This window comes from Mesoplodon mirus (assembly GCF_964341445.2).
Source record: "Mesoplodon mirus genome assembly, chromosome: 1".
NCBI lineage: Eukaryota > Metazoa > Chordata > Mammalia > Artiodactyla > Ziphiidae > Mesoplodon > Mesoplodon mirus.
The window spans coordinates 191,163,432-191,307,610 of NC_138976.1; the positions used below are offsets into that span (position 1 = coordinate 191,163,432).

The window sequence follows — 144,179 nt, forward strand, 5'->3', positions numbered from 1 at the left end:
TCAGTAAAAATATTTTTTAATGTTATTCATAATTTCAGGAAGTTCACAGACCCTCTGAAGCAGTCACTAAACCCAACTTAAGACTTTCTGTCTGAGGTTTTCATCACAAATTACTAAACCACTCTACTGAGAACAGTCCACAGGTTGGCTCTCCTTTCTTTGAACCACAAATAATTGAACTTCCATTTCACATTCTTGTTTGCTCCATGGAACTACTCATAGTTATAGCCAATAACAAAGTTGCCCAGGTCACAATATCCAGTCCTGTATCAATCAATTTATTTTGTTCTCCCTCTAGGTGACAGTCTATATGCTACTTAGCCTTGAGAAGTCTTTCTGAAAATGTGATATAATTTGCTACCAAGGGAGACCAAGAACACCAGAAGTGATGAACTGGCAGCCCCTAGCCTTAATACTAGAAAAAAGCACAAAGCAATGGCTTACAGACAGAGGAGTGAGCAGTGTCACATTCACATATGAAGAACATTGGTACATTTATTCAATAGACCAAAAATGCAGAGGAAGAATACAGACCAAGAATATAGAGGAAGTAAAAACTTGTGGACCAAATGATGGAGTGTATGTAGATGCTGTGTGTTCTTTTACAGCAGGGCTATTTTTGTGCATCTACTTAGTCCCTGCAGTGCCTTGCACGTTGTAGGAAACTAATAAGCAATTTTAAAATGGATAAATTAAACCAATTTATAAAAACAAAGTCATGCTTTTATAAATGGTTTAGGCTTCCTGGGAGCAATATGATAGTTTTATTTATTTTGCATCACAGAAAAAAAAAACAATTATGAGTGCGGAACAGTCCTTATGTTTCTGTGATTCTGATTTCTTATTAATGTGCTCACACACATACATCAAAGGTCTAGTTGGTGGGAGGCTGGCCAACTTATTAGCGCTGTTTATTGTTCTGAAAGAAAGCACTCACAGAGGTCATTTGATGAGGACAAAGCATGTTTTGACCAATTCCAGAATAACAAAAAAACGTCTTCACACAAAATAGACACGGCAGCCAGCATGATCTCTGATCTAGTGCTTGTTCTTCAATTTTTCATTAATGCCTTCCTCACTGCTGTATGAACAGTGGGTGGCATTCAACAAAAGCTGATTAATGCTGAGATTTCAAATTGCTGAAAATTGAAAGAATGTGCCCCGTGCTGACAATTTGTTAGTCAAAAAAATTGTCATTTCTACCTCCATGCAAGCTTTAGCCCATCTAAATTTCTTCCCAGATGCAATGTTATATATTCCCCTTTCAATGAGATTCAATGCATTTTTCCTAACAGTGAAAATATTTTATGGACTCATCAAGAGGCTAAATCTCTCTAATTCCAAATAGTTAATTTCCAGAGTGGAGGGAACATATTTTGTCTGTATTTGCTACTTCTTGTATCAAGTTGATAAGAATCCACAGATTTATGTGGACACTGAACTCTTACAAGTTTATCAAAAAAGTATTTTGTGGCTTACCAATTATATTTTTAAAGAAAGTTAAACGTTTGTATTCCTTTCTAGTAGTTAGCATTATTAAGGCCTCAGAGCAATTGCCACACATCAGCCTGTGCAAAGTGGCCATCATCTCAATGGGGACAGGTGACAACTATCAGAACAACCATATTTAGGAGGCAGAATGGACTCACAGAACACAAAGAAGACAGTAGGCCCTGGGGCTCCTAAACCACAGGGAACTTGGGTCCAACTCCCCTGGTTGTTCTCATCACCCCTTCCCTCTTGACTTGGGGTCAAGGACATTTCCCTCCCCCATAAGGGTATACCAATGACTCATTCCAAAAAAATCCCTCCCCCCAACTCTTCAACCTCCACTTCTCATACAGGCTGAGGCTAAGTGTTTGCCATCCTGCAAAACCAATATTATACTCTCTTAGCATGTCCTATATGGGTGGCCTACCATCTTGAGTTAGAAAGAAGATGGGGGTACTTGTCTCAAACCTTATATTTTAAGGGCACCACAGAATGTGGGATTTTAAAGCCTAGGGCGTGTACAAAGAGAGAAGTCAGAAGAGAAATATGCCCACAGAGCCAGGATCTTAAATGTCTCCACCTTCAGTGAAAGAATAAACTATGATTGCCCCAAAAAAGGAGACACCACAGAAATTGCCCATCTCCCCTGAGTATTTATGGTAATCATAAGTTGGCCTTCACACTGATTTGTGGCCTAAATTTATATCACCTGTTTGGTCTGAAAAGCCCTAAGTCCAGAATTTCTTTTAAAGTGATTCTGGGTTAGTAGTGTTCCAGGAACCAGGAAGAAGAAAAAGCAAATCCTTACTGGAGAAATGTGTGTTCACCCAGTCCTCCAAGTGTTTCCAGGGGAACTTGAAACATCAGCTGACATTTAAAAAGTCAAACCACTAGAGGAAACAAGGCACCATGAGCAAGAATTACCAGAAACAAGTAGCAAAGTCACATGGGCAAAACCTGCAGATATTGGAGTTTTTAGGTACAGAATATAAGATAAGAATGCATATTAACACTAAAGAAATAAGACAGCATTGAAAGTATGAGCAAATAACAAGAAACTATCAAAATTGTTTAAGCAGATTTTAAAACAAAGAAAATTTCTAAGAATGAAATGTAAAAATTTAAATTTAAAACAATTGATGGATTAAATGGCAAATTGCATGTGATGGAAGAATTAATGAAACAGAAAAAGATCTGGAGACAATATGCATAGTGCACATGTTTATAAATGCTAACAATTCTTCCAAAATAGCTTAAAGTGTTTTTTTAATAAATTTATTTATTTCATTTTATTTATTTTTGCTGCGTTGGACCTCTTTGCTGTGTGCGGGCTTTCTCTAGTTGTGGTGAGCAGGGGCCACTCTTTGTTGCAGTGCGCAGGCTTCTCACTGTGGTGGCTTCTCTTGTTGCGGAGCATGGGCTCTAGGCACGCGGGCTTTGGTAGTTGTGGCATGTGGCCTCAGTTGTTGTAGCACACGGGCTTAGTTGCCCCATGGCATGTGGGATCTTACCTGACCAGGGCTCGAATCCATGTCCCCTGCATTGGCAGGCGGATTCTTAACCACTGCACCACCAGGGAAGAACCAATAGCTTAAAGTTTTACAAAGAATTTAATCAGAAAATTTCAAAGAGAATTTTTGATGAGAAAATAATTCTATTGATAAATATTTTCTAGAAAAACAAACAGGGAAGGATGAGAATAAAATGTTTACAAATAAAATAAGGAACTGGGGCTTCCCTGGTGGCGCAGTGGTTGCGAGTCCGCCTGCCGATGCAGGGGACACGGGTTTGTGCCCCGGTCCACGAGGATCCCACATGCTGTAGAGTGGCTGGGCCCATGAGCCATGGCCACTGAGCCTGCGCATCCAGAGCCTGTACTCCACTACAGGAGAGGCCACGGCAGTGGGAGGCCCGCGTAGAGCAAAAGAAAAAAAAAAAAAAAAGGAGCTTCTTTCATATATCAGAATATTTAATAAAAATATATAGAAAAACAGGATATTAGTACAGTAATTGACAAATTAATGTAATAGAATGGATAGTCATTAAATATTTTCTGATGAGGAGGAAAACTTACTATATGTTAAAGAAAGCATTCCAAACCAACCAGATACCATTTAGAAACATTTCTAATACTATCTGGCAGGTAGTATTAGAAAATTGGCCCAGCTCACAGAAGTTATGCCAAATCCTCACCTTTCCCTGGTGACAAAAATAAGAGTGAGAAGGGACTTTCTGGGTTGTCTAATATTTAACTATAACATTCAATCTCTTTTCCCCAGTAGCCAATAAAATGAACAACAGAAACAAGAAAAAAAATTGAAAATATCTAAAACTCTTCAAGGGCAACCCAACAAAGACAAGGGCCATTGAATGTAATAAATTTCAAAAACTTTTAAAAGGAAAGAAAGAGATTCTGGATCAGAGAAGGATTCGTATGACTTGGTTTCTAACACCCCCCAACATCCCCAGAATTTATGCTGTCAATAAAATGCTGAGAATTTCCAGCAATCCTCCGATTATGAAGAAAAGCAAAATAAAATTATGTATAATGACCATATAAATTATAAGTAGATGACTTTTCCTTGAAAATATAAAAGATTGAAAAAAATTAAACATTAATAGTAGATAATTGGGGGTGTTAAGAATACATATAATTATGTTTTTTGTACATTTTTAGTTTCCAAAGAACAATAACCAATAACATCCAAGAATAATATATCCCAAAAAATAATAAATATTTAAGTGTGGAAAGAATACAAACATGTATTCCACAGAAGAATAGAGGCAAGTAATCAATAAACAAATGTTCTAATAAATGTTCAACTTTGCAGCAAAGCAAAATGATGATGTATAACTCAAATCTACCAAAGAAGGAAATTTTAGTTTTTAAAATTTTATTGTATGTATTTTTTATACAGCAGGTTATTAGTTATCTGTTTTATACATATTAGTGTATATATGTCAATCCCAATCTCCCAGTTCATACCACCACCACCACCACCACCAGCCCACCACCCCCGCTTTCTCCCCTTGGTGTCCATATGTTTGTTTTCTATATCTGTGTCTCTATTTCTGCTCTGCAAACTGGTTCATCTGTACCATTTTTCTAGATTCCACATGTATACGTTAATATACAATATTTGTTTTTCTCTTTCTGGCTTATTTCACTCTGTATGACAGACTCTAGGTCCATCCACGTCTCTACAAATGACCCAATTAAAGAAGCAAATATTTTTATTTAAAGTTATAATAGTGCTCAAAGCTAGCAAAATGACGTTAGATTACATTTTCACATTCTGTTGGGATGCATATTGTTTGTTACCTCTCTATAGAAAGCTATTTTGCAGTATTTATGTCCCTGACCTTTGATCCAATAATTCCACCTCGAAGACTCTATCCTAAAATTTTCATCATATTACACATAATAGCAAATATTTAGTAATTATACAAATATCTGTTAGTGAAGTTGCACATTCGTTTTATGGAACCATTAAAAATTATTTTCACTACAATGAGGTAACACCTCACATCAATCAGAACGGCCATCATTAAAAAGTCTACAAATAACAAATGTTCGAGAGTGTGTGGAGAAAAGGGAACCGTCTTTACTGTTAGTGGGAATGTAAACTGATACAGCCACTATGGAAAACAATATGGAAGTTCCTCAAAAAAACAAAAATAGAGTTGCCATATGATCCAGCAATCCCACTCCTGGGCATATATCCAGGCAAAACTACAATTTGAAAAGATACATGCACCCCTATGTTCATAGCAGCACTAGCTATGAACACAATAGCCAAGACATGGAAACAACCTAAATGTCCATCAACAGATGTATGGATAAAGAAGATGCGACATATATATACAGTGGAATATTACTCAGCAATAAAAAAGACTGAAATAATGTCATTTGCAGCAACATGGATGGACCTAGAGATTATCATACTAAGCAAAGTAAGTCAGAAAGAGAAAGACAAATACCATATGTTACCACTTATATGTGAATTCTAAAATACAACACAAATGAACATACCTATGAAACAGAAACAGACACACAGACATAGAGAACAGACCTGTGGGTGCCAAGGCGGGTGGGGAGAAAAGGATTGGGAGTTTGGGATTAGCAGATGCAAGTTAGTATATACATGATGGATAAACAACAAGGTCCTACTGTATAGCACAGGAAACTATATTCAATATCTTGTGATAAACCATAATGGAAAAGAATATGAGAAAGAATGTACATATATGTATATATACATATATATGTATATGTATATATATATATATGTATAACTGAGTCACTTTGCTATACAGAATTTATACAGAAGTTAACACAACATTGTAAATCAACTCTAATTCAATAAAATTGTTTAAAAAAAGAAAGTATCATCAAGAAAGACTTACCTTAAAAAAAAAAAATTGAGGGCTTCCCTGGTGGCATAGTGGTTGAGAATCTGCCTGCCTGCCGATGGAGGGGACACTGGTTCGAGCCCTGGTCTGGGAAGATCCCACATGCCACGGAGCAACTAAGCCTGTGTGCTACATCTACTGAGCCTGCGCTCTAGAGCCCGTGAGCCACAACTACTGAAGCCCGAGCACCTAGAGCCCATGCTCTGCAACAGGAGAATCCACTGCAATGAGAAGCCCGTGCACCACAACAAAGAGTAGCCCCCGCTCTCCGCAACTAGAGAAAAGCCCACATGCAGTAACAAGGACCCAACGCAGCCAAAAATAAATAAATAAATATTTTTAAAATATGGTGTTTTCAAAAGATATTTAATGGATTGAGAATACTCTGTGTACTTAATGAAAATAATTGCCACAAAACTATCCTTGTGATTATGGTTTTGTTTTAAAAAACTTTTTTCCACACATAGAATAAAGACTGAAAGGAAATATATAAGATGTACACAGCGCTTATCACTGGGTAGTAAAATTAAGGGCAATTTTAATTTTCTTTAATTCTATATGTCCTAAATTTTTTTAAATCCTTATTTTTTTAAAAAATAAACATGGTACTTAAAAATCCTTATGGATTTAAGAGTCAATTTTCAACAAATAGATAACAAGTAAAATAAAATATGGATATAATAATCTGAGATCTAGACAGAAAAGAACTGTGCTCTCTTAAAGATAATGACTGAAATTTCTTTGTTACAAAAACCACTATGCCTTCAACAGGACTTGAACAGAAAATCTACAATTGAAGAAATGCAAATGGCAAACATATTTAAAGATAAAACCAAATAACCAAAGACAAGAATAATAAAGCAATCTTGCAAAAGAAAAACTTCTTTTCCCTGTCAAATAAGTGAAGTTCACTTTGTCCCTGTGCCTCAACTCCCCACCTCACCTCAAAGAACAGTGACTGGCAAGGGTATGATGAAGAGACATTCTCTTCCACTGCTGATGGAGTACACATTAGTCCAATCCTTAAGAACATTTGGAAATGTAAATCAAGATTTAAAGTGTTTTATTTCATGAAGTTAGACCCAGAAATCCCATTTCGAAAATCTAGCCTAAATAGTCATTAAAGGGAGATGGAAATCTCCGTGTAAAAAGATGTATCATTGGGGCAGCATTTGCTTCAAAATATTAGAAACATCCTCACTTTTCCAAGCTTATGATGCTAACGGCAAGTTTTTAATAAAGTAGGAAAATATTTGCTGAAATTTTAAAAAGAAAAATGAGTACAACTATTCAAAAAATTAACCTATGCATTAGAAACAATTAGAAGCAAATATATCCAGATAGTAAAACTTTTAAAAAAGGAACAAGAAAAAATACACTGGAACTTTTCTGAACCACAGCATTGGTATTAATATTCCAAAGTGAATGAAGGTGAGATTTGAAACTGTGGCAGCAGGGACCATTTTGGAATTCCCTGCCAAGACTTCATTTCTCATTTTATCTTTCCATTTAATGTTGACTTATGTCAAAATCGTTCAAGGGCTAGGATTCAAAAGACTTGAGATAATGCAGAGAAACCACAACCTGTTGCCAACTTATATAAGAAATGTTGGCCTCCTTAATATACCTGTATACTTTGCCAATCAGAATTGGATTTGATGAGGTTTTTATTGGTCAGCTCCAGCCTTTCTTTATCGTAGGGGCCACACTCCTTGGTGTTTTTTTGTTTTGTTTTGCAGTACGCGGGCCTCTCACTGTTGTGGCCTCTCCCGTTGCGGAGCACAGGCTCCAGACGCGCAGGCTCAGCAGCCATGGCTCACGGGCCCAGCCGCTCCGCGGCATGTGGGATCTTCCCAGACCGGGGCAGGAACCCGCGTCCCCTGCATCGGCAGGCGGACTCTAAACCACTGTGCCACCTGGGAAGCCCCTTGGTGCGTTTTTCTACCAAATAAGTTATTACACAATTCACAGGCTGTTGACGTTGGGTGGATTCATGGTGTTTCCCCAAATTATTTCCTGCATTGTGCCAGATCCTGAAGGTGTAAAAAGTATTCTTTCTTTAAAAGCTGGTTAAGGAGACAAGGTTATCGTTATAGAAATATTAGGGAACAGTAAATGCCATGGGCATTCAGAGAGGGGGACAATTAATGTAGGCTGGAATAAAATAATTAAATTAGCATTTATTGAGCACATACTAAATACTAGTCACTAAGGGTCTTATATACACTATCTTTTTAAATTTTCACAACAGCTCTCCACGATAATCATTATGACCCACACTTTATAAATAATTTGGGCTCAGAAAATATGTAACTTTCCCAAATTCACATGACTAATAAACAGGTCTATATGAGTCCCACCTTTTTCCCCCTACTACTCAAAGAAGGCTTCAAAGAGAAGTAAGAATTTGAGGGGGGAAATGAGTACTATATCAATAGGTAAAAGGACAGGTAATCTGTAAACAAATTATAATGTATTCAACACGTCCTCCTCATAACAAGTTGGCCAATTACTTACATCAGTTTAGTAGAGTATTTTTTTTTCAAAATGTGAATTTTATTTTATTTTTTTTTAAATTTTATTTTATTTTATTTTTTTGCTTTATAGCAAATTTAATCAGTTATACATATACATATGTTTCCATATACCCTCCCTTTTGCGTCTCCCTCCCACCCTCCCTATCCCACCCCTCCAGGCGGTCACAAAGTACCGAGCTGATCTCCCTGTGCTATGCGGCTGCTTCCCACTAGCTATCTACCTCACGTTTGGTAGTGTATATATGTCCATGCCGCTCTTTCACTTTGTCACAGCTTACCCTTCCCCCTCCCCATATCCTCAAGTCCATTCTCTAGTAGGTCTGTGTCTTTATTCCTGTCTTACCCCTATGTTCTTCATGACATTTTTTTTTCTTAAATTCCATATATATGTGTTAGCATACAGTATTTGTCTTTCTCTTTCTGACTTACTTCACTCTGTATGACAGACTCTAGGTCTATCCACCTCATTACAAATAGCTCAATTTCATTTCTTTTTATGGCTGAGTAATATTCCATTGTATATATGTGCCACATCTTCTTTATCCATTCATCGGATGATGGACACTTAGGTTGTTTCCATCTCCGGGCTATTGTAAATAGGGCTGCTATGAACATTTTGGTACATGTCTCTTTTTGAATTACGGTTTTCTCAGGGTATATGCCCAGTAGTGGGATTGCTGGGTCATATGGTAGTTCTATTTGTAGTTTTTTAAGGAACCTCCATACCGTTCTCCATAGCAGCTGTACCAATTCACATTCCCACCAGCAGTGCAAGAGTGTTCCCTTTTCTCCACACCCTCTCCAGCATTTATTGTTTCTAGATTTTTTGATGATGGCCATTCTGACCGGTGTGAGATGATATCTCATTGTAGTTTTGATTTGCATTTCTCTAATGAGTAAAGATGTTGAGCATCCTTTCATGTGTTTGTTGGCAGTCTGTATATCTTCTGTGGAGAAATGTCTATTTAGGTCTTCTGCCCATTTTTGGATTGGGTTTTTTGTTTTTTTGTTATTGAGCTGCATGAGCTGCTTATAAATTTTGGAGATTAATCCTTTGTCAGTTGCTTCATTTGCAAATATTTTCTCCCATTCTGAGGGTTGTCTTTTGGTCTTGTTTATGGTTTCCTTTGCTGTGCAAAAGCTTTTAAGTTTCATTAGGTCCCATGTGTTTATTTTTGTCTTTATTTCCATTTCTCTAGGAGGTGGGTCAAAAAGGATCTTGCTGTGATGTATGTCATAGAGAGTTCTGCCTATGTTTTCCTCTAAGAGTTTGATAGTGTCTGGCCTTACATTTAGGTCTTTAATCCATTTTGAGCTTATTTTTGTGTATGGTGTTAGGTAATGATCTAATCTCATACTTTTTTACATGTTCTTGGATTGGAAGAATCAACATTGTGAAAATGACTCTACTACCCAAAGCAATCTACAGATTCAATGCAATCCCTATCAAACTACCACTGGCATTTTTCACAGAACTAGAACAAAAAATTTCACAATTTGTATGGAAACACAAAAGACCCCGAATGGCCAAAGCAATCTTGAGAACGAAAAATGGAGCTGGAGGAATCAGGCTCCCTGACTTCAGACTATACTACAAAGCTACAGTAATCAAGACAGTGTGGTACTGGCACAAAAACAGAAAGATAGATCAATGGAACAGGATAGAAAGCCCAGAGTTAAACCCACGGACATATGGTCACCTTATCTTTGATAAAGGAGGCAGGAATGTACAGTGGAGAAAGGACAGTCTCTTCAATAAGTGGTGCTGGGAAAACTGGATAGGGACATGTAAAAGTATGAGATTAGTAGAGTATTTTTTCTGCTTATAAAGTAGAATGTCTAAGGCATCAAAATAACCACAGGATCAAGCAAGTATCTAGAGTCTCTCAGTTACTCTTTCCAAAAACATAATATAAACTGATTTTTATGCTTCATGATTTATAAAATAATAAGGAAGTGAGTTGATCAAAGTGAGGATGTTTCAAACAGATTCTTGAGAATACATCAGACTTCCAGTTTGCGTTGGGGTCATCATACACCATATTTTTAACACATCATCACATCCAATGTACTATTATTCAATTAGACTTTCCCAGGCTGATGGTGTTGGGAAATTTTATTTTTTAAAAAAAGCAAACAAAAAGTTGAAGAGAAGGCAGTAGCCTTTCTCCAGAGGGAGTGACCAAGAGAAAAATTCTGTTTGTCCAGGGGTTGTTTATGCACAGAGCCTACACCTTGGTTTTCACACTGGGTAAAACTCACCAGACTCCTTTGGAACAAAGGAGAAGCAGACTCCAGTAAGAAGCAGACTTAAATTAGAGGAATAAAAACCTGCCACCCACCGAATCATTTCACCTCACAAATATGGAAGAAGCCCACAATGCTGTTCATGAAGCTTCTTTCTAGATGGTTTCTATAGGTGTAGGAGCAGCAGCAGCTGCCCTGAGAGACCAGACATGGATCTTTGATGCCACCTTATTTGAGGATTCCACATGCTCTCGCTTGATGAGCCTTCAGGTTACAGAAGTCAAACCTCATCAGGCCCTTAGGAATCCTGTAAGTCTGGAGTACCTTCCTGCAGGTGCCATCTGCTACTGGTCATCTTACTGTAGTGGGTGGAATTTCTCCCCCGAATTGTGGGAGAATGACAGTTACTGAAAATACAGCTATTTGACGATCTTTCCAGAACAATGGGGGAAGAGCATGGCATCAACTCTTTCAGCCCAAGATAGTGGAAATCAAATCACGATGGGAAAGTCTCTAGGTTTTTGTGATTAGCTTTGAAGTTCTGAACAAGAGGAGAGAGGGAAAATGTTTTCAAGATGTTTCCTTGAGTTGTGCTATAACACAAAGAACACTATGCTTGAAACTGGAAGGTCTAGCTTCTATAACGTACTTTGTCACTTAGCAGGTCACTTAATGTCTCTGGGCCTCAGTTTACTCAACTGACAAATATGGATAATGCTTACCTCAATGAATGCTTGATGAAAACACCAAATAATTAAATACAAATACAACAACAGAATGTACTCTGTAAGCTAATAGGTGATATATAAATGTTAAGGTACATGTAAATGAGAAATTTATCGTTACTTACCTGTTCCCAGGCTTTTCAACTAAAGCTTTAATGGCTTTGTCTGTCATATGGCATACATTAATGGAGAGTCCTTGAAGGCTGAAAGTCTACTAAAAAAAGAAATATCTCAATAACATCTTTATTTAAAAACAAGGATTTAATACCAAAAGCTCACAGTTTACTAGTTATTCAAATAACCACAAAATTATCTAAAGAGGATTTTGTTTTGGTAAACAATGCACTTTAATTACATCAACTTTGGAGGGCTCAATAAGTCAGGCACAGATATATATACCTTTGTTTCTTGGATTTCTTTTCTGTTGCTTTGATTTTGTCTTTGTAGAAAACATATTTTTATTTCAAATTATTTTATCAAGGCTTTGATTGTGACCAAAGAATATGGCTGTGTAAGGGATATGGAATGCTCCTTAAGTGGCGTGGTCACTTAAAGTATAGTTTCCATCATCACCACCATGTTACTCGGCCAAGAACAGTTTCCTAGGGAGATAAATTAAGGAAAATATACAGTGACATCATGATCATTATATGGATTCACTTTGCTTACCACCAGGCCAAGCTTCAGTCAGAACTTGACAAAGAAATGAAATACAGTGAGTCTTACATAGCATTTGCTTTTAGATGCATCACCAAATATAATGGGATGTAAAAGTGACAGTGCTTTTATATGATATACTTCTTCCCACTGGATGCACAAAATCAGAAAAGCTGAAAGAGAATCTTACCTGACACTCACAAATTTACACCACCAGTATGTATTCTTTGTGAACACGAGGCTCAACTCTAAAAAGTTGGCACTTTACTAAAACATGGAGTTGATTTAATATAAAGTCTTTATCTTAAAACACCCTACAAGGAAGCTTCTTACATTGAGAAGAATGATCAGAGGACCCTTGATAAAGTTACACGTCATAGAAATGGTTATCCTACATTAAGGCTTGGAGCAAAGGAAGGAAACTGAAGCAGTAGCCCTGGAGATGAAGACTTCCCCTCCCCATCAGGCATGCCAACTGCCATTTTGAAGCAGGCCGTGGAGAGCCAGCAGTTTCACCATTTTCATTACACAGGTAGTTGGAAAAAATTATTGCTATCACTCAGTGCAGCCATTTCCTGGTTTTCATCTCTTATTAACATGTCAACACCCACAACAACGAACTTCTCTTTTGCTTTCACCTTTTAGGAAACTGGGAAAGACACTGATATCTTTAAAATGATACTGTATTTTCCAAACAGTTCTTATGGACCCTGTGTGCAGAAAGTATATTTGTGATACTTGACAGCACATCTGATTTTGCTGCTTTGGATGGAAAGCCATAATGACTCATTGCCTTCTCCAGCTGATATATATTGACATCAAAGTTTCTGTTAAAATATCTGAAGGGGGCTTCCCTGGTGGCGCAGTGGTTGAGAGTCCGCCTGCTGATGCAGGGGACATGGGTTCGTGCCCTGGTCCGTGAAGATCCCACATGCCATGGAGCGGCTGGGCCCGTGAGCCACGGCCGCTGAGCCTGTGCGTCCAGAGCCTGTGCTCTGCAACGGGAGAGGCCACAACAGTGAGAGGCCCGTGTACCGCAAAAAAAATAATAATAATAATAAATAAATAATAAAAAATAAAAATAAAATATCTGAAGGAGGCCTTGCTTCCTTCCAGAATGGTTATCATCAAATTCATCAGAACTACACATTAGTTGATTAGAGAGGCAGGTGGAAAACTAAAACTACCTTGGCCACAACTCTACTCAAGAGATTGTGATATCAGGATGGCTGTTCACAAATGTCTGGTTTTCTCTTTCCTTCCAGGAATGTGGTAGGGTTCCAATTCCCCATTCCACGGAGCTCGCTGCTCTATGAAATGTAATCAGTTGCTTTAGGATGCAGTGCATGTTTCACCACATCCTCTTTCCTTTCTTCCATGACAGTTGCCAGTACTCCAGCCAGTGCCTGCTCTCTGAGCCCAGGCCCTGGACCAAGCACGACGAAGCTGTGGAGTAGAGCCTCCATCCCATCCAAGACGGGCATGAGCAAAACCTTCATTGTTTTAAGCTACTGAGATCGGAAGGTTGTTTGTTACCACAACATAATCTAGCTTTTCCTCACTGATACAAGGTCTGTGCCGGCCTTCTATCACTAAAGGAAATGCTTCTGCAAGTAGAACCCTGCAGATAATCAAAAAAATTGCAGAACTCTTTTACAAGGTTCTTCAACTCAGGTGACCCTTAAAATTGAAAGGTAGGGCTTCCCTGGTGGTGCAATGGTTGAGAGTCCGCCTGCCGATGCAGGGGACACGGGTTCGTGCCCCGGTCCGGGAAGATCCCACATGCCGCGGAGCGGCTGGGTCCGTGAGCTATGGCCGCTGAGCCTGCGCGTCCAGAGCCTGTGCTCCGCAACGGGAGGGTCCACAACAGTGAGAGGCCCGCGTACCGAAAAAAAAAAAATTGAAATGTACATCTGTAATCCTTCTCTTGCTGACATAAACACCACCAGTGATGCAAATCTGATGAAATATCTAACCTTGGCTACTTCATGAGGATAAATTTCTGCATGGGGGATGATGCGCCCTTATTACAAATTATCGTATTACCTCCAAAAGATAACCAATTTATAGAGCCACTACAAGGAATGTGTACCAATTCTACTACAACACTGCTGATACTGTATAATTTTTTAAACTATTTTAGCTGGCATATTTTAGTTGTCCAGAGTTGTTTATTTCACATATTTATTCTTGCAGTAATAAGCTGTTAGAAGTTGGCTTTTATTTCATTTATTATCATTTATTTATTCAATATTTATTACAAACCTATTATGTGTGAAGTACAAGGAAATGTCCCTGTCCTCTCACAGCTTACAGTCTAGTGAAATGCACTGATATCGTCTTTTTCGTTTATCCTTCCAAGTGTGAATGTCTTCTTTATAAACATGAATTTTTAAAAATATTGTATATATCAGCCCCTTTGGTTTTTTTTTTTTTTTTTTTAGATGTTGGGGGTAGGAGTTTATTACTTAATTTATTTATTTTTGCTGTGTTGAGTCTTCGTTTCTGTGCGAGGGCTTTCTCTAGTTGTGGCAAGCGGGGGCCACTCTTCATCGCGGTGCACGGGCCTCTCACTATCGCGGCCTTTCCTATTGAAAAGCACAGGCTCCAGACACGCAGGCTCAGTAGTTGTGGCTCACGGGCCTAGTTGCTCTGTGGCATGTGGGATCCTCCCAGACCAGGGCTCGAACCCGTGTGCCCTGCACTAGCAGGCAGAGTCTCAACCACTGCGCCACCAGGGAAGCCCCCCTTTGGGGTTTTTTAATGGTATAGAAATTTTATATACGTATATTCTTGAAGCTATCAATCATCCATTTACAATTTTTTAATTTCTTCAAAAATGAAGACGTTATCCTCCTTCTATATATTGAATAAATGATTTAATCTTTGTCAATTTTTATTATAATTTGATTCAATGTTTATATTTTTATTCCATACAGATTGACTTTGAAACATGATAAAGCAGGGATTCACCTTAAATTACTGAAATGCTATCCTGTTTCTGTAATACCCTATCTTAAACAACCCTTCCTTAACCTCTTTAAACATACATACAGAGTTTTGCATACATATAATTGTCTACATTGGTACTCTTTAGTCTGTTCTATTAATTGGTATTCCTTATTGTAGCAAATACTATTTGGGGAATTGTAGGTTTATGGACTAACCCTGATAGTACACATTAAAAAAGAACACAGTCACTAGATGCAAAATGAGTAAGTTAGTAAGTATGAAATTAAAAAATAATAATTATAAAAACTGAGTAAGTTGGAGTAGGGAGCTAAGAGTTGTGAAATATTTGTACAAAAAGTTAATCTTGAAAAATATATTGCTAGGTCTGTCTTATAATGAGATTTTCTACAATAGTGGAACACAATTTAGTAGATAGAAAATAGGACAATTATGAATGTTGAAAAAGAAGGACAAAGAGCTAGAGACAGCAAGATAGTAACAGACGGGTTCATGCTGGGAATAAGAAAAATAGAGTGGTACAAATAAATATTCAAAAGCTTGCTGACTAGGACTTCCCTGGTGGTCCAGTGGTAAAGAATCCGACTCCCAGTGCAAAGGGTTCAATCCCTGGTCAAGGAACTAAGATCTCACATGCTGCGGGGCAACTAAGCCCACGTGCCACAACTACTGATCTCGTGTGCCTCAACTAGAGAGCCTGCGTGCCACAAACTACAGAGCCCATGTGCTCTGGAACCCGTGCCATAACTAGAGAAGAGAAAACCCATGCTAAACAACTAGAGAGAAGCCCGTGCACCACAATGAAGAGCCCACACTGCAACTTGCAGTGCAATGAAAGATCCCACATGCCGCAATGAAAACCCAATGCAGCCAAATAAATAAATAAATATTTAAGAAAAAGCAAAAAAAACCTTGCTGACTGAAGTCAGAAGTTGCATCAGCTGGGGCAGGGTCCACTGGACGATGCTTTATCAGAATGATACAGAAGTAAGACAAAAGCAAGACAAAAGATACTTAAAAGATTTTTTTTGGTAGAGGATATACAAAACTTGAATATTATCCTAACGAGCTGACCTATTTTAAGACATAAGTGCAATCTAATTTTTAGTTATGGAGAACAGTATGGAGTTTCCTTAAAAAACTAAATATAGAACTACCATATGACCCAGCAATCCCATTAGTGGACATATACCCTGAGAAAACCATAATTCAAAAAGACATGGCTTCCCTGATGGTGCAGTGGTTGAGAGTCCGCCTGCCGATGCAGGGGACATGCGTTCGTGCCCCGGTCCGGGAAGATCCCACATGCCGCGGAGTGGCTGGGCCCGTGAGCCATGGCCGCTGAGCCTGCACGTCCGGAGCCTGTGCTCCACAACGGGAGAGGCCACAGCAGTGAGAGGCCCACGTACCGAAAAAAAAAAAAAAAGACACATGCACTACAATTTCATTGCAGCACTATTTACAATAGCCATGGAAGCAACTTAAATGTCCATCGACAGATGAATGGATAAAGATGTGGTACATATATATAATGGAGTATTACTCAGCCATAAAAAGAAATGAAATTGGGTCATTTGTAACAATATGGATGGACTTAGAATCTGTCACACAGAGTGAAATAAGTCAGAAAGAGAAAAATATCATATATTAACGCATATATGTGGAATCTAGAAAAATGATACAGATGAACATAATTATAGGGCAGGAATAGAAATGCAGATGTAGAGAACGGACATGTGGACACAGGGAGGAAAGGGGAGGGTGGGATGAATTGGGAGATTAGGTTTAACATGAATACACTACCATGTGTAAAATAGATAGCTAGTGGGAACCTGCTGTATAGCAGAGGGAGCTCAGCTCGGTGCTCTGTGATGATCTAGATGATGATCTAGATGGGGGGGCGGGAGGTCCAAGAGGGAATGGATATATGTATACATATAGCTCATTCACTTCATTGTACAGCAGAAAATAACACAACATTGTAAAGCAATTATTCTCCAATAAAAAACAAACAAAACCACTACAATGATTTGTCCAAGGCTATAGAATTGGTGTCAGTGGTACTTGTGTTAATCGGCTTTTTCCAAACATCTAAGGCCTTTAACGCTTCCTGGGCACATTGCTTTCCTACCTGTACCCACTGGACAAATAATCCCAGCAGGCTAGTTTCAGATGGCGCTATCCCTGAAAATGACACCATTATCTTTGTTTTATGTGAGGGCTCAAGTTTACTCTTTAGGCATTTCTAGCTAAATGCCTAGTAATTCTGAGCTACAGCATAACCCAAAACTTAAATTGTCGATCATGAAGAAGATTCTCCAAAGAAAATATTAGACTAAGAAAGTAATTATGCTGGAGGAGAGGTGTAGAATATAGTGGATGACAAGCAGGCAGGGGAATAAAAGCAGTCTTATCCTGAAAATTAACTCTGATTTAAGTTTAACACCATGCAAAAGACTACAAAAGACTACAACGGAATCTATTTTGAGGGGTCTTCTACAACATATCGTCCAAATCAATAGGGGCATTTATTTAATTATTTATTTATTTTAAATTTATTTATTTTTGGCTGCGTTGGGTTTTCATTGCTGCACACGGGCTTTCTCTAGTTGCGGCAGGCTGGGCTACTCTTTGTTGTGGTGCACAGGCTTCTCATTGTGGTGGCTTCTCTTGTTGTGGAGCACGGGCTCTAGGCGTGCAGGCTTCAGTAGTTGTGGCATGCAGGCTCAGTAGTTGTGGCTCACGGGCTCTAGAGCACAGGCTCAGTAGCTGTGGTACACGGGCTTAGTTGCTCTGTGGAATGTGGGATCTTCCCGGACCAGGGCTCGAACCCATGTCCCCTGCATTGGCAGGTGGATTCTTAACCACCGTGCCACCAGGGAAGTCCCGGGGCATTTATTTTTATTGACTGTTAAATCTTCCAAATCAATAAGGGTATTTATTTTTATTGAATGTGAAAACATCAACAATTCAGCTCTTCTAGAGCAGAGCCAACCTTTTTAACCATAGTTTCTTTTCCCATAGCTCCAAATACACCCTTGGCTATTACTGCATTCTTTTCAGAAATCCTTTTTGGAGCTCTGTAATCTCCTCCTCCTGTACCCATGGCCTCAGAGGACTGTCTGAATTTTTATGACACCACCTGCTATGCACACAACAAACTCAAACTTTTAGAAGCTTTTTAAAAATCAACAAATAAGGGACTTCCCTGGTGGCGCCGTGGTTAATACTCTGCTCCCAATTCAGGGGGCCCAGGTTCGATCCCTGCTCAGAGAACTAGATCCCACATGCATGCTGCAACTAAGAGTTCACATGCCACAACTAAGGAGCCTATGTGCCACAACTAAGGAGCTGGCGAGCCACAACTAAGGAGCCCACAAGCCACAACTAAGACCCAGGGCAACTAAATAAATAAATAAAATAAGCAAATAAATATTATTGGTGTCATGAAAATGATGTCATATCTCTAGTTGCCACCTCCTTACTCTTAACAGTCTCCTCCCAGATAAAAAGTTCATATCTGAACGTGAAATGGCACATGAATATTGATGGAGTAATTCTTTGGTGACAGTCTCTGCTTTGGAGGCAGGGGTCACAGAGCACTAGGCCCTTGGTGAGTCTGGCAATGGAGATGTTGCAGAATTTTCCCTGTTTGTGTCTTCCTGAATGGTAATCCTAATATGAGTGATTTGGGCTCCAAATCATGGACATCGCATGCCAGCTCTTCTAGCACCGTAGTGCTCTTAAGAGTGGTATCCACATCACCAGGGAGCCTGTGAGAACTGCAGAATCTGCATTTTAACAGCATCCCCAGGGGATTCATACACACATTAAAGTTTTAGAAGCACTGTATATTAAAATTTGATATTCGCTGCTCTAGAACACACTCCTCCAAGGTATTTCTGTGTATATAAACTAGAGCAGAAAATGTATTTTTCAGGGATTTAAGCTAAAAATCTTAAGGGTCATAGAAAAAAATTCCCTCTGAACATGAAAACATTTCATTAGTTAGCCAATATTTGGATATTTTTAGTATGTGGTAGCAGGTTGCTAATTTTCCCCTCCGACTTAATACCAATGTGGTAGGAAAACACAATAGCAGAGGAAACTAAAGATATAAATCAATGATATCGATGGTGTTTTTTAGTCATTGGGAGGAATTAGTTCTAACTGTAATGGGGTTGGGCCAGTGAGCTCATATGAGTGTCTTTGAAAGACAGCAACACAACCACAAACATGAACCATTATATTAGAGACCTAGTTCCTGAGGGGAATCTTCCTCCCTAAGGAAATTCTTCCCTGAGGATTCTTCAGTGTCTCATTCCTAGATTCACTCTGGATTCCTATAACGCCCAGTGACTGAACTTGGCCATGAGCTCAAGGGCCCATCAATATTGTACCCTGTGGTGTCAAGGCATGAGTAGGTGGGGGCAGAAAGAGGAAGCAATCCACTTTGGAGACTGGATTCCCCACGCTCTACTTCCAGCAAAGCAAGAGCTTCATGCTGATTCAAAGTTTTCAGTAACAAATATACTATCTCATAGTTTGAAAACCAGGCAATGGGAACAAAGTCATGCCTCAGTAAAGTAATGTTGAACTGAATAAATGTCTTCTAGATATTAAAACTTAAATGCTAGGGATGTGTGCATCTGCTTGGCCTCTAGCTTATTTCCTGAAAGAAAATTCTGACAGTACATTGGTGGATGGTGAGAAACTCCAAATAGAATATGGGTCCTATCAGCTGGCAAATATCAGACCGGAATGTATCTTCTTTGTTCAAAGTTGAGTAATCAGGAAAATTATATAACATGCAGCATTTGAAAATCAAAGAATATTCTTGCTCCAAAAATACAGAGAAAAATTATTCTTATTAATACTATGAAATCAGATAAAAACTTTTAAAGTACATTTGCAAAAACACAGAAGTAACTTTAAAAAATTAATTTTAAAAAAATAATAAAAATAGAACTGAGATGCCAGAGTGATGTAAAAAGGTAGAGAGCAAGGACACAACACAAACTTAAAGAAATCTAACCTTGCAATAGCTAACTAAAGCCCATCTCAAAGGCACTGCAGAGCAGAAGGAACAGAGATAAAGATATGATAAAAAGAGATAGCCATAGATTACAAAGTTCCAATCAGTTGGCAATTGCTATCATTGAGAAAAACAACATAAAAGTGAGCCTCCTGGCTAATGGCTGAGGAGGTCAGCAAATCCTTTTCCCCAAAACAAGTGCAAACAATCATCTGTGAAACATTTGTGCTTAAAAAACAGCTGAACTTTAAGTAGCAACAGTGGGAGTCTGACACATTCTCGGCTGAAGCAGCTCCAATCACTCCCCACCCCCTTCAGCTCAGTAAGGTTCTGCCAGGGCAGCAGGCAGGCTGTGCTTTGGTGGAAGGGAGTTCACTCCATGTGGAGTGGTTGGCAACACCTATGTCCAAAGGCGTTGTTGGTCGAGGTGATGACCTCAGTGATGAGTGATTAAGGAGGGCCAATACCTGCCCAAGGTTGAGGTCATAACTGGGACAAGTATATTTCTGGCTCAAGCTTGGCTAGGGCTGGGGAGAGTGGGAGCAGTGATTAACTGCAAATGAGGACAAAGGGACTTTGGGGGATGATGAAAATGTTCTGAAACCAAAAATCATTGAACTGTTTACCATTTAGCATGTATAAATTTTATATGAAATCGATACACCAATAAAAGTTTTTTAAAACTATATACACAAAGGAAAACTTGCTAGGGTGAAAAAAAAAGTTCCAAATCTACAGCTCTAATGAGCTCACCATGCCCCTGGAAAAAAAATAATTTAATGTTGTTCAGTCTTCAACTTGGCAACAGTTTTATTTTCTTGGCAACAGTTTTATTTTCGTGATAAAAACTGTAAGAACTATGATCTTATCCATGCAGGAAAAGAAAGCCAAACAAAAAGATTACTTGCAAAGGAAGAATAATCACACTGAACCCAAGCTTCTCCTGTGCAAAAGGAAATGTCATGATAATAAAAGAAAGAAATTTTTACAGAATTTTAATAGGACAAGCTGAGCTCTCAGAATTATATGCCAGGCTAAGATGTAGCTCTTGTCAAGGGAATAGAAATTTAATCAAGTGTGCTCATTTGATGTACAAAAGAATTCGTTTATAGTTACAGTTGATTCCTCTGATTAGCAAACTGCATACATTTCAGATAAAGTTTAATTTGTAAACAATAATTTCCCCAATACTTCATAGAAACACATCTATTGCAAATCTGAGGACTCAAGTTCAATTGCCTTCAGTGACAGGCAAGTAACACAAATGCAGGGAGAAGGTCAGGTGTATTTCCATGGTATGCCAGACTCATCATTTTGGGAGTTTAGTGCTACTCTCGATACTTAGCTTCTGCATCAGGGACACTTTAGGGAATGGTGAGGACTGTGGCAAACTGGAGTGAGTTCCAGAAGACTGACACTTTTCAAGAATGAAAAAACGAAACCTTATTGCTGGGTCTTTTAATTTTTCAAATCAGATTACCTAGATTTTTATATTAAAAAATCTTCAATTTACTCATCTGAAAATAGTTTGTCCAGAATCAGTGGCTTTCATGCTCTTTTATGCCATAGAAACCTTTCTTCAAATTAAATTCTTCATAAAACACAAAAATATGAACCACAGCTAGATTATCTTTCAAATATCTATGATTCTATGGGATCCTAAATAAGAGTTGGCCGAGTAATCTCTTATCTAGCTGGTCAGCGTATTTACCTCATGCCAATTTAACCCATTAGGTTAGCTCAAGTTAACATGTGTTAAGTGATTAGTATGAACCGGACACTGTGCTTTTATGGATGCACGATCCTACCATTGGCAGTCATACATACCTATTTCAGGGCAGGGAAAGCAGAACACCACAGAGGACATAGAAAACCCTGCTTCTAGAGGAGGAGGGGGAAAACGTCAGCCAAGGGCACATTTCCGTTGTGCCTTAAAGGATGGGTTAAGTTTTTCCAAGCAGAAATGGGTGTCTAGAAAAGCCTGAAGAAACACATATAGGTGTGAAAGTACATAATACCTCCAGGGAAAGTGAGATAGCTGGTACACAAAAGGAAACAGCACCCAGAAATTAGGCATTCACCTGTTTACTGGTAATTGAGTTATACTAATCAGTCATTTTCTTACCGTGTTTGCATGGAGGAGGAGAAAAAACAGACCTCAGAGTGGTGAGGATGTAAATCCTAGCTTACATGAATAAAACATTTATATAATTATATACTTTAAGTTAGAATCACAAGGATAATCTGTTATTTTAAATTGTTTTCTTTTTGAGTTAACAGATTTTAATCCTAGAAATTAAGACTAGAAATGTTGATGAGAATCAAACCCATGATATTTTGTGTAAAAATCTGTACACTTTTGTGTTATAAATATTTATAAAATTTAAGAGGATTTAGCTTATTAAAATAAGATTATCCTTATTGTTCTCTCACATGGTGCAGGATGCAGCATCTCTGTGGGGTTTATTCCTGTGCCCGTCCTGTGTTTGTTGCCCTCTCTGTGTGGGCTGCAGTGAGGAGGTTCAAAAAGGAAGCAGCCACGCTCCCTGTTCGCTAGGACTTAGTGTTTCACAGAAGTGATTTTGTGGAGAAGCCATTCTCCTCCACTGCAGGAAGGCAGTTGCCTTAAATTCTCTCTATAGAATTCTGAATTGCTTTCCTCAGAGACCAGGAGAAGGGCTCCAGAAGGTCAAAACCTTTCGCCATGACAATGTGGTACCTCAGAGGGCAGAGGAAACTCCAAAGTTCCCAGGCAAGCATTGATGTACTCCTAGAATCTACCACCAATTCTGGAAGAGTAAATACTTGAGTTTGTGCCCTGCCATGAGAGTTTTCATTCTGATTTTACCTCTTGAGCCTAGGGGGAGCTGGAAGGTGGGGCTTGTGCTAGGGTTACAGGATGGAATGAGCAAGGCTTCATCCCTCTACAACATCCTGCGTGAATTATAGGCTCTGACCCTGTCTTCTCTCAGCTCTTAACTCTGCTGAGACTTGAGAATCCTGAAGGTCTTGGTGCCAGCTCATCTCTCTACCCCCAGGGGCTGGGCCCCCAACCCGTAGGCACAGAATCACCATTCAGAGGAGGGACACATTCATGCTTCTTCCCATCTGGCTTTTCTGCATCCTGCTAGCAGTGGATACACTGTGCTAAGTGCTGAGTCCTATCAGAGGAAGAGATTCCTGCCCCCACCTCCTGGTTTGATGGTATGTTGAGCCATCTTGGGTTTCCTTAGGAAACACTGAGGCGGGGGCATCCCACAGTCCCCCATACCACACCATGAGGAAGCCACAGCACTTTCTGCCCTTACTCTCTCCTCTGTGGTAGGTCAGAAAGTGGGACTACAGAGGTGCCAACTTCTGAGAGAAATGAGGTGTCCAAAACAGAGTTCCCTCCCAACCACTCAGGGCAGCCTCTTTGTCTTTCTGCTTCCCAGTTCTCTCCTCCAAACACCAAAACTCCCTGGTCCCCGGATGAACACTAGGATGCCATACCTGTTACCAGGTGATCACCAACTTCAACTTTTTTTTCTGCCCACCTGGGCTCACATGCTGCTATCAACTCCTTAGGCCCTAATAAAAAACCTTGCCATGGCAACTTCCAGAATTCCTTTTTGTCTCCGGCTTTGGCTCTATGGATCAGCCCCTCCCCCCAGCCATGATCCTTCCCAGTTCCTCATTCACCCCCTTAGGTATTTGCCCTGCTCTCTTAATTGTAGAAAAACCACTCTTCTCATGATACACAGAGTCCCTCCACATTACTGTCACCTTGTCTCTACTTACCAGCAGTGAAACGTCTGTGCTTTTAGCCAAGGCCAACCCTTCAACCTGTGACTCACTCCTATTATGTTACTTCTGCACCACAACATTGCTCTAGCATTTCTCCCTCTCTCTCCTCCATCATCAGTTTATTCCTCTAGACTGGATCTTTTCCGTCAACATCCAACATGCTATATCTCCTACCTTTAAAAAGCCCTCTTGATGCTATCTCTTTTTCCTGCCCCTCTGTGGAACAAAGCTCCCTAAAGCAGTTGATTACACTTGCTATCACCAATTGCTCTTCCTCTCTCTCGAATCCACTCCCGTCATGCTTTTACCTCCACTTCTCACCTGAGTCTATTCTTCTCAAGGCCATGAATGATCTCTGTGTTGTTAAATCTATCGATCAACTCTGAGTCCTCATCTTACTTGGCGGATTGGCGACTTTGCACGCAGTTGATCACTTTCTCCTTGAAATACTTTCCTCTCTTGCCTTCCAGTATGCCACACTCCCCTGGTTTTCCTCCTACCTCACTGGCTGCTACTTCTCAGTCTCTGCTTATTCGTTCCTACTTTGTCCTCCAAATTCTTAATGTTGAGGTGTCCCAGACCCTGTCTTTAGACCTTCCCTTCATTTACAATCATTGCCTTGGTGATCTTATCCAGTCTCATGGTTTTACGTATCTTTCTCCCTTCCTTCTCTCCCTCCCTCTCTTTCTTTCTTCCTTCCTTCCTTCTTTCCTTCCTTCTTTTCCTTCCTTTTTCTTTCCTTATTTCTTCCTTTCTTTCTTCTCCTCCTCTTCCTCCTTCATATTCATCATCATCAACATCATCATTCAAGCTTAATCTATCTTTCTATCTAGTCTTCTACAGCCAGGACCTTCCCTAAGGACCATCAAATTTCTGTGCTGAGAACAGACTGTTGGAAGTATAGTCTCAGGCAGAAGCTGGGAGATTAGTTATGATGCTACTGCAGGAATCATAGCAGCAGAGTGAGTGAGAGACGTCCTCATGTTCTGAATTCATTTCAGAAGGTAGAGACAACAGGATGGACTGGATATGGACAGGGAAACAATGTCAAGGATGACACCAATGTTTTTGTCCTGAACAACTAGGAAGATGGAGCTGCCATTAAGTGATGTTGGGAATACTGTGATTGGAGACTCTTTCATACGTGTAATTAGATGATGGCTTGGAGCAGGGAATCAGGAGTTCATTGTTCTATAGTTTGAGGTGAGTATTAGACATTCAAGTATATGTGTTGATTAGACAATTTGGGCATGTGAGACTATCCCATGCAATCATGAGCTCCATTGTGCAAGTCCTGTGTCTTTGTCATGTTAGCTATGGTCCCTTGCATATAGTAAGTAAATATTTTAACCGAGTGTAAGATATTTCTCAAAATTATTTTTTAAATTCTTTTTTGTCCAGTTTTGAGATATAATTGACATACAGCACTGTATAAGTTTAAGGTGTACAGCATAATCAAGGTTATTTTTTATTGTGACCTGAGGTCCTCATGAGCTGAGTACCCAGTAATCGTGTGTCAGCATTCCCTATTCCATAGCACTCATCATACTAATGTAATGATTTGTCTGCCTCCTAAGCCCAGACTTTCAATTCAAGTACTATTAAGGTATTATTATGCCACCACTATCCTAAGCCCTGGGGATATGAGACACTATTGTATTATTTAGGCAAGAATGGATGAGTAATCTAACAAGCAGAGGCAGTAAACACAGAAAAAAGGGGGCAAAGCTGAGATATATCAAGATTAGAACCCAGTCATTGACTTCATGTTTAAGCTGAGCAAAAACACAGATTTATAGTTATACCAATCCCTGACACTGGAAAACAGTTTTGTGGGGTTGAGGGTGAGTATTCAGAATTGTAAATTAATACGCATTGCCTTTGAAAACAAGGCTCAACTCACTGCTCTTCATCACACTATGGACAACAGACCAAAACTCAGTTTATTCATCTCCATCCCCTAAAAGCACTTGGGTATTGGGTTGGCTTCCTGGCTCAAGGTTCTTTAGAGTGCACAGCTAACCAGCCTTTTCTCTTATCATGCCCTCTTCAGGAACATGTCAACTTCTACCCCAGATATTCAGACCTCCATCTACATGCTCTCCCTCCCTGCTTCTCTCCCTGCCTACCCTTGGGAGTGGGGACCAGCCCCTCTCCATGTTCTACTGTGATCTTCATTCCCAGTGTCATTCAGTCCATGCAGCTGATAGACAGTGGAGGTGGGATAGAGGCAAGAGAGCTACAGCAGCCTCCCAAGTGAGTTCTCCAGAAATATCTAACCAATAACCAACAGGGAGCAGAGAGGGGAGACACTATCATTTGCTTTTGACTGTTGTCATATTACCTATATGCTGTTGATAAACACAAAGCACCTGCTCAAGGCTGGAACACTGGCACTCTCCTAAAAACCTCCCTTCCAGAGTGTGGGCACATATAGAAGTCATCAGTGAATTTTGCCTGTGAGATTCCTGGCCACTCCTCCTTGACAGTTCTAGCCTCATGTCCACATTGCTCCTCTGGGCCGAAGGACACCATGATAAAATTCAAGCCTGACCTCTACCTTCAATGTACCTTAGACAAGGGCCTTCCCTCTCTGTTCAAGTCCCTTTACCTGTAGTCCAGGGTGGGGGTGGGGTGGAATGCTACGCAGCTTAAGTGTGGGTTAAAGCCCCTTCCCCAGATAGGAAGGACATTTACCTCCCTTATGCCTTCCCTGAACGCACCACAGTGGAGAGAAGGAGCAGATGCACACCTCTCTACTTAGAGACACACAGTGTATTCTGGGTGGCACCTCTGTCCACCTGCACGTCAATGAAAATGACAGTAGCAGTCCTCTTCAAGGAATGCTGACGTTGGATAGACTACAAAGTCTCTTGACTGAGCTGGGTCTTCTTGAGCAGACCAGTGTTTCTCTCCGAGGTGAGAGTTGGGAATTAGGGTGGGTTCCCTGTTTGGGTGACACAAGCCACTCGAGGACAGTGCAGTGCCGAGGGCAGTGGCAGGGGATGCCCAGGACTGAGGCAGAGTGGAGTTGATGGGAGCGGGGGCGGTGCCGGAGCTTACTGTCTGGGGAGTGGGGCACATCCAAGAACGCCAAGCCCACCTGCTTCTCAGTGGGTGGAAACTGGGCCTTAGGGTCCCCTCTTGTCTCCTCCATCTTAATTTGCCCCTTGGGACTTCTGGCTGAAGCCAGGCTCTTTTCCACATTTCCTTTTCTGGTGTTGGCCACTTTCTCAGATGTGGAGGACATGGACTCCTCGTGCCCTTTGCCTTTTGTCTTGGGGTTAATAAAGTGCAGAAAATATTTCATCTTATTTCTCCAGCCAGATTCTGAAAAGCTGGGCCTCTTTTGAGTACGGCCTTGCATCACCTGCCCCTGAAAAACCTGACCTTGTAAACTTTGGCCCTGCAACGGCTTACCCGGAGTGAGTTGGCCCAGGAAAGGCTGGCCCTGTGACACCTGAGGCACCACAGGCTGGGCATTCTCAGGAACCCTTGCTGGTTTGAGGATGACATTGAGCTTGGCTTGACTGTCTTGCAGGTCATTCTTCTCAGAGTCTTTCCCCCCAGGGACTCCAGGAGGTAGCTCTGGGAGTTTAAGCTGAGGGTGATGCTGGGGACAGTGTTGACACGGAGCACCAGGGTGAAAGTGATGTCTCCGTCGCCAGGGGCTGCAGGCTGTCCCATTCAGAAGCATCCCTTCTGGCCTCTCGGTTTCAGCAGAGTGGCTTTTCTTTCTTGTGGAGGAGACTGCAAACGCGGCATCCCCTTCTCTGTGGTCCCCGGCCGATTTGGGTTTGCCTGGTTCCTCTCTCTTTTCTGCCAGTGTGGGTACTTGGGCTAAGTCCTTGCTCTTGTCAGGGCTTTGGGGCTCAGGGCTCCAGGGCTCCTTCAGGCTGCGGTTGTTCACACTGGCCTCCAGCTGACCACAAAGCACCTGGGCCTCTGTCAGGTTCCCACTGGGTTGAGAGATATTGGAGGCCCAGTGGACAGAACCATGGGATACTTCACTGGAACTGGGTTGCTCCTGTTTCTGATACACTGCCTTCAACTCAGTGGCCAGCTGTTCTTTGAGATAGAGGCATTCTGGATCTGGGGCACGTGGCATATCTCGTGGGATGGGGAGTTCCTGGAGCAGTGTGTTTCCTTGGTTGTTTAGACTCCCAAGAGACTCCTGTGTGCATATGTTCTCTGAGGTTGCTACAAGTTGTTTCCTGGACTTCCTTGCCTTTATGGGAATTCCCAGCTGTATCTCTAGCCTCTTCTTTCTCAGATGGAAATTTAGTTTGGCCAAGATGTGTTCTCCAAGTGAGGAGGGCCTCGCAGGCTCTGTCTGACTTTCTAGAGGCACCATCTCAATTACTTCTTCCACCTGCACTTCAGCCTGGAATTCATCTGCAATGTCTGCACAAGCCTTGTTGGCATCTTGAAAGCCTGACCCAGGACTTAGACCCTGCTCTTCAGGTGAGGTCCTCTGAGTCAGAGGTTCTGTTGGGAATTTGATAGGCCTAGGTACCATCTCTGTGATCATGGCTTGGGAAGTGACTGCTGGGGCCACGACCCTAGAGGGAGCCACATCATAAAGAGCCGGCAGCCCTAACAAGGCCAGACACTTGTGCCGTAAAGTTGTCTCCAGTTTCTCAATGGCTCCCTCGGACAGGGCTCGGAGCAGCTTAGGACGTTCAATGACAGCATCTGGTGAGGTTTGTTGCTGCTGATCAAGGGCTGCTGGCATCCAGGGTGTAATTTTCTGTTGTAGGTCCGAGTCACTTGCTGCCTGTAGTTCCAGGGGCTTGCTTTCTGGGATGCAGGTGAAGGGAGCCACTTCCAGGCCCCCAGGAATTATGCACTCCCAAGAGCTATATACACAGGCAGGGATGTTGCCCTGGTGAATCTGCCCACATTTGGAGTCGATATGGCTCTGCAATATTGCCTTGGTCTGGTCAAACAAGTGTGGCATGGGGACTGTCACTGGGTCCACAATGGGTGAGAATGGGTCATCAGCCCCAGTGGCCTCTAGAGATGTAGGCCGGGGACCATTCACACTGTCTAGGGATGTGCTGCTCCGGGACATAGTCTGCTGCTTAGTGGGGGACAGGAACAATTGAATGGACTGTTGGATCTTCTGCGGCAGGCCCCGGCGGTGGTGAATCAACTGTCTCTGGAGGTGGAATTCCAGCTGCCTCCTGGCATGCTGCTGCGGGAAGAATGGGACCTACTTGAGAATGGACTTGAGGATATGGGGAGGGGGAAGGATAAGCTGTGACAAAGCGAAAGAGAGGCATGGACATATATACACTACCAAACGTAAGGTAGATAGAGAGCGGGAAGCAGCCGCAGGGCACAGGGAGATCAGCTAGGTGCTTTGTGACTGCCTGGAGGGGTGGGATGGGGAGGGTGGGAGGGAGGGAGATGCATGAGGGAAGGGATGTGGGAACAGATGTATATGTATGACTGATTCACTGTTATAAAGCAGAAACTAATAAAAAATGCAAATAAAGGGTCCTTTAAGCGGGGCTTGGACATGTTCTCATTCATGGAGAGGCCTTGAGAACCCAAGAAGGCGTCACCCAGGGACTCACTGTGCAGAGAAGGAAGACCACAGAATAGCTGGCTATATTTCGGCTGCACATAGCCCACTGAGTCATTAGCCTGTTGCCCAGGCATTAGATAAAGGCCACTTAATTCCTTAAGGGCTGAAGAGGGCAAGGCAAGAGCCATATGGTTTGGGATTTGCTGGTAACAGTGTATTTGTTCTGGGTCCATAATGGACCATTCAGAAACCCAGAAGGCCTGGGTAGGCTGGCCAGCCATACATGGACCCCAGTTCTGGTATGAAATGGTCCCAAATCTCTCAACAGAGAATTGAGAAGTATCATTCTGAATGAAAGAAACTGGTTGGTTATATACAGGTTGGTAAAATAATGGTGGATTTGGCATAAGCTGCCTCAGAGACTCTTCCACACGTCTGGGGAGCCCCCACCTCTGGAAATGCATCCATTTTTTTACATGTAGCTCAAGAAGCCTCAGGACTTCAGGACTCAGGGACGGCAGGTGGGCAGGGAGGACAGTGACCGTCTGCAAGGCCACAGGGTGTATCAGGGTAGTAATTTCTTGGTTCAGGGTCAGCGGAGAGACCTGGGAATTTAAAGGCTAATGGCCTTGGTTCTCACAGACAAGGTTGAGGTTGCTCTGCATCATCTCCTGCAGCTTCACTGTAACCCTAGGTTCCTCAATCCTTGAAGAAAACATAGTCTCTGGGCCCCTGGGCACCTCTGGCACTTGAAATCCCTGCCTTAGCATGAGGTGTTCAGCCCAGAAATCATGGATGCTGGCTGCACCAGTTGACTGCGCAGCTGACTGGGTTAAGGATTTCTGTGACACTGTGAGGGTAGTAGATGGAAGTGAAAGGTCTTTGGAGTGTGGGCCATGCTCCAGACTCTGTTCAAAAGACACATTAGACATGGACAAAACCTCTAGGCAAGAAGAGCCCTGCGATGACCCCCCTGAAGTGGGGGAGATCAGAGTGTTCTCACCCACCACTACCTGCTGAATCTCCAGAGCCACAGCATTGCAGGTTTGGCAGCAGGGATCTGCACATAGGATCTGCCGCACGCTCCCCTCCTGAGGAAGCCAGTCCTGGCTGGGAAGGGAAACATGGCAAACGTTTGTAACTGATGGAATGACATCTGCCTCTTTTCAAGTGTGTGGCCTGGAGATTGACACTGCCCCCCTTAGCCCTGTAAACTCTGAGGCCTGCACCCACTGGGTGTTTACTCATCTACTTGTCTTCCTAGGGAAATGTCATTTGGCAAGTTATGGTGTGCTGGGCTGAGAGCCTGGGGCTTGTTGGGCAAAGTCTCAGACAACTGACAGGAACACAGGGCCTTGAGAGCCTGGGAGGTGGGTGAGTTCTCTGCTGACCTGTGCTGAGAAGCTGAACTAGGAGAAGGCAACCAGGCAGATGGGGGAGCCCATGGTTACCTGATGGTGCAGCACCAGGAACATCACCAGATAGAACCTGGAGTCAGCCTCACTTGGGGCTACGGAGGTCTTTGTGGGAACTCTGAATTCTGGGGATTACAGGGCATACACAACATCTCTTGGAAGCCTATCCCTATTCTCTAGAGATCTTAAGAGGGGGATAATATGACAAGCTCCTGCCCGAGGGCTGTCCCAGGAACTGGCCTCCCTGAAGATAAAACCAGAGGAGGTATGTCAGCAGGGTCCAGGGGTCTGCCCTTGAAAGGGTCTAGCTGTAAAGAGAATATGAAAATGATGACTGATTTATGCACTTAATTATCTAGCCTCATAACTTGTCTTGTGGTTGAGTGAAAACCCATGTAGTTTTAAATCCTGCACTAGTCAAATCCTGAATTCCAGGACCTTCGTGAGCCTAACCCAGAGCAGAACTGCAGGACTCCTGTCTCCTGAGACGTCTGATCCCACCCTCTCCTCTGGGAACCCTCAACCAGTGCCCAGGCTACACTGTGTCTGGCTACCTCCCAGCCATTATGCTCCTCCCCAACCCTGCCCCAGGCCAAGTGGAGAAATGATCACAGGCCAGGCTGGGAGTCAGGAGACTGTAAAGAGCAAGAGATCACCTTCTCATGACAGACAGCAGCTCCCATGGCTTCTCAGCTTCTTCCCGGGAAAGTCTCCTAGCTGAGAAACCAGGAGACAGTATTACATGGAACGGGAGAGGATTCAGGGACATCCTACAGGAAGCTGGAGATCTTTGAATGACAGGAGAGCCAGTGCTCTGACGCACGTCTGACTACAACATAACCAGGTATGACGTGCTCTCCTGGACCTAATCTCCTTCGACCTTCACAACCACACTGTGAGTGAGACAGCACCATCATGCCCATTTTATGGATAACAAGACTGAGAGCTGAAGCGACGTTCACTGGGTCATAAAACTAGTAAATGACACAGTTAAGGACAGAACCCTTACTTACTCACTCCCCTACTTCCTCTTCACTCCCCGGGGTAAGGTGGAGAATTCTGGAATATTCCCAGGCTCTGAGTTCCCACCCAAAAAAAGTCTTCTGGGAGAATTTGTCCACTTGGGGAACTGGGCCTTCAGTGGTTAGAGCACTTGGTGCCTGGCACCAGGGGTCATTGAGGGACAGGGTTCATGGGAGGCTCACCCACAGTGGAAAGAAGTCAGAGCAGAGACTGGGACGTTACCTCTTGATGTTTTATCTTTAGCCCTTTGTTTGACTCTCCGGTGACGCTGAAAGGCAAAAGAGAGTGTGAAGCTGGGGTGCTCTCTTCTTTTCATGTCTAAACTGAGACAAAACCTGCAAATATTTCCCTAGCTTTTTCTGTGTTCCAATTTTACACATTCTCCTACCTTGCTTTTTCCTACTCTACCTTTTTCACACCATCATTTCCTTTCTCTTATTTTGGATTCATTTTTAGGCTCTTCATACTCCATACCTCCACCCCCATTCCCTGAACAAGTTCTGTGGAGAGATCAGGATAAGACAAGAGAAAGGGAGGAACAGAATAAAGGATGGGTGGCACAGTAGCCAAAGGACTTTAGCCATCCAAGGCCCTAAATGTCCACCAACCAGAAGAATCACCCAAATATGAAGCTGTTCTGGGATCCAATGAGGAAACTTCCTCCATTAAAAAAAAAAAAGGGGTAAGGGGTTAAGAGTAACAAGAGACAGTGAGGGGATAAAACCTTGTTTAAGGCTTAATTGGTTCAGACGTAGTCATAGCGTTTCCCTACCCAGCAGCAGCTCCTGTTAGGTCCCAATCTTAAATCTTGGTAATTCTTTCTCACTTGCCAAATAATTAATGCAATAATGATGATGCAGCCATAAGTGTAAAGAGGATATCCAACATCCCACAGAATAAAGGTAGGCCTCAACATAATCTAAACCTCACTAGCCATCCCCCTTTCTAGGCTTCCTAGGCTTTCAGGGTCTTAGAACCTAATGCCTCCAAATTCTAGACCTATCATCTCTGCCTCACAGAGCACAGAACCAGACCAGTAGACTGCATCACAAAGCCCTCCTGTTTCCCGTCATGCATAGCATCACAGACCTTTACTTGTCTAGGAGAAACTCATGTGACACAGTGCAGAGCCTCAGCCTAAAGGTGCCAAGTCACAGGAAGCAAATACTCTTTCATGCTCTATTCTCTATATCCTGTTGGCTCAGCCTTCTTCTTTCAGATAACAGTCTGGCATCTATCCCCAGATAACTGAGTCTGCCCTAAAACAGACAGTGGCTACTGTCTCTCTTCCTCCTACTACAGAGGAACTCCATGAACTATATCACCTGTACTGGGAAGATAACTAGAAAACACACAAGAGGACAGTGCACACATTGTCTTGTTAAGTCTTGGACGGTGAAGGTTTTGATGCCACAGGCAATATAGGTGGTCAGTATCAAGAGGTTCAGGAAAAGAACAGTGATTAATGTGTCAAGGAAAGGACATAGCTTCTGTTCTTTTAAATAACTTACTGAGAGTTAAAGCAGGAGTCCTCCCAGTCTCATCCCTAAGCTGGACAGTGTCAAAGGTACAAAGACATTTGAGTTATGTTACCTGCCTGCTCTCAAGACACTTAAAAACCTAGTTCCAAAGACAAGATTAATTCACAATCAAGAACCCACCTTATTAAGAGTTGAATCAAGAACCAGCCTTACTAGGAGTTGGGAAAGAGAGGTGTAGGGAGTTATTTAATGGGTACAAAGTTTCTGTATGGGATGATGAAAAAGTTCTGAAAACGGATGGTGGTGATGGTTGCACAGCACTGTGAATGTCCTTAATGTCAGTGACAAGTACACTTAAAAGTGGTTAAAATAGTAAAGTTTATATTGAGTATATTTTACCACAATTTAAAAAACAAAAGGCCAAGAAAACCCAACCGTTAGCATGAGGGAATTTTTTGCTGCCTATAAGGAAGAATATTCTGAAAATAATTTGGCAAAAAAATGGATTAGTGAATGTTTTTCTTAAATGCCCTTTTTTTACAGAACAAAATAAATACAAAATAGATCCTTACATTTAAGATAATTTAAGAAGAGTCTCATCCTGAAGACGGGATGAATTTGAGCCATTTCAACATCTTTCCTGAACTTGTAAATTCCATAATACAGGAATGAGAAGACTTTTCCAACTAAAGAGCACTGAATGACAGGTAAACAATAATCAGTGAAAAAGCATCTTGCATCAGCTTTTTAGCAGTAGATCAAGATACGTACAAAGTGGCTTGAATCTTTTATTACTGTTGTTATTCCTATCAAACCAAGCTCCAGCATCCTGCAGCTGCTGCCGGCCTCTATGCTGCTGCAAAGGTTCTCAGTCTCCCGTTAACCTGACCCGGTATGGCACTGCGTGGTGCTTGGGGTCCTCCTTCCCTGGACTATGAATGTAGGTAATTAATAAACTTCATTCAGTCTTATAGGTCCAGTGTCAGATGTTGCTCGTTCGGCCATCCCCAGAACCCCAGGGTTACCAATGGAATGAAGAGGAGGTGCATAGAACACTGTATCTCCTACACAACCAGCTCCTGCTTCCTGCAGCTACTGCTGCAACACTGCTTAGTCTTCCATTAGCCTGACCTCTTTGCCCCAGACAAAATCACCAAATTTGGCAACATTGGCACCAGCTCCAACGAGTATACTATTTACTTAACAGATGATCCACAGCCACTGTCATCCCACCAAACTGTTAAAACCATATGCTGCAAACTGCTCTATAGCAACTTATCCACCCTTGCTCCTCTGTCTCAGAGCTGAGGTAGAGTCAAATGACAATCTTATGCCTTTCTGCAGAGTAGACTTTTAGTACTGGTTTATTTATTGATTTGGTACCCACTGACAGAGGGTGCTTGTGTGGATAGGACAGTGGGATCAGCGTCTTCCTAAACAAGGGCACATTCATGTAATGAACACGCCATCGTTTTTTCTTTTTTTAATGGATCATTTCTTTTTTCTTAAATTAATTTATTTAATCTATTTATTTTGGGCTGCGTTGGGTCTTTGTTGTGGTGCGCGGGCCCCTCATTGTGGTGGTTACTCTTGTTGCGGAGCATGGGCTCTAGACGCACGGGCTTCAGTAGTTGTTGCATGCGGGCTCAGTAGTTGTGGCTCGTGGGCTCTAGAGCACAGTCTCAGTAGCTGTTGCACACGGGCTTAGTTGCTCCATGGCATGTGGGATCTTCCCAGACCAAGGATTGAACCTGTGTCCCCTGCATTGGCAGGCGTATTCTTAACCACTACACCACCAGGGAAGTCCACACACTTTTTTTTTTTAACATCTTTATTGGAGTATAATTGCTTTACAATGGTGCATTAGTTTCTGCTGTATGACAAAGTGAATCAGCTGTACGTATACATATATCCCCATATCTCCTCCCTCTTGCATCTCCCCTCCCACCCTCCCTATCCCACCCCTCTAGGTGGTCACAAAGCACCGAGCTGATCTCCCTGTGCTATGCGGCTGCTTCCCACTAGTTATTTTACATTTGGTAGTGTATATATATGTCCATGCCGCTCTCTCACTTCGTCCCAGCTTACCCTTCCCTCTCCCCATGTCCTCAAGTCCATTCTCTACGTCTGCATCTTTATTCCCGTCCTGTCCCTACGTTCTTCAGAACCAGTTTTTTTTGTTGTTGTTTTTGTTTTAGATTCCATATATATGTGTTAGCATACGGTATTTGTTTTTCTCTTTCTGACTTACTTCACTCTGTATGACAGACTCTAGGTCCATCCACCTCACTACAAATAACTCAATTTCGTTTCTTTTTATGGCTGAGTAATATTCTGTGGTATATATGGGCCACATCTTCTTTATCCATTCATCTGTCGATGGACACTTTAGGTTGCTTCCATGTCCTGGATATTGTAAACAGAGCTGCAGTGAACATTGTGGTACATGACTCTTTTTGAATTATGGTTTTCTCAGGGTATATGTCCAGTAGTGGGATGGCTGGGTCTTATGGTAGTTCTAGTTTTAGTTTTTTAAGGAACCTCCATACTGTTCTCCACAGTGGCTGTATCAATTTACATTCCCACCAACAGTGCAAGAGGGTTCCCTTTTCTCCACACCCTCTCCAGCATCTACTGTTTGCAGATTTTTTGATGATGGCCACTGTTGCTTTTAATGATGTGGGTGTGGACCTTCAGCTTTGCCCTTCCTGCCTCGTGGTGTATCCTGAACGGCAAACAAGGGAGATGAAGTACATCAAAGGCCTCTGTGGACTCTGGAGGGTTACACAACTGTAAAGGATTCAGATTCGTCTGTTTCTAGAAAACTTGGTAAAGCTTGACCCTGCTTGCATGATAATGCTCCAGTGCCACAATTACTGTAATAGTAGAATTTCTTCAGGAAACTGTTCGTGATTACTGATTCATATGCACCATGGGTCATATCACAGCCCAATAAAGAAAAATCCTGACAGGACACTGATGTGATGTTGTCCCTCCACACAAGCCTTACTTAGGAGTTTTGCTGTGTCTCATTCTCAGAAAACACTAGTGAATACCTTAGATGTCTCAGGTGATGGGGACAGAGGCATAGCTTCTTCCATTCAGAAGCAACATTTTTATATGCTAGCATTTTTATTAATGCCCAAGAGTTGGACAGGAAGAGTTGGACACACCCCAGAGTAGTATCTGCAAGACCACCAGCGCTTCACAGCAGGTTACTGCGCTACGCAGAAGTGTAGCAAGCAGCTAGAGGCACTAGAGGGCAGCACGTGCCCACCCAATGAGTCCCGAGGACTCCGTTTCAGGAACTTTAAAAAGCCGTCTGTTCCAATGGCTCTCAATCCTGGCCTTATATCAGAATCACTGGGAAGCTTGTGAAAATATACATTTCCTGGCCTCACCCCAGACTTAATGAATCAGAATCTTTAGGGGCACAGTCTTTCAATCTATGTATTAAATAAGTGTCAAAAATAATCCTCAAGCAATAGAGCACTGGGCTTTGGGGTGTGTACTGGGGAGCAAATGACCTCCAAAGAGCAACAATTCTTCCTCCCACCCAAGTTTTATTGAGATATAATTGGCACATAACATTGTATCAGTTTAAGGGGAACAACATAATAATTTGATGTATGTAGGTATTGTGAAATGGTTACCACAATAAGTTTAGTTAACATCCATCACCTCAGTTATAATTATTTTCTTGTAATAAGAACTTTTAAGATCTACTCTTTCTGCAACTTTCAAATATATTAACTACAGTCACCAGGCTATACATTAGACCCCCAGAACTTATTAATCTTATAACTGGCATTTTGTCCCTTTTGATCACCTTCATCCATTTCTCCCACCCCCACTCCCTGACACTGGCAACCACCAATCTATTCTGTTTGAATGAGTTTGATGTTTTTTTTAGATTCCATATATAATTGAGATCACACAATATTTGTCTTTCTCTGTCTGACTTACTTCACTTAGCATAATGCTGTCAAGGTCTATCCGTGTTGTTGCAAATGGCAGGATTTCCTTCTTTTTTATGGCTGAAAAATATTCCATGATATCATCTTCTTTATCCATTCATCTGTCAGTGGACGCTTAGGTTGTTTCCATGTCTTAGCTATTATAAATAATGCTGCAATGAGCATGCGTGTACAGATATCTCTTGGAGATAGTGATATCACTTCCTTCAGATATATAACCAGAAGTGGGATTGCTGGATGAAATTTGAAGCAGCTATCTGCGGATGATGTTATAAAAAAAATATTCTCCTATAATAGGTGAGTTTGGCCATCTCTGGCAATGACCTAACTTAGACAGTGATCTGTAAATGGAAGTTAAGAATTCAGGAACACAAGGAGGAACGGAGAATTGACCCTGACTGAGAAAAAGTACTATGTGCTAGGCCCTTTACACACATCACCTCATTCAGTCCTTACCCTCAACCAGACCCAGGTACTGTTTTGCCATGTTATATACGAGGAAACTGAATCACCTGTAAGTAAAGTAACACTAGCCTGAGGTCACATAGCAACTTAGTGATGGATAAAAAGTTTGTTTCTAAACTCCACTAAGTCTTGCAACCTTCAATTCAATCAAGTTGAGAGGAAATGGACATAACATATGATTATAAGATGCTTGAAACTGCAGACTACTCACATGTCCAGTTGTTTTTGAAAAGAAGGGCCACAGTAATAAAAGGACTCTAAAACAGGAGCCAAACAGCAAGGCTGGGTCCAAAGGTGTCCAATGTCGTCCAGGTCATACCTACTTCTCATCAGGTATGTCCCCCAGGGGCAACAGCCCAGTGACATTAGCATCTGAGACTGTCCCATTCACACGCCTGGCTTGATTACAGGCTCATCAAGTGCCTTCTGACTAGAATGTAACTTACAGTGTAAATGGACCTATACGAAGAGAATGACCTGACTAGCATGTAGGAGTATTCCAGGTCCCTCGGGATTATATTTCTCAATATAAATTTGTAAATTAGCATGACGATTTTATGCCTCAGACTCCTTTCAGTTTAATTTCAGTTGGTAATTCAGTTTAAATACAGTTGGTTTCTTCAGGAAACCAACTGGCTCAGAGAACCTTGACAAGATGTAGTCTTTCTACTTGTACAGCTGAGGAACACTGACTCCTAGTTCTCCCTCCTTTCCGTTCCTCCTAGTTAGTCTCCACTCTCCTGACCAGTTGCAGAGACAGGGAGGGCAATTCTAAACATGAGGCTGCTGCAAAGACCACAATCCCCGGCCTCCTCACAGAGGAGAGCAGCACCACTATTTCTCAGTCTGAGCCACTTTCCTCTGTGTGCCTCAGTTTTTTCCCATTAGTACAGAGTAGTATCTATCAAAGGCTATTTATTGAATAAAACATTTGGGTGGGGGGGGAGAGTAATAAATGTTATCCATAAGTGAATCCCGATAACTTAAAAGCAGGAAATAACAGTTAGTTATACAGAAACACTCAAAACATCTCAGAATGTGCCTGGTACAGATAAACAACTACATAAATCTCCTCTAAAGAGGAGAGAGGTTATTTTTGGCTGAAGTGATCTGGGAAAGCTCCATGTTGTAGAAAATGGCATTTAAACTGGTGCTTGAAGCAGACAGAGGATTTTAATACGTGGAATTTGAAGAGAGTGATCCACATGCAGCAGTCAGCATGGATAAAGCGGCTGGTGCCTCTGTGTAATGATATGTGGAAATAACAGAAGGACTCCTGAAATATTTATTTTACTATGGGTACATTTTATTTTGTATATATTCGATCTCAATGAAGTGAGGTTTAGATTTCTTTTCGTCTTTGTGTGAAAACTGAGGTTGTGGATATCTCCTTTTGTGGGTGTGTTTTTCTGCATCACATGGACATGAACTGTGTAGATGGGTCTCCTGAATCTGACCATATGTGTTTCTAGGTATAAATGTCTGCGTGAGTGCATTTCTCTACAGACTTTTTGATCTTTGTGGGTGTGTGCACAGGTAGTCCTGAGGGAATGGGAAGGAAAGAGAGAGGAATGAGTAGAGGTGAGGAGGAGAAGAAAGAGAGGAAAGGGAGTGAGAAGCTGTTGAGCTGAACCTCTGTCCAAAGCCCAAATGTGAAACTCCTACACATCATTAGTATTTTAAGTAGTTGATAATTGATTGTCCTATTGACCTTGGAAAGTTCTTTTTCTAATAATAAAACATTCATTGGTAAAAGGCTAGTGTTTCAAACTGCTATGTTTTATCCGTCACATTCTATGTCTTTTCATTTGTCCTTCCTTTCACCCAATTTAGTCCTCTTTTTGTATTTTTTTTTTCTTTTGGTGTCTTATTTTCTTATCCTCCCAGTCCTATTAATTTCTTTATTGGAGTTTTTTCTTTCTGTAAGTTTTTCCTTTCTCTTCTAACTTATGGAGCTAATACCATACCCCACCCATACCCCAGAAAACAAATGTTTTTACATTGCGAAAGGGGTACTTCTTGTTGTAAAGATAGCTTAGGCTCAATCTTGGTGTTTATCTTCACTGCCACAGTTGAATCAACAAATTTTAATTGGGTGCTTTGGTGTATGTTAAAGGCATTGTTCTAGTTACTGAAGAAACAGAGAAAAATGCCTAGAATAGTCAACCAATTATATTAATGATCATCTTTAACTAAAGTAACCAGCTTTTCTTTTCTCCAGACATAGGAGAAAACTAGAAGACAGAAAAGCAAGAGTGATTTAGGTAGTTTTTCCATGGGCATCTACTACATATCATCTTAAGAAAAACTGAGGTGGCAAATAATCATCTGGTGAAGTTGCATATTTTTTCGTATTTGTTAATATACTGTCATTCCAAGAAATGAGAGTAAATCAAAATTATATTTAGTGAGTGGTATTTATGCATCTGTTTCTTAGAAATAGTTCAGGTATCCAAAGATGGTTTATTAACTAACTTAATCATTTGTTTAATGATTAAGCTCTTAAGGTTAAAGATCTGGAAATATAATTTTAGCTTATGAGTTCTAGAATTGTAAGGATTGTAAGGATTTCATAATAATTGTAAGGATTTCATAATAATTTCAGAAACAATGACTTGAAAATTGCTCAAACTTAATAAAAGTCATAAACTTACAAATTCAAAATGTTTAATGAGCTCCAAATAGGACAAATTAAAAGAAAACCATGCCCAGACACATCATAATCAAGTTTCTTAAAAGTTTCTTAAAACCAAAGATAAAGAAATCTTGAAAACAACAAGAAAAAAATAATACATTACACAGAGGACTCAAATCAATAAAATTAGAAATAAAAAAGGAGAAGTTACAACTGACATCACAGACATACAAAGGATCATAAGAGAGTACTACAAGCAACTATATGCCAATAAAATGGACAACCTGGAAGAAATGGACAAATTCTTAGAAATGTACAACCTTCCAAGACTGAAGCAGGAAGAAATAGAAAATATGAACAGACAAATCACAAGTAATGAAACTGTCATTAAAAATCTTCCAACAAACAAAAATCCAGGACCAGATGTCTTCAGAGGTGAATTCTATCAAAGATTTAGAGAAGAGCTAACACCTATCCTTCTCAAACTCTTCCAAAAAATCGCAGAGGATGGATAATCCCAACCTGATTCTAGGAGGCTACCATCACCCCAATACCAAAACCAGACAAAGATATCACAAAGAAAGAAAATTACAGGTCAATACCACTGATGAGCATGGACACAAAAATCCTCAACAAAATACTAGCAAACCGAATCCAACAATACATTAAAAGGATCATGCACCATGATCAAGCGGGATTTATCCAGGGATGCAAGGATTCTTCAATATATGCAAATCAATCAGTGTGATACACCATATTAAAAAATTGAAGAATAAAAACCATATTATCAGGCTTCCCTGGCGGCACAGTGGTTGAGAGCCTGCCTGCCGATGCAGGGGACACAAGTTCGTGCCCTGGTCTGGGAAGATCCCACATGCCACAGAGCGGCTAGGCCCGTGAGCCATGGCCGCTGAGCCTGCGTGTCCAGAGCCTTTGCTGTGCAACGGGAGAGGCCACAACAGTGAGAGCGTACCGCAAAAAAAAAAAAAAAAAAAAAAAAAAAAAAAAAAAAAAACCAAAAAACAAAAGAAACATATGATCATCTCAATAGATGCAGAAAAAGCTTTTGACAAAATTCAACACCCGTTTATGATAAAAACTCTCCAGAAAGTGGGCATAGAGGGAAACCTACCTCAACATAATAAAGGCCATATATGACAAACCCACAGGAAACATTATTCTCAATGGTGAAAAACTGAAAGTATTTCCTCTAAGATGAGGAACAAGACAAGGGTGTCCACTCTCACCACTATTATTCAACATAGTTTTGGAAGTCCTAGCCACGGCAATCAGAGAAGAAAATGAAATAAAAGGAATATAAATTGGAAAAAAAGAAGTAAAACTGTCACTGTTTGCAGATGAAACGATACCATACAAAGAAAATCCTAAAGGGATTTCCCTGGTGGCACTGTGGTTAAGAACCCACTGCCAATGCAGGGGACATGGGTTCGATCCCGGGTCCGGGAAGATCCCACATGCCATGGAGCAACTAAGCCCGCAAGCCACAACTACTGAGCCCGTGTGTCACAACTACTGAAGCCTGCGTGCCCTTGAGCCTGCGTGCCACAACTACTGAGCCCATGCGCCACAACTACTGAAGCCTGTGTGCTCTAGGGCCTGCATGCTGCAACTACTGAAGCCTGAGCACGTAGAGCCTGTGCTCTGCAACAAGAGAAGCCACCACAATGAGAAGCCTGCACACCGCAAGGAAGAGTAGCCCCTGCTCACAGCAACTAGAGAAAGCCTGCACACAGAAATGAAGACCCAACACAGCCAAAAAATAAATTAAAAAAAAAGAAAATCCTGAAGATGGCACCAGAAACTATTAGAACCAATCAATGAATTAAGTAAAGTTGCAGGATACAAAATTAATACAGAGAAATCTCTTGCATTGCTATACACTAACAACGAAAGTTTAGAAAGAAAAATTAAGGAAACAATCCCATTTACCACTGCAACAAAAAAAGATAAAATACCTAGGAATAAACCTACCTAAGGAGGCAAAAGACCTATACACAGAAAACTATAAGATACTGATGAAAGAAATCAAAGATGACACAAACAGATGGAGAGACATACTATGTTCTTGGATTGGAAGAATCAATACTGTGAAAATGACTATACTACCCAAAGCAATCTACAGCTTCAATGCAATCCCTATCAAATTACCAATGGCATTTTTCACAGAACTAGGTCAGAAATTTTTACAATTTACATGGAAACACAAAAGACCCCAAATAGCCAAAGCGATCTTGAGAAAGAAAAACAGAACTAGAGGAATCAGGCTCCCTGACTACAGACTCTACTACAAAGCTACAGTAATCAAAACAGTATTGTACTGGCACAAAAACAGAAATATAGATCAATGGAACAGGATAGAAAGCCCAGAGATAAACTCACACACATATGGTCACCTTATCTTTGATAAAGGAGACAGGAATGTACAGTTGAGAAAGGAAAGCCTCTTCAATAAGTGGTGCTGGGAAAACTGGACAGGGACATGTAAAAGTATGAAATTATATCACTCCCTAAGACCATACACAAAAATAAGCTCAAAATGGATTAAAGACCTAAATGTAAGCCCAGAAACTATCAAACTCTTAGAGGAAAACATAGGCAGAACACTCTAGGACATAAATCACAGCAAGATCCTTTTTGACCAACCTCCTAGAGGAATGGAAATAAAAACAAAAATAAACAAATGGGACCTAATGAAACTTCAAAGCTTTTGCACAGCAAAGGAAACCATAAACAAGATGAAAAAACAGCCCTCAGAATGGGAGAAAGTATTTGCAAATGAAGCAACTGACAAAGGATTAATCTCAAAAATATACAAGCAGCTCATGCAGCTCAATATCAAAAAAAACAAACAACCTAATCCAAAAATGGGTGGAAGACCTAAATAGACATTTCTCCAAAGAAGACATAGAGATGGCCAACAAACCCATGAAAGGATGCTCAACATCACTAATTAGAGAAATGCAAATCAAAACTACAATGAGATATCACCTCACCCTGGTCAGAATGGCCATCACCAAAAATCTACAAACAATAAATGCTGGATAGCATGTGGAGAAAAGGGAACCCTCTTACACTGTTGGTGGGAATGTAAATTGATACAGCCACTATGGAAAACAGTATGGAGGTCCCTTAAAAAAACTAAAAGTAGGGCTTCCTTGGTGGCGCAGTGGTTGAGAGTACACCTGCCGATGCAGGGGACACGGATTTGCACCCCGCTCCGGGAGGATCCCACATGCCGTGGGGCGGCTGGGCCCGTGAGCCATGGCCGCTGAGCCTGCACGTCCAGAGCCTGTACTCCACAACAGGAGAGGCCACAGCAGTGAGAGGCCCGCATACCACAAAAAAAATAAAACTAAAAGTAGAACTACCATATGACCTAACAATCCCACTACTGGGCATATTCCTTGAGAAAACCGTAATTCAAAAAGACACATGCACCCCAGTGTTCATTGCAGCACCATTTACAATAGCCAGGTCATGGAAGCAACCTAAATGTCCATCGACAGATGAATGGATAAAGAAGATGTGGTACATATATACAATGGAGTATTACTCAGCCATAAAAAGGAATGAAATTGTGTCACTTGTAGAGACGTGGATGGACCTACAGAGTGTCATACAGAGTGAAGTAAGTCAGAAAGAGAAAAACAAATATCATATAGTAACATGTATACGTGGAATCTAGAAAAATGGTACAGATGACCTTATTTGCAATACAGAATAGAGACACAGACGTAGAGACAAATGTATGGATACCAAGGGGCTTTTGAAAGGGGTGAGGTGGGAGGAATTGGGAGATTGGGATTGACACATATACACTATTGATACTATGCATAAAATAGACAACTGAGGGGAACATACTGTATAGCACAGGGAACTCTACTTAATGCACTGTGGTGTCTTAAATGGGAGGAAAATCCAAAAGGGAGGGGATATATGTACATGTATGGCTGATTCATTTTGCTGTGCAATAGAAGCTAACACAACATTGCAAAACAGCTATACTCCAATAAAAATTAACAAAAAAAAAGAAAAATACTACATTACAGTTTGAATGACTGAATTTCTCATCAAAAACCATAGAGGCCAGAAGACAGTGTAACATCTTTAAAGTGTTAAAATTCCACATTCCAGCTAAAATGTCCTTCAAAAATGAAGATGAACTAACATGCACCCCAGTGTTCAAACTGTCAAGATATGGAAGCAACGTGTCAGTCAACAGATGGCTAGATAAAGATGTGGTATATATATACAATGGAATACTACTCAGTCATAAAAAAGAATGAAATTTTGCCATTTGCAACATGGATGGACTTAGACGGTACTTATGCTAAGTGAAATAAGTCAGACAGAGAAAGGCAAATACTGTATGGTATCACTTATATGTGGAATCTAAAAAATAAAACAAACCAGCGAATATAACAAAAAGGAAACAGACTCACAATATAAACAGCAAACTAGTGGTTACCAGTGGGGAGAGGGAAGTGGGGAGGGGCAAGATAGGGATAGCAGATTAAGAAGTACAAACTATTATGTATAAAATCAGGGACTTCCCTGGTGGTGCAGTGGTTAAGAATCTGCCTGCCAATGCAGGCAACATGGGTTTGAGCCCTGGTCCGAGAAGATCCCGCATGTCACGGAGCAACTAAGCCCATGCGCCACAACTACTGAGCCTGCACTCTAGAGCCCACGTGCCGCAACTACTGAAGCCACACACCTAGAGCCCGTGCTCCACAAGAAAGAGAAGCCACCACAATGAGAAGCCCGCACACTGTAACGAAGAGTAGCCCCCGCTCACCACAACTAGAGAAAGCCCTTGCGCAGCAACGAAGACCCAACACAGCCAAAAATAAATAAAGTTTAAAAAAAATTAAAATAAATAAGCTACAAGGATATATTATACAAACACAGAGGGAATATAGCTAATATTTTATAATAACTATAAATGGAGTATAACCTTAAAAAATTGTAAATCACTAAAAAAATTATAAATCACTATGTTGTACACCTGTAACTTATATAATATTGTACTTCAACTATATCTTAATTTAAAAAGTTTTTTAAATGAAGATGAACTAGAAACATTCTCATAAGAAAGAAAACTAACAGAATCTGTCACCAGTAGACCTGCTCTAAAAGATATTCTAAAGGAAGTTCTTCAGGCCTAAGAGACATGATCCCAGAAGGAAAGCTGAAACTTCAAGAATTAAGGAAGAACAACAGAAAGGGTATATATCAGGATAAACAGACTATTTTTCTACTCTTAAGTACTTTAATATATGTATGAATGTTGAAACAATTACAACATTGTATTTATAGATGTAATACATAAGACACTGATAAAGGGACATGATAAAGGGAGCTTTGTGGTTGTAAGGTTCCTGTGTTTCACTCGAAGTGATATTAAATCTAAATAGACTGTGAGAGCTGAGTATGTATGATATATTATAATCACTGGAGCGACCACTAAAAATGATGCAAAGCTATATGGCCAAAAGCCAGTAAATAAGTTAAAACAGAATATAAGTAAATATGCACAAATTCCAATAGAAGCCAGGAAAGAGGAGCAAGAAACAAAGACAAACAGGAAAATAATAAAATGTACAACTAAATTTAACCATTTCAATTATCACAGTAAATATAAATGGTCTATACATACCAATTAAAACAAAGAAATTCTCACATTCAATTTTTAAAAGACCAAACTATATAACAGTATGCTGCTTTCAAGAAACCTACTAGGTAGATAGATAGGTAGATACATAGATAGATAGATAGGTAATGCAAACACTAATCAGAAAAAAAGCTGGATTGGCTCTTTCAATGTCAGAAAAAGCAGACCTCAGAACAAGGAAAATTACCAGCAGTAAAGAGGAAAATTTTATAGTGAAGAATGGGGCAACTACCCAAGAAGAGAACAATTTTAAATGTATATGCTCCTAAGAACCCAGAGCTCCAGAATACATGAAGCAAAAACTGATAGAAAAGAGATAGAAACAAATCCACAAGTACACCTGGACATTTAAATACCACTCTCTCTGTAACAGGTAGACCAAAAATTAGCAAGGATATAGAAGACCAGAACAATACTATTAACCAACTTGACCATATTGACATTTATAGAGCACGCCACCCAACAGGAGCAGAATACACATTCATTTCAAGTGCACATAGCATATTCATCAAGATAAGCCATATTCTGGGCCGTAAAACAAACCTTAACAATTTTTTAAAAATTAAAATTGTACACAGTATATTGTCTGATCATAAAATAATTAAACTGCAAGTCATTATTTAATGACTAGAAAGATTTCTGGAAAATTTCCAAATATTTGGAAATTACAAAATGCTGATGGAAAAAAATTGCTGATGAAAAAAATCAGAGAAAATCCAAATAAACAAAGAGACATATTAAGTTTAAAGACTGGAAAATTTAATTTAGTTAATGTTTCAATTTTCCCCAAATTGATCTGGACATTCCCAGCAGGATTTCTTATAGATTTATATGGAAAAACAAAGAAAGTAGAATACCCAAAACAACTGAAGAAAAGGAAAGTAAAGTGGAGGACTTCCATTACCTGATTTCAAGGCTTAACTACAGTGACCAACACAGTGTGGTACTGGAGAAAAGAGAGACACAAAAGTCAATGGAACAGAATAGAGCAGGGATTGGCAAACTGTGGCCTGTGGGCCAAATGTGACCGACAGCCTATTTTGAAAATAAAGTTTTATGGAACATAGTCATGCTCATTCGTTTACATGTTGTCTATAGTTGCTTTCATGATACAGTAACTGAGTTGAGTAGTTGCAACAGAGACCATCTGACTTGCAAAGCCTAAACTATTTAATAGCTGGCTCTTTAAGGAAAAAATTATAGTCAATTCCTAAAACAGGGAGTCCAGAAATAGATCCAACACATAAATGGACAAATGATTTTTGATCAAAGTGAAAAGCCAAATCAATGGAGAAATGATAAGACTTTTCAACAAATGGTGCCAGCATAATTGTGCATCCATTTGCACCCCCCTCACAATAAAGACCAACTGATTCTTGACTTATACCTCACACACTCCAAATTAACTCAAGATTGATCACAGACCTAAAGGCAAAGTATAATACTAAAACTCTTAGAAGAAAACACAAGAGAACCTTTGTGATTTTGAGCTAGGAACAGAGTTTTTAAATATACTATCCAAGCAAGATTCATAAAAGATCACATTGATAAACTGTACTTCATCAAAATTCTGAACTTCTGCTCTTTGAAAGATACTGTTAAGAGAATGAAAAGACAAGCCACAAATTGGGAGAAAATATTTGCAAATCAGATATTTGACAAAGGACTTTATCCAAAATATATAAAAAAACTCTCAAAACTCCACAGTAATAAAACAAACAACCCAATTTTAAAATGGGCAAAAAAAGATATACAGATGGCAAATAAGCACATGAAAGATGCCCCACATCACATGTCATCAAGGAAATACAAAGTAAAACAATGAGGAAGGACCTAGAGTCTGTCATACATGGTGAAGTAAGTCAGAAAGAGAAAAACAAATACTATATGCTAACACATATATATGGAATCTATAAAAAAAAATGGTTCTGATGAACCTAGGGGCAGGACAGGAATGAAAATGAAGATGTAGAGAATGGACTTGAGGACATGGGGAGGGGGAAGGGTAAACTGAGATGAAGTGAGAGAATAGCGTTGACATATATACACTACCAGATGTAAAATAGCTAGTGGGAAGCAGCCACAGAGCACAGGGAGATCAGCTCAGTGCTTTGTGTCCACCTAGAGGGGAGGGATAAGGAGGGTGGGAGGGAGACTCAAGAGGGAGGGGATATGGGGATATATGTATACGTATAGCTGATTCACTTTGTTATACAGCAGAAACTAACACAACACTGTAAAGCAATTATACTCCAATAAAGATGTTAAATTAAAAAAAACAACAACAACAATGAGATACCACTAAACACCTATTAAAATGGCCAAAATCCAGAACACTGACAACACCAAATGCTGGCAAGGATGTAGAGGAACAGGAAATAATCTGTAATGTTTTGTAATGGACAAAAGCCTTGACAGACAGTTAACCAAAGAAAGATACACAGATGACAAATCAGCACGTAAAAAGATGTTCAATATTATTAGTCGTTAGGGAAATGCAAATTAAAGCCACAATGAGATAGTAGTGTAAACCTAACAGAATGCCTACAAACCAAACCAAAACAACAGCAGCAACAACAAAACTGATGTGACCAAGTGCCAGTCAGGATGTAGAACAATTGGAACTCTCATTCTCATACATTGCTGGTGGAAATGCAAAATGGTACAGCTACTTTGGAAAACATTTTAGCAGTTTCTTATAAATTTAACAGACTTAGCGTACAGCCAAGTTATCCCAGTCCTAGGTATTTACCTAGTGAAATGAAAGCCTCTGATGACACAAAAACCTGTACGTGCATTTTTCTCATTTTTCTCTCATTTTCAGCCTTGATCCTGCCACCAGATGTTTCAACTGCTTTTGGCTTCTCAGCTTGACTCTCAGTTTTTCTTACAAACTTTCTTTATAACTCTTCCTAATCATCCTGTTCTTTGCTGCTTCAGTAAGTTACGCATCTTAGCATCAGCCCCTGGAACATAACCCCTAGCACCAGCAAATACTCCACGTAGGACTACTAGTTTCAATTATAAGCATGATGTCATGCAAGCCCATTGCTCTGTTTTATCCATAAACATTTTTAAAAAAATAAATACACAATAGCATGTACTCTCTAATGGGCCCTCTACTAATTTTTAACACACTGGAAACTACCAAACTATGAAGTTTTACAAAAATTGCAATAAAACTTCTCTAATGGCTCTGTTTAACTGAAGAAAATCCTGAGACTGAAAGACAGTACATAAAAATAAATTGTTAAATTTTACAACCACTTATCTATATATATAAGGACTTTCCTAATGCTCTTCAAAACAAGTCAGAAATACAAACAAGTGGGCTGGGGCTCAAATGTAAGATTAGATCAGCTTTCTTTTTGGCAGCACCACAGCCTGTGGAATCTTAGTTCTCCGACTAGGGATGGAACTCGGGCCCTCAGCAGTGAAAGTGCAGATTCCTAACCACTGGACCGCCAGGGAATTCCCTAGGTCAGCTTTTTTTTTAAAAAAAAATAGCTACTTTTTTTGGTGTATGTTTTCGAGTTTAAAATTTTTGACCCAACCTCCCACCAGCACTATACTATCACACAAAATAAATATAAAATTACAAAAAGTGCTACTTAGGAATAAGAAGGGTATCCTGATGTGTATAGGACTGACATGCAGCCTAACCTTGGGGATATGGCTATCAGGGAAAGCTTTGCAGAGGAAGTGACATTTAGGCTGAGACTGAAAGAGTGAGTTTATTTGAAGAAGAACGTTTTAGACAGGGAAGTACACAAGGGGGTTGAAGTGGGAAAGCACTTGCACTATGAGGAACTGAAACAGACAGTACAGTGTGGTGGTGAAGTGCCCAGGTTCCAAAGTCAAATGGCCTGGGTTTGAATCCCAGCTATGCCCCCAACTTGCTGTGTGACCTTGGAAAAGTTACATAACCTCTCTGGACCTTGGTTTCCTCATTTATACCTACGTCATAGGGTGTCTGTAATTGTTCAGTAAATATTAGCTTATTATTATTCGGACTGGTGAGATTAAAATGAAGCGGTACTACAAGATGTTGGAGGGCCACAATATCACAGAGGTTTTTAGGCCCTATTAAAGATTTAGGATTCATTCTAAATGTAATGGAAAACTATTGAAGGATTTTAAGTAGGGGCGTGGCATCATGAAACTTGTATTTTAAAACATTAATCAATTGACAAATATTGTGCTTCTGCTTTGTGGCAAAAAAAAAAGACTCTCATGAGCTAAACTTTTCCTATCAGTCCAGGCTTCTTTTCATTCTCTCCTTTGTCTCTTGATCTTCTCATATGTGATAGTCACTTTCTGGTAAGTAGTAAGCCAATTCGAAGTTCAGCCCTCATAGGAGTGTTCTTCCCTTTCCTCTCTCGCTTCTCAAACACAGTGTCTCAGTGTCAGGGAAAGTCTACTACTCTTCCCTGGAAACACGGGAGTACAGCTGATCTCCGTACTCTTTTTATGCTGGTCTTCAATTGAGCTCTTTCACCCTGTTTATCTCTAATCCATCCCTGACTGTTAGTTTCTGTCCTTCTGGAATCCACTTGGGATCAACAAGCACCACCAGCAACCTCCATTACGGTCATCATCTCAGTGGCTCCGGTGTCCCTTGGTCTTGCTGTCCTCACAGTACTCTAGGGCTACACAGGGACTGTTGAACCTCTGCATTCTAAACACAGACCACTGAGAACGAGCAGCATTTGGGGAGGAGTTTTACCCAGACACTTGCCTTCACAGATGCTCCTTCGTTGTCTACTCTCCCCTTCCCCACCTCCACATCAAACTTAGAGCTTCTCCAAGGTTTGTACCTGCCATCAGGCTCAAAGGGTCTCAGATCACCTTCGCACTATCTGAATATTTCTGTTACATCCTCCCACCTCCATACCCCTACTCTCAATGAAAGTGCTTTCTTTTACTTCATCATTTTCTCTGGAGGGAGTTTCTCCTCTATCTTATGGTTCTTTATGGTGGAGAACATACTGGTGGAATGGCTACAAGGGAATACGACTGGATTTGGGAAACATGATTGGGGTTAGGATGTCTGTGAAACAAATCCACATTAGTTTATTATTAAAATACCACCTCCATTTAAATTATTTGTTTATTGTCTGTCTCCACAAGATACAAGCTCCAAGAGGGGTGGGTCTCCCTTGTCTGTCTTCTTTACTGCTACATCGCCAGCACCTAGCACAGACTGCTACTCAACAAATATTTGTGGAAAGAATGAAAAAATAATATGAGCAAACCAATAAATAATGAGTGACTTGTGCTATGGCACTAGGATCCACTGGAGCACTCTGAGCAGAGGATGGAAGCAATCAGATTTGCAGGTTATCAAATGTCTTTGTATGGACTAAATGTCCCTTACAAATTCACATTTTGAAACCCTAACCCCAATGTGATGGTATTAGGAAGTGGAGCCTTTGGGAGGTCATTAGGATTAGATGAGGTCATGGAGGTGGAGCCCTCATGAATGGTATTGTACCCTTATAAGGGTCAGGATAGAGCTTGCTTCCCCCTCTGTTTTCCACCATCTGAGATTGCAACAAAAAGATGGCCATCTACGAACCAGGAACTGGGTCCTCACCAAACACTGAATCTACTGACTGGCACCTTGATTTGGGCTTCCCAACCTCCAGAGCCAAAAGAAATAATTCCTGCTATTTATAAGCCACCCAGTCTATGGTATTGTTAGAGAAGCCCAAACGTACTAAGTCTTCAAGTTGTCACGTCATCATACACAGCAGTCTGTATTATCCTCCCAAGTAACAGTTATTAATTCTCAAGTAGACGTATTTCAGTGGGAGAACTCATTACTGTAGATATTCAAATCTATGAACAACCTCCCCAGAAGAGCTGAGGAGATGTCACAAACCTAAGACTGCCTCCTCCTCTCTCTACATCACCTATTTTTACCCACTCCATCTCCTCACATCGTAGCCCTTTAGTCAGCTGCACTAGTTAGCCATTGTAACCCTTTCCGAGAATTTCAGCTGAGATCTGGATACACAGCCCACTCTGATGTGGTATTTGCATTTCGTGCTTAATTTGTCTATAACATTACAAATTCCACACTCCTACATTTCTACTGTTATAATCATAATACTATTTTGGTACTTCTCTTCTACAAGTGAGATTAGCATGTCTATGTAAAATAGAAAAACTGTTGGTCGTCTCCCTAATGTGTCTAGGGGCTTCATCCAAGCCTGAAGTTTAAATTCTCAGCACCTGGGACAAGGCATCTGTTTATGCAGGTTTCTCAGTGCACTGAAGTGCTGCTGTGGACTCCTGCCTGGGTCTCTTCATGTCAGCAGATGACCTGGCTGACTTTTCCTTTGGTAACATAGAAGGAACCTGAGATCAGAGACACCATTGGGAGTTTTCTCCTAAAACAACAGCTCTTGTTCCTAAACCTTATAGGATTTTCCAACAGAATGACAAAGCATGGAGGCTGCACCATTAAAGGAGGTGCCAGGAAGCCAGTGGGCCTAGTGTCCAGAATAAAGAAAGCTTAAGGGCTTTGCAGCTAGTACTCACACCCAGAGCAGAATCAAGGGAGTGTCTCAGGAAGGGGCCTAGAAGAAGGCAGAAGAGCCCCCAACACATTTCCATCAAGATTGGGGATATTTACTCCTGATATTCATGAAGATTTCTGGTATGACTGTTGGTGACTGTGTGACTGTTGGTCTCATTTTATGAAATCTTGCTGTCAGAGAACTAAAGTTTTAAGCAGGACAAAGAAACAAACAAACTTTTCAGACAGGGTCAGGAACATGGAGAGAAACTTCCCAGATGACCTTTTTGGGCATATTTTTCAATTCCATAACTCTAATTCTGACCTTAAAAATCTACAAGTTGGGGCATCCTTGGTGGCGCAGTGGTTGAGAGTCCGCCTGCCGATGCAGGGGACACGGGTTCGTGCCCCAGTCCGGGAAGATCCCACACGCCGTGGAGCGGCTGGGCCCGTGAGCCATGGCCGCTGAGCCTGCGCGTCCAGAGCCTGTGCTCTGCAATGGGAGAGGCCACAGCAGTGAGAGGCCCGCGTACTGAAAAAAAAATCTACAAGTTGTTCATCAACTCATTTCAGTGTCCGAAGAGTGAGGAATAAATTGGGAAACTGCATCAAAATTTAGATGTATCCAGGCAAGAACCCAGACTGAGAAGACATTGGTGGAAGCTGGAAAAGAGGGCAAGAGGCCAAAATCACAGATTGTGGAACTCCAAATTAACTCGTTTCAGGGTCATCTAAGCAAGGACTCTGGCTTGCATGTCAATCCACAGCCCTAATACCCTAACAGAAAGAAAAGTGTGAAGTCTTTACCTTGCGGGGGTAGGGGCAGCTGTTTCCCCAGAAATCACCTGAGGTTGAGAAGGCAACAGTGAGAACCTGGGGCTCCTCTCGACCTCCAGAACCTTCTCTCTGGTCTTCTGGCACCTGGCATGTCCCAGGGACTTAATTCTGATCCAGTCTACTCATCTTTACCTGCTCTTTTTCAGCATGGCCAATATTCCTCTCCCTTTACCTCATCCCTTCAAAGCAGGCTCTGGGCTAAGGGAGTTCAGGATGCCTTTAGGTGATATCCTTTCCCACGGCTGCCATCCCACTGAGCTGTCTGCCGCTCCAAGGCATGCCCAAATGTCAGGAAACTGAGCCCATTTTTCCTACGTTGAAGCAGGTGACTTAAAAGGAATAATATTGTAATGAAATTATAGATACTTTTTCTATCTTAAAAAATTTCAGTATGGTGGTATTATTATTTATATTATAATAAATAAAATAATATTTTCTTTAAATATATTATAAATTCCTAAGTATATTTTTCCTAAAATAAACAAGTATATATTTAAATATTTTTATATAAATAGCTTAAACATAAACACTTAACCTATTGCTATAACAAAATACTATTTGGATATAAATGTTTCAGGAACAAGTTTTTCCACACATATTCTAAATATACCCTAATCATGCTTCTATTCTCTATCCCAGCCTAACTCCCATTAGAATGTAAGTCCCTCCTCCACAATGATGTGAGTCCTCCCCATCCTGCCAGAATATAAGCTTCATGCGAGCAGGCACCCCTTTTTTGTTCACCGCTCTATACCTAGCTCCAAGAACAATGCTTGATAAACAGTAGTCACTCAATAAATATTGCTGAATAAGTGAAGGTACATCTGCATGCATCTTTACCCAAAGACAGGAACACGAAAGAAAGAAATCAAGTGGAGGCAATAAGAATGCATATGTTACTTGGGTCTTGTTACAGTATTAATAATGGATAACATGTATTAAGCACTCATTAGGTAAATACGTTAGGCACTATGCTAAACACTTGATATGTAAAAATATGATATAGACACTATTATTAATTTTATTTTTTAAAAATCTGAAGAAAACAATTTTTGAGAAGTTAGTGTTGTTATTATGTACCTATATATAATATCTTTTTTAATTTAGCAAAGTACTAAACCATCTTCATGAGTTACTCTTCATAATAAAATTAGAGAATAAAACAGTGTTCAAGTTCTTCTTATTCGGATTCTCAAAGTCACAAAGGAAGTAAAAGAGGTGCAATAAGGATTTTGATTCCTTAATTCTAGTATATGGCCGAAGCAGCTCAAAATTCTTCCCAGAAGACAAATACAAACATCTGTGGTACTGTTGCCCATGTCACAAGGTTCTGGTGCAGGAAAGTTAATAAGCGATTACAAAATTCTTTGTAAATACAAAGTGCTATAGAAATGCAAAACATCTACAACAACAATAATTAGTTCTAATCACCATCTCTCTTCTGTGTGCAGCTGTCTCTCAGAATTCACTTTGGGAGTTGAATCACCCCATCTCAACAAATAAAGCAACCTCCCTCTTTCTCAGACCTTACTAAGAAGCCGTCCCTCATTCCTCCCCCCAGCCATGCCCAAGCCACCCTCCACCCCCTACACACATCCTTCTCCCACATGATGAGCAAAGGCTGAATGCTGACATTAATGCTCTCCTGACAGCAGAAAGCAGTGATCAGACAGGTTGAATGATTCAATGGAAATTTAATCGGATCTCATTTTAGCTACGTGTAAGAAGCAACCTGCTGTGAACTAGAATTGTACTGCTGGAAGATATCTGATTCCTACAGGCCTCTCTTCCTTCTCTGCCCTGGTGAATGACTGCTAAAGGAATTTAAAGCATGTAAAACATGATAAACATTGATTTGTTGCCTTGGCCATTGAACTGGACATGTTGCCTTCTTGCAGGTAAAACTGAAGAGGAGTATGATAGATTCTAAATTTTATTTATAAGGGTGAAGCTTTTAAATGTACTCACTTAAGTTGCTTCTTGAGGCAGTAATGTCCTACTTCCTTTAAATTAGACTTCCAGCTTTGAACCCAGTTTATAAAGCAAAGCAAAATGAAACAAAAACCTAGACAAAGAAACCTCTGTCAGTAGAACACTTTAGCAAAGACTGATGACCTGAAGAAAAAGGTTGACAAGATGCGATTGGTCAGTTCACTGCTCTGAAGGAGAGGCATCCTTTATTTGTGGCTGCCTAGGGAAGGCCAGTTACAATGCAGAAAAGCTAAGAAATCGTAGGAGAAAGTGGAGAAACAAACAGGAAAAGAGTGAAAAACTGGACGTAAGAAAAATGGAAGGTATAGAAGAAACAGCAACTTTTACAGTTGATTGTGCCACAGTTCAAGCAGAGTATAGCGACCACTGTTACATTGTTGGCCCCCCGTTATCTCCCAGTATTTGCCTCTGTGTAGTCCTCTTTCTTAGAACCTGAGTTGGGAGTATGACTTATTTTAATTAACTGGAAGTGGCAGAGTCATGCTCTATCAGTTCTTGTTCCAAGCCTTAAGAAGTTCTGCTTTTGTTCTCTTCAGAGCCATGATCTGCTTTATAAGAATTCTGTTAGCCTGCTGGAGCTATGTGGAGAGGCTGTCAGAAAAGCCACATAAGAGGGAGAGGCCCTGAGAGACAAGCCTGGCCATCCCAGTGTCTCAGTCAAGCCCAGGCCCCTGCTGACCTGCCAGCTGGATGAATCCACGTGAGTAGCCTTCAGTAAGATCAACAGAAGGGTCACCCAGCCAAGCCCAACCCAGATTGCAGAATTATGAGCAAATAAAATGTTCATTGTTTTAAGCCACTAATTTTTGGGATGGTTTGTTATACAGCAAAATACAGCTCCTGGCATGCTAAAATGAAGTCAGTGATCAACACCCAGTGACTCTACTCTCTGAGACAGTATTGTGTGGACTGAAGACGCACGTCTGGGACCAAAGCAAGCTTGGTTCAAATCCTTACTTTTTCACTTTTTAGCTCTTACGGCCTTGGGCAAGTTATTTAATCTTTCTGGGGCTCAGTCTTGTTATCTGTGAGTGAGAGAAATATTTCTTCTCTCACAAGATAGTTAAGAAATGAAATGAGTGAAAGTTTGGGGCACAAATTAAGTACCCACCAAATCTTATATTATTTGTTATATTCCATTTCCTTCCTGTCGTTCCCTCACCCCCTGAGGGGATAAAAGTGATCCAAACTACATTAACTCTTTAGGGTAGCCCTGTGACCTGCTAAAGGCAGTTCTGTCATAGGTCAGTTTTGCACGTATATTTGACAAACAATTGTTGTGTTTATATGAAAAACAGGTAAACTCCTAAAATACAGGTGATGGACTTTATAAATGATAGCAGGTTTGTGGGGCACTGCTGGAGACAATGCACATTTGTGTCCATGTCCCAGACCGCCTACACCTGCTCCTCTGCAGTATCACAGCTGTTTATTAGACTAAGCTGGGGTCACCAAAGAATACTGAAGTTACATTCAGCTTATTTTATTGCAGAAGGCATGAAGGCACATGCTGTATTTCCATTTGGTTTTCACAAAAATGCATTACTATCTCAATGGTTTGTGAAGTTCACTTAGGCAAAAATTGCAGATTTCGAGTTAGTACTGCATAAACTTTGGTGTTTGTTGAGTCCTTGTCTTCATACTGGAAAGAAGAAAGTCCTATATTGAGTGACTAAATTATGTGCAGACACGAAGAGAAAACACACACATGCACACACACGAAAGAAAGGATTAAGGAAAAAAGAAATAAACCTCCTCTGGCCTCAGTTTCCAATTTGTAAAATGAGAAAGCCAGACTAGAAGGTTCTCCAAGGTCACTTCCAGCTCTGAGTTTTAGCAGACATCTCAAATTCTGTGCATTTATTAGCCCTTTGTGAGATTAAAAACACAGGTTGTTCTCCAGCAAAACTTTAATTGCAGAGCTTTAATTAGAAAAAAAATCAAAATACTCTTTCAGATTATGCTTTTTTAATTTTAGTTTTAATTGTGTTTTTATTGTTTCCATATTATTTTAAAAGAGAGATGAAAGCTGCAGTTTGACAAATTGCTACATCCGTCTGCTTGCCGTACAACTGCCCTAGCAAGTTAACTTAAAACAACTTTCTAAAATGTACTTTTAATGAGAAACTTAGACCCTTGAAATTTGTATAAAACATTTTTTTCCTTCAGACTTCTTATAGGGCTGTAGAGTTTCCATACCTCAGTGCCAAGAGTATGGCAGAGGAATTTCGCTCAGCTTAGTAATTACCTTGTGTTACTCTAGCTCAAAGTTGTTTTTCTCTTAATGGCTTAAGAGAGCCATTCAAATGCTTTGATTCTAGTAATACAAGTTTTAATGGGCAAGCTAGGTGACTGCCCATGTAAGGTTTAGCCTATTAAACTGGCCATGTCCAAAGCTTATGCAGAGTAAAATCTTACTAGGGACTCTGAATAAGGGCAGATCAACGTGGAAAAAAGCTTGAGAAAATAAGAGAGCTAAAGTAAGTCTGGGAATGTCCTTCCTCTCTCCAACTAAGATCCCGATTATAGTAGACATTTATTTTTGCCTTCTTTCATGGCGAGGGGGAAAGAGCTCCCCAAAGTCTCCCTGTGTGCTTCCAGAATGTTGATTCACCCGCAGGCTTCACAGTGGACCATGTATATGAGACCACGGTTTCTCAGACTATCTGTGGTGAAGGACCAGTTTGCTTCATCTCCCACACCCCCATCCACTGTCGACTGGTACTTGTATAAAATATAGTAAAAATGAATCACTGGAAAAATGACACACGAACTATGACATACAAAATATAAGCCTCAGTTTTTATTATTAAATTTAATAACTCTCTCAAATTGCAGTACAAGTTTCTAACCATCCTCAGTTTCTATACTTTTTTTTTAACATCTTTATTGGAGTATAATTGCTTTACAATGGTGTGTTAGTTTCTGCTGTATAACAAAGTGAATCAGCTATACATATACATATATCCCCATATCTCCTCCCTCTGGCATCTCCCTCCCACCCTCCCTATCCCAACCCTCTAGGTGGCCGCAAAGCACCGAGCTGATCTCCCTGTGCTATGCGGCTGTTTCCCACAAGCTATCTATTTTACATTTGGTGGTGTATATATGTCCATGCCACTCTCTCACTTCATTCCAGCTTACCCTTCCCCCTCCCCGTGTCCTCAAGTCCATTCTCTGTGTCTTTATTCCTGTCCTGCCCCTAGGTTCTTCAGAACCATTTTTGTTTGTTTAGATTCCATATCTATGTGTTAGCATATGGTATTTGTTTTTCTCTTTCTGACTTACTTCACTCCGTATGACAGACTCTAGGTCCACCCACCTCACTACAAAGAACTCAATTTCGTTTATTTTTATGGCTGAGTAATATTCCATTGTCTAAACTTATCTTGTTGTAGATGGTAACAAAAATGTGGAAACAGGCATTGGTCCACGGACCACACTTTGAGTAGCACTGACCTAGACTAGGCCAGTAGTATTCTCTGGTTCCCAGTAATTATTTCATGGGTGTTCTTATGACCTGAGCTGGTCCCAGTCACTTGAATGTTGGGACTTTGGTTGAGAAACTGGGACAACAATTCTGTTTTTCCTGGCTGGATGCCACCTTGGGACTATAAGAGAAGTGGCTTGAGAATGAGTCAACACCAAGAAAGCAGAACCAAGAGGTAGCAAGTCAGAAACTGAATCTGCTCCTGTGTTATAGAGAAATAGAAGCCAGTAAATTAAAAATTTTGCTCAAGCTAGAATTCATTAGGTTTTCTATCATCTTCAAGAGAAAGAGTCCTATGTGATATAATTTGCATGTTTCCCCCTAACTCTCAGTCACCTTGCCAGTCATCTTTCCAAAACAGAGATCTGGGAATGCCATTCTTCTGGTTATGAAAACCTTAGCTTCCCACTCCCTTGGTCCAGAGTTCAGGCTTCTTAAACTATCATTCAAAGTCATTCACAGTTGAGTCCCCTTCTTTCTCAGCCTAATTTTTTTTTGCTACTCTCATCCTCAGACACATGGCCAATGCTTTAGTGTGACCACACATACACTTTTATATATGTTATAGGTTTGCTCATGTTCACTTTAGCTGGATTGCACTTTCTCTTCCCACACCCTCCTCTGATTTTCTAAGAATAGGAACTTGAGAACATAAGGTGTTCATTACTTTTAAATGTTAAGCATTATGCATCACCATCATTCCTGCTGACTCAAGGGCTAATTTTGAGAGTGTTGGCAGGAGGGCAAATTGATGCACCCAGACATTTGACAAAAACTGCATTTAGACTCCAAAGCTTTCATTTCATAGGGAGTCTGATATGGTTATATTACCAAAATCTCAGAAAACAACAAACTTAGACAAAGTGTGACTTTAAGTTATTGCAAAAATGAATAAGAAATGAAAACATACGTCTGCACCAAAATGTGTACACAGATGTTCATAGCAGCTTTATTCATAATAGCTGAAAGTGGAAACAAACCAAATGTTCATCAGCTGATCAGTGTATAAACAAAATGTGGTATATCCATAAAATGAAATATTACTTGCCATGAAAAGAAGTGAAGTGCTGATACATGTAACAACATGGACTAACCTTGAAAACATTATGCTAAGTGAAAGAAGCCAGATATAAAAGGCCACATATTGTATAATTCCATTTATATGAATGTCTAGAATTGACAAATCTATAGAGAAAGTCGATTAGTGGTAACCTAGGGCTGGGGAGAGTGATGAGATTGAAGGGTGAAGGCTAGGGGGAACAGAGTTTCTTTTCTAGAGTGATGAAAATATTCCCAAATTGATTGTAGTGATGGATGCACAACATTGTGAATATACTAAAAGTCATTGAACTGTACACTTTTAATGGGTGAATTATATGGTATGTGAATTATGCCTCAACAACGTGTTTTTTTTAAGAAAAAGAGTTTATAGGAGCTTTATTCATAGGTTCCAAAACTGGGAAGCAACAAGATGTCTAAGGTGAATGGATAAATCAACTGTGGTACATCCAGACAACTGAATAGTATTTATTCAGCACTGAAAAAAATGAGCTATTAAGCCATGAAGATACATGCAGGAACCTTAAATGCATATCACTAAGTGAAAGAAGCCAATCTGAAAAGGCTACCTACACACTGTATGATTTCAACTATATGACATTCTGGAAAAGGCAAAACACTGGAGACAGTAAAAAGATTGGTGGTTGCCAGGGGTTAGGGTGGAGGATGCAGTGAAGAGGCAGAGCACAGAGGATTTCCAGGGCAGCGAAACTACTCTGTGTGATACTACAATGGTGGAGACATGTCACTATACACTTGTCTAACTCACGTAAACTATGGGCTCTGGGTGATAATGATGTGTCGATGTAGGTATGATTGTAACAAATGTCCCACTCTGGTGCTGCATTTTTTTTTTATTTCCTTCCTCCCTCCCTCCCTCCTTCCCTCCCTCTCTCCCTTCTTTCCTTTCCTTTCCTTTCCTTCCTTTATGCTGTGTTGGGTCTTCTTTGCTGCGTGCAGGCTTTCTCTAGTTGCAGTGAGCGGGGGCTACCCTTCGTTTTGGTGCATGGGCTTCTCATTGCAGTGGCTTCTCTTGTTGCAGAGCACGGGCTCTAGGTGTGTAGGCTCCAGTAGTTATGGCTTGTGGGCTCAGTAGTTGTGGCTCACATGCTCTAGAGCACTGCCTCAGTAGTTGTGGTGCACAGGCTTAGCTGCTCCGTGGCATGTAGGGTCTTCTTGGTCCAGGGATCGAACCCATGTCCCCTGCATTGGCAGGCGTAACCACTGCACCACCAGGGAAGTCCTGGTGCTGGATGTTGATAGTGGGAGAGGTTGTGTGTGTAGAGGGGTGTTGGGGGGGGTTAGATGGCATATGGGAGCTCTGTGTTTTCTGCTCAGTTTTGCTGTGAACCTTAAACTGCTCTAAAAATTAAAGTCTAAAGAAAGAAGCAAAGGAGGGTGAGGAGGAAGGGGGTGAGGAACAGGAAGAGGGCCAGGGCAAGAACGGAGAGGAGGAGGAGGTGACCTCATAAGGCCCATCTCAGTTGGCACCACGTCTGAAATTTTCCCTGCCTCTCTCTCGTCTCCCTCCTGGCGGAAGAATTAATTGCTCTTTCATCTGTGTTTTCATTGTGTTCTTATTCCTACTTCTTTTATAGTTCATATCACTTTATTATAGTTGTTTGAAGGCCTTACTTACTGAACTATGACCTGCCTGAGGGCAGAGGCAATGCCTTATTTTCTTGATATTTCTACTAGAAATACTACATGGTAGAGTTCAATGAAAGTGTGGTGTGTGTATGAACGAAGAACATCTTAAAGCGGCAGTGTTAAGTTCAGTTTTAAAGTATTCTACTCTAGACTAATCTGTTGTTCTTCAGGCTTTTTGGTAACCTAAAAAAAGCTCCCTCTACGTGGCTCATCCCTGGGACTGTGGCCAGGGTGTGAGGCAGTGCACTGAGGACATGTGACAATCCTAGACGAACGACTTATCCCTACTGAGTCTCCTCCAATAGGCAGCGTACTATTCTAGTAGAGCTTTTGGAAAATACTCTTTCTTGGGGATAATCTAACCATGTGCAGCCTGAAATCTGGGACCAGACTTCTGTGTAGTGACGAAGGTCAACTGGGAAGATGTCATTGGACGGAGAGGAGAAGATCTCACTCTACTGAAAGCCACCACTGCCACCTCAGGATGGCTGCCTGAAATGCTCTGGTGAGAGCTTTATTACAAGGCTTTGGTGTCAGATATATGTAAAATGTGTGACATGTGTTCCTGGGAGGGATGACATTTTAAGCTTTTATTATTCATTTATACCTTACTGAGAATCATATGTAATAGAGTTCTTGAAAGTAGGTTTTAAGAGGGCAATAGAGAAAACTTATCAAGATACTGGTGCTAAGAATGAAAAGGAAAAGGTACCTAAGAGGTGATAGGATGCCAAAAATAGCTTTTCTTTACTTCCCAAATTTGGCCTCATTTAATGGATAAAGTGAATATTCTCAATCACATAACCACTTTAATTTTAGTACCAGGGCATACTTTTTAAGAAGTCACTTATTTATATTGTTTAAAATAGTAGCATGGAGAATGTGGGGAATTTAGTAGGCAGGGCTCTACTACTTACTTGCTGAATTGAACCATCTAAGGAAGTTTCTTCCCGTCTCTGAACTTCAGTTTTATTTACTGATAAAATGGGCACAATAATACCTGTACTGTTTACATCACAGGATGTTTGTGAAAATCCACTGAGATCGCTGAAAGCAAAATGTTTTATAAATTAGACAAATAAATTTATAATTTATAATTGATGTTAGTCTAGGAAGGATAAGTGCTGTGAACTTCTGCTACTAAATACCAATGGAGTTTATTTGTGGTTGGTACAAAAAGAAAAAAAAAAGCAAAGAAAAGTGCTGTACATTTAGTCCTTTGTTTCTTTCAATTTTGAAGGAGCTCTACCAGGTTCTGAAAAGGAATCTTATTAACATTTTGGGAAAAGCCTTTTTATTGAAACTTCTTGTAAGTTTTACACGCAAGGCACACACATGTATGTAAGGATATCTAGCCAACATGTGCCCTTTTAAAAGAGAAAAGCTCTTCTTTAACCATCTTCTCCAAGAATCGTTAATTTGTATCAGAAAATTGGAGAGGCATGCAGGGATACCTTCCTAAGGAGCATAAAATGTCTGAGCAGTTATCACCCATAGCATCTGTCCCTTCTCTGATCTATTCCAGAGATCACTTGCCAATTCACAAATGCCATGGGGGACCTCTCCTGTGCGGTTATGTAACTCTTGACCTGTGTAGGGCTTGTCCCTAAAACTGCACCATGAGGTCCTTAAGGACAGAGCCTGCGACTTACAGGTACTTGTGTCTCCTAGTTTCCAGCAGGAAATATTCATTAAATGAAAACTTGGCTGAGGCTGCATATCAAGGTCAGGAGGAAGTGGTGCCTCTTGGCAGATTTTATCCTCAGGGTAGGTTACCTGTTCCTGCATAATTGAAAGAATACTCTGTGGGTTTGAAGGCTGTCTAACCCTTTCACAGGAGATCAAGTAACTGTGCTAGGCCATGGGTGTCAAATAAAGGGCATCACAGTTTAAGAAAGACATGAGAAATTAGGAGACATTTCAGAGAACAGCTATCATGAAGATAAAGAGTTTAGAAAGAAAGATGTAGGAAGAGGGGAGGGAAATACTGGGATTATTTAAACCTGACAAGAGGAGCTGAAAAAAAGCATGGCAGGTAGTTGATTTTCAAACATTTATGGGGATGATTATATAGATCAGAGCTTCTCAACCTTTGTGGCAAGGCACACTTAAGAAAAGATTATATTTACAGGGCCCACAAGGATAATCAGGTAAGGCTGCTCAAGACTCGATTCTTCTCTAAGGCTTTGACATTCCTGGGTCCCACCGTGCCACCAGAGGACTTAGCACAGCCTTTGGGTAGTGTTATGGACAGAATATTTGTGTCCTACCAAACTCATATGTTGAAACCCTAAGGCCAATATGATATCATAGTATTAGGAGATGGGGCCTTTGGGAGGTGATTAGGTCACAACAGTGGAGCCTTCCATGAATGGAATTAATGCTCTTATAGAAGATACCTCACAGAGCTCTCTCACCCACTTTTTCTGCAGGGTTGCTGGGAGAAGACAGCTGTTGACGAACCAGGAAGTAGGTCTCACCAGACACAGAATCTGCTGTTGCCTTTATTTTGGACTTCCCAGCCTCCAGAACTATGAGAAATAAGTGTTTGTTGTTTAAGCACCCAGTCTATGGTGTTTTGTTACGGCAGCCCAAACTGACTAGGACAGGGATTTGTGCACATGTTAGAAAATTGATGTGCCCTAGTCAGGGACTGTCTGTATTTTAGGTAGAGTAGGAAGAAGTAGGGTCAAAACAAAAGATGGAAGATTGGAATAAAATGAGAAAACACTTTATTCTTAGATTTGAAAATACCAGATTGGTTTGTCAAAGGGTGTGTGTGTGTGTGTGTGTGTGTGTGTGTGTGTGTGTGTGTGTAGCATGTCCTAAAAGTCTTTAGGCAGTTTAAGCTTCACTAACTTCAGAAAAATAAGTGCTACAGACTTATCCTCAAGATCTCGTGAAAGTTTAATTATTTACATTTATTTTATAGTAACTTTAGTTTTGTGAATGTTGAATAATGAATTCTTCATTTTAATTATTTGAGTCAGCCCCTCTGACTGAAGATGGTAACGGCTGACTGCAACAAAAAGTAAAATTCCCTATTCAACATTCACAAAACTGGATAAAAGAACTTTTAAGTTCTTTAGAACTGGGTTTGTGTAGTGAAAAGATTCTATAGGAAAGATGGATTTAAGGACATATATGATCCTGAGTATAAATGTGTGGGTACAAGCAAAAATTCCAGACAGTATTTCAGACACTTAAGGCGGTGGAATTGGTGAGACCCAAGTCAAGTTTCTATCAAACAGTAGAGGGGACCCAGGTAGTATCTGGGTTACCGATGGGACAAGCAGAAAATTTCATTACTGTAAATATATGAAACCATGAAAGGATGGAGTTGGAAAATAGGATGGCAGGGTAGGACAGAGGGACCTGGAAGGCCCAGCAGGGGCGGAAGGGGTTGCTGAACTGGTGGGTGGGGGAGGGGCCGTGGACACACCCTCTCCATGTTGTCCCCTCCCCCACACTCTGAAACCCTTTGTGACTCTTCAGTGCTCTGTGATGCAGGCCTGGGACTGCTCAATAACTTCAGTAACTTCAAGCAGCCTTGTGATTCAGAAAACGGAATTCAGAAAATGGAACGCTCTCTCATTTTTGAACAGCTTATTGACCCATGTCTGAGCTGCGATGCAACATCCTTGGATATTGACCAAAACCTGGTCATCCTGTGCGGGTTGTGGTTGCTTCTTCTGTTGCTGTGGTACCTGGTGCGCTTGCCGTTTTCATCTATCTTTAGTAAAACCAAAGACATCCGAAAGGTAAGCAGCCCTGAGTGAGCCCCCAACGGAGATTCTTTATTGTTGTTTCCATTTCTATTCCCACATTTTTTTTGTGTGTGTGTGCATTTTTTTATTAGTTTCTGCTTTATAACAAAGTGAATCAGTCATACATATACATCTGTTCCCACATCCCTTCCCTCAAGCATCTCCCTCCCTCCCACCCTCCCCATCCCACCGCTCCAGGCAGTCACAAAGCACGGAGCTGGTCTCCCTGTGCTCTGCGGCTGCTTCCAGTTGAAGCCCATGTCCCATCTGAGTGTTTGGAGGACTCCAGGATAAAATCCCAAACAGTAATTCTGTGGCCCTGGGTTGGGTTATTTAGAGAGTTTGGGATCTCTGCAGGAGAACAGAGTTCCCCATTGCTTGATCATGCCTCACGTTCTCACGTCAGGCATCACTCGACAAAGCCTTCCTTTGTGCTGGGCTGATCAGAGCAGCAATGCTGAGCCTCTGACCATAGGCTGGAGCCTGAGCTCCAGGATACAGGGTCCTATCTGAGGGACATGGACGTGACTGTTGGCCTCAGATGCTAGGCCCTGCTTGGGCAGATGACTTCTGACTGAGAATATCAAGTGTGGACCTCATAGTCGAAAGTCCTTCTTTGAGTTTGTCAAAGAAGAAAAAAATTGAAAGCATTTTAAACCTTTAAAATTGATAAAAAGAAGGAACATAAAGTTCTGTTAATTAAAATAGAGTCATATTATTCATGGGTAATGAATATCTGAGTTTCCTAGAGAAGAGTGAGAGAAATGAGCCCCAGCCCTTCATTCTTTTCTTTTGTTCTCAGCATCAGGGCAGAGCCAAGAGGAGAAGGAAAGATGGAACACCAAAAGGTAAGGTTCTGCCTATCCCACCTGAACTCTCCAAGGGTGACCCTTCCTGCCTTTTCCAGGAGATCCAAGGTCCCTGATCTCTCAGGATGTCAACTGCTAGGTACAGTTTCTCTCAGAAACCATAGTTCTCAGAGGAGAGGCTTGTGGGAAGGCAGTCAGAGCCTGAGACACTTCTCAGATTCCCTGCTCTGCTCATCGCTGGGCATGAAGCAGTGATGGACCTGGGCAATGGGTGTTTCCCAACAGGTGGCCAGGTGAGATGTCAAGAGTCAGAACTTCTGTGTCCTGACTTTGTAAAAGTCCTTTGACTTCCTGGATGATCAGATCCCTCTCTAAGGCAACACTGATCTCTGGGCTTCACATCGTGGTTTTGAGCATCACATGAGATAAAATGCATGTGAAAGTACTTTACAAGAAGCAACATACACATGTTAATATCATTGACCATTTGACCTCATCTACTAATTCTTGGGTCTTTCAGAGTCTAATATCCCAAGGGTTTCCCATAAGGGGACTCCTTTATTATACCTATGCTTCTACCTTCATTACATATAACCCACTCTCCTGGTTTCTCAGGTTGGAGATGTCACCAGACAGAAACAGGGGAGAAAATGCAGCTGATTTCTATTCTGAAAAGGTGACTCTTTCCCCTTCTTTCCTGATCCCCCCTTAGCATGTTCTATGCAATTCCAGGGATTCAGTGCAACCTGCTGTAGTCATGGCAGGGGGCAGCATAGGAATGAGTATGTGATGAAGGCCTTGAGGTGAGGGCTATTGAGCATGTTGTGAACTCATGGATGTGGAGCAATGTGAAGGGGCAGCAGGCTTCCAGTGACCCCACCCCTGCCAGGCCAGCAGGTCCCCCTTTCCTTGTTCTGGTCCTGGTTGCATCTTTGTACTTCCTGTCTTCTGCAGCACCCTGGGCCGGCACGATGACACCACCCGCTTGCGTCAACTCTTATGTCCAGACCCCTTCTGTGAGGTGTGTAATAATGCAACTGCTGAGGTCAGTCGGCTGCTACTCCCAGAGGCCCTGGAAGATTCTACTTCCTCTGTGTCCCCGTTGGCTTCCACAGCTTCTGTGACTGAGTCATCGTTTACTCTGTCCCCTGCCTTCTCAACAGTCCCTCCAAGGGACCTAACACCAGCCTCTCTGCTTGAGCCTTCCCCACTGCCCACCTCCGTTCTCTCCCCTAACACAATGACCCCCTTAGTTGACTCTTTTTCACCCTCCCCATTGGGTCATTCTCTGGCACCAGAGCCTTTTCCTTCCTTGGATTCCAAATTCCCTGTGGACTATTCCCCACCCCAACCCCTTGCCTCTCCCCGTCTCGTACCACATGACACTCAGACAGCAGGTCCTGTTCTCCCACGAGAGGTCACTCTGTCTCCGGATACCATTTTCTCTCTTGACCCCACCCTTTCCCAAGATATCAACCCCTTATCAGATTTGTCCCAGGCAATGAATCACCCCGATGCTTTTGCTTGTCGTCATGCACCACCAGCTCTGTCTGTTTCACCACAGCCAGACTGCATTTTATCTGTCACTCAATCTAAATCAATTGCCATCTTACTGAAGCCTGTTCCTGAGAACTCACTTCCAGAAAGCCCTGGTGTAATGTTCCAGCTAGAGGAAGATGTGGGGAAAGATCTGGGACACAGCCTAGAGAATGGCCCAAAAGATCACCTGTTGAATGACCCAAAGAACGCTTCAGGTAAGGATCTGGGGTATGACTCTGAGAAAGACCTAAACAGTCAGATGGTGAGTCTCTCAGAGAAAAATTCAAGGGTGTCAACAAAGAGTCTAAGTCGGAGACAACTTGAAAATGTCCTAAAAGTACATTTGAGCAAGAAGTTGGAGGACATACATGAGGGTCGGCTCCCTGAGACTGTGCGTAATTCATGGCATGCTATCAAGCAAACATTGCTTCTTTCTGTGAAATCCCACACCCAAACGAAACAGAGAAGTTTGCCATCATCAGTGGGTGAGGCCTACCCCCTGAATACCTTCCAGGACCTGACTTTTGTTGATTCCAGTCCACAACAGATGCCGGAAGCCCATATTAAAAGGTTTCATATGAGGATGTTGTGGGCCCTTCCCCGCAAGGTCCTTGAATCCATACAGATCTTTAAATTGAAAGATGCCTCATGCCAGTCCTTGTCTCATGCCAACTTGCCCCCCTCAACCAATGTGATTTCTGAGGCAGACTCCAAATCTGGGAGCTTCAAGTCCTTGAGAGGAAGCTCTACATCTCTCCATGGAGACAAAGTGGGAACAACAAATTCAGCCCCTGACCTGGATCGTTCTCTCACTGCCACCTCGCCTGTGGGCAAAAGAGGACAGAGGGTCCTGAGACAACCACGCTCTGATGTCAACCGTGGGCTGGCAGAGGGTGTTCAGAGAATTAAGGATGCCAGACAGACTCGTCTGCCTGTCTCCCTCTGCATCACAGGGAAAGCAGGTCATAGACAGACTCAACCAGCCAACAGATATCCCCAAAAGCTGCTTGCAAAGCAAGCTGGGGCCAGATATGAGCCGAACCATAAGAGTGTGAGTTCCAGTGATAAAGGAGAAATGCAACAGGGCAAAAAGGTGGAGAAGTCAGAACCTGTTTCAATGCCCAGATGGTCTAGGGAGGTATTCACGGCTGAGGAGCTTGATACTCTTCAATTAAAAACTAGTGGCATGTTGGCAACTAGCAAGCCAGGGAGCTCCCAAATGATAAATGTGAATGAGAATAAAGTAGAAACTACCGTGACCACTGGAAGCCCCCCACCCAAATTACCAGTTCCATAAGATCCTAAATCATTAGACCTTAAAGAACAACTGTTCAGTGAGTTAAACTTTAAACTGGAGAACAGGGAGCATAGCCAGTGTCAAGGCCAACCCACTGACACATCCCTTGCTTCAGACAACTTGACTTACGAGGCCTCACTGACTCATGCCCAGGGTGTCTCAGGTGGGGACATGGGAGCTTCCCAGGTGCTGCATGTCCATTTGGAGGACAGAGGAATCAGGATGGAGCAGCAGCAGGAACCTTGGGTCCCTAAGCATGCCTTAAGGAGGTGCCAGGATAAGAATTTCCCACCAACTGCAAAGAGAGTGAGTCCTCTGGAGCCCAAGGCTGAGGAGCTCGATCGAGGGGTTAAAGGGTTTGGGACATCCCAACTTAGGAGGAAGAGTTTCCCTACTCAGGAGATGGTACTAGAGAAGACACTTGCGAGCAAGTCTTCCCAGATCCTATCACAGAAGGGACAGCCTCTTCCTGAAGGCCATATCAGAAAAAGAATGAAGCACTTCTTGCAATGGCTTTTTTCTGGGATAAAGTACAACAGGCAAGAAGATGCCCAGGAAAAGGGCAGCCCCATATCAACTGTGCAGAAGAGAGGCCTAGTTAAAAGTAGAGCTGCCTTTACTGGGACAACTGAAGCTCAGAATATCGCGACAGGCATCAGGAAGTTCCTAGATGAGAAACCGGGGTGTCAGTATGCAATGGATGTCACCTACTCTCAAGAGCCCCTTCCTTCCCCAGTGCAGTTTAGGAAAACTCAGCAAAAGGCGCAAGTGCAGGTGTGGACAGAGCCTGTCCAGGGGCATCCTTTCAACCACAGGGCTCCCTCCTGTAAACTGACAAATATCAAGTCCTGCCATCAAGAAGCTATCTTTGCTGGCCAGAGTTATCCTCCAAGTAGTACAAGACAGATCAGAGATAAGAAGAGACACCACCAGAAAGTTATGGCATTCAAGGACCAGCGACTGTGTCACAAACATCCCCCACCAGTGTCCCACAGGGAGCCTGTGCCCCATCCAAGCCCCACCCGCAGGCGTCAAGCTGGCCAGGCACCCACCACTGCGCTCAGCACTGCTGAAGGCCCTGTGTTCAGACATCTGTCTCTACTGTCTAGACAGAAAACACTTCCCCAGAATTTCCAGGGATGAAGACTTCCCATCCAGAAATAACTCCTTCCTTGTAAAGATTATTGATTCTCCCCAATAAATATTTATCTAATAATAGTGTATCTTTTCTGTGTACTGTGTACTGTGTTGGGGGCATGGGTTTTGGGTAACTCAGGGGCATGGGTTTTTGGGTAGCTCAGGGCTTATGTGTAAGGGAAAGGAAGGAGATAGTTCAGCTCTTACTGATTGCTTCCTTTGGCTTTGGCTAAACGGTGACCAGTCCTCTGGAGTTCTTGCTGAGAAATAGATATTGTGCCCCTTCCACCCCCGCCACCCCCCCGCCCCGCCCCAAAGCCCATTTCCTCCCTGATGAAATTTGAGGAGATGGGCTTTGTCTTCTGCCGCTTAGCTTAGCCTTAATGAAAATGTATTGCAGCCCACATCTCCCCCCTCACTGAATGTTTTATATCTTTTAGAGAAGTAGGGGAGATAGGTCTTTTATACCTGAGGAGTGTTAATTACAGATATACTTTCTGAAAATAATGCTGAAGAAGAAACAACAGCTTAATCATTATTTAGAACTCAGTGACCAGAGGCTCCTAGAGGGGGCTGAACCCTGAATGGCACTATTTGAGCGGAGGTGCTGCTCTACTGGACCCTGGGCTACTTGCCGTAGGGTCCAGGAACAGCACAGCAGCTGCTTAAGAATCTGTTATGTGGGTCATGTTAATGTATCGGGAGAGCATACTTTAAACTTGACATGGAGGTTTCCTTACTAGAAAGGCACCCTGGGGAAGTGGTTCCCCTCCCGGGGCATTTTTTCAGGCTGCTCAGTTGATGACTGTTTTTTTTTTTTTTTTTTTTTTTTTTTTTTTTTTTTTTTTTTTTTTTGCAGAGGAAAAGCACCACTCAGCTGTCAGTGGTAGGAATGTTGACCAGGCAGCCACCTACCTCCCAGGGTAAAATACAGCTGAGAGTAAGCAAAAGATGTCTTAAAGTGAGTGGGAAAGAAAGAAAAAGTGAAGGGAAAGAATGTCCTTACTGGTGGAACAAAGTTCATGCCTCATCATTCCCATATTCTGACCCTGTCCTGCTCCCCCATTCCTCAATCTGATCCAAGCACCATGTCCTTGAGGCTGACCAGAGAACTGCACGGCACACTGATGCCTTATATCAAAAAGGCATGGGGGTGTCTTTGAGTACTAAAACAGTATCTCCAAGGATGTCATCAAGATGGCATCCCCCTCTTTGGGGAAGGTGATCATGGTGCTTTCCTTCCATCTACGCTTGAAGGGAATATACAAGATATTGCCCTTAGTGTGTACAGTTCACCAATCAAGATGAAGGTGCCACCACTGATATTAATAGCCTTGGTGGAGCCGTGGTACACCTCCCCAGGATACCTGCAGCTCATGAACCAGAGGTGAGTCCTAGACTATGCACTGGGGTATCAGACATTTGGGGGCTTACCATGGACCTCCTTTTTTTGGCCAAGGCTGCACACATACCCACCCTTACAATGAGGTCTAGAGGGAAGGCAACTCTACTTGTACAGACTGGGACTCAAAAATAGGGTGAGTATCCTAGAGAGCACCTGAAGTAGTTTTTCCAGAAAGACTTATGGATACTGGGTGTTAAAACCAAAAAACAAAAATAGATGTCCACTACAGCCTTCTCTCACTACTTTTATTTTCTTATCCAGAGTTATGACATTGACCCTACAATATCTGAAGCTTATGGTCACACAGAGAAGGCAGATTCCGTGGAGCCCCCGGGAGAGGGACAAAAGGTGGGAGGGGGCCCAGGGTGGGGAACATGAAGAGGTGAGGAGTGGTGGAGGGCTCTAACCTCCATGTAGATAGACCTATCAGTAACCCAGCTTCCCTGTTCCTACATCATCTCATTTTTACTTCCATTCCAGTGCAGTCACTGCCACACTGTAGAGCTTATTACCAGGAACACTTCTGCCATCTGGAATAATACAGTCTGACATTCCACCCTTTGGCCTCATCCTCCATCCTCCCAACTTATATACTACTTGTTAATTTTTCAACTTTAGGTCGTTTTTCCACTTACTCTTCCTCTATCCACCAAGCCCTTGTTTTCTTTTTCTCTCTCTCCAAGGTAGGCTTGGTGGTCTATCAGGTAAGCAACATTTAAAAAGCTCCACTACAAATAGGTCCCATCCAATCACCTTTAATCCTTCCCGTCTGGCAAAATCCCCTATCTCTGCCTTTTCCAGAAATACCTTCCCATAAGTAGCTGATGACTATTGGATTAAATCTCACAAACAAGTCTACTGATGCCATGATAAATTCAGCCCTCATGCTACCTGGAAATAATGCATCCATTCCACAAATTCTTATTCCATGCTCACTAACATGTGAACGAAACAAATGGAACTTAGGTCACTGTTTCCTTAGTCCATTTTCTCTCCAGTGCTACTCAAATCTATTTCAAATCTCCTTCACTTTTCTCAAATTTAGGCCATCTCCACTTGCTCAGTAGATGTGCCAAACCACCATTCACAGAGGAACTAGTAGTCATGAGATGGGAAATTTTCATCAAAATCCTTAAAATAAAAATTTCCCATTCCTCCTTTCCTTCTTCTTTCCTGTTATATGGAAAGAAGTTTCTTTCCCAACGTCAAAGGAATTACACTTCCTGAAATTTCCTTATTGAGAGATAGCTAAACTCTAGTCTTGATGGACTGATCCCCCTGGCCAGGTATTCTTTTGCTCCCTCCCTCTCCTTATGAGTCACTCTACATCTTTTATTATTTTTAAAGCTTTTTAGTACAAAAATGTTTAAACATGCACGAAAGCAGACAGAACAATGTAACCTCCCATACACCCCTCACCCAGCTTTCATGGTTATCATTTGGCATGTGTGATACATCCCATCTTTTACACTATGATTAAAGTGAAAAAGCCCATTTAAACATCTTGTCATCTATCTCTTAAGACATATGCTATGTGCCCATGTCAGAGCTCTCACATTTCTTTGATACTTATCACCTGTGGTACACAGTTATTCACAACAGATGTACACAGCATTGGTGACAAAAAAGCATTGTGCTTTAGAGGCGCTGGCAATCAGTTCTGCTCTGCCTTTTAGTCAACCCTAAGGAGTCATTTGAATGAATTCCTCCCTCAACCCCATATAAGAAGTAATCTTACAGGTCAAATTCAGTGCACAATATTGCTTTCCCTTAATCACACAGTAACTATAACATGCAGAAAGAATAGAAGTAGTAAACTGTGCATGTTGATAAAGACTTGACATTACTATATGTGTTTTCAAATATTTACAAGAAAATATTTTTCCTGTCACATAGTTAAAATGAGCTATTGTGTTCCGAGTTAAACACAGTAGATAAAACACACTTGTTTATCTTCTCTCTTTCCCCAAATGCCATTAAAAGCAAGAGTAGATGAAAAAAAAAAGTAAGAGTAGGTGAAAAGAGGTTCAACATCTCTAGCCATCAGGGGAATGAAAACCAAAGCCACTATGATCTAACACTTCACACACACAAGAATGACTAGAAACAAAAAGTCAGATTAAAACAAGTGTTGGTGAGAATGCAGAGAAACTGGAACCCTGATACACTGCTTGTGGGAATGAAAAATGGTACAGCTGTTTTGGAAAACAGTCTGGCAGCGCTTCAAAATGTTAAACATAGAATTACTATGTGACCCAGCAACTCCACTTCTAGGTATATACTCAAGAGAAATGAAAACATATGTCCACACAAAAACTTGTAAACAAATGTTCATAGCAGTATTATTCGTAAGAGTTAAAAGGCAGAGACAACCCAAATGTCCATCAACTGATGAATGGGTAAATAAAATATGGTATATCCATGCAGTGTAATATTTTTGGCGTTAAAAAGCACTGATACATGCTACAACATGGCTGAACCTTGAAAACATGCTAAGTGAAAGAAGCCAGTCACAAATAACCACGTATGATTCCATTCATGTGAAATATTCAGAATAGGGAAGCCAAGAGAGGACAGAAAGTAGAGTAATGGTTGCTTAGAGCTGGGAGATGAAGGGTGGCGGGTAATAGCTAAAGGTTACGGTGTTCTTTCTGAAGTCATGAAAATGTTTTTAAAATTGTGATGCACATATCTGTGAGTATACTAAAAATCCTGGAATTACACACTTTAAATGAGTAAATTGTATGGTATGTGAACTATATCTCAATAAAACTATTCAAACAAAGGATTTAAAAAGAGTAAGTGCTTAAGGATGACTAGAAGGAGAGAGGATACAACAAAAGATGTCAACACATTTTTGGAAGATGGAAATCTGGTGGAGGAATGGTAACTGGCGAGCAGAGCAGACGAAGTGCTGGCAAACCAATTCACACCACAAAACACCAGAAGACGGATGACCTGGTGGCACCAGATCAGAAAAATTAGGGGTTCCATGCTGTAAACACGTTGATTTTTTTCCTTCTTTTTTTTTGTATTGTGTTTAATTTAAAAACATTTGTTGGTGGGGAGGGTGTGGTGCTCTTCTTCAGCATTTTGTAAAATCCTGTTGAAATGTGCAGAGGGTCCCAGGTTTCTTGCCTGGGACAGAATGTGAGATAACTTTTGAAGCTGGCATTACACATTTCTGGGGTTTGGGTATGGTGATGGTGGTAGCTGCAAGAATCAAAGGCAGAAATCCCAAAGTTTAGGTAAAATCCAGGACAGCAGGCAATGGTCCATTTTTTAAATGTATTTATTTGAAAATAACTAAACTTGTGGAAAAGATGCATGGATGGTAAAAACTATGTACCCTTTATCCAGACTTACCTACTAACATTTTGACCCATTTGAGATCTCTCTCCTCTCTCTGTCTCTGTTTCTGTCTCCTTCCCTTCCTGCCTCCACTCTCTCTATATATGAATATGCACACACACACACATATATGAAAAATATGCATACATTTCTGAATATTTGAAAATACATTTCATGCACCATGCACCTTCTCCTTGAATATTTCATTGTGTATTTAAGAAAAAGAAGATTCACTTACATACAGTACAATTAGTTTTCCCCTTCAGTAAATTTAACAATGACATAAAACTTTTAACTAATCTCCCATTCATATTCGATTTTTGTCAATTTATTGAGTAATGTCCTTTGTGGCTTTTTTTCAAAACCTCCATTACAAGATTCAGAATCACAGACTGCATTTAGTTGTCATGTGTTTTTAGTCTCCTTTAATCTGGATCAGTGCTTCTCAGTCTTTCTTTTTTTATGACAAGGCCACTTTTTGAAGAATATATTTGATGTGTCATTTTTATGACCCCTTCTATCCTGGAAATTCTTTTGGTGGAGCTTATATTGCTCAGACTTTAGAGGATTTTTTTACAGTTGTGAATCCTAGGGACCTCAGGGACAGTCAGGACCAAACTTTCTATAAAAAAAAAAAAAACAATACCAGAGATACAAAGATATGTGAAGGGGATTTTCTGAACAGATACACCTCCTGCAGTCAAGGGAGGAAGGTATGTGAGATGGAGTGGGCTTGAAATGGACCCTCCTTTTGGGTACAGACAACAGTGGAGCTGTGGATGCAGGAGAAGACAGGTAAAGAAAGGAGCTGTCATTACTAGTATCCTCCTCATAGGGGAGGGAGAGAATTAGGTATCTGGGGTCAAGACTGATTCATCAGACTCAACGAGGGAATACAGGCAAGCAAAGTAAGGAAATGACACAGCTTAATTTCAGCAGTTTATAATCTAAATAATGAAGGCATAAGGGCTACAATTATTAAATGACTAGCACGGGGAGATAAAATAAATACATATACACATCAACAAAAATGACATCATTGTTTAAAAAGGTATGGAGATGCCAACAGGAATTTTGGTGGCAAGTAAGAAAGTAGATGGGGGAAAAATCATAAAACTTTTTGTAGAAGAAGTAACAATGAGTGTGATTCAAAAAAGCTAAAACGTATTGCTAAATATTGTGCTCATTAGAAGTTATGTTAAAGAGAAGCCCACTCCTTAAATCGGGGTGTGTTTGGTCCTTCGGGTTGTGTTCTGTAAAATAAAGAAAAAAATTTTAAATGTTTTGAGAGGGATTTTTCAGAAGAGGGAGCAAGCAGCAGGATGAGACACTGTATGGCTGGACTAGGCTAGATTTGAGAACCTTAGGGGGCTAAATAGCCTAAGAGGGATTTTAGGAAAAAAAGAACTACTAAAGCTTTTTAAGTTGTTTGCCATAGGTTCATGGGTGTGCCATGCCCTTGTTTCCCTTTCTGTCATGCTTCCTGTTCACTGGCACAGGCTACTCTGCACTCTTACACTTTTTGGTGAATGTGAATTCTTTTGAGGAGATATGGGGGCGTATATTTCTTCTGACTATGTTTCTGGCTTCATACAGGTGAGAACACATTATGTATGAGGGGAAGCTGTAGTTGAAGGCTTGGAGGTAAAAATCCCTCGGCATAGAAGAGTTTTAAATATTATGTGGGGTCCAAAGGTAGATCACCAAGCAGTAAAAGGGTCTCAGGTAATATCTGGGTAACGTGTGGAATAAATAGAAATTTTCACTAAGGTAAATATATGGTATGTAAATGTGTGGGTTGGAAGGTGGGTTAGAGGTATCTAAAGGGCCCTGGAGGGATGGATAGATCTGCTGGGTTGGATGGTGGGGGAAGGATTGTGGGTTTCTCTCTCTTGTGTTGTCCCCTCCCCCACGCTCAAGAACCTTTGGTGTTTACGCTTAACCTCTGTAATGTGGGCCTAGAACTCTAGTCTAGAATGTGCACTTTCAATGCCCAGATGCTTGAGGCAGCAATGCACTTCTGATGATCTGGACCATCTTCTTTGTCTGAGGAGCCTTACTGCACCATGGCTGAGCTCCAGCTCAACTTCCTAGGTTTTCCCATCCTCACCTTTATGTATTGGGTGGGGCTCCTTCTTCTGTCACTGTGCTACCTAAGGAGGAATTCATGTTTCCCAATATTTTGGAAACAGGGAGAAATCGATCAGGTCAGCAAACCAGAGTCCCTCAAAGATATTAAATCTTTTCAAATAGATGCATTCAATGGTATCAGTTTCCCTCTAAGTACTGCTTTTTCTGCAGCTCACTAATTTTGACAAGTTGTATCTTAATTTTCATTTAGTTTAAAATATTTTTTTCTCTTGATATTTCTTCCTTGACCCATGTTTTAGTAGCATGTTGTTTACTCTCCAAACATTTTGGCATTTCCAGCTATTTTTCTGTAATTGATTTCTAGTTTAAGTCCATTATGGCCTGAAAATATACTTTGTATGATTTCTATTTTATATTTGTTAAGGTGTGTTTTGTGGCCCAAAATGTGGTTTATTTTGGTCAGTGCTCCATGTGTGCTTGAGAAGAATGCATATTCTGTTGTTGCATGAAGTATTCTACAAATGTCAATTAGATCAAGTTGATTGATGGTGCTGTTTAGGTCAACTATATCCTTACTGATTTTCCGCCTGCTGAATCTGTCCATTTCTCATAGAGGGGTGTTGAAGTCTCCAAAAATAACAGTGGATTCACCTAATTCTCCTTGCAGTTGGACCAGTTTTTGCCTCACATATTTTGACAGTCTGTTGTTAGATTGTACACGTTAAGGATTGTTGTGTCTTCTTGGAGAGTTGACCCCTTTGTTGTTATGTACTGCCCCGCTTTATCCCTCATAACTCTCCTTGTTCTGAAGCCTGCTTTGTCTGAAATTAATATAGTTCCTCCTGCTTTCTTTCATCAGTGTTACCATGGTACAGTTTTCTCTTTCCCATTACTTTTAATCATCTGTGTCTTTATATTTAAAGTGGGTGTTTTGTAGACAACAAATAATTGGATCTTGTTTTATCCACTGACAGTCTGTCTTTTAATTGGTGAATTTAGAACACTTACATTTAGTGATTTTTTATATAGTTGGATTAATATCTGCCATATCTGTAACTGTTTAGTATTTATTATGTGTATTCTTTTTCTCTTCTTCTCTTTTTCTGCCTTTTCTGATTTTAAACAAGCACTTTATATGATTCCATTTCTCTCTTCTCTTAGCATGTCAAGTATTCTTCTTTAAAAAATATTTTCATGGTTGCCCATGAATTTGTAATATACATTTACAACTAATCTAAGGCCACTTTTATATATAACATTATACCACTTCATAGGTAGTGAAGGTTCCATTATAACAGAGTTCCCAATTCCTCCCTCCTGTCCCTTGTAACACTGATGTCATTTATTTCACTTATCCATGTACTATAATCACCCAATACACTATCATTAGTATTATTAGGTCAACTGAGAATAAGAAAAATAAAAGTTTTTTTTACCTTCATTTATTCCTTCTTTTCTCTTCCTTTATGTAGAGCTGAGTTGTCCTTTTCCTTCTCCTTGAAGAACTTTTTAAACATTTATTCCAGGGCAAATCTGCTGCTGATGAGTATCCCAGTTTTTCTTTGAGAAAGTTTTTATTTCTCCTTCACTTTTGAAGGATAATTTCACTAGACACAAAGTTCTAGGGTGATTTTTTTTTCTTGCAACACTTTAAATATTTCACTCAATTCTCTTCTTGCTTGCATGGTTTGTGATAAGCCCATAATTCTTATCCTTGTTCCTTTAGAGGTAGGATATTACTTTCTTCTGTATTCTTTCAAGATTTTATCTTTCAGCTTCCTACAGTTTTAATAAAATATGTCCAGGTATAGACGTTCTTCGTATTTATATGCTTGGTGTTCTCTGAGCTCCCACAATCTATGGTTAATCCGTCATTAATTTTGGAAAATCCTGGGCTGTTATTTCTTCAAATATTTCTTATTCTCTCTTCTCTCTTTCTTCTCCTTTTGGTATTTCAATTACATGTATATTACACATTTTGAAACTGTCTCACAGTTCTTGGATATTCTGAGTTAAAGTTTTTTTAAAAAATTCTTTTTCTCTTTGCATTTCAGTTTGCAAAGTTTCTACTGACATATTTTCAAACTCACTTACTCTTTCCCTGGCCATAGGCAATATACAGATGAGCCAATTAAAAGCATTCTTCATTTCTGTTATAGTGTTTTTGGTTTCCAACATTTCCTTTTGATTCTTTCTTAGAGTTTCCCTCTCTCTGCTTATTGCTCATCTGTTCTTGCATGTTTCTGCTTTTTCCATTAGAGCCCTTAACATGAAACGATGGTTATTTTGGATTCCATGTATGACAATTCAAAAATCTCTGTCATATCTGAATATGGATCTGATGCTTGCTTTATCGATTCAGACTGTTTTTTTCTTGCCTTTTTATCATACCTTGTAATTTTTTGTTGAAAAGCCAGACATAATATATTGGGAAATAGGAACTGAAGTAAACAGACCTTAGTGTGAAGTTTTATGTTAATCCAGGTAGGTGTTGGTTGTGTTTAATATTTACTGTAGCTGTATATGTCAGAGACTTCAATTTCCTATAGTGTCCTTGTTTTAATCTCCCTTGGTGTCTTCAGATTTCCCTAAGTCTCCTCCTTATATAGAGCCTATGCCTTGCAGCTCTTTCGGCTATGATCCTCTGTTACCATACTGGAACACTGTTGATGTGGTAGTAAGGTGCTGGGGGGGAGGGGATATGATTAAATCTGTCTTTTAGTGGTCCTGTGTCCCTGGGTTATTCACAGATGTTTCTAACACTTTTCTCTCTTTCTTTCTTTTCACTTTTTAGAAGAGATAAGAAAGCTAGAGGGAACTGGAGTTGGATAACTTCCCTTCTCCCATGTGGGATAAGTCTCTGGTAGTCTTTTCCTCCACAGAGTAAGCTTCTGTTATGGAGAACATTGAGAGGATATTTCAGAATGTTTTCAAAATCGTTACTTTTCTTCCCATTCCCACACTCCTCCACCAGAAACATCAGAATTTTTCATGGCTCTTCACTGTGAGAACCTGGTGGGGTTCCCATAGGCGAAACCCATGAATAGGTGGAGGCCCCCCTAACATAATGACCCTAGGAGTTTCTCGCTCTCATGTTAGCCCATGTGCATCCTCTAGCAATTTGTCAAAGTGTCCTTTTAAGTGTTCCTATCAATTTATGGCTCCAGTGGCCTCTCCTTGAGGTAAGCTGACCTCAACTGTGATTCTCTGCATTCACCCTCTATGAAGATTTTGGAGTGATTTGCCCTGTGACCTTAATTCTCTAATGCTACAAGAAAAGTCACTGACTTTCAATTGGTTCAGATTTTGCTTCTTCTAAAGACTGGAGTAATGACTCTCAAGCTCTTTAAGTGTTGGAGCTGGAACCAAAAGTTGCCTCTCAAAGAATGATTCTTTATTTTCTTGTTCCCCTGCTCACATTTCTCAGTGAGATTGGTTGGGTCAGAGAGACACCTAAGATAGGAAGTTCAAGGAGAGGATAGAACATCATAGGCCAGGCAGGGCCAGTAGTTCTGGGGGGACTAAGGCTTCCAGTTGAAGCCCATGGCCCATCTGAGTGTTTGGAGATTGCAGGATAAAATCCCAAGCATAACTTTGCGGCCCTGGGTTGGGTTATTTAGAGAGTTTGGGATTTCTGCAGGAGAACAGAGTTCCCCATTGCTTGATCATGCCTCACGTTCTCACGTCAGGCCTCACTCGACAGAGCCTTCCTTTATGCTGGGCTGATCACAGCAGCAATGCTGAGCCTCTGAGAGCCTCTGAGCAGAGCCTGGAGCCTGAGCTCCAGGATACAGGGTCCTATCTGAGGGACATGGACATGACTGTTGGCCTCAGATGCTAGGCCCTCCTTGGGCAGATGACTTCTGACTGAGAATATCAAGTGTGGACCTCATAGATAAAAGTCCTTCTTTGAGTTTGTCAAAGAAGAAAAAAATCGAAAGCATTTTAAACCTTTAAAATTTATAAAAGGAAGGAACATAAAGTTCTATTGGTTCCGGAAGATCCCACATACCGCGGAGCAACTAAGCCCATGTGCCGCAATTACTGAGCCTGCGCTCTAGAGCCCGTGCGCCACAACTACTGAAGCCCGTGCACCTAGAGCCCATGCTCCGCAATGAGAAGCCACCATGATGAGAAGCCCGCACACTGCAACAAAGAGTAGCCCCCACTCTCCGCAACTAGAGAAAGCTCGCGTGCAGCAACGAAGACCCAACACAGAGCCAAAAATAATAAATAAATAATTTTTTTAAAAAAGTAAGCAGTTATGAGCTGCTATAAACCTACTGTTTCTTTACTTGATTTAAATGAATTTAATTCTTTAAATAACTGAGCAGGTAGAGAATTTAGACTCAGCCATTATTAGAGGTACCTTATACAAACAAAGTGGTATAAAAACCCTGTAACATGAAAGTGTTGTGGAGGTCCTTCTGGTCTTCTGAGACCGGGACACCTGTACCTTTATGTCCCATTTATAAATGTTCCTGTATGATGTTTGGGATATTGAAATATTTGATGAGATAGATACACCATGCCTATTACATGCCTTCCCTATATCTCTCTCAACTACATCCCTCTAATGAGTTGGTGCAGCTCCAAGGCTCTATCCAGTAACAAGGTAGTGTCAGGCAGTGCTTGTTGTACTCACTGGCTTTTAATCCTCCAACTGCCTTGTAATCTCCTCCTTCACACCTTGATGCTTAGAAATGGCATATTTCCTGAGGAAGAGGTTTCTAGGGAGTCCTGGATACTTGCTTGAAATGGGGACAGGAGGATGGAGGAACAGAAGGGAAGATATAGGGAAGATGAACGGATTTTTTTATATAAATTTTTCTGCCATAAAAACTATAGGTACCAAGCAAAGCAATCAGGGAAATTTCTATTCATGCATTAATTTACCACTTACAATGATGAGTAGATAGAGAACATTAGGTAGATTAAGGAAGAATCTAGGAGGTAAAATGGATAAGATTGATAATGGATAGGATATAGTGGCTGATACGAGAGGTTGAACTCAAGGATTATTGTTAGGTGCCTGGTTTATACAACTGGGTGAATGGTGTCACTACACACTAAGACAAATGAAAATGAAGGAGGAGAGATTCGGTAGTTTAGGGAGACCATGAGTATTTAGCTTTATGTATATTTTAAATGAACAGATTTAGATGTTAAATAGGCAACTGGATTTACAGAATTCAGATTACAGGTCTCGGGTACACAAATGTCCAAACTTTATGGAGTGGGTAACTGAAGCTGTGTGTTTCTGTGAAATCATATTATGAGTTCTACAGTGAGGGGACATAATGGCCTAGAACTGAATTTTGAAGAATTTCAACATTTCATGTCTGAGGAGAAGGATACGTACCTGCAAAGAAGATAGAGAATGAACTGCCGCAGAGATTAGAGGAAAACCAGAGGAGTTTTTGGGTCAAGGAAAATCAAGTCTCAAAGACAGAAGCAAATCCTACTTACAGGTCAAGTAAGTAGGAGATAAAATTTTCACATCGCATCCATGGATTTGGAAATAACTTATGAAGTACCTTTATATTGGAGTAATAAAAGATGGATTCTATTGGGAGTGGATTGAAGCATGAGAAGGAAGTAATAAAGTGAAGATATCAAATATAGATAAACATTTTTAAACAGCTTTATGGAGGTACAACTGATGCACAACAAATGGCACATGTTTAATGTATACTATTTGATGAGTTTGGACATATGCATAAACCCATGAGACAATTAACACAATCAAGGTAATAGACATATCTGTCCCCTCCAAAAGCTTCCTTGTGTCCCATTTTTTCTGTGTGTGGTAAGAACACTTAACATGAAATTGACCCTCTTAACTAATTTTAAGTGCTTAACACTATTGTTAACTACAGACACTATTGGTACAGCAGGTTTCTTGAATTTACTCATCTTGTATAACTGAAAATTCATACCTGTTGAACAACAGCTCCCCATTTCTCCCTTTCCCCAGCCCCTGGCAACCAACATTCTATTCTCTGCTTCCATGAAGTCTGATTATTTTAGATACCTCATATACATGGAATTATGCAGTATTTTTCCTTCTGTGACTGGCTTGTTTACTTAGCTTATTGTCCTCCAGGTTCATCCCTGCTGCCACAATGGTAGAACATCCTTCTTCTTTTAAAGTTGAAAATATTCCTTTGTAAATATATACTACATGTTTTGAACCATTCATCTGTCGATGGACATTTTGGGAAAAGCTTCCTGACATTGATCTTGGCAATGATTTATTGGCTATGACACCAAAAGCACAGACCACAGAAGCAAAAATAGACAAGTAGAACTACATCAAAATAAAAAGCTCCTGCACAACAAAGGAAACAACCAACAGAATAGAAAGGTAACCAATGGAATGGGAGAAAATATTTGAAAATCATATATCTGGTAAGGGGTAAATATCCAAAATTTATAAGGAATTCCCACAACTAAGTAGCAAGTAAACCAAATAACTCGATTAAGAAATGGGCAAAGAACTTGAATATATATTTTCCAAAGAACACATATGAACGGCCAAAATGTATATGAAAAGGTACTCAGCATCGCTAATCATCAGGGCAATGCAAATCAAAATCACAAAGAGATATCACCTCACACCTGTTAGGATGCTTAGTTTCAAAAATACAAAGGTGACAAGCACTGGAGAGAATATAGATAAATTGGATCACTTGTACACTGTTGGTGGGAATACAAAATGGTATATAGTTACTATGGAAAACAGTATGGAGGCTTCTCGAAAAATTAAAAATAGAACTATCATATGATTGAGCAATCCCACTTCTGAATGGATATATGTATATATATATATATATATGTATATATATGTGTGTGTGTGTATATATATATATATATGTATAAGAGAACTGAAATCAGGATCTCAAAAAGATTGCACTCTCATGTTCATTGAAGCATTATTCACAATTGCCAAGATATAGAAAAACATTTTCAAGAATTATTTTAAAAACTGTGCCTTTGAAGAAGAGATAGTGTGGTAATTAGTAATAGAAGTCAGGTGGAGAAAGGTGAGTTTGGTTTTGCTTTTCTTTTTTGCTTTACTCTTCTTTATTATTTTTCCCAATTTGGAAGATTTTAGAATGTTTAAAAAAGATAGTGGAAAAGATCCAGATTAGAGAAGGTATTGAACAAAATAAGGATCCTTAGAGAGTGCAAGGTGATGCAATCCAAATCAGGAGTAAGGGAATTGGGTTTAGTAGGAATAGAGCTTCTGTTCTGTTAAATTACCAAAGGAGATAAAGATGGCAGCAGATGTAGTAACTCTATTATGTTAATTAACAGGAAAGTTCTCCTAATGTTTTTTCTTTTCTTTTCCGTGAACTAAAAGAGATTATCTCCTGATATTATAGCAAATGGTGGGGACATGCCATTTAAGAATACTGCAATAGCTGAATCACTTTGTTATACAGCAGAAACTAACACAACATTGTAACGCAATTATACTCCAATAAAGATTTCTTAAAAAAAACAAAGAACAGTGCAGAAAGAGAGAACAAACTGTGAAGAGTGGGAAATGATGGGTCCAGATTAATGTAGCAGAATTAAAGGGCAATATTAAAGGACCTTTTAGGTTAGTGATCATGAATTAATAAAGGAAACAATCTAAACTATTATAAACTTTACTTGGGAAGACTTTGAAAGCTGGAGGTCAAGAAAAGAGAAAGCAATGGTTTGGGTTGATCCAGCATAATTAAAAGACACTGGAACAGGGCTAGGGACAAACACACTATTAGATAATGGACATTGGAATGTAAGACAGTAAGGAGAGATACAAAGGCAGTATCAGGAGAAAGCAAGGGAGTAAACAGACTTGCGTCAAAGTACTATCGTAGTGGTGGGGTATTTTAACAAGTGAACTGGAATGTGAGAAGTTATTGTAAAGCGATGGCATATTTGTGTGAATAATTTTTAAAGACTATTTCTCTTTTTCCAGCTCTGATTTTTATTTTAGAGGACTGACTCCTGAAAACTCGGTTTCCCAGGATTCACTGGCAACTAGCTTCCAATTAATTTTGAGTAAAGGAAGGACTGGTGAGAGTTTGGAAGAAGGGGAGAGGGGAGAACCCAGAATGCCCTCTTTCTTTGAGTTGTACATACAACTCAGGCTTCGTCTCCCTCATGCGTCCAATTCCTGCTCAAGGGCTTCTCCCTCCATGTCCCCAGCACCCACCAGCAGTCTCTACATTCATTCCAGTTCTGCTTAGGGGATTCAGTCTTTCCAAACTCTAGGTTGCCTTCCTATTTCATTTGACTCCAGATTTTATAACTTTTGAAACAAGCTCCTTTTATTAAAATCTACTTTCTAAACTTCCTGAAGCAGATTTCCTGTCCTGCATGAGTAATCCCAGGGAAAAGATGCTCAAGATGGGACTCTGGAATAAGGTTTTGAGCTTGAATGTAGTAGTGACTCCATTGCCAATGCAAAGACAAGTGCTTCTTCCGAGTAGTGGAAGCAATAAATAAATTACCAGCAATATTTGCTTTGAACATATTGCCAGTTGAAGACAATACTTTTACATCTCAAGCGGCAGCTGATTTTGTCTATTACAGCAGTAATAACTACAAGCACCACGGGGACCATTAGCTGCTTCTTATAGCACCAGAGAGCTTACAAAATGAAAATGTTTACACTTAATGTTAAAAGATGTTAGGTGTTTAAACTCTCAGATCGAGGCATGGGAAGACACAGAGAGCCACACTGAGGGCCTTAAAATTTTCTCATGTCTTATAGCCACACAGCAGACATGGCTGAGGATCAAGTTTCAAATCTAAAAGTGTGAGTTGCAGAATTAAAATGCAAGTTCAAGGTACATCTGTGCTAAGTCTCACAGATTAATATCAGGACATTGATCAGGAAGAGCTGGGTATTAAGATAAGGATATATTGAGTATTTAGGATAAGTGCAGGTAGGCAGACTCAGATTCATATGAAAATTTTTAACCCAAATCTTCCTGTGGTTTCCTCACCAAAGGAAGCCACCCTTCTTCCTCCCCATTTGAGGAAACTAACCTTCCCTTACTTAACATATCTCTAAAGACCTCATCTAAATAGGTTAGTTTTCAAGGAAATTTCTACTTTTCTCAAGACCCACCCACATCAGCACTTACTGCATCCTAATAACTACAGTCAGATTCCACCAGGCCCCAGGAGGCAAGTATAATGTCCACCCTGGTAGGAGTTAGCATATATATCAAAAGAAATGCTATATCCTGCTAATGTGTATCAGCAGAAACCTGTAGAATGTGTGTGTGGCATATGGTTTGTTGGGTTTTTTGTTTGTTGTTTTGCAGTACGCGGGGCTCTCACTGTTGTGGCCTCTCCCGTTGCAGAGCACAGGCTCCGGATGCGCAGGCTCAGTGGCCATGGCTCACGGGCCCAGCCACTCCGTGGCATGTGGGATCCTCCTGGACCGGGGCACGAACCCGTGTCCCCTGCATCAGCAGGTGGACTCTCAAGCACTGTGCCACCAGGGAAGCCCTGGCATATGTTTTACAAGTGCTAGACTGAGAAAGATGGAATATAAAGTTGGAAGGGGTTGAATTTATTATAAAAACATACCTGAGATTCAAAGTATTAGCTCTAACTGATGGAATTGGCTCTAATCGTTGGCTTGTTTGGCTAACTGATACATAGATTCAATAGTCAGCAACATTCAAAGAGGGCAAGATGCCATAATTTATCTGACAGAATGTAGACAAAGGAATCCATGTACTTAAAATGAGAATGTTGGAGTGGATTAATTATGTAAAACCCACTCAACTATCCCACAGTTATGCCCCCACAGAGGTCATCGATAACATTCTTCTTCAAGACATTAAGACATTCTTTGATGAGAGAAATACAAGCATCCTTGAAAACCTCTGTGGAATCTGTCTTCTGGGGGCTAATGATGACAATGCGGGATAGCACCAATGAAATGGCCCCCATGCTTTTAACAGGAATATGGGGTTACAGAGTAGCAGAGGTTAAGTGGTAGCATTTAATATGAGAAACAAGGTGAGTGCAATTATCATAAAGGTCAGCAGGGCAGAGTGGCACTATTTTAACCAAAAATGACTTCCAGCAGTAACAGATTAATCACATTTACACTGGGAATTACATTGATGAGCAGGCTTGACTGTATAAATAAAAATAAAATTCAAGCACAATGAGCAGAAACCTGCATTGATTTTCCAGGAATGAAAATTACAGCCTCGCCCAGACCTAAACCAGAGATCAGGTGGCTACAATAGCTTCAGAAACTTTGCTGCAAAACTGTCAAAAGTATAGAGTGTGATTTTTTTTTCTCCAGGTCTACCTCAAAGGTGTTTACAATTTTCCAGGGGGAATGTTTAGAAAGAAAAGTGGAAAACTCAGAATTTTTCAGAGGTTATTAAGATAAATTTACACACCTGAGGTTCCAAAACATCACTGTGGTCTTCAGGTCATAATAGGGCTTATGGAAGCCATGTGATAATTGAAATTTTGACACAAGTTCACCTCACTAGAAATCCTGTGCAGTGACCTACACTATATTTCCCCATATCTGAATGTATTTTTGGAGTACACATACTTGGAAAATGACAGAACTCTCAAACAAGGTAAGTGCTATTAAGAACGGCTACTGCCTGACATCCATTAGGATAGCTATTATTAAATACAATAATAAATAACAAGTATTGGCATGGATGTGTAGAAATCTGAACCCTTCTCCATTGCAGTTCCTCAAAAAATTAAACAGAATTACCATACGATCTAGCTATTCTACTTCAGAGTATATATCCAAAGGAATTAAAAGCAGGGATTTGAACAGATGTTTGCAATTTCATGTTCTTAGCAGCACTATTCACAATAGCCAAAAGATGGAAACAACCTAAATGTCCATCAGCAGAGGAATGGATAAACAAAATGTAGTATATACATACAATGGAATATTAATGACCCTTAAAAGGTAAAAAATTCTGACACACACTACGATACGGATGAACTTTGAAGACATTATGCTAAATGAAATAAGCCAGAACCGAAAACACAAATACTGTGATTCCAGTCATATGAGGTACTAGAGTAATCAAATTTATATAGACAGATAATAGAATGGTGATTGCCAGGGTCTGGGTGCAGTGATGAATGGAGAGGTGTTGTTTAATGGGTACAGAGTTTCAGTTTGGGAAGATGAACAAAGTCCTGGAGATGAATGGTAATGATGGTTGCACAACAACGTGAATGTACTTGATGCCACTAAATGGTACACCTAAACATGGTTAAGACGGTAACTTTTATGTCATGCATATTTTGCCACAACTGGAAAAAAATACATAGGAAGGGCCAAGTGGAAGCTCCTGGAACTGTCCTTACATGAAAACAATACCAAAAAATAGCAATAGCACATATCTGGGGAATTTGCAGAGACTAAAATAACCATGCAGATGGTAATCTCCATCACCTGCCCCACTTAAATAATCTGTTTGGCCTGTAAAAAAGGCAAATAAGTCATGGACAATGATTGTTGATTATCATAAGATACTGAGGTACTAATTCTAATCAAAGCTGCTGGATTTTATGGGCCTTTTTTTCCTGGAACAAATCAAAACATCTCTAACTCCTGATATACAGCTATTGATCTGGCGAATAGTTGTCTCCACATCAAACAGCAAATGTAATGGAGCAGTTCACTTCTACCTGACAGAGACAGAAGTACACTCAAACTCTGTCTTACTTGAGTGCTATGCCAAGTCTCCCGATGTCTATAATATTATAGTCCATAGGGAGATTAGTCATCTGGATATCACAAAAGCATTATGATAGTCCCTTGTATCGATGAGTTTATGGTGATTGGACATGAGAAAAAGTAGGAAGTACTCAAGTTGTGTCAGTAAGATACATAGATGTCAGAGTGGGAAATAAACTCCATGAAAATTTAGGATGTCAAATATATCACAGCCGAGGTATGATAATGCACACAAACAGAAACCAACCTGCAGAAAGCACTGAAGATCATGTTGATTTGTTTTAAAGATGGAGGCAGCACACAGCTAGGATTCCGAACGATTTTTTACACACTCCCTTTCCTAAATCCCATTCCTGATAGTGACTGCTCTTTCCTTTTACCTCTTCTCTCCTGTCCTCACCCTTCCTTTATTGTTCCCTATCCTTCTTACCCCTCTGCCCTCTTTCATTCTTCCTCATAGAGAATAGCCTGGGCTATTATTTGTATTCTTTACATTCTTTGTATCTCTCTCCCATCCACCCCCCACCTCAACAAAGGCCTTGTACCAATTAAGAAAGTAAACATTTCAAGTCTTCAGAGTATTGAGAGGAGAAAGTTATGGGGAAATAGCAAATCCTGACAATTTAAATATTCTCTATGTATCACGTAAGTATATTTATCGTAAATAAATTCATACATGCAATAATAGTACAAACAGAAAATATTCACAAGCTACCAGACTGCCAAATTCTGCATGAGATACAAAATCACATACGTATACTATCTGCTTTTCAATTTATAATTAAAAACACGTTACCTCAGAATTTTAAAAATAGCATTTTGATAATTATAAAAAAAAAATATAACTACATTAAAATTTTAAATTTCTGCACTTTTAAAGACACCATTAGAAAATGAAAGGGCAAGCCACAGATTAGAGAAAATATTCATGAGGTATAGATATAGATATAGATATATACATAACATAGACTGGCATCCAGGATATGTAAGATGATCTTACAACTCAATAGTGAAGTAGTATTTGGGGGAAATACTACTTCAGAATTATAAGAAACAAATATTTGTGTTTAAGCCACCCAGCCTATAGTATTTTTTATTGAGATATAGTTGAAATATAACATTATGTAAGTGCAAGGTGTACACTTGTTGGTTTGATACATTTGTATATTGCAGTCTGATTACCACCAGTAGCATTAGCTAACACCTCTATCATGTCACACAATTATCATTTCTTTTTTTGTGGTGAGAATAATTATGATCTAGTCTCTTAGCAACTTTGAAGTTTATAGTACAGTATTGCTGACTGTAATCACCATGTTGTGCATTAAATCTCCAGTGCTTATTTATCTATCAATACCACTTGCAAGTTTATATCATTTGACCAACATTTTTCCAATTTCCCCACTCCCAGCCCCTGGACCACCATTCTACTCTTTGCTTTTATGACTTTGGCTTTTTTAGATTCCATATATGAGTGATATAAGACAGAAAAAGACAGTCTATGGTATTTTTGTCATAGCAGACCAAACAAAGGAGTATTTGGGAGATGCCATATCATGTAAGCTTTTTAGTCAATGGTGAGAAATATTGATTTTATTCAATTACAATAGGATAGTGCAATGCAGAGTTGGGTTTGGAGGCTTAAACATGGGAGAAAAATGATCTAATTTATTTTTTTAAGATTATCTATTGGGGGCTGCTTCCCTGGTGGCACAGTGGTTGAGAGTCCGCCTGCCGATGCAGGGGACACGGGTTCGTCCCCCGGTCCGGGAAGATCTCACATGCCGCGGAGCGGCTGGGCCCGTGAGCCATGGCCACTGAGCCTGCGCATCCAGAGCCTGTGCTCCGCAACAGGAGAGGCCACAGCAGTGAGAGGCCTGCGTACCACACACACACACACACACACACACACACACAAAGATTATCTATGGGGAGTTTCCTATAGACAAATAAACAAGGATTCAAGAAGAAACTTTAGAAGGCCCTTTATAAGAGTCCAGGTAAAGGATAGCAGATTAAGGTGGTAAAAATAGAAAAACATTAACTAGCAATTAACTGAGAAATAGATTTTCAGGAACTAACCCCCACACATTTAGATAATTCACCTGAAATATGCTATTTGAAAATATACCTTCTTAGGATGCATCATATGTCTGAAGGAAATGCTAAAATAACAATGGATTGATAGTCCAAGCAATGAAGATTTACTGAGTGGTGTGTGTGTGTGTGTGTGTGTGTGTGTGTCATCCTCAACTGTCCTAGGTTCAAGGAAAGGCAAATAGAAATAAAACCTTCATGTTGGAATATTGTCCCACAGTGAGTAAAGGTATCATGTACTTTTAAAATTATATTTATTTAAACAAAGCCTAATATAATGGGAAAAATAAACTAGACCTGGAATCAAAAGACCTGAGTTTGAATCGCAGCTTGATTAATTACCAGAATATTAAGTTCGGGCAAGTTGTCCACATTTGATCAATTTCAGGTTCCTTATTTACAAAATGGTAGGCTGGATGGAGTGATCTCTAGGCTCCCTTCTTGCATGAGATTTTGTTATTCTACAACACCATATTGGTATTCTCATTAAAGTGAATTTCAAGTGATTGGTCAAGAAGAGGCTCATTTATTTACTTCTTTTATTTCAAATTTAATAATAATGTAAGCCCTCATCCCATCAGGCAAAGAAGAAACTCTACCAGTTTGTCATCATTCAAGAATCCATTTCTTTCATTAGGTCACATGAACATTCTAGAGGCTTAAAATAACCCTAGAAAGTGTGGTAGAGGCTCTGTATTTGGGCCTTAAACAAAAGATACATCTTGTTGAACTTTCATGGTGGCTTTAAATCTGCTGACTCTACTGCTTCACTGATAAACTGGAATAACAGGAAAGTTGGTGCCTGAACCCATATTACTTGCATGAAGTGCATAACCACTGTTTCTGAAATCTTTCTGTATATCTGGAGACATGCCCTATTTTCACATTGCCATAGTGAATGTTTAAGTTTTCTGCTACATGAAGATATGTCCCTCTCTCCAGCCTCAGGGACACCTATCCCTCTTCCTTTGGAGTCTCAATGGCTCTCCTCTGTTTCCTCTCTCTCTCTCTCTCACCTAACATTATTCTTTCAAAGTATTTGTGCTTTTCAAAGAACAAAGGAAAATCTGTCAATTCCAGGAAACACCAGCTTTTCACCCTAACACAAATCTCCCCTGAAGTAATTAACAGCAAATGTTAACTACCATCTTGAAGTGGTAGTAATAGAGTTATTGGGGAAAATAAACACAAATTAAAGCTTCAGTAAATTATACTGCCATAACTACAAATAATTAGCTCTTCAAGAAAACAGATTTATATATCGACAAAATCCTTGTTTTGGAGCCTTCTCACCAAATAGCCTTAGTCTTTAAGGGAACAATCAATGATCTGAAATCTATCCCTCACCAAGCATACTTTGAAAAGTTCATTCTACTATACAGCTCATTAGATCGAACTTGCAATAAATCTTAACAGACTCAGAGAAGAAAATGTTTATTTAAAGTGGTAAATTTTTCAAAACTTCACGTGGAGCCTGACCGTGTTTCCAAAGATCTGATTCCTGCATTTCGCTTCAGATCATCCCCAATCATTAGAGAGATCTCTAACCAAAAGGTATGTAAATCTTCTATGTTCATGTTGCCATATCTGACTACATATATATTCTTATTTAACACACACAAAAACTCATGCACACACTGTCTCTCGCTCTCTCACATACATACACAAACACACACACACCCATCCCTTCAGTTCATATATTTGTAAACCTACATACTCTTTTTGTAACTGCAATTTATTTTTTAAATCCACATTATGTTATTATGATCCACCCATGTTAATACACACAAAAACATTTCATTCAATTTACCTATTGTATAATATTACTTTTGAAAACAAACCATAATTTATTTATCAATTACCTTTAAGGAGGGAATTTAGGCAACATCCACCTTATTATAAACAGCACTACATTAAAATTCCAATGCACCTAGCTTCTAATGTAGATAAATAAGAACTTCCTTAATGATAGAGAGGCTGACCTTCCTATTACAATTTTCGTGGCCACCCAGATTTATTATTTTGTGTTTTTATTTGTCCATTTGTCTATACTGCTGTGGAAATATTTCAATATTAATGTCATATAATCTGTTCAGCTTTTCTTCATACTTTGTGATTGTTTAAATGTTGTCTTTAAGACACCTTTCCCTAACCTGATTTCATAAAGCTATATCCATATTTTGCTTTTAAAGTATTAATGTTTTTTCTTTCATATTTAATTTTTGATTTGAACTGGAATTTATTTTCTCATTTCTTTAAGATAGGGGTCTAACCCTTTGTCCATATGAATTTCCAATAATCTCAACACCATTTATTAAAAGGTTCATCCTTTCTCCACAAATCTGTAATGTTACCACATTAGTCTTTTTTTTTAATCTATCTATGTTCCTGGGCCCTATATTCTGTTCAATTTTGTTTGTCTATACCTTTGCTGTGCCAGTACCACACTGTTTTAATTAATATGACTTTAAGTGTTTATATCAGGTAGCATAGGTTGCCCTTTCTTCATGTTTCTTAATGTTTTCATATCTTCTTCAAAAATTTTCGGCTACTTTCAACTCCCTACTTATACCTAATGGTCACCTTGGCTAAGACACGGTAACCAGACATTTGGTCAAACATTATTCATGATATTTGTGTGAAGAATTTTTTTAGATGAGATTAACATTTAACCCAATCAGTTGAAAGTCTTAATAGAAAAAAGACTGACGGCCCCTCAAAAAGAGGGAATTCTGCCAGCAGACTGCCTTTGGACTCACACTGCAATATCAGCTCTTCCCTGGGTCTCCAGCCTGTTGCCCTGCCCTGCAGATTTTTTGCACATACACATGTCCTATTGGCTCTGCTTCTGTTTCTCTGGAGAACTCTGCCTAATACACTTCTCTCCCATATAAACTTTAGATTTAGCTTGTCATGGCTTATGAAAATATCTATTGCAATTTTCATTGTAATAGCAATGCATACACAAGTTATTGCCATGGTCAATTATAAGATATTGATTCATGTTTTCAAAGAATATTACAAAGTGTTCCATTTAATTTTTTACATCCTTTAAGAAAGCTTCATTTTCTCTATGATTATTTGACTCACATTATATTTATTCTCAAATACCTGATATTTATTGTTTTATTGTGAATGATATTTTTACTTAATAGTAAAAGTATTAATGGAATAGTATTTACTAATAGTAGTACATTTTCTTACTGGTTGTTGCTAATATTTTAAATTCTTATTAGTTTTTGTACGTCAGTCATCCAGCAAGTTCAGAGATTACAGATTTTCTTATATTTTGTATGCAGATATTTTCCACCTCTTTTTTTGTTTTCACATATATTTTCCACTGGCTTTTGCTTCGGTACATATAAATTAATCTTGTGTTAATATTTTATTTGGAATAGTTTTATTGATTTCTATAAATGGATGTGTTGTATATTTTATTTATTTATTTGTTTTGGTTTGGCTATTGTATATTGAAAAAGTGAGTATACCCTCTTGTTTCACTCTCTGAAAAATTTTATATAATATAAAGTTTAATTTGAGCCCAGAAGGATTTGCAAAGTCACTTTTAAAATGTCTGGTCCTGGTGTTTTTGTTTGCTGATTTGTAGACATTTGACCAGACTATCCTATTCATGTAAAAGTTGTTAGTATACTATGTTTCTCTATTTCCTCTTAAGACAATTGTGCTAATTTTATTTTTAATTCAATTTTTTATAAATTTTCATATTAATGGCATAATACTCTTTACTTTATTCCTATAATTAGTAAAACTCCAAATATATGTAAATAAAAGCCCCTTTCTTTCATAGTTTTCTTTGTGCCTTCCTCTTCTATGAACATAAAAAAATACCATTCTTTATATTTTCAAAGAAACAAAATTGAAGTTTACTGATCCTCTCTATTGTCTATTTAGATCCCATTTTTTACTGACATATAATTCACATACCATAGAATTCACCTATTTATATATTTCAGTGATTTTGAGTATATTCTCATATAAGTGCAACCATCATTACAGTCAATTTTGAACATTTTTATCACTTCAAAAAACTAATCTAATATTCTTTAGGCATCACCTCCCTATATTCCCACCCTACTTGCCACAAGCTCTAAGCAACCACTAATCTATCTTCTGTCTCTGTAGATTTCACTATTCTGGACATTTCATAGAAAGAGAATCATACAATATAAGGTCTTTTGTGACTGACTTCTTTACTTAGCATAATATTTTGAAGGTTCATCTAGGTGATAGCATGCATCAGTATTTCATTCCTTTTTATAACCAAGTAATATTTCATTGTATGGACATACCAATTCTGTTCATCCATTTATCAGCTGATGGACATTTTGGCTGTTTCCACTTGTTTGCTACTATGAAAAAGGTTGCTATAAACATTCTTCTTCAATTGGTGTGAACATAGGTTTTCATTTCTCTTGGGTATACATCTAGGAGTAGAATTGCTGGGTCATATGGTAATTTCATGTTTAATTGTTGGAGGAACTGCTTAGATGGTTTTCAATTGAGTGACGCCATTTTACTGTCCTACTACTATTTTTTTTAAATAGTGTGAAGTGTGAGTCCTCCTACAAGTTGTAGATTATTGATACCCTCTAAAGTTTGTTTTCTCTTTGTCCTACTTGTTTTATTAATTATCTCTTCTTCTATGGCACAATCTACCTAATTCTTATGTTGCAAACTTAGCTAATTAATTTCTAATAAGTTTCCTTTCAAATATGTGTGTGTGTGTGTGTGTGTGTGTGTGACACAGATTACAAGTATTGATTTACAGGTTCCCAGCAAGGGTTTTTTTTTTTTTTCAGTTCTAAATATTTAGTAAATTCTGACAGAAATTGTCATTAAATAATAAAATAGAGCTTACAGTTTCAAACTTAATAGAGTAAAAGTAGACTGTTATAAATATTTCATGATTCCAGAAGAAAAAGAAAAATATGAAAGGATTTAGACAAGTAGGAAAAAAAGGAAGGTTTAAACCAAATTAGTAACTACATTTAATGCAAAATGATTGGCTGCTCGAAATGAAAAGAAAATAAGTGTCAGATTGTATAAAATTACATGGAACTATGTGCTATCTTCAAGAGACATACCCAAAGAAAGTGGAAGAAGTAAATAATAAATGCAAGAGCAGAAATTAATGACATAGAAAATAAACAACACAAATTCAAAAGCTAACACTTGGCTCTTTGAAAATACTAATAAAAATGGCTATCTACTTGAGAGTCTTCTCAAGACCAAAAAAGAATAAAAAAGATAGAAAGCACAAGAAACCAATATCAGAAAGGTAAAAGGGTCATATATCACATACATGTTTCAGACTTTACAAAGGAAAAAATGAACAAAGTGTTTTCAAATAAATTTTAAATTTTATAAAAGTCACAGTCCCCTAGAAAAATATAACATCAAAATAGATTCAAACAGAAATAGAAATTTATACATACATTTAGACATTACAGACATTGAATCAGTACTCACTACTCTCACCATGAAGAAAGCTGAAATCCAAGATTTTTCACTAGTGTGTTCTAAAGAAAGGAAGAATTCCAATAGTACACAAACTCTATGATAATAGAAAGAGGGAACACTATTCAACTACTTTTTAATGTTTTCTTCATTTCAAGACAGGAAAGGGTAGTATAAGAAAACATAATTAGAGGTGACCTTACCCAGGAAAACAGATGATAAATATAATATAAGCAAACTGAGTCCAATATATAAAGCTAATTTCATGACAGACAACCAAAATTATTTTACACAACAAAATTAATAAAATTAAACATACAAAAAAATTAAATCAAAAGTTTCTTATAATTTCAGCAGTCATGTATGATTTTACAAAAACCTGCAGCTAATCTTATCAAAGTAGTAACAAACTTTCCTAAATGAAAATTAGCAATCTACCATAGAGTAACATTATAGATACAGGTGAGATGATGAAAGATTTAAAGATCAGGAAGAAGACAAGGATGCCCCCTGTCACCACTCTATTCAGTATTGTACTTGAGAGTTTAGCCAGTGGAGAAAGTCAAGAAAAAGAACTAAAATGTCTAAGGATTAGAAAAGAAAACACACAACTTGTTCTATTTATATATGATATGGTTGTGTACAGAGAAAATACAAAATAATGTACAGGAAATTGCTAGGATTTGTAAGGGAGCTTCTTAAGATTTCTAGATAAAAATCAATAAAAATAAATTGTGTTTTTATATAATAGCATCAAACAGAAAGTGATAGTAAAAAGAAAGAAATCCTTTTAGATAGCACCAAAAAGCTGAAGTAGCAATAAATCCAATAAGATATACAAAGCCTTTACAGACAACATTATAATAGTTTTTCAAAGACCTTGAAGATTTCAGAAATGAATAGAGATATATTTTGTGTTTATAAGTTGGATATCTTAATAGTGAGAAGATGTTAAGTCTCTAAAGATTAAGTTATACAGTAAGAAAAATCTAAGTCAAAATGCCAAAGATTTTGTTTTGGAACTGAAAAACTTCTTTAAAAATTTATACAGATTACAAATGTCCACCACACACTTGAAGAATAATATAAATGTGGGAAAAGTTGTTCTACTGAATATTTAGTGTTCTTATAAAGCTGTAGTAACAAAGAGGGTGCAGTTTTGATATAGAGACAAACAAATGAACCAAAAGAAGACTTAATAGAGACACAGAAAAACAAACCAAAACATATATTATTAAAACAAAGCCATATGTATATATATGTACACACACACACACACATACGTATGGCACCTCTGTATAACAGAGGTATCACAGCACCTCAACAAAGACATAACAAACTTTTCAATTAAAAAATGCTGAGCACTAAGGTATCCATAAAGAAAAAATAATTAAAATTGTATCATATTGTAAACAAAATTATTTCCAGATGGATTAATGACCTATATGTGAAATGGTACCAAATATATTTTAAAAGACAATATAGGAGGCTATCTTTAAGCCACAAAGTAGAAAGATGGAAAAAAGTATAAGCTTTAAAGGAAAAGATTGATGTATTTACCCACATTAAATTAAGAAATATTTTCCAACAAAAGAAAACACAAAGATAGTTAAAAGAGAGGTCATGCCACAGAGTTTGAAAAGATCATTGCAACATATAAAACCAATAGAGAGACTACTATTCAAAATATGAAAAGAACTTAAAAAGAATAAAGCTGGAGGTATCCCACGCCCTGACTTCAGACTATAGTACAAAGCTACAGTAATCAAAACAGTATGGTACTGACACCAAAACAGACATATGGAACAGAATAGAGAGACCAGAAATAAACTTATATACACTTATGGTCAATTAATCTAAGACAAAGGAGGCAAGAATGTTCAATAGGAAAAAGGTCTCTTCAATAAGTGGTGCTGGGAAAACTGGACAGCTACTTGTGAAACAATTAAATTAGAACACTTTCTCACATCATATACAAAAATAAATTCAAAATGGATTAAAGACCTAAATACAAGATCAGAAACCATAAAACTCCTTGAAGAAAACATAGGCAAAACACTCTGACATAAATAATAGCAATATTATTTTGGATCTGTCTCCTAAGACAAAGGAAACAAAAGCAAAAATAAACAAATGGGACCTAAATAAACTTAAAAGCTTTTGCACTGAAAAGGAAACCACTTTCGAAATGAAAAGACAACCTACTAAATGGCAGAAAATATTTGCAAATGATATGACCTATAAGGGGTTAATATCTAAAATATATGAACATCTCATAAAACTCAATATTAAAAAAACAATTAAAAATGGGCAGAAGACCTGAATAGACATGTTTCCAAAGAATACATACAGGTGGCCAATAGGCACATGAAAAGATGCACATCACTAATCAACAAAGAAATACAAATCAAAACCACCATGAGATATCACTTCATACCTGTCAGAATGGCTATCATCAAAAAGACTACAAATAACAAATGTTGACAAGGATGTGGAGAAAAGGGAACCCTAATAAACTGTTGGTAGGAATATGAATTGGTGCAGCCACTATTGAAAACAGTATGAAGGTTTCTCAAAAACTAAAATTAGAACTACCATAAGATCCAGCAATTCCACTCCTGGGTATATATCCAAAGAAAACGAAAATACTAATCCAAAAAGATGAATACACCCAATGTTCACAGGAGCATTATGTACATTATTTACAATAGCCAAGATATGGAAGAAACCTTAGGGCCTGCTAACAGCCAAATGAATAAATAACATGTGGTATGATACACACACACACACACACACACACACACACACACACACACAGAAATATTACTCAGCCATGAAAAAGAAAGAAATCCTGCCATTTGCAACAACATGGATGGACATGGAGGGTATTATGATTAGTGAAATAAGTCAGACAGAGAAAGACAAATACTGTATGTTATCATTTATATGTGGAATCTAAAAAATAAAATGAATGAATATAACAAAACTGAAATAGACTCACAGTTATAGAGAACAGACTAGTGGTTACCAGTGGGGTAAGAGAAGGAGGAAGGAGCAAGATAGGGGTAGGGGATAAAGAGGTATAAAATGTGTAAAATAAATCAGCTACAAAGATATATTTACAGTTCAGGAAATATGGCCAATATTTTATAATAACTTTAAATGGAGTATAATCTATAAAAATATTGAATCACTATGTTCTACATCTGAAAGTAATATAATATTGTAAATCAACTATACTTCAATTAAAAAATGAAGTAAACTCTTAAAAGCAAGAATAAAAAGACAAATAACCCAATAGAAAAGTAGGCCAAAAATTCAATAGACCCTTCAAAAAACAGCAAATCCCAAAAGCCAATAACTATATTTAAAATTGTAAAATATTTATATTTTCACTAGTAATCATGAAAACTAAAATTCACACCATAATGAGGTACCACTACACACAGATTAGATAGGAAATATTAAAATAAATGATAACAACTAATGTCAAGGAATTTAAATATCAGTCACCACCACTGTTGGAAGTGTAAGTTGATTTGACCACTTGTCATTATCTTGTGGTTTAAGGACATATATTCTCTGTGACTCAGCATCTCATTCCTGAAACTTCCCTATAACCCAGTAGTTCACTCCCTAGAGAAATGTGTTCTCCTGTGTACTAGGATACATATATAAACATGTATCTTGTTCAGCATTGTTCATGACAGCCATAAATAGAAAACAACACAAATATCTATCAACAGTATTACAGGAATGTGCACATAAGTAATAAATCTACAAAGAAAAACAATGAATGGGTTAACATAAAAGTTAGGCAAGTGGTTATTGTTTGTGCTATGGGAGGGTTTTGTGATGATGCAAGGCATGGAGGGGATTCTTGGTTGTTGCCAATGTTCCATTTCTTGACCCATGTGATTGTAACAATTGTTACTGCTTCATAATTTTCATTAAATGCACATGGAGTCTATAGATTTTCCATCTAAACTCACACAGAAAAACAGCTATAGTGCTTACTACCTAGGGAGTTAAGCACACAGAAATGATGCTACAGATGAATACTTATGTCTCCACAGCGATGCTTGCTGGCCACAAAAGCTAAAGCACCAGGATAACTGCCTTTCCTTATTTTCAAATTCCAAGTCTCACATAAATGCACTGAGTTTGTGGAATTTCTTTTATATAAAGATCCCAAGCTGAAAGAGGGTTTGGGATTTTTTTTTTCTTAACTTCTATCCTCTGCCTTAGGAAGGTATACTAGAAAATGCAGTAGCCCCCTTATCCTCAGGGTATACATTCCAAGACCCCAGTGGTTGCATGAAACAGCAGATAGCACCGAATCCTATATATACTGTGTTTTTTCCTATACTTACATACCTATGATAAAATTTATAAGATAGGCATAGTAAGAGGTTAACAATAACAAATAATAAAATGTAAAAATTATAGGAATATGCTATAATAAAAGTTATGTGAATGTGGTCCCTTCCTCTCTCAAAATATCTTATTGTACAAATTTAATGCCTTTTCCATCTTAACTAAGCACTTATCATGCACTGTGGCCATAACTTTTGCAAATTGAGGTGCGACCGCAAAACTAGCATGAATTTATTTTTCCTTCTTCACAATTTCACATACAGAAGATTCATTCTTACCATAGATCTTAGCAACCTCAGCAAATGATTTTTTCCTTCCTTATTAAACCAAGAACTTTCACCTTTTCACCTAAAGAAAGTACTTTACAGCTTCTCTTTGGCATATCCAAATTGCCAACATCAGTTCTCTTTTGCTTTGGGGCCATTATTAAGTAAGATAAGGATGACTTGGACACAAGCACTGTGATACTGAGACAGTCAGTTCTATAAGGAAGAGGGCTACTAAGTGACTAAGGGGTGAGATAGGCCAGACAAAGGGATGGTCCATACCCCGGTGGGTGGATGGATGATACAAGATTTCATCACACTACTCAGAAATTTATGAATTGTTTATTTCTGGGAGTTTCTATTTAATACTTTTGGACTTCGATTGACCGTGGGTAACTGAAACAGCAGAAAATGAAACCTCGAATAAAGGGAAATGACCATGGATCAAATAGATGCTGAATGCCAATCCACTTATTTCTCTCTAGGAGTAATCTTGGATGAATCAATTATAATACCATCTGAACTCTCCAAATATCTTTAGTTCTTTCAGATTGGTAAGAAGTGGTCTTGTTAATGAGATAAGTAATTCTTTTTCCCCTTGTCAATAAACAACATGGTGCACATATTCACTGAAGTGTGTCAAAACTCACACCTGTTAAATGACATTTTCAAATTAACTTCCTTAAGGTGATCTTGTCCTTAGAGAAGTAACTTTTCTTGCTTTTTCAGAGTCCTTAACTCCAAGAATCAAGTTTATTATTTAACTATACCTACACTTCCAAATACTCTCACCAATAGCCACTGTCCCCAAAGAGTTTAGACTCTAGTGTTACCCTGAAACATTTGTTCAAAGGAAAAAAAATCTCCCTAGAAAAAAGTATTTATATTCTCTATAGGTTTAGTCTTCCTATGGGTATCAAATAATATTCACTCCTTCCTTAAATCTAACACAGACAAAAAAATTCCTGAATCTATACCATGCCAACTTCTGAATCCTGAATTTTGGATATAGTAAATTAATGATTAATAGTTTCTTCTTCAACTTCCTTTAGTACAAACACACACACATCCTAATTTTCTTAGTCTTTTAAAATACCATCACAATTGAATAAGATTACTAACTTTGGTACTATGATATCATAATATAGGATTTCCTACTATGGTACCATAACACATTGAGCTCTGATGGCTCAATCACACTGAAAAGCTCTACAAACTCTAGGGTTCTACAGCTGTAGTTCTCCTTTTGCACTGCTTATTGAGAGGAAAAAATTGTATTCATACCTTATAACTTCTCTTTAAACTTGCCTTCCAATCTTAGGTTACTTAATATTTTGTATATTCAAATCTGTCCATAAATTGGAGTCAAATATTACTCTGATATTTGATTAGGTGCTAAAATCAGTGGAAAATATTGTTTAAGGGACTAAAGTCAAAATTACCCTTGAAAATCTCTTAAATCAATCATAATATACACTGTCCACTAAATAATTTATATCAGTTCCTCTAAAGCTTATTTAATCAATTTCCCTTACCCGTCCTCTCAATTAATTATTCAATGAATTATTTGAGAATGGCAGAGAATCATGAATTCCTAAATAATGCATTCTACTTCTCACGTTCTTACTGGCTGTCTTCTCACTAGTTTCAAGCCCTGTTTCAAATGTAGCTGGAGCCAAATACTGTTATCAACTGCATTGCCCCCATCAATATTGCCATATCATTCAGGGACTTTTCCTCCGTCTTCATAAACAATCTAATTTCCCTTCTATCATCCATTTTGGATGATGCAGATACACAAATGACCTTCCCCAGACTTCTTCCCTCTCTTCATAGCCTGATAACAGCTTGTGAAATTTTCCTATGGGAAACTAATAAACTCACTAGAAAGTATTAACCTAGGCATTCATGTTAAACCATGCATTCTCAAACTTGACACTCGGCCAGTGCTTCCAGGCCAAGATTACTACTTTTCTCAAGTTACTCCCCTGCTGAAAGAGTATTCATTACATCAGTTTACAAAAGCTGTGAGCACTCCCCTTCCTCAGCAACAATCTGGTAGTTCAGATAAACGGTGGAGTATTTCTTGGCTAATTTATACGGTAGTCTTAGATGGAGGCACAGCCATATGTTATGTCACAGTACAGTAATCTCAGACAAGACCACAAGTATATAAATCCTCATTTATGTAGACTTGAATATCTGGAAGAGCATGAAAGTGGGTCTGTTACTAGAAGAAAAGCCTACTTTACAATACAAAACACATAGAGAACAGTGGAGAGCATGGATAGTGTTTTCCTCTTTTCTATTTAAAGTCTATACAGGTTTCAGCTTAAAGCTGCATCTCTGTAGGTTCTCCCTAACTTTTCTCCTCTTCACCATGACCTTGGTTTTTTTCAGCTTTCTTCTTACTCTGCAAGGCTTGATTAGCAGTCAATAGGCTCCTTTCATCTTCTCAGCAAGATAGGCTGTGGGAGAGGTCAGGTACGTTGAAGGTCCTACGGAAATATGTTTTAATCTTTCAGTTAAACATCTACAATCAAAATTTCTCTTGCAAATGTTGATAGCCTTTATTTGGTGTTATGATAATAGAAAGTTTCTTTTCTCATCTAAGCTAAGGTTCTCTTCTAGGAGGGGGAAATGACCAAAAAAAGGGAGGGGGGACTTGGAGAAAACAAATCTTGTCTTACTGCGTAACACTGAAGACAGAGAACAGAATTATATGGCACTTTTTCTTGAGGAGATGATGACGTTGCACTGTGGTATTCTTTTTTCTTCTTTAATTAATTAATTTTTATTTATTTTTGGCTGAGTTGGGTCTTCATTGCTGCACGTGGGCTTTCTCTAGTTGCGGCGAGTGGGGTTACTCTTCATTGCGGTGTGTGGGTTTCTCACTGCGGTGTCTTCGCTTGCTGAGGAGCACGGGCTCTAGGCACGTGGGCTTCAGTAGTTGTGCCATGCAGGCTCAGTAGTTATGGCACATGGGCTTAGTTGCTCTGGGCATGTGGGATCTTCCTGGACCAGGGCTCGAACCCATGTCCCCTACCTTGGCATGCGGATTCTTAACCACTTCGCCACCAGGGAAGTTCTGCACTGTGGTATTCTAATGAGAGAAGTGGAATTTTCTAAAATTGTTTTGCATAGAGGGAATTTACCACCATAGTGGTGATATCTGACTTCTCTTATGTCTTAACTTCTGAGACCTAAAGCCATTCAGCAGTGTTTTCTTGGTAGCTCTTGAAATATCAGACTGTAGTATAAGAAATTACAGACCTTTCTCCAATGTCTAAAGCCAGTTTATTAACCAGAAGCACAATTTAAGGACTCTGTACTTCCAATAAATCAAATCCTTATAGTCTCTAATTTATAAATAATCTTTCAGTTCCATTATTTTTCATTTCCAAAGATAATTCTTTTTAAATCCACTAGGCTATATTTTCTACCTAAACTATATGTTCCATTAAAATAAAAGTATGGGGGTTGCTAAATGGGCCAAGATCCTCTCATGTTCTATCATGTATGTCATTAAAAATAATTTAGAAAACAATGCCATGTTTATTATCAGATTATGTGTCTGTTATAAAAGATACATTGGAAAACCAGGTTAATCATATGTGGTTTGATTGAGAAATTCAATCTTGATGAAGTAAAAAAAATTAAATGTTTAATTTTTTTCAGTAACTGCTACAAGGGAAATTTAATGCTTTTGCAGTCTAGAGCAAAAATTACATCCAATTTTAAAGAATTCATTTAAGTAAATATATGGACATTTCATGTACCACTATTATTATGTTATTATTTTTATTGGGGGGATATTTGTTCAAAGCAACAACTCCAAATAGCCAAAAAGCTTCCCACATGCTCTTCACTAAATTCCTGTTTTGTTTAATTATAACCCTGAGTTTAGAATTAAAAAGAAAAAGGGGGAAAGAGGGAGACCCTCCTCTGATTACAAGCACAATTAGCTGCCCATTAGCAGTTATGATCCTGGTCTTCTGCCTCTGATATCAGTGGCCTCTAATAACATGGGATGGGTTCACTCTGTGGCTTCAGCATGGGAAGAGTTTAGGGTTCATCCTCATTCTTGCCTCTTTTACACGGAAGAACCCCACCAAAGTGGAAGCCATGTCATACTTTTGTCACTTCCAGCAATAACCCCCTCCAACTTATTCTCTGGGCTACTGTTCGACCACACTGAGTTCTCTTTTAAGCTCTCTGAGAGTGACAGTGAACTAACCGGAGGACTGGTATTTTCATCATCTCTTACCCAGAAACACTGTTTCTTCTACCAGGTCTGACTGGTAGAACAAATGAAACAAATTTTCAAACAACAAAGTTTCAAACACACAAAACCTATCAAATGATTTGTTTGTTGCTTTGTTTTAATCTCAATAACTGTAGCTTTCATCTGTAGAAGTTAAATTTGATTCTTTTATGTATCTTCTATATTTCTACATAACTTTTTTAAACATGTGTGGTACAATTATAAGAGCTATTTTGACTTCCTTATCTTCTAATTCTAACATCTGTGCCAGTTTTGGGTCACTCTCAAGTGATTATTCTTATTCTAGTTCATCTTTTCCTGTCCCTTTGTATGCCTGGTAATCTTTGGTTGGATGACATAACTTATTAATTTTGCCTTGTAGTAGTGATGAATATTTTTGTATTTCTATAAATATTATTGAGTTTTGCTCTGGAACATAGTCAAGTTACTTGGAAAGGTTTTCACCTTTTTGTGTCTTGCCTTTAAGATTTGTTCTGCTCTCAAAAACTTCATTAGTTCAATGTTTTATATCTATTGTTTAGATGATGAAAATGAAATTCCTAGAGAAAATGTAAAAGCCATGTACCTGGCTGTGGTAGGATCTCAAAAATTATCATTGAATAATTTGAATTCATATCCCTCTGATTCTAAAAACACCATGGTGCCACTCTTCACAATGTTCCTCTGTTTTAAGTTAACTCACTTATTACCAGGATGAAAAGTCCCTCAAAAGTTTCTTAAATATCAATTTAAATACTGTGCTAAAAAAACAATATAATAATTTTCTTACCACTGGCTGTAACAATTTACTCATCTAATTCAGGCTTTTCATTTAACAGTAATTATATATGGTTATAATATGTGAGAATATGCAACAAGAACTTACGTTGGAAAAACATCTGTTCTTACATTTCATATTATAAAAATGTTTTCACTGTACAGGAAAAGCCAGACATATTCTAAAATATTTATTTGCAGGAATGTCTTGGATATATATTTTCCTTTAATAATTAATAAAACTAAGAACTGACAATAGCATTGATTGAGAAGGTGTATAATTTTGAGGTTCCTGCCTCAGAGATGATGTTAATCTTCATGTTCACATTTCATGTAGTTTAGTTCAGAAAAAAGTTTTCATTTTCCTCTTTGTAACTAAAAGGATCCCCATTCTGCATTCAGAACAGTAACAGTAAAAAACTAAGGCCTACTTTATATAAAGTCAGAATTTATAAACACACACACACCCATATATACATACATATATATATATATATATATATATATATATATATATATATATATATATGTAACTTCCTTATTCTTGTTTCCAAAATATTATTGGAAAGAAAATTATGACTTATGTGGTATTTATTCATGAATAAACTCTAATGGAGAGTTCTGCTCCTCGTTTTTTCCAGTGTATGAAAAAATATATAAGTTATGGAAATCCCCATCTTATGAGGAAGAATCTGTCTCTCATAGAGATTGAAAATGCCAGCTACTTAATCTCTGAGTGTCCTTTAAAGCCATAGGCTAGCATATGACCTTAGCTCTGACAATCAGTTATATCCATTCTGGAGACTGGACTAGAAGCTACTGACGAAGAAACAACTGCTTAGAATATATTCTGGCAGTGGAAAGCACAAACTGTTTTCAGTATCCAGAACAAATGTATCAGTGATTCATATTACTGTATTTAGCATCCCCTATCATTGATATTTGTAGTTCTAGCTGAAGTGACTCTGCCCAGTGACTCTTGCACTAGGTTGCTCCCTGGACCAATTCTACAGCATGATTCCTAGGCATAAGTTTAAACTTCCAAACACCAATCCTGTTTGTTGAATCTTTTATTTAGAGATCCCATAAACTGTCCAATATCTTTTTAATAGTTTATTTTCTACTTAATTAACCCAGAGTAAGTCACCGATTGCTCTAACATAAGAATTGATACCAGGAGAGATCAGAGACAACAGATCATTGAGGATATAGGGGAAATTGCCATCACTTATCTAGCCTGGTTGGCACTGAAGACAGTAAATCTCTAGTTGTCAATAAGAAACAAATTGAGAAAAAAGTATCCTTAGAGTGTCCTGGAACTTAAAGCCTACTAGTGACCTGACTAGGGAAAATCAAGTAGTAACTCACATGTAAAAGTATGAAGGTCCTGGGACTTCCCTGGTGGCACAGTGGTTAGGAATCCACCTGACAATGCAAGGGACACGGGTTCGAGCCCTGGTCCAGGAAGCAACTAAGCCCACGAGCCACAACCACTGAGCCTGTGTGTCACAACTACTGAAGCCTATGAGCCTAGAGCCTGTGCTCCGCAACAAGAGAAGCCACGGCAATGAGAAGCCCACACACTGCAATGAAGAGTAGCCCTCACTCGCCACAACTAGAGAAAGCCCGTGCACAGCAATGAAGACCCAATGGAGCCAAAAATAAATAAATAAATTTATCTTTTCAAAAAGTATGAAGGCCCTGAGTATTCCAAATTTGTAGGGTGTCATGGTTACTTCTAAGGGCACTGGGAGAACATCCTTTCCCAATTGTGTATTCTTAGCTCCCTTGTCAATGATCAGTTGGCTGTATATGCATATGTTTATTTCTAGTCTCTTTATTCTGTTCCATTAGTCTGTCTTTTTGCCAGTACCATGCTGTTTTGAGTACTGTAGGTTTGTAATATATTTTTTGAAATCAGAAACTCTTATGCCTCCAACTTTGCTCTTTCTCAGAACTGACAAATGGTGTTGGTGAAATTGGATATCCACATGCAAAAGAATGAAACTGGACTCTTGTATCATACACAAAAATCAACTCTAAATGGATTAAAGACCTAAACATAGGATCTGAAACTGTAAAACTCCTAGAAGAAAACATAGGGGAAAAGATTCTTGACACTAATTTTGTCAATGATGTCCTATCTATATGACACCAAAAGCACAGGCAACAAAGCAAAAATGGGCAAGTAAAACTACATCAAACTAAAAACCTTCTGAACAGCAAAGGAAACAATCAACAAAATGAAAAGGCAGCCTATGGAATAGAAGAAAATACTTGCAAACCCTGTATCAGATAAGGGGTTCATATTCAAAATTTATAAGAAACTCCTATGACTTAATAGTAAAAAATCCCCCAAACAACCCAATTTAAAAATGGGCAATGGACTTGCACAGACATTTTTCCAAAGAAGATACATGAATGGTCAACAGATATATGAAAAGGTTCTCGACATCACTAATCATCAGGGAAATGTAAATCAAAACCACAATGAGGGAATTCCCTGGTGGTCCAGTGGTTAAGACTCTGTGCTTTCACTGCTGAGGGTGCATGTTCAATCCCTGGTCAGGGAACTAAGATCCCACATGCCACACAGTGCAGACCAAAAAATCCCCCCCCCCAAAAAAAAACATACAATGAGATATCATCCCGAACCTGTTAGGATGGCTATTATAAAAATAAAAAAAAATAAAGTATTGGTAAGGATGTGGAGAAATTGGAACTACCGGGTACTGTTGGTAAGAATGTAAAATGGTAGAGTTGCTATGAAAAATAGTATGGAGGGTCTTGAAAACCTTAAAAATAGAATTATCACGTGACCCAGCAATGTCACTTCTGTGTATATAGTCTAAAGATTTGAAATCAAGATCTAAAAGATATTTCTGCACTACCATGCTCACTGCAGCATTATTCATGATAACCAAGATATGGACAAAACGTAAATATCCATTGATGGATGAATACATTTTTAAAATGTGATATATACATACAATAGAATATTGTCCAGCCTTAAAAAAGAAGGAAAATCTGCCATGTACAGTAATATAGATATACCTGAAGACGTTATGCTAAGTAAAATATGCCAGTAACAGAAGAACAAATACTGCATGATTCCACTTATATGAGATATCTAAAATAGTCAAACTCATACAAACAAAGAATAGAATGATAGTTGCCAGGGGCTGTATTATACACTTAAAAATGTGAGAGTAGATCGCATATTGTGTTATTTCCACAATAAAATTTCTTTTCATAAATTAATAAAATAAATTAAAAATAAAGACAACAGGATACACCAATGTAATAAGAATGTAATATTCCAGTCTTAAATTCCCAGGTCAAGATAATGCCAAAATATCATTAACTTTCTGTGAATGTGATAAAAGTCTTACTTCTTGCATCCACAGGTTGAGATAGAATGACACTAAACATTTAATTCTGATGACTGCTTTATTATGAGAGTTTAATTGGCATCTTGGAATGGGGCATTGACTGAAAAAGAACTGGACTTCTTTGTAGTGGGATGAGGATATAATGGTAGATTCCAATAAAGAAAGGACTCTCCAACCCTCACTTGCCATCTTTCTAAGGAGAAGTCAATTTTACAATATATAGTAACATTTTTTTCGCCATGATTGGAGACATGTAATGACTTAGCCAAGAAAAGTTACCTAGAAAATGGAAGTCAATTTTTCCCATCCCAACCTCTTTAGCCTTCCCTGTATTGATTCTTGGTACCTTCAATACCACTATTCTCCACTAGTCAGGGTGGAGACATGAAGATGAAATGATAAATGGCAGTTTGACTTAAGTCTGCCTCCAAATAGGACTAGTAGGATGCCCCAAATGTCCATAAATATTTCATTAGTTTCTTAGTATATCATTAAAGTAGTACACTCAGCCACAAGCAGAATCACCATCTTGGCTGCATGTCTCAGGGAATAATATTTTTATTAGGAAGAGCCCACTAAAAGCCCCAAGAGCTTCCTCTATTTATTATAATAATATGTCAAAAGCATGATTAAATCCCTAAGAGAATCACAGTGATTAGTTTCACTACTGAAGATTTTACAAATTCAGGATTGGTGATTTCTATCATATTCCCTTTTAAAATTTCAATATGTCTAGTGTAGAAGTCAGAGTATTCAGGAGTAAAACAGAAGATTGTTATAAATTTGATCAGCTAGAGACAGCAAATTGAGGCCGTTGTTCTATATGTGGTCTCTTCACTAGAACAAATCAATAAGGTTCTAAGGAACCTGCTTTGCTTTCTAAGTAGTCGATAGCTATTGATTAGGCACATGCTTTTATTCCTTTACTCTAAAAAGCTGAGAACATCAGAACAATTTGCTTGCAAATCACAAGGCAGCAGTATTAATTTCACTGTATTGTCTCAACTTTTTCATTCTATATCACAGCTTAGCTCATAGGGACCTTGACCTTCTGGCATCACACTTATCCTCTATTTTAATGACCTCGTGCTCAGAGAACCTACAGATCAGTAAATAGACTATCCAAAGTGTCTTGGCAAGACCCATGTCTGCCTGAAAGTCATAGATAAATTGCATGAACCTTGTCCATTCCCTATGTTTTAGCAATCTCCCTCTTTATGAGACAAATCCACCTTTCAACATAGAAGCTAAACATCTCAAGTACTTGTTTTCTCAGTCTCCTTTGAAACTAGGGCATTAGCACAAAAACGGAATTCTATCAGTTGGATGCATATGCCCCAGATTTGCAATTAAAAGCTGCCAGTGAGTGAGTGGAAAACAGCAATTGTAGAGTCTATACTGGTCACATAAAAGAACCCTAGTGGAAGCAATATCCTCTTTCCAGCAGCATCTAACGTTCTGTGTTTGTGAGCTCAGCATTACAATCTTCAGAGTAATCAAGTAATCCAGCAGTAGTGGCAATCTCATCTTCACCACATCAGACCATGAAATAAGTTTAGACATTTCTCCTGGCTGATAGTTTGGACCCACGGTTCTCTGACTCTCCAAACCATTCTGTGAGCTACTCTATATCATTGTAATAAATTCATTTTCTTAAAGTTATCTAAGTCATATCATGTTGCTTAAAACCCAGAGTTCTGCCAATACACCCAATTAGCATTTAGTAAGCATCTTCAATTGGCCTTATCAGGCCCTAAAGGAAACTAGATAAATAGGATACAAACTCTGTTAGTGCATATGCTTGTGGGGGAAACTGTGATGGTGGTAGAGTACACACATATGTAATAAACCATGGGAGTATAGCTAAAATTTTGCTTTTCTTATGCTAATTGTGATTTCTTCTTTGTGGATTATTAAAGTAAAATGCTTAATTCCTGAACATTTGGATTTATTTTAAAATAATTTTTGTTACTGATTTCTAACTCAACATCTCAATGGTCAGAAAGCATATTTTATTGTATTTCAGTCTTTGAAATATGTTGAGACTTGCTTTATGTACAACCATATAATTAATTTTGTAATAGAGTCTATATATACTTGTTAAAAGTGTGATTTCCATCATTGTTGCATAGAGCGTTTTATATATTTCAAATTGATCAAGTTTGATATTTGTGTTAAAAATCTTCCATGGACTTCTGGCTGGTTGTTCTACCTACTACTGAGAGAGTTGTGTTAAAATCTCCCATGATGATTGTGGATTTACATATTTATTCTTCTTTTCCTGTCAATTTTTGCTGTATGAATTTTTAAAAACATTATTGTTTGTATGAAATCTTAGATTTATTACATTGTTTTAGAGAATTGATCTTTTAATCATTATGGTATTTGAAACAAATTCTACAGGTAAGCCATTTGAATAAGATAATTTAACAAGGTTGCTGAATCCAAGGTCAGTATTTTTAAAAATCTATTGTATTTGTACAGACCAACAGCAAATAGGATATTCAGAAAACGATGCTCTTGATGGTAATATCTAAAAAGTGAAACACATAAAAATAAATCTAATGAGAGATACGAAGACTTCTATATGCAAAATTATGAAGCAGTACTGAGAAAAATTAAAGAATACCTAAATAAAGGGATATACCATGATCATGGACTGAGGGACTCAACTTATTAGAGAAATCAATACTCCACATATTAATCTCAGTTTCAACATAGTCAAGTCCCATTAATTTGGGGTTTTTTATTTTTGTTTTTGTGTTTGGCTGTTATATTTGTTGCATATGTGTTTGTTTGTTTGGTTTTTATTTCTTTGGAGAGATTAACAATGGTTTTAAAATCACTGGGAAGTGTGTCCTCCTACAATTTAAAACTGCTACTCTCTTCCTCGTTGATGCTTAAAATTTCATATTTAGATATACATTCTATAACTTTACCTTTCTTTGCCCCTCTTAAATCTCACTCCTCACACTTCCCTGGGAGAGGCAGCACCTTAAGGCTTGTAAGCCATTTACATTTCAGTACAAGTTTGATATAAGTTTCCTAGAAGAAGTTTTGGTAGGAGAAGGAGAGAACAGAGATAAGAGGCACCTAAAAGGGCAAGGAAAATAGAAAATGATTTCAATAAAGACAACCACAGATTGGAGAAAGACCAGCCTTTTGCTATTTCTCAATCCTTCTTAGAACAGCTCTGTTTATTGACATTCAGAAAAACAGATGACTGCAGTATTTCTGCTTATTGATTTACTTTATATTCCACTATAAGCCACTACCAATCAAGCAGTCATCATCTGCTTAATCCAAAGTTTTACTTTACAGTTGTTTTTTATGTTGCTTTTTAAGTTGATATGATATCTGGATTCTAAAACATGACATTCTGTTCTCTTTTGGATACAGGAAAAAATATTTTGATGTTTGAGACTGTATGATTAATTTTCCAAATGGTGGAAAAAGTACTGGATTGAGAACAGAGATTTTAATATTTCTTAATATTTAATATGCAATCATTTATCTTTGGTAAATTGCTTAGCTAAGCAGGCTCATATTTTTCTCATTTGTAAAATGAAGGGACTAAAATATCTCATGAACCTGTTCTCAACCCCTTTAGGAGTACATGACTCTTAGTCAGATGTTCATTGGATCACTCAGGAAATTCTTTCTAAGAATGAGACAGTATAATTTTAGATGACACCTTTCTTTTAATAACATCAATTAATTTTTTCTCAAAAATTTCCAGTTAAGCAGTAGAGATAAATATCTTTTAGATATGGGGATATCAATAAAGTCTGAAGTTTTACTAAGCTTACAGAGTTGAAAGTAAAAGGATAAGTACTGTTAATATCAATATTATCATTTAGAAAATGCTTTTTACATCTTTTAGGTTTAGTTCAGAAACAAATAATGTTTTAAGTCATCTCCAAATGCTCAAAGGGCAAATAATTTATTCTATATATGACAATTATAATAACACAACACTTTGACTCCTTAAGTATGATTTGTAATTCAAACTTACCCCTCATTTATTATAAAAAAAAGTTTATTCCTTTGATCTAAATTTACTAAAATAGATATAAATTGTCTGTGTTAGATAATATTTTCAAATGTAACTTCCTTGTCTTACAATACCCTCACTTGAGACAGGCAATATATTAGATGTATTATTAAAATTCCTGCTCTTTCTACAATCTAATGGTTTTCAACATGACTTAGTCAATCAGTAAATACTTACATCAAAAGTTACTGAGACCAGGGACTTCTCTGGTGGTCCAGTGGGTAAGACCCTGTGCTCCCAATGCAGGGGGCCCGGGTTTGATCCCTGGTCAGGGAACTAGATCCCGCATGCATGCTGCAACTAAGAGTCCACATGCTGCAACTAAGATTCCGCATGCCACAACTAAGAAGTCTGCATTCCGCAACTAAGACCCAGTGCAGCCAAATAAATAAATATTTTTAGAAAAGAAAAAATGTTACTGAGACCAGTGGTTTTTAAATTGTATTCTTGGAGTTTGGGGATTTTGTCAAGGACATTTATGAGTTTATGAAAGAGCGGAGGGTACAAATAATCAAAGCCACACTTATTTTGTATTTCAGAAAGTTATTGGGATTACATGTAAAATTTTGTTTGAAAGATGGGATATGTTCTATTAAACATCTGGATGTCACTGACTGTACAGACGCTTTTCAAATGTAGAGGTTAATAATAATAATAATAATAATAATAATAATAATGCATATTGAGCATTCATTAAATACCAGGCACTGTTTGAGTGCTTAAGAGGCACTAAGTTATTTCATCCTAACATCAATCCAGTGATTATTATCTCAATTTTACAGACGTAGAAATCAAGGCACAGAAAAATTAAATATCTGTCCCAGTTAGTAAATGAAAGAACAATAATCAGACTCAGGCTGTTTAACTCCAGTACGTTCACTCTTACCCACAACACTAATTCACTTTCTTAGGACCTCCTTAGAATAGAAAAATGGACAATCTTAAAAGTCAGAAAAAAAGAGACAAAATAGACTAAATGAAGTTTCTGATCAGAAAAACAGCAATACAAAAGTGGTATTAAAAAATATTCATCTGGTAATTAATGTAAAATAAATAATAGGAGAACCTAACTTTGGGTATTTGGGCTCATTCATTTATTAATGAATATTAATTGATCTAGTTATCATCCTTTGTGATTAGGCTACATTAATGAACAAAGCATAAAGAAAATTCTGCACCCTTGGACTTTCTAATGGATCCAGAGACTAGTTACCTTGGCCCAAAGACCTGGCCTAGGAGGATAGCAAGGAGCCTACAGAGTGTTAGTTGAAAAAACATTCAAATTTTTTTGTATCTAAAGGCTATGGCAGAGATAGAAGAATGAGAAAATCAGAAAGGGGGACTAGGTTTGGAGAGAAAAAGGATTTTGAATACCTATCTTTCAAGGAATAGCAAGACATCCATTTATGAATATTTAGAAGGCAATTAGCAATATAAAGTTGGGGCTTTAGTAAGAGTACATTACATGGATACCATAGCCATTTCCCACTGAGGTAATAGCCAATCCAATGGCAGGTTTTAGCTGGAAACATAAAATTGAATCAATAGTCTGATAGAGGAGAACCAGCACACAAAATACAGAAGTATGGTGAATTCCCAAAATAATGGAATGGGAAAAATCAAAAAGAAGCACTCAAAGTAACAAACTGATTTGCTAAATATGTAAAAAGAGTAACAGGTAGTACATAGTCAACACAATTACAGCAAAAGAGATAAGAGTCATCTGCGAGGAGCAAAAGATCAAAAGCAATTGAGATTTTAAAGTAAATGAGACAGAAGAAAAACCTTTGAATTTGGAAATTATAAAGCCATTACTGATGTGGAAAATAAAATCTTGGTGCAATGTGGAATGAAAGCAGGGTGAAAAGAGAACATAAAGAGCTCGTATATGTCATTTGTTTTGCACATATAGTACAAAGAAGGGGAGGAATAGACCATTAGGAAGAAGGGCATGCTTCATGTTGGTGGTAACTGCATCAAGAACACTACAGGATTTTGAAACCACAAATTAGCTGAGGATTAGAGAAAACTTTACTTAGCTTTGGAAAAGCTGTGCTTCAAATAGCTTACGGATAGCCTAACTAATTCCTTAGTCTTTCCACTACTATATGCTACTTCCAATAGAGTAATACAAACCTGTCACTTGTTTTTATTTTTCTTATTTTATTTTTTTTATTTTATTTATTTTTAAATATTTATTTATTTATTTATTTATGGCTGTGTTGGGTCTTCGTTTCTGTGCGAGGGCTTTCTGTAGTTGCGGCGAGTGGGGGCCACTCTTCATCGCGGTGCGCGGGCCCTCACTATTGCGGCCTCTCCTGCTGCGGAGCACAGGCTCCAGATGCGCAGGCTCAGCAATTGTGGCGCGCGGGCCCAGTTGCTCCACGGCATGTGGGATCCTCCTAGACCAGGGCTCGATCCCGTGTCCCCTGCACCGGCAGGCAGACTCAACCACTGTGCCACCAGGGAAGCCCTCACTTGTTTTTAATAATGCTTGCTCATTTCCCCAGCAGTTTTCTCTTAATCTACTATCTTTGACTTCCTTGCCTTAGCTTACAGTAACACTTTAATACAGGGACTATAACAATAATTTTGGACTCATTTATAATTCCATCTCTTCAAACACATTTTCCCACATGAAATGTTGTTAGGATTAAGTAAAAAGAAAGTAAAGTGACAAATAAGAAAACCCTCTTTTAAAAAGATTTTTTAAAAAAACCTTTGCTCTGAAAGGCAGATATGAATCACTGACAGCACACATTTGGGTATTAGATAGGTGTAATAAAGTTCTCACACTCTTTCACTCAAGCTTTGTTTCAGTCCAGTTGTGCCCTCTACAGTCTTATCAAGTGAATGAAGGTGACTTTAGCTTGAAAGGAATCTGATAAGTCTCTGATACTCAGTCCACACTTTTCAGACAGGAAAGCAATATTTGATTCTTTGTAAAAATTTCCGACCTATTTAATTTGGGGGAACTCTCTAAGATAAAAGGTAATGAAATTTAACAAGTGGATACATTTGCTTGGCTGTGTGATGACCACTGGAAAAGAAAATAAAGTTTTATATAGTCTAATTGTGTCCTTCAATACTGAAAACTATTATTAGTGACAATGTTGAATTTTACCTGAGCCCTCGAATCCTGGAAAACAGCAAAAGTTAAGATATCTCTCTGCCCTTTGTGTTGTGGAAAACAGCTTAATCCTAAGAACCACCACAGATGCCTCCTGTTGTTTACCAATGGCAATGCCAGACAAAGATATTCCAAATTGCCATTTTTTTGGTCTCATAAATTATCATCTGAAGTGTTTATTCCTACTAATCAATTGGAACAAACTGCTTATTAATCAAACTGTAAAGCTTCACTCCTTCCTCCAGGCTCCAGAACTCTGACTCACTGTCAGACTGAGTCAACATATAATCTCTCCTAAGAACAGGCTGAGCTCAGGGTAAAATATTCTCTGATCTACCATCCACTCAAGCTACTCTTTTATCCCATTTTCCCACAGCCTACACTTAATATCCTTGTTACTTACTCTCAAGAGAAGAAAAACCCCCTTTTGATTAACCACTGAGAGGCTTGCAGATCTTAGGGTCACAGCATTCTCCCTAATGCAATAGTTCTCCTCCCCCAATTGCAATTGACCCCTCCTCGCACTTAACCTTTTCAGTAAAGTTTCTCCTTACTATGCTGGTATTGTTTGGGTTTTTTTTTAATTGACATTGACAACTGATAGAAGAAGTAAATATTGCTGCATCTGGATATATGTGATAATGGGGGATTGAAAACTCTAAAATTTTTAATTAATTTTTATTGGAGTATAGTTCTTTTAAAATGTTGTGTTAGTTTCTTGCTGTACAGCAAAGTGAATCAGTCATACATATACATATATCTGCTCTTTTTTAGATTTCCTTCCCATTTAGGTCACCACAGAGCACTGAGTAGAGTTCCCTGTGATATACAGTAGGTTCTCATTAGTTACCTATTTTATACATAGTAGTTATATATGTCAGTCCCAATCTCCCAATTCATCCCACCCACCCCTTCCCCCCTTGGTAACCATAAGGTTGTTCTCTACATCTGTGACTCTATTTCTGCTTTGCAAATAAGTTCATCTCTACCATTTTTCTAGATTCCACACATAAATGGTACTATACAATATTTGTTTTTCTCTGTCTGACTTACTTCACTCTGTATGACAATCTCTACCTCCAACCATATCTCTGCAAATGGCACTATTTCATTCCTTTTTATGGCTGAGTAATATTCCATTGTATATATGTACCACGTCTTCTTTATCCATTCTTCTGTTGATGGATATTTAGGTTCCTTCCACGTGCTGGCTATTATAAATAGGGCTGCAGTGAACACTGGGGTGCATTCATCCTTTCGAATTATGGTTTTCTCTGGATATATGTTCAGGAGTGGGATTGCTAGGTCATATGGTAGCTCAATCTTTAGTTTTTTAAGAAAACTCCATACTGTCCTCCATAGTGGCTGTACCAATTTACAGTTCCACCAACAGTGTTGGAGGGTACCCTTTTCTCCACACCCTCTCCAGCATTTATTGTCTGTAGATTTTTTGATGATGGCCATTCTGACTGGTATGAGGTGATACCTCACTGTCATTTTGATTTGCATTTCTCTAATGCTTAGTGATGTTGAGCATCTTTTCATGTGTTTGTTGGCCACCTGTATGTCTTCTTTGGAGAAATGTCTATTTAGGTCTCCCACCCATTTTTTGATTGGGTTGTTTGTCTTTTTGATACTGAGCTGAATGAGCTATTTGTATCTTTTGGAGATTAATCCCTTGTCAGTTGCTTTGTTTGCAACTATTTTCTCCCATTCTGAGGGTATCTTTTCATTTTGTTTATGGTTTCCTTTGCTGTGCAAAAGCTTTTAAGTTTCATTAGGTCCCATTTATTTATTTTTCTTTTTATTTTCATTACTCTAGGTGGTGGGTCGAAAAAGATCTTGCTGTGGAAAACTGTAAATATTAAATGATTTGGTTCATTCAGTGAATTGTGAGTGTTAATGAATACATTAAACAGTCCACAAAGAGAGAGTCCTTTAAGCATCTGCTGTGTGCTAGGGTTTCCTCTACTAGGCCACAATTGGAAAAATCTGTTTGCTCAAAAAGCACATAGGTCAGTACAGAAGACTAACATAAAACCATCATGAGATGCATTGATAGAAATGTACACAGAGTGCTATGTTTACATTTGATAAAGTCATTTACTATGAGTGCCTAAGGTCTATGGCAGGAAAATAATGTGACAAGAAATGTTTTAGAGTAAAGGTGATATCTGAGAAGACCATCAAAGAATAAGCACGACTTTGTCAGATGAACAAACTGTGAAGAAACTGTATTTGGCACTGGGAACAAAGTGATCACAAAAAGCCAAGTAATACCATGGTTCCTCTGGAGAGCAAAAGTAGTTGGAACTGACTCAACTGTAGTTCACATATGTAAGACAACTGAAGGAGAGCTGGAAAGATGAGCAGATACAAAGCAGCAGAGCCTTTTACAACTATGAAAGTTGGGGACTGCACAACTCCAGGGGGTACCATTCATAACAACGTCAATATGAATGACACATGCTGGAGTTGTGTACAGCCCTGAGCAAGACCTCTGAGCAGGTACCAAATTAGTAGAGTATTTTTATGTCAAGTGTATAAGTTAGGATGCTTTTGGTAGCAAAAAATGGAAACCAAATCTGTCTGTCCTCAACTTTAAGAGGATTTTGGAAAGAACATCAGGGCTCATGTAACAGAGGAGGACCCTATGGGGCCTTCCTAGGATAGACTCCTCCCCCATATCCTCTACTTTAGCTCCTCTCTGAAGTGCATAGATAACAGTATTTGATGCACATTTACTGCTTTACAGATGCTAAAACCCCCACCAAATGGTAGGTAAACTACTTAATGACCATGAGCACATAGCCCCCAGGCCTACTGGAGCCAAAGAATTGATGACCTTAACCGCTGGGACACTGTCCTGTAACCTCACCATCAACCAAACAGAAAACTATGCACAAGCTGATCACATACCCTGGGACTCCCCTCCCTCACCTTGCCTTTAAAAACACTTTGCTGAAACCCATCAGGAAAATGAGGCTTTTTGAGTACTAGCTGCCCCGGACTCTTTGTATGGCGCCTTACAATAAAAACAGCACTTTCTTTCACCACAACCCAGTGTCAGTAGATTGGGTTTACTGCATGTGGATAAGTGGACTCAAGTTTGCTTCAGTGACACTCACAGTACTGCTATGGGGCTTTTGCACAGCAATGGAGACCATAAACAAGACGAAAAGACAACCCTCAGAATGGGAGAAAATATTTGCAAATGAAGCAACTGACAAAGGATTCATCTCCAAAATTTGCAAGTAGCTCACGCAGCTCAATATCAAAAAGACAAACAATCCAATCCAAAAATGGGCAGAAGACCTAAATAGACATTTGTCCAAAGAAGACATACAGATTGCCAACAAACACATGAAAGGATGCTCAGCATCACTAATCATTAGAGAAATGCAAATCAAAACCACAGTAAGGTATCACCTCACACCGGTCAGAATGGCCATCATCAAAATATCTACAGACAGTAAATGCTGGAGAGGGTGTGGAGAAAAGGGATCCCTCTTACACTGTTGGTGGGGCTCTAAATAGGTATAGCCACTATGGAGAACAGCATGGAGGTTCCTTAAAAAACTAAAAAAGAGAACTACCATACGACCCAGCAGTCTCACTACTGGGCATATACCCTGAGAAAGCCATAATTCAAAAAGACTCATGGACCACAATGTTCATTGCAGCTCTATTTACAATAGCCAGGACAAGCAAGCAACCTAAATGTCCATTAACAGATGAATGGATAAAGAAGGTGTGGCACATATATTCAATGAAATATTACTCAGCCATAAAAAGAAACGAAATTGAGTTATTTGTAGTGAGGTGGATGGACGTAGAGTCTGTCATACAGAGTGAAGTAAGTCAGAAAGAGAAAAACAAGTACTGTATGCTAACACATATACATGGAATCTAAAAAAACCCAAAAGGTTCTGATGAACCTAGGAGCAGGACAGGAATAAACACAAAGACATAGAGAATGGACTTGAGGACACAAGGAAGGGGGAAGGTTAGGCTGGGACGATGTGAGAGAGTAGCATGGACATATATACACTACCAAATATAAAATAATAGAGAGCTAGTGGGAAGCAGCCGCATAGCACAGGGAGATCAGCTGGGTGCTTTGTGACCACCTAGAGGGGTGGAATAGGGAGGGTGGGAGGGAGATGCAAGAGGGAGGGGATATGGGGATATATGTATACATATAGCTGATTCACTTTGTTATACAGCAGAAACTAACACAACATTGTAAAGCAATTATACTCCAATAAAGATGTTTAAAAAAAAGAAAAAGAAAAGAATGGAGGGTTTGTAAAGAATAGGGAAAAGCCAAAAAGTGCTGGATATATTTGAGGATTTCTGTATTAGAGATTCTGCAGCACTGAAGTACAAGAAAATTGAGTAGGGGGATGAAGATTTAAGAATGTTCAACTTTTTATGAATTTAATTCCTTTCTCCTTTTTTTTTAATGAGTAATGGTTACAATTTGAATTCCTTTATAAATTACTTTTGGGTGATTAACTGTGTTTTTTAAAATGCATCTCTGTACAAATACTCTCTCTGAAATTTATTACGGTGGCCTAAATAAATTAATACATCTTGAAGGTCTTAGTGGTAAATCACCACGTTTAATTCCAAGAGAATTTAAAAGGTAAAGAAAAATTAGTTTCAAAAATATTCTCAACAAGTTGACATTTATGAAAAAATTTGAAAGATGAGCAGCTATGGGCATACCACCTTATTTTAGCTGATGAACTAATGAATATAGACTTCACACATTTTCAAAGTACTGAACTGCCTTTTCTTCTATAGCAATCCTCAACCTATACCAGGTTAAAAAAACTAATAATCTTAAATCATGATTTCTTCCCTAAAATCCCCTTTCTACTCATTTATAAATCCTCCTTAACATTAATTTTTTCCTATCATATTTCTTAGCCTTGATTATTTCATGTATTTGATGTACAAATGTATTGAACACTTACAATATGTACAAGATACTTTTTTTTTTAAAGCTACATGTTAGTTGACTCTTTTGTGCTTGGCACTGGAAGATACACTGTTGGAAGATTCAGCCCCTGCACTCAATTTTCTCACAGGTTAAAGAAGATTCAGACAAGTAAATCCACAATTCAACACTCTGCTATAAAAGATATGAGAAAGGGTAGCCCAGGGGGTTTTGATTGTAAAGAGCAGGAGAAACTATCTTTTCCTGGGTATGGGAGGATTCCTAGAGGAGATGTTACCTGAGAAAAGGAAGATGAAAAGAAATTGCCAGGTGAATAAGGGATATTTTTTAGCTTTTATTTCTATTCAATTCTCACACAAAAAGAAAAACTCAAAAAATAAATGAAGGTATATGACTCTCAGAGCTCCTTAGGCTCTTTGGTATCTATATTTGTAGCTGGAGATACATGTGCCACAATTATGTTCTAAGTTAAGGGAGTCTGCGTGTGTCATGCATCAAGCATGTAGCGCAAGCTCATGTTAATAAAAATAGCCATTCAGGCATAATCAAGGTAGAAAAGCAACAACTCACTACATATTCACTGATACCTTTCCTCTAGTCTCCTCTCCTGTGTTCCTTTCACCCACCCAAATGTTTTGGTGTGTAAGCTTTCCTCTCAAGACAATGGAGTCCACAGCATGGCCATCACAAGTTTGAGTGTTGAACAATAGGTGACATCCCTAGTGAATAATTATACCCAGTTGGAGAAGATTGAACAGTGCTTGGAGCCAGGTGAGAGAAATAGCGTTTGGCTTATCTGCTCTGAAATAATATCTGAAAGACTCAATCCATAAAGTTTCCATATGGTTGAAAGCAAGTTGAAGAGTGAACCCTGGGTCTTAACGTTATGTGTGTGTGTGTTTGTGTGCGTATGTTCTGATTCATCAAATGTTAGGGAGAAACATTTTGTGATAGAAAGAGCATTGGCCCCAGAGGCATGGGTTTAAAGTTCTATATCTGTCACTCTCTTGCCAGGAGGCTTTTTTAAAAGCTCATTTAATGACTCAGTTAATGCTTTTTTACATTTGAAAAAGAATGAGGCTTTTTCCAACTTTAAAGTTTGATGATTTTATGGTCACTTTTATTTGCAGCTTTTTAAGACTCCCCATCCAAATAAACTCTTAGGCTCCATGACGTGTGCCCAACCTAGACATGCCAAAGGGGCTTTGAAATCCTGGCCTGCTTTCAGCCAACTTTATGCATTTATATCAGTTGATTTGTTACTTGATAAAAATGTTCAGGATAATGCAGTCACTTTTTTAAATGCTGTAGAAAAGACCATTTCAGAAACAGATTAGAACAGCCATGATAATGGACCGGAGTCCTGAGGCATTGAGCTGAGAATTTCATCTCCCCCTGCATGAGAGAGGCAGGTCGTTACCCTCTACAGCATCTGAAGTTGGGGATTTGCTCCCTTCCCCCCTAACTCTGGCTAACAGCTTCCCATCAGCCTACCATCTGTGAATGAATCTGGACCTGCAGATTTATAGTCTCAGTTGGTACCGTATCTTAGGATGTGGAGGACAGCTTGCTTTATTTTTCTCTAATGCTGCTTCTTCTCAATCTTAAGAGCTAACTCAAGATTTAGTGAATAATCTATACACACGTTACATGAGCTACTCAGATTCCCTCCCACATCGTGTCTTCCAGACTGAGGAGTTCTTCTAACTGCCTATTCTGAAACGGAAGTTCCTCCTCTCCCTCGATGGTTTTTGCTTCCCTCTGTATTTTAAGGTGTACTTATCAAAACTTCCTAAGAACTTCTAGGTTCAAACAAATTTCTATTTTGTCCAAGGGTAAGACAATACCTTTCACTTTGTTTCCAATAACCTTTGTGATAATGTCCAACAAATTTGGTCAGTGTTGGTTTCCTGGTCGTAATCTTAGACTGAACCTTCAGGCAACGGAGTCCTTAGGCTTTCTTCCGCAGTGATAATCAGTTCTCAGAAGCTTCCATCTCATAGAAGAGTTTCAATGATTTTACCTGAACTGTTTCTCCCTGCTCTTATTAGAGCTCCTCTGCTCATTTCAACTCCTGTTCATCCTACTTTGATGATTTTTTTATTACCTGGAAGAACTTAGTTCTGTGCACAAATTTGGAAATTCTCCCATGGTACTTCTTATCTTGATCCTTTGAGAAAATGTTAAATAAGGCCAGTTCAATATGCCTTCTTAGGGGTTCCTATTATAAACCCTTTTCCTTCCAGAGAAAATGATCATTTATCCCAACTCTTCATTTACTCTCTAAGATAATTCTCTCTCCATCTCAAAACATTTTCTCTAATCCCAAGAAAACTCAATTATTTAGCTTTAGTGAGGTGTAATTGATATATAATAAACTGTACACATTTAAAGTAAAATAAATAAATAAACTCTCAACTATTTCTAAACTTCCAAGTATATATAGATAGCTGATTACTTGTGACCTCTCACCGATGGGCCTGTTCCACTCAACTAAAGACAACTATGCCGCAGAAATGCACTCAGTCTGTGTAGACTACAGATCTAAATGTCTACCCACTCACGGTGTCATAATATATACTTAATAAAATGCTCTGTAATATTGATGACTGTGGTCTTTAGTGTCCCATGAACCTAAACATGTTGATTAACGGAGTAAAATGTAGATTTCACGTGTGTTATTTACAGGAGCTTTATTTTTATTAAGGTCATTGCTAGAAAAATATGTTTCTGCTAATAGTATTTATACTATACATCAAAAGTTAAAGTTATGATTTTGGCAAGATCAGACTCCTGATACTCACTTATTTAGTACTGCCCAGTAAATTTTCAATATTGGAATTCTTTATCGATGAAGAATAAAGAATTCATGATACTTTTATTATTCACTTTTACATTTGTATCCACTAAGAAGCATTTTCACAATACATGCATATGAATATTTGTGGATTATTTTAATGTATCTTTCACAATGTTAAAATCTCTTTCAAGACCCATTTGCTGTTAAGAGGTCTTACCTCTTTAATAAAAGATGATAGATGATTTATTGTCATATTTGCCAATGAAAAGGAAAACCATGGCCAGAATTTGTGATGTCACTCTATGTAGACACATATGCATGGAAATAACCTGTAGGTGTTACACACACACATATATAGTCCTATATATATAAGTATATATTTTTATATGTATATATTGTGCATACATATGTATGTATATGTATATGTGTGTGTATGTACTCACTTATCTTTCCACCCACCCATACATGCATCCATTGATCTATCTAGCTATCTTCCAACACACAGTACCCCTACAATGATAAAATAGGATCAGAGTTTCATAGAAATATAGAGCCCAAAAGATCCTTAGACATAGTTTAAAAACAAAGAATGTTATTCTTAGAGGTGTAACTCTCCGAGATAGCACCAGTAGAAAGAACTCAGCTGGAACCTAATCCCCATATTCCAATTACAAGTTCAGTTTTCATTCCACCATACCACACTGTCTTTCGGACAGATATCTGTTATACAGATGGATAGATACTGATCCTTAGAAGACAGTGTCAGTGCTGAAACTATTTTCTGTACTGAACACCCTGCTGTCAACTAAATTCTCGTTTGAGTTTTGAAGTTTACTGATGGTTTCTGTCAGTCCCAAGCCCTCCTAGGCATTTTTACACATAATCAATATGAGGGGAACTTCCTGTCTGGCATCAATCAGTTCTTTAAACAACAATTATCTATTAAACTATTGTTCTTAAGTCAGGAAAAATGGATGTTAGTGTCAAACACAGCTTTGCTCACTCTCTCACACACACACACTCACGCAAATTACAAATAGTATTCGACTGCTCTATATTTCAGGCTATTCAATAACTAGATAAATGACATATACTTTCTGTCTACATATTTTTTTTACTATGCCAAGGCATACACACTAGTTGTTCCCTGCAGTACCTGCCGAATGCAACTAAATTTGCAACAGAGTTAATCACTGGCGCAGCTGAATATTTTAAGAGATTTCTCCTCTGTAGGAAATTCATCTTTTTTCCAAGAAAAGGGCATTTACCCACTCTTTCATCTCCAGCTGAAGTAGTTCCGTGATTTCCTTCCTTTCTCTGATTTCCACGCTCCAATTCCCAAAGACAAGCTTATCTCTGATGACCTTTCAGTCTATGAGTATTTGGGGTAGGAGTGGGGGTAGTCCACAGTTAAAATAAAGTTTGTACACAATCACTTTCTATGTTGTTATGAAATTATTCTAAGCTTCCCTAATAATAAACTTAAAAGAAACCATGCAAATGGTTCAGATGTGCATATGGAGATAGCTATTATCTAGAAAGCATCCAGATTTCTTAAAAAGCCAAAAAAAAAGAGACTGACTCACTCAGGATATATGGAAATATAAGTGAGGTAGGTGGGCTAGAGTGTATGTCATTATCAATAAAGCCCTAGGAGAAAATCATAATTTGAAAAGATACATGCACCCCAAAGTTCACTGTAGCACTATTTACAATAGCCAAGACATGGAAGCAACCTAAATGCCCACCAAGAGATGAATGGATAAAGAAGATGTGTTTCATATGTATATATATATATATATATATATATATATATATATATATATATATATATATATACACACACATAAACACACACACATACACACAATGGAATATTACTCAGCCATAAAAAAGAATGAAATAATGCCATTTGCCTCAACATGTATGGACCTATCATACTAAGTGAACTAAGCCAGACACAGAAAGACAAATATAATATGATATCACTTATATGTGGAATCTAAAAATAATTATACAAATGAACTTTTATATGAAACAGAAAAAGACCCACAGATATAGAAAACAAACTTATGGTTAGCAAAGGGGAAGGGGGTGAGGGATAAATTAGGAGTTTGGGATTAACATATAAACACGACTACATATAAAATCGATAACCAACAAGGACTTCCTGTATAGCATAGGGAACTATATTCAATATTTTGTAATAACCTATAAGGGTAAAGAATCTGAAAAAGAATATATATGTTTATATATGTGTATATATATATATATATATATATATATATATATATATATATATATATATATATATACACATACATAACTGAATCACTTTGCTGTACACCAGAAACTTATACAATATTGTAAATCAACTATACTTCAAGAAAAAAATTAAATCAAATTAAAACTAAAAAATAAAATAAACCCCTAGATATATTTTTGCATAACTGAATTAAATTCTTAAAACCCCAAAAATGAATGTTTTAACTGAATTTGAGAAATGAAGACTAAATTAAATCTTGGGTTTAGAATTAATTTGATTCATAATGGAAGGAAGTTAGAAAATAACATTTATTAAGAACAACACTGTTTAGCAATCCTATATGAAGATATAACACACAAAATATCTCCTATTACTTCCCTGTTAGAAGAGCTCTTTGCTTTAATACTTACACTACAGAGAATTTAATTAGTTCTCAATCAAATATTATTGAGCCAGTGATTATACAGCAATAAAACATATTTGCATCGGCAAACTCAAGGTAACTTTTATAAGAACACAGTGGTTGGAGAAAATCTTGAGTTACATTCCAAATACATTGGGTAAAACTTCAGACTCCTGTGTAGACATTTTGAAAAGCCTGCAAAGTGTCACAGAAGAGGATGTGCAACTCTGATGTTACTGGGGTTAAGAGAGGCCATGTTACTGCAAAGCAATGTTTGTTAAAACCATATTAATTATTAGGTGATTAGGATATGATGATTTTAAATATCTATATTATAACAAGTTTTTGCTTCTTTTGTTTCATTGTGTTTCAGGAAATTTGTTGGGGTTGTTGGGCTAACATATAAAACATACTAAAGGTTTCCATTAAAATAATAGGAAATTTTTTCCTGGTTACATTTGAACAAAAACGGCTTGATTTTTACAAATGGATTCCTGATCTTAAGCAGGAGACACCTTTACATATAGTATCACATTTACTTTATTTTACATAGAATGTCACTAAAGTTTACCACAACCCATTTAGGTATCATTGCCTTTTACAAATAATGAAACTAAAACTGAGAGATTAAATAACTTACCCAATGTCACACAGCTCATGAGTGGGGGAGATCAGAATCCAATTCAATAGCCTTTGAATTTTTCACTATATAGTAGGACCATAGTTCAACTAATCAGGTATTTATTGAGTTTCTAACTGTGCATAACATTTGGTGTTAGGCATTAGAGGGGCACATAATGATGCCTACTTCTTGCATCACTACAGTTTACAATCTAGTAGAAGGCAAGTGCACACATTGTTCTATTTAAGAGTCTAAGAGGAAAGAGGAAGGTGAAAAATGACAAATATTTATGCTAACAGGAGTTTTACAGGCCATCTTGAAGGGCAGTGTATTTCATACAGGACTAGAAGGGTACAGATATTGCAGAGAGGTTTGATATGAACTAGGGCATAAAGGGTAGGGCATCGCAAGCACAGATTACAATGTGGACAAAGGCATGGAAAAAATGACAGCATATGCAGAGAGATGTAGGTAAGGAAAGCCTTGAAGGTATTGAAGAAACCAAGTATGCATGATACTTGTTAAAGATAGCAAGGATAAGTCAGGGAGACTACCACAGAGGGGCTGAGTAGTAGGAGAGGGAGATGGGGCTCAACTCCTAATATAATAAGAACAAGTAGAGAGATAAAGGAAAGGAGCAGGGTGGGGGTCAGTAGAAAATTACTAAGAGGAAACATCAGGGGTAAGGAGAATTCTGGCTAAATCAATTTGACAGAAGTTTTTTCTGTAGTCAGGCTAGGGTGATAAGACATGAAGGGTGAGGGATAAAGAGTTTGATCATATATCAAGGGTAGAGGATTTTTGCTAAACTGACCCACCAGAATTCATGCTAATACTAGTCTAAATGGGCCAAGGACAGAGCCTAAGGTCAGGGACTAGTTAGAAAGAGGACTCAGAGAAGCCTGACTCACGTTTGGTCAAAGAAGAGTGCTATGGTCTGAATATTTATGTTCCCTCAAAATGTATATGTTGAAATCCTAACCCCCCAAATTGGTGGTATTAGGAGGTGGAGCCCTTGGAACGTGATTAGGTCATGAGGGTGGCACCCTCATGAATGGGATTAATGCCTTTTATTTCAGATTTTTTGTGACTATTATTATTATTTTCATTGAAATATAGTTGGTATACAATATAAGCTACAGCTGTACAATATAGTCATTTGCGATTTTTAAAGGTTATACTCCATTTATAGTTATCATAAAATATTAGCTATAGTCCCTGTGCTGTACAGTATATCCTTGTAGCTTATTTTATACATAATAGTTTGTACCTCTTAATCCCCTACCCTCTCCCCTTCCCTCTCCCCACAGGTAACCACCAGTTTGTTCACCACATCTGTAAGTCTGTTTCTTTCTCGTTATATTCACTTGTTGGTTGTATTTTTTAGATTCCACAAATTCCTTCATGAATGGGATCAATGTCTTTTGAAAGAGGCTCCAGAGAGCTCACTAGCCCCCTTCCACCATGTGAGGACACAGCAAGAAGGTTCTGGCTATGAATCAGGAAGAGGGCTTTCACCAGAATGAGACAATGCTGCTATCTTGATCTTGGATTTCAGGCCTCCATAACATTACAAAATAAAGTTCTGTTGTTTATAAGCTGCCCAGTCTGTGGCATTTTGTGAGAGCAGCCATAATGAAAAAAGACAGAGAGAGAATCTTTGTCCTTCCTTCCTCCCTTCCTCCCTCTGGCCTTTCTTCCTTACTTTACTTATTTCACTCTCCAATGCATATTCATTTAGTATCTACTTTAAGGAACTGGATAGATGGAAAACACAGGTTGAGTTATAAAGATCACTATTCTTATAGTATACAGTTTATTGGAGGAAGAGATAAGCATCTGTGACAGAGCATGACATGCACAATTTTATTTTAGATAAACTGGTCAGGAAGACCTTTCCATGGAAGTGACATTTAAACTGAAGTTTGAAAGATGAAAATGTAGTAATGTTGGCAAATCTAGAGTGATTTTTGTAAGGAGTTACTACACATTTTACTTTATTCTATATGCAATAAGTTGTCAAATGTGTTTGAAGATAGAGGATGCATTCTAATAGTGTGGATAAGAGCTTGCATTTAGCTTGAATATTAAAGAGGCCCCAGGAAATCCGACCATAAGGAAACCCAAACTCTGCTCCCAATACAAATGCTACTTTTTAAAAAACTTTCACCCTTTGGTCAACCTACTGTCTATTGAATTCATTGAGGTTTGTGGATATTAAGACTTAAGCAAGAGAGGCAACTTGATTATAGTACAGTAGTTTGAATTTAAGCAAAATGGTATGCCTGAAATGTAGGGGCCTTTTTGTAATGTAATTTGAAAATGTGGTGAGTTTCTTTGAATAGGCAACCCAGACTGACCATTCAATGACTCTCCATAAGAGCGACTACAACACCCAATTAGCACCATAAAAGGGAGAGTCGACATGAGAGAGATGTGAGGTGACCATTTTTACCCACACCACACGCTGCCATTGTGGTTACACCTACTGGTGTAAATACTTGGTGAAAGAGGCAGTGCACCTCCCTGTGACTGCAGGCTACTGAACAAAATCACCAACCTCCCTTCAATAGGAGCATATAAAATTCTAGGCCTGGAGAAGAACAAGTAATAAAGTAACTATTTACTCTCCCTGAGTTCATTATCCTCTTCTCTTCTCCCTACTGGGTCGAAGGAAGGCAGAAGATAGAATTAAAGCTCATTTTCAGGGTCTGCATGTTCAGTTGTACAGGTGGTGCACTGCATATTTATAGGAGTGTCATTCACTTTCTTCTTTACATGAATGGTGCCCCCTGGGAATTTTAGAGTGCACAACCGGTGAATCTGTATATGGCAGACCTGCTTAATTTGGTTTTGCTCATAAATTGTGAGCTTTTGTGTTGCTTATTCATTTTGTGTTCTCAGTGTTCATTTGTTTTGAGAAACAAACCTGATATCCGTTTCATCCTTGGAACCATAAAATTCATCTTTAAATATATCTATATAGGTAACAAACAGAATATTATTTATGTATATGTAAGTTTATTTATTTATTACAATAATCTAGGAGGTAAGACTTTACAAATAAACAAATGTGCAGAAATATGAACTAACTTGCTTGTGAATAACAGACCTGGAGCATGCCTCAGAGAAAGTGTGTAAAATGGCTCAAAACTAGAGAAAACATAGAAGCAAACTAACCACTGACACGGCACTAATAGAAAAGCTATCAAAAGTCTAAATCTGAGCAAAACCAGGAAGAAAGGAAATCATAAGAGGGATGAGACCTTGCTAAATAAATACATTTTTATTTCCATAATTAGAGGTAAGCATAAGGAAGAGATGAAACTAATTCCTAGTGTCAAGCCTATGTAAGTGGAAAGGATGTGATTTCAATTAACAAGAATTTCGTGTTTAGATTCAAAACAAGTATTTGTGTCAAAGAACCAATTCCAGTAGATTCCATGAGACATGCATATTTATATTCATTTTTCTGCATCAATGCTTTCAAGCTTTTAACCCATCTTTCTGGTGGGAAAGAAAAAAACATAAAAATATGAAATATCTTATCAAGCTTTAATTATGTTTACTTCTTGATTTAAAATTACTCTTTATTAAGTTAAAACGAAGATATTCTAGACTAACCCCAAAGCAGAATTGAAATGGCACACGAAAATGATCAAACATGATTCAAACATCTCAGTTAACTGAGATTTTACTACGTTTGTGTAATGATGTCTAAAATTGTGTTTTCATTAAACACAGCAGAGTAGAGTGAAAGAGTGAGAGTCAACCTATAGACCTTGTTTGAATCTAAACATATTATCTATTACTGTAACTTTGAGAAAATCATTTAATTTGTGTCAGCCTCAATGCCTTTATCTCTGAGAATAGTAATACCTATCTTGCATGGGGCTTTGGATCAAATAAGTTAAAACACAAGCAGAGTGTCTAGCAATTACAGTTGCTCACTAAATAGCTCTTGATATTACCAATGGTCTCTGATGTGGGAAAACTATTACATAATAAAAAGATCCTTAATCGGGTATCTTTAAAATCAGGCTGAATGCAAAGAACTTCAGATTTTATGTCCTCCCTTTTTTTTATTTTAACCCAGAGAATAATGCAATTCAGAAAAAAGAGGGAGAGATTAATTTCAACTTCAACTGAAAAGTCATCATTATAAGATTTTTTTCATCATGTGCTATAGTACATTAAATATAACCATAAAATCTTTGTTACCTCTCTATTGAAAGGTAGAATGTGGTGTCCCACTTCTTGAATATGGGCTGATACAGTGGCTTATTCAATCAACAGAATGCAAGAGCAAAGGTGTTCTTGCACTTGTGAGGTTAAGTCATAGGAAGCCTTACAGATTCCAGCCAAGTCTCTTGAGATGTTTACTTTGGGTGAAGCCATTCACTATGTAAGAGTTCAACTACTTTGAGATATCCAGGTTGCTAAGACTCCATAACTACACCGAGAAATTTCATGGAGAAAGACAGAAACAGAGAGAAAACCAGCCCCAGATTTTTCAGCCTGTGCAACCCAACTCAAGCCCCAGATTTGTGAATGAAGATGCTATCTTGGTTGGACATTTCAGCACCAAAAGATGTGACTCAAAGAAAACTTAGCCAGAACCAAGGCCCCAGACATATGACACCAGTCAAGTTGTCTAATCTATCTCCAATCATTCAAGCCACCACAGCTGAGGCCCAGTCATGATGGAGCAGACATGAGCCATAACCAGTATTCTTTATCTTTATTCTTAGCTCACAAAGTCCTGACTATAACAGCATGGTTTCTATTGTATCTACCACTGCGTTTTGGAATGGTTTGTTATACTGCAGTAGGTATCTGGAATATATGTCTTGATCATATCTTACAGTTCTAAAGCCACAGAACTCCTTTTACCCATATTCAGGGAGAATGCTATCTCTTGCTTATTTTCAGTCTCCCTTTGAGTCATAGAATCTGTTCAGAAGCTTCCTTGGACAGAGTCAGTAAAAGAAAACTCTTGATTACAAAACTCCATTATTACAACCAGGATAAAAGAACAGCCAAATCTGCTCACACACACCCCATTTTTTTCACCACATCATAAACAATGGATTGGCCAAATTGTTAAGTGCTTGACTCTGATTGAAAGTAAGCAACTTTCCATCTTCAAACTCTTCCCCTCCAACTCAACTTAGAGTGATGCTCTAGTCAACCTCTGGACTTCCTGATGCACCTCCTATCTCTGAAATGAGACGTGAAGAAAAAACGTCTTCAGAAGAGTTCTGATATCAAGACAAGGGATAGAACAAAGGCCAAAGCAGCAATATTGCCATCCAGAGGAAAAACTACTGAACCTACACTGCAATACTCAGAAGGAAAGTCAAGACATGAGAGAACTAAGTGTAAAGCACAGCTATATTGGTGGCTTCTATTTAAATAATCAAGGTCAATAAGTAGGTCTCTGGGATGATGATCCCTATACCCTGTTACTTGCACCAGAATTGGGACATAACCAGGAACAAATAGTTCAGGAAGCTAGAGTCATTGACACTGAGAGCCAACTACAGGGAACACCAAACATCCGGGGCTATTACTTCATGTGCTTCTGTACCTAAATTTGGAAAGACTGTAAGACTTTCTGAATCTTCAGGTAACTTGCATACTATTCTAATCATAAGCAATCATGCTCCCTCTTAAGCTAAACCATACAACTTCAGAATCAGGTGTTACTTCTTATTGGTACCACTGTCCACTAAGCAAAGACAGAAATACAGAAGTAATCCTGACCCCTGCCTTTCCCTCATATATTCCCCCTCCCCACTTTTCCCTCTTTCCCATATATTACTAAGTTTAATCAGTTCTGCTGCCTAGAGATCTGTTAAAGTCCTTCATTTTAATCATATTCCTTTACCCTGATTCAGATCCTTGTCATCACTAGTCTAAGCTGTCCTCTATTTCTGCCCCTCCCATCTGAACTGTTGCCCTTCATATTCATCCTCAACACTACTATCATTATTATTTCTAAATTGCAAATTTGACCATCAACTGTCTAAAGACTTCAACATCTTTCCATTGCACTAATGATAAAGTCCAACTTCTAAACATGTCATAAAGATCTCCATTTTATGGCCTTGCTCTGCCAATTTAACTAATGTCTTTTTTTAGTAATTAAAATCTACTATCCTTTTTGTTTTACGAGTGTCAGTAGTTGCTGTTCTCACTTTTGAAAATATTTCCCCCTTTCATTCACTTAGGAAACTCCTATTCATCCTTTAAAACCCAAATGCAGTGAAACCGATTTTCTCTCTCACTCAAATCACTTTCTCCTCAAAACTGTAATTTTACCTCTGTGTAGCTCAATTGTTTGTTATACTCTAATGACAACAGATTCTTAAATATACTCATCTTTGTATCTTAATATCCGATAATATGACTGACATTTAACAAATGCTAAATATACTTGACACTTGAATTGATTGAATTGAATTAAACTGAATCAATCACTCTCAAGAACACTAATGATTGTTAGGGTTTCCTGCATCAAGAGTACAAATCACGCTGAATTTTCATAATACTGCTAGTTTTGATTGAGGCACAGCAAACAAGTTTACAACAGATTTCCCCTGTGAAAAGAATAACTTCAGTAAAAGATAACAAATACACTCAGAAGTCCATAAAAGAGGCAGGGTAGTCTAGGGGATACTGTTCTCATCCAAAGACTTGCTGAGATTTGATTCAGAGGGGAAAGATTGATTTTTCTAGCTTAAGTTAAACGAGGCATCGAACAAATGTCAAAAGCAGGACATAGACTTAGATTCTTCACTGTCACACCAGTAAAGTTACCATCCTTCCATCTCCTTGAGAACAAACAAGAAAGCCTGCTGTGGACCGTGAACAAAACAACTGTGAATTTACACAGCTCCTTTAACTTCTAAGCTGTGTACTGAGAGTGAATTAGAGGTCTCCTCCAGATAGCATTGCAAATGAGCATTATTTTATTTTCACCAAGTCTTTCAGGTGATACATGCAACAAAATCAGCAAAGTCAGTACTCACTGTGGCAGACAAATTAACTATTATGTATCTGTCCTAAAAGTTCCTGTGATGTTCTGGCTAGTTTTGCTTAAGTACTATTTATAATATTTATGAGAAAAGAGGACAAAAATGAACCTGATGCTTTTGTGGAGAAGGAATTCCCTGGCTGAGCAGAAAAGGCTGCCAAAGTTTTGGTGTTTCTTGTTTGTTTGAAACAAGACTGAAGGACCATATAATGCAAGATGAAGCCATTAACAGTTAAAAGGGAGAAGACACACTAAAGAGACTCAGCCAGGGCCCTGGTAAATTATCAAACATTGTGGGCTTTCTTAGTGAGAGTCTAGGATTTGAGAAATTCATGAGGAGAAAAGGCGGAGGTCTCTGGGCACCTGAAAATGAGAATTGCTGCATTGAACTAGGCTGACTTTGGCATGGCATTTTGAAGAAGGCAGTCATATGGAATGTAACGAATAAATAGAGCATATCAGAGCCTGAAAACCTGAGAATAGGCTCCTGTGGGTGAAACGAGGTGAAGCACGGTGCTTGGTACACTATAAACCCTCAGTAACATTGGCTGGTTGTGAATGAAATGAAACCTAACCTGAATCCAGTCCCTACTCGGTAACAGCGGGGAAGATAATGGGTGCCTAGGCAACATCTAGCAAGTTCTGGGCTAGAGGCGGCTCCCAACTGTTGCGTCACCAGGGGCCACAGAACTGAGTCGGGAAGGGAGAAGGGAGGAATCTGTGCGGAGGGTCATCCGACTGAGTCGGAACCGGACACTCTGGCAGGAAGTAGAAAGCGAAGAATACGAAACGACCATTGGTGAATTTCAACACCACGTCGTGAATTTCAGATAATTTTCCACTTGTTTATTAAGGTGGAAAACTCGGATTCCAACGATGAAGGAGATGGAGTTTCGGCCCAACACATAAGTCAAACGGACCGATTGGTTCGGGAAGAAGATTTCTCCAGGTTCGTAAATAATCTGAGTGAAGAAGATTACGAACTTATGAGAGACAACAATCTTCTAGGCATTCCAGGTGAAAGTACGGAAGAAGAGTTGCTGAGAAGACTTCAGCTAATTAAAGAAAACGCCCCACAAGACTCAGATGAAAATACAGGTATATTTTGCTTTTGGAGGGAATAGGATGGGATGAATAAGGAACTTCATATTAGGAAATAGTAACTTCATAATAGTAAATAGTAAATTATACAGAAGTGACTTACATTAATTTGGTAAGTAACTTCTCATAAAAAGAACTGGCATTTACTTGATTTTTGGTGAGCATGTCAAGGTATGTTTGTTTGTTTTCCTGATTCACATCTGGGTTGTTTTAATTGGGAAACAGTGCAAAGTAGCCTATTTGTATTTTTCTTGGTTTTCTACCTCAACTGAAAGTCCCTCCTACTTCCTGAATTATTTTTTCTACATAGACATGTAAAAAAAGCAAACAGAAATATTCTCCACTGGGGACAATTGTGCTCTCTTCAACACCTGGGGACATTTGTCAATGGCTAGAGATATTTTTGGTTGTCACAGGGGAGGCATGGGTGTTACTAGCATCTAGTGGGCAGAGGCCAGGGATGCTGCCAAATATCCCACAATGCACAGGATAGCTCCCCAAAACAAAGAATTGTCCAGCACCAAAATGTCAGTAGTGCTAAGGCTGAGAAACCCTGCTCGAAACTCAGGTCTGGTGTCCTCCCTCCCAGTGTGAAGTAGAGGATTTTGCTGTCTAATGAAGAGGATACTATAATACTTTGGCTCTTGAATATGGTCTTATATGTACCATGCTAGGTTCAGTCTATTCATTTGATCTGACCTTCAATTTAATGTCAATTAAAAATCTTGGTAACATTAAGAAGTATTCAAAATGCAAACACTTTTAAACCTATAAAACTTGTTTATGTTTGGGCAATAACCTTATATTTTAAAACAGCTTATCTATTATCAAAAGCACATAAGTGAAGAGCCTACAAGTAGTCATGTTGGAGACTAATGAAAATTAGACAATAATGTAAATTGAACTAAACTACTAGCATTGTACCTTAACTGGTGTTTACCTTGTTTAATTGCATTAGTGTTTTGACAGTGGACTGAAAAAAAAGTCTCTTGAAATTCCTCTGACAGTGGTACACAGGGCTGTGTATATGATGAAATACTGAAACATAGACTTCCTCCGGATTCCCTTTTTAAAAAATTCTCTAAGTTTATCTAGGATTAGCTCACTCTTTTTGGATGGAATCGAAACTTTTCTACCTTTACTTATAAATCTACACAGTGCAGTTTATAAAATATTAACTCTATAAATGTGAAATCAGTTGAAAACATCTGAGTATTTAAGTTCTCATTTTTTGTTTTTGAAACAAAGTTTCAGAGTGCTATTTTATGATGGTTCTAATTTTGGTAGTTCTTTTATGCACCCTCCCCATTTTTTTTTGTTAACAGACAGAGGAGACTCTTCAGATGACGTGTCTAGTGGTGACTCTCTAATAGACTGGCTTAACTGTTCTGGACAAACTGAAAATATGACAAGTGGACAAAGAGAAAACCAATCTTGGAGAGAAGAGAGCCACATTAATCCTAAAAGTGATCAGCTCATATTCAGTTTAGAAATAAATGCTAACCTTGATAATGGGAGTCCAAATCCAGAGAATGAATATGTAGCATCTGCAAGACTTCCCAGAAGAGAAAATATGGAAGACAGCCAAAGGCAAGTGGAAAGTCCACAATCTGAATCAATATTTACAAGACCATCTATGCCTGAACAAGATACAACTGAAACATTAATGGAATTCCCACCTACCAGAAGTCAGAGACGAGCAAGAAGTAGGAGTCCAGAGTATCGGAGAAACAGAGCAAGAATTGAAAGTTGGTCGCCTCCACGTTCACTTAGGGAAATTGTACAAAGACTTAATCATAGTATACCCTCTCAGAATTTTGAGCAGCCTCTGCTAAGTGAGAATGCGAGATTTTCTAGAACTGAGCACCAAGAAATATTGAGACAGCAAATGACTGGATTTGAGTTGCAAAATAGCGGTCTTATTGAAACTTCTAGAACAAGGAATGCCGTTCATGGAGAAAATTCTCCAGATACAACCAGCAGTGGTGAATCTTGGGGAATGAGGGAAATATATCCAACCATACCCTTCAATCTTGAAGTAGGACAAGTTCATTCTGGAGCATATTCTCAGAGAGACAGCAGAGCTAGTAGAACTCAGTTAACATCTGAGACACCAAACAACACTGTCACTTCTGAAAGTGAACGAGGACTGAGGCATATGTATTCACATTCTGAGCAGGCAGGTGTGAGAGCTTATGTCAATACCATTAGAAATCCCGTTTGCAGAACGTTAAATACTAGCTTAAATGATACAACATCTGTTCCAACTCAGAGCACGTTAAGGCAGACAATGACAGATTTTAGTAACTCAAATAACCTTATGGACAGTGACAGTAATTTAGAGCATAGTGTCTCAGCTCCAAGTCAAAACATGGAATGGCTAGAGTCACCTAATGGTAGTAGTAGTGGTACATTTGGTTCTGATTCAAATGCTAGCTATGATACCCATTCAAGTTCCACACTGAGTTGGCATTCAAGCCCCAATTGTACGTCTAGTTCCAGTTCTAGTCCTATTTCTGGTTCCAGCTCAAGTGATGAAAATTCAGGAATTAGATCATGGATGTTTGAAGGCATTGAAGAAACAAACTTATCATCAGAGACCAGCCAAGGGGTTAGACAAATTAGCCTAATAATATCTGATGAAAGTGACTCTGGGTCCTCCCATAATCTGCAAACTACAGGACTCACCAAAGCACAGATTGACAGCTTGGTTGTAAGATCTTTTGATGAAAATGATGCACTAAAAGCCTGTAGCATTTGCCTTACAGAGTACACAGAAAACAGCAAGCTTCGCATACTACCTTGCTCCCATGAATATCACATTCACTGCATTGATCGCTGGCTGTCTGAGAACTCTACGTGTCCGATTTGTCGTAGGCAAGTAGTGGATTCCAATGAGAGTGAAAATCCTGATCGATGAATTCTCAGCTATATAAAGTGTTATAGGGCTTCCCTGGTGGCACAGGGCTTGAGAGTCGGGCTGCCGACGCAGGGGACTGACAATAAAAATTAATTTCACACCATAGCAGTTCACTGAATTTCAATAAAAACTTAGCATGTGCACTGGGTTGGGATGTTCCTGATTCCATGGGAGAAATGTCCTAATATGATATAATGAATCTAGATAGATCCTAGTAGTATTATCTCATCATGTAAATCCCAGACATCTCTTAGCCCTGTTCAATCCTGGTTGTGCATGCAAAGAAACAGAAACCCAACCAAATATCAATAATTAAGAAGCCATTTAAGACTACATTAGAGTCATTCACATAAAGAAGTCATGTTACATTCCTAGAATGCCATAAAAAGCTTTGAAACCCTTCTCTTCCTATCTCTCTCCACAGCAGTTTATCCCACCTCCCTAACACTACCTTAACGTTTCTCCTATTCCCCACTACCAATGTATCAGTCAGTTCTAGCTAAAAACTGATGGCACACTTTAAAAGAGTGATGGAATAGCATTTAATGAAGAGACTAAAGTGTGTAAAGAATGAAGGGAAACCAAGAGATGATGAAATACCCTGAGGCTAGCAGCTGTGAGAAGCCAGTATTATAACCACTAGGTTTGAAGGGGCATAGAGAGATAGCAGTTCCTGCAACCCAGAATGTCTTCGAGTTATAGGAGAAGTCCACCCAACAAGAGATGTAACCTTAGAAACTGGCATCCACTGCCAACCTAAAGTTTGGAAGAGGGCAGATCATGGAAATAAATACCCTTGCCTTCTTTCCTCCTGACTTCTAATCACTTATCAGTAGTTCATATTAACCAAACCCAACCTGAAGACACAGAGAGACTGGTCCATGAAGCTGATAAAGATCAGCCTCCTGGAATCACGAAGCAGGGTTAAGAAGGATAGCGAGTAGATCCGGTAAGCAAATCAGAGACCATCTACCACAACCAGCATTCCCAACTCTCTTCAAACCCAGCCTGTGTATGCTTTCTTGCCTCTTCCGCTTCTGCTTGTTCTCTATTCCACTCTATGACTCAGCTCTTTAACAACCCTCTCTATTTTCCTTTCATTTACTCAGATCTTGTATTTTTAAAAGTGATAAGATGGCAAAGCCTTAGAACTTAATTACCTTTCTCTTAAACATGTCACACTTTGATTTGCTGTGATTGTAAATAACTAAGGATAAAGGGCAGTTATAGGTATGTCTTTAATTTTTGCTTCTTCAATATATTCAAGCTTCAATTTCTTTCTATATATGTTTAGTTCATATAATTAATTTTTAAAACAGACTCTAATTTCTTATAAAGGGTTTTATGGTTTATATATGACTCAATCATATGATTAAGAGTGAATTCATGTGAATGACCCAAAGTAGCCAATTGCTGCTTGGAGCCTCACAAGCTGCAATATGAAAGCCTTAAAGGTAAAACTTGGCTTCAAGAAACATGTCTACATAGTTCAATTCTAACTGTCCCCAGTAAAACCATCACCCAAAACCCCGAGTATTTGAAATCAAAATTTAGGTCATGCTTCCTTCCAACCTAAACATAGTGAAGGATTTTTCTCCTAATTCAGCCTGAAGGCTATTTTGGGGGTGTTGTATTGGCCAGTCCATAAAATTTTGCTTAAAGTTTTCAATCCTGGTATAGGTGAGAGTACATTGTATTATAACCTAAAGCAATAATCAGAAATTTTGTGCAATGTGCAGCCTATACAAATGTAGTCAGTGTTAAGTATACACCTTCTCTAAAAAGTTAAAGTCAGAAACATTACTGACCTTTCTTTTCTATGTGAATTGCTGGCAGCCACAGTATTTGCACATAACTACAAAATATAAATGGGGAGTGGTGGTGAAGTTTTTGAAAACATCTTTCAGGTAGCATATTTTTCACACAGAAGATATCTGCATGGCCAGAAATGAAGGCTTGGATCAAACCTCTGAAATTTACATTAACTTCTGAAAGTTGTTTGAATAGTCTGATTTTTACGAAGTATTTTTGATATCAGATATACTTCACTTAAAGTGAGTAGAATAATTATAACAGTACTTGGCTTTCATACTATCCTAACAGATTAAAACCTTCCAAAGGATGATAATTGCTTAATTAATGCTTCAGTACATTCACATGCACCTGTGGTCGACAGAATTCTAAGATGATGCCCAATGATCTTTGTAGGAGCCCCTCCCCTTGAGTATGAGACCTGTGAATGTGATGGAATATCATTCCCATTATTAGATTATGATATATAGCACAGTTGATTGGGAGATTATCCAGAGTGAGCCTGACCTAATCAGGTGAGCACTTAAAAGGCACACAGAGGACTTCTAATCCAGATAAGATGGTTTATACTTCCCTCTCCCTGCTCCCCCTTTATACGCACAACTATATATCCTGGAAATAATATGAGACAACCAAAGGAGATCTCTGAAAGGTCTAGAGAAGGTGAATTGCCTAGGGTCCCTCAGAATGGATGAACAGCCTCATGGCAGGGCACCTTATGACCCTCTACCAACAAAAAAATGTGATCCAGGCCCAGCATTTCCTAACTCCCAACTTAGTAACAGGAAGTGGCTCAAAGAGGCTCTTCCTCCATCACATCAAATGGGAATCCCCCAAACACCAGGCGAGCCTTGCAGAACCTGCAACGACGAACAATTGGAAGCCCTGATGACACTAAGTGACCAGGGAAAGTGCTTTCCTTCCCCACTGGGCCTGAGATCCCCCTTCACCACCCAGACACATCAGTGGCTAAGGGTCCCAGCAAAAGTGCTCCTACCACAAAAAGCTCCCACCTGGACAATGCTCTCCTCAGATGGGCCTGAGGCTCCTCTCCCCTCCCCAAAAACATCAGGCAACTTGCTGGTACCGGCAACGGAGATCCCTCCACAGAAAGCTCTCAACCTGGTAAGCACCCTCCACTCCTTACAGTCCAGGGAGACCCTGTCACAAGTGCCTGGCCCAGGAAGGACCCTTCATCATGTGTTCCAGAGATTCCCTTCCCTCACCAGACGCACCAAGTGCCGTATCCTGGGGAAGCTACTTCAGACCCCATAAGCAGCATGAGAAGGGACCAGAGGTAACCCCACCTGCACAAGAGAAACAGACCAAAAGAGTACCACAAAGGGTCAGAAAATTAGGTTATCATGGAACCACCATCCATAAAAGTACAGGAAATGTGTGCCAAACCTATAAAGAGTGAATGCCTGCTAAAAATTAAAAAAAAAAACAAAACACTTTAAATAGGGACCAAAGTATCCTAACATAATAGCCAAAATGTCCAAAAGACAATAAAATATCACTACTTATACCAAGAACCAGATACATGACAGCTTGAATAAGATGTGACAGATGATGCCAACAGAGATGAATTAGATGTTAGAATTATCTGACAAGGGTTTAAAAATGCTGATTTCAGACCTTTAAGACCTTGAACCCAGAACCTACTCACTCCATGCCAGTATCCCCACCTATAGAACTGTGAGCTAATAAAGGGATGCTGTTTTAAGCCATTACATTTGTACTAATTTCTTATGCAGCAACAGACAACTAATACAACTTCTCATCTAGGATCCATCCTGTACCTAGAAAATGATTATAATGAGTCCTAGACAAGTAAATGGCTTAATGTCTTGGTTCTAGGCCCACTATAACATTATATTCTACCATTTTTCCCAAAAATGGAATCCCTAATTCCTGCTACTGAAGCTGCTAGAAGACAGTATCCTTCCTGTTTGAACAACCACCAATATTTTATCGCTCTAACTTTACTTCACATCACCCTATCTCATTCTACCAGTGTATGCTGCTTATATCATAAACCCAATTTAACACTCTGACTTTGAAACTATAGAGCCACTTATTTTTCTCTCAAAGCGATTGCTGAGTATTATATTGCTCTTCCAAATCATATTCCTCTCTGTCTGCACTGACAAATCAGAAATGGAGAAGATTTGTACCTGAATCTTCTGAGCTCAACATGATACGTTTTTTACATTACAGAATATCAGTTTAAATACACAGCATCACTGTGGTTGTGAGCATAAATATTTCCATCTTAAGAATTTTCTCTGTATTTTCTTGGTAGTTTTTAAAACATTTGTTTATTTTGGCCTAATTCCAAAAAAAACCCTTATCTGAATAACAAATTCTTTTTGAAAGTAGTTATAGCCTGTGGATAAGTTTTTGATAGCAATATAAAGTCTATCTTTTTTGGCTAACCATGAAAATAAGTTGTGCTCTCAATATTCCATGAAGAATTAAGTATAAAGATTCTTTTGTAAATGCAAACAAGCCTGAGCATCGAACAACATGAACATCAAAACACTGCATGTACTGGAAAGTTCACAAAGAAATGTGACGTTTCTGTTAAGTAATATTACTTGTTATCCATATACAATACTTTGAGATCTTCAGTATCTTCTTTACTACAATTAACCAAACATTTCATGTCTTTTCATTATTTGAGAGGTGAATGTATACTCCCTTCAATGAGAAGTTCCTGGTATGAGAATTTCGACTGGAAATCTGAACTGCATTTCTTTTCTGTGACTTCATTTAAGATTTGAAAATTCTTTACCATCCTAACTCAGGCTTTTTCACTATGAAATAAGAGGCTCTCCTTTGTGTGATATTCAAAACTCTCCATTTTTAAGCATCAAGCCAGCATCTTTAACATCACTGCAAAAATGTGGAGATATGGAAAAGCATGTTGGGGAAAATCCTTTTTCTCTCATCCACCATTCGTAGAGGACAGACACTAATTATAAGCCAATTCTGGGCTCTGGGTTCTCCATTCTCACATCACTAGTCACAACACAGTTATCTACCACCCCTGGCCTTGTCATCTTCTATTCTGGAAGTGTATTTTTTTTTCTTTAGTAGCACTTGTGACTATCTAAAACATTTTTTATTTATCTTGTGCTTGTTTTCTTCCCCATTCCTATCCCAAAATAGAAGCTCCAAAAGATCTTTCTTTTTTTTTTAAATTACTACTACATTTCTAAAAACTAGAACAGTTACTGGCATACACACACACATACACTCACACACACACACACACACACACTGCTTCAGAATTTTTGGCCACTGTGAGCATCCCAGACTTATTTTTCACCCTTTATTCTCCAAAGAAAACCTATTTTAATACTGTTACCTACCATCCAGGATTTGATGTATTTCAACCTAGATCTCTCTCACTTACTTAACATATTTGTATAGGGTTTCTTGCCTATTAAATTATAATATCTGCCAACCATTTTCTAAATCACTATTTCAGGCATTCAACACTGACCAAGAATGTGCCATGCCCAATGCTGGGTGCTAGGGTTATAGTTACGAAGTACAGCACTTATCATGAAGAAATGTATTACATTTTAAAGAAGGCAGATGAATAAACATACAGTAACACTCTAGG

General features: G+C 38.8%; 2 protein-coding genes and 1 long non-coding RNA gene across 4 annotated transcripts; 2 read left to right on the forward strand and 1 right to left on the reverse strand.

Annotated features, from left to right (window-relative positions):
* Window positions 1-26,794: 26,794 nt before the first annotated feature.
* Window positions 26,795-32,912, reverse strand: LOC309805460 (protein SPATA31F1-like; the record flags this gene model as incomplete). Its single annotated transcript, XM_082623353.1, is given in 7 exon segments — window positions 26,795-26,842; window positions 26,845-29,067; window positions 29,069-29,311; window positions 29,313-30,014; window positions 30,018-30,504; window positions 31,466-31,526; window positions 32,055-32,912. Coding segments are annotated over 7 exon segments (3,858 nt in total). The 5' UTR covers window positions 32,149-32,912.
* Window positions 32,913-33,783: 871 nt separating this feature from the next.
* LOC309811558 lies at window positions 33,784-64,726 on the forward strand. 2 transcript variants are annotated; one of them, XR_014295210.1, is made up of 4 exons: window positions 33,784-34,020; window positions 55,226-55,343; window positions 55,974-56,137; window positions 64,069-64,726. It is a non-coding gene; the product is annotated as an uncharacterized lncRNA (long non-coding RNA). The 2 variants fall into 2 exon arrangements; XR_014295211.1 differs by lacking the exon at window positions 33,784-34,020 and adding an exon at window positions 45,498-45,639.
* A 236-nt stretch (window positions 64,727-64,962) lies between these two features.
* LOC309806962 (uncharacterized protein) lies at window positions 64,963-70,335 on the forward strand (the record flags this gene model as incomplete). The annotated part of the gene is made up of 3 exons (XM_082626076.1): window positions 64,963-64,996; window positions 65,147-65,397; window positions 67,096-70,335. The coding sequence occupies 3 exons, from the start codon at window positions 64,963-64,965 to the stop codon at window positions 69,046-69,048; spliced, it is 2,238 nt and encodes a 745-aa protein (XP_082482202.1). The 3' UTR covers window positions 69,049-70,335.
* Between the last annotated feature and the right edge of the window lie 73,844 nt (window positions 70,336-144,179).